At 43.3% G+C, this 144179-nt stretch overlaps 1 protein-coding gene across 6 annotated transcripts; it reads right to left on the reverse strand.

Moving 5' to 3' along the window:
• Positions 1-13073: 13073 nt before the first annotated feature.
• Positions 13074-99895, reverse strand: hmbox1b (homeobox containing 1 b). Of its 6 annotated transcripts, none has more exons than XR_009654404.1 (17): positions 99725-99895; positions 66559-67050; positions 53931-54016; positions 51497-51607; positions 50693-50846; positions 48592-48674; positions 45100-45195; positions 42036-42127; positions 38418-38501; positions 38149-38322; positions 20149-20193; positions 19940-20045; positions 19528-19598; positions 19367-19427; positions 15287-15346; positions 14978-15062; positions 13074-14818 (listed from the first exon to the last, which is right to left on the reverse strand). XR_009654404.1 is itself a non-coding variant. In XM_060917935.1 (10 exons), exons 2-10 carry the CDS (start codon positions 67047-67049, stop codon positions 38179-38181), a joined length of 1359 nt encoding a protein of 452 aa, XP_060773918.1. In that variant the 5' UTR covers position 67050; positions 99725-99895; the 3' UTR covers positions 33642-38178. The 6 variants fall into 6 exon arrangements, 1 of the variants encoding a protein (XP_060773918.1); XR_009654403.1 differs by having other exon boundaries at positions 42036-42130; XR_009654400.1 differs by having other exon boundaries at positions 42036-42145.
• Positions 99896-144179: the final 44284 nt, after the last annotated feature.

A 144179-nucleotide genomic window follows, 5' to 3' on the forward strand; every position in this document is an offset into this window, starting at 1 on the left:
AGGTGCGCAGTCCTGAGGTGTGTGTGTTGTGTGTAAGGTGCACAGTCCTGAGGTGTGTGTGCTGTGTGTAAGGTGCGCAGTCCTGAGGTGTGTGTGCTGTGTGTAAGGTGCGCAGTCCTGAGGTGCGTGTGTTGTGTGTAAGGTGCACAGTCCTGAGGTGTGTGTGTTGTGTGTAAGGTGCACAGTCCTGAGGTGCGTGTGTTGTGTGTAAGGTGCGCGGTCCTGAGGTGTGTGTGTTGTGTGTAAGGTGCGCAGTCCTGAGGTGCGTGTGCTGTGTGTAAGGTGCACAGTCCTGAGGTGCGTGTGCTGTGTGTAAGGTGCGCAGTCCTGAGGTGCGTGTGCTGTGTGTAAGGTGCACAGTCCTGAGGTGCGTGTGCTGTGTGTAAGGTGCACAGTCCTGAGGTGCGTGTGCTGTGTGTAAGGTGCACAGTCCTGAGGTGCGTGTGCTGTGTGTAAGGTGCACAGTCCTGAGGTGCGTGTGCTGTGTGTAAGGTGCACAGTCCTGAGGTGCGTGTGCTGTGTGTAAGGTGCACAGTCCTGAGGTGCGTGTGCTGTGTGTAAGGTGCACAGTCCTGAGGTGTGTGTGTTGTGTGTAAGGTGCACAGTCCTGAGGTGTGTGTGTTGTGTGTAAGGTGCACAGTCCTGAGGTGTGTGTGCTGTGTGTAAGGTGCGCAGTCCTGAGGTGTGTGTGTTGTGTGTAAGGTGCACAGTCCTGAGGTGTGTGTGCTGTGTGTAAGGTGCGCAGTCCTGAGGTGTGTGTGCTGTGTGTAAGGTGCGCAGTCCTGAGGTGTGTGTGTTGTGTGTAAGGTGCACGGTCCTGAGGTGTGTGTGCTGTGTGTAAGGTGCGCAGTCCTGAGGTGTGTGTGTTGTGTGTAAGGTGCGCAGTCCTGAGGTGCGTGTGTTGTGTGTAAGGTGCGCAGTCCTGAGGTGCGTGTGCTGTGTGTAAGGTGCGCAGTCCTGAGGTGCGTGTGCTGTGTGTAAGGTGCGCAGTCCTGAGGTGCGTGTGCTGTGTGTAAGGTGCGCAGTCCTGAGGTGCGTGTGCTGTGTGTAAGGTGCGCAGTCCTGAGGTGTGTGTGTTGTGTGTAAGGTGCACAGTCCTGAGGTGTGTGTGCTGTGTGTAAGGTGCGCAGTCCTGAGGTGTGTGTGTTGTGTGTAAGGTGCACAGTCCTGAGGTGTGTGTGCTGTGTGTAAGGTGCGCAGTCCTGAGGTGTGTGTGCTGTGTGTAAGGTGCGCAGTCCTGAGGTGTGTGTGTTGTGTGTAAGGTGCACGGTCCTGAGGTGTGTGTGCTGTGTGTAAGGTGCGCGGTCCTGAGGTGTGTGTGTTGTGTGTAAGGTGCGCGGTCCTGAGGTGTGTGTGCTGTGTGTAAGGTGCGCAGTCCTGAGGTGCGTGTGTTGTGTGTAAGGTGCGCAGTCCTGAGGTGTGTGTGCTGTGTGTAAGGTGCGCGGTCCTGAGGTGTGTGTGTTGTGTGTAAGGTGCACAGTCCTGAGGTGTGTGTGCTGTGTGTAAGGTGCGCAGTCCTGAGGTGTGTGTGCTGTGTGTAAGGTGCGCAGTCCTGAGGTGTGTGTGCTGTGTGTAAGGTGCGCAGTCCTGAGGTGTGTGTGCTGTGTGTAAGGTGCGCAGTCCTGAGGTGTGTGTGTTGTGTGTAAGGTGCACGGTCCTGAGGTGTGTGTGCTGTGTGTAAGGTGCGCAGTCCTGAGGTGTGTGTGTTGTGTGTAAGGTGCGCAGTCCTGAGGTGCGTGTGTTGTGTGTAAGGTGCACAGTCCTGAGGTGCGTGTGCTGTGTGTAAGGTGCGCAGTCCTGAGGTGCGTGTGCTGTGTGTAAGGTGCGCAGTCCTGAGGTGCGTGTGCTGTGTGTAAGGTGCGCAGTCCTGAGGTGCGTGTGCTGTGTGTAAGGTGCGCAGTCCTGAGGTGTGTGTGTTGTGTGTAAGGTGCACAGTCCTGAGGTGTGTGTGCTGTGTGTAAGGTGCGCAGTCCTGAGGTGTGTGTGTTGTGTGTAAGGTGCACGGTCCTGAGGTGTGTGTGCTGTGTGTAAGGTGCGCAGTCCTGAGGTGTGTGTGTTGTGTGTAAGGTGCGCAGTCCTGAGGTGTGTGTGTTGTGTGTAAGGTGCACAGTCCTGAGGTGTGTGTGTTGTGTGTAAGGTGCGCAGTCCTGAGGTGTGTGTGCTGTGTGTAAGGTGCGCAGTCCTGAGGTGTGTGTGTTGTGTGTAAGGTGCACAGTCCTGAGGTGTGTGTGCTGTGTGTAAGGTGCACAGTCCTGAGGTGTGTGTGTTGTGTGTAAGGTGCACAGTCCTGAGGTGTGTGTGTTGTGTGTAAGGTGCGCAGTCCTGAGGTGTGTGTGTTGTGTGTAAGGTGCACAGTCCTGAGGTGTGTGTGCTGTGTGTAAGGTGCGCAGTCCTGAGGTGTGTGTGCTGTGTGTAAGGTGCGCAGTCCTGAGGTGTGTGTGTTGTGTGTAAGGTGCACAGTCCTGAGGTGTGTGTGCTGTGTGTAAGGTGCACAGTCCTGAGGTGCGTGTGTTGTGTGTAAGGTGCGCAGTCCTGAGGTGTGTGTGCTGTGTGTAAGGTGCACAGTCCTGAGGTGTGTGTGCTGTGTGTAAGGTGCACAGTCCTGAGGTGTGTGTGCTGTGTGTAAGGTGCACAGTCCTGAGGTGTGTGTGCTGTGTGTAAGGTGCGCAGTCCTGAGGTGTGTGTGTTGTGTGTAAGGTGCGCAGTCCTGAGGTGTGTGTGTTGTGTGTAAGGTGCGCAGTCCTGAGGTGTGTGTGTTGTGTGTAAGGTGCACAGTCCTGAGGTGTGTGTGTTGTGTGTAAGGTGCGCAGTCCTGAGGTGTGTGTGTTGTGTGTAAGGTGCACAGTCCTGAGGTGTGTGTGCTGTGTGTAAGGTGCGCAGTCCTGAGGTGTGTGTGCTGTGTGTAAGGTGCGCAGTCCTGAGGTGTGTGTGTTGTGTGTAAGGTGCACAGTCCTGAGGTGTGTGTGCTGTGTGTAAGGTGCGCAGTCCTGAGGTGTGTGTGCTGTGTGTAAGGTGCGCAGTCCTGAGGTGTGTGTGTTGTGTGTAAGGTGCACGGTCCTGAGGTGTGTGTGCTGTGTGTAAGGTGCGCGGTCCTGAGGTGTGTGTGTTGTGTGTAAGGTGCGCAGTCCTGAGGTGTGTGTGTTGTGTGTAAGGTGCGCAGTCCTGAGGTGTGTGTGCTGTGTGTAAGGTGCACAGTCCTGAGGTGTGTGTGTTGTGTGTAAGGTGCACAGTCCTGAGGTGTGTGTGTTGTGTGTAAGGTGCGCAGTCCTGAGGTGTGTGTGCTGTGTGTAAGGTGCGCAGTCCTGAGGTGTGTGTGCTGTGTGTAAGGTGCACAGTCCTGAGGTGTGTGTGTTGTGTGTAAGGTGCACAGTCCTGAGGTGTGTGTGTTGTGTGTAAGGTGCGCAGTCCTGAGGTGTGTGTGTTGTGTGTAAGGTGCACAGTCCTGAGGTGTGTGTGCTGTGTGTAAGGTGCGCAGTCCTGAGGTGTGTGTGCTGTGTGTAAGGTGCGCAGTCCTGAGGTGTGTGTGTTGTGTGTAAGGTGCACAGTCCTGAGGTGTGTGTGCTGTGTGTAAGGTGCGCAGTCCTGAGGTGTGTGTGCTGTGTGTAAGGTGCGCAGTCCTGAGGTGTGTGTGTTGTGTGTAAGGTGCACGGTCCTGAGGTGTGTGTGCTGTGTGTAAGGTGCGCGGTCCTGAGGTGTGTGTGTTGTGTGTAAGGTGCGCAGTCCTGAGGTGTGTGTGTTGTGTGTAAGGTGCACAGTCCTGAGGTGTGTGTGCTGTGTGTAAGGTGCACAGTCCTGAGGTGTGTGTGCTGTGTGTAAGGTGCGCAGTCCTGAGGTGTGTGTGTTGTGTGTAAGGTGCACAGTCCTGAGGTGTGTGTGTTGTGTGTAAGGTGCACAGTCCTGAGGTGTGTGTGCTGTGTGTAAGGTGCGCAGTCCTGAGGTGTGTGTGTTGTGTGTAAGGTGCGCAGTCCTGAGGTGTGTGTGCTGTGTGTAAGGTGCGCAGTCCTGAGGTGTGTGTGTTGTGTGTAAGGTGCGCGGTCCTGAGGTGTGTGTGTTGTGTGTAAGGTGCACAGTCCTGAGGTGTGTGTGCTGTGTGTAAGGTGCGCAGTCCTGAGGTGTGTGTGCTGTGTGTAAGGTGCGCAGTCCTGAGGTGTGTGTGCTGTGTGTAAGGTGCGCAGTCCTGAGGTGTGTGTGCTGTGTGTAAGGTGCGCAGTCCTGAGGTGTGTGTGTTGTGTGTAAGGTGCGCGGTCCTGAGGTGTGTGTGTTGTGTGTAAGGTGCGCAGTCCTGAGGTGTGTGTGCTGTGTGTAAGGTGCACAGTCCTGAGGTGTGTGTGTTGTGTGTAAGGTGCACAGTCCTGAGGTGTGTGTGTTGTGTGTAAGGTGCACAGTCCTGAGGTGTGTGTGCTGTGTGTAAGGTGCGCAGTCCTGAGGTGTGTGTGCTGTGTGTAAGGTGCGCAGTCCTGAGGTGTGTGTGTTGTGTGTAAGGTGCGCAGTCCTGAGGTGTGTGTGTTGTGTGTAAGGTGCACAGTCCTGAGGTGTGTGTGTTGTGTGTAAGGTGCACAGTCCTGAGGTGTGTGTGCTGTGTGTAAGGTGCGCAGTCCTGAGGTGTGTGTGCTGTGTGTAAGGTGCGCAGTCCTGAGGTGTGTGTGCTGTGTGTAAGGTGCGCAGTCCTGAGGTGTGTGTGCTGTGTGTAAGGTGCGCAGTCCTGAGGTGTGTGTGTTGTGTGTAAGGTGCGCGGTCCTGAGGTGTGTGTGTTGTGTGTAAGGTGCGCAGTCCTGAGGTGTGTGTGTTGTGTGTAAGGTGCGCGGTCCTGAGGTGTGTGTGTTGTGTGTAAGGTGCGCAGTCCTGAGGTGTGTGTGCTGTGTGTAAGGTGCGCAGTCCTGAGGTGTGTGTGCTGTGTGTAAGGTGCGCAGTCCTGAGGTGTGTGTGCTGTGTGTAAGGTGCGCAGTCCTGAGGTGTGTGTGTTGTGTGTAAGGTGCGCAGTCCTGAGGTGTGTGTGTTGTGTGTAAGGTGCACAGTCCTGAGGTGTGTGTGTTGTGTGTAAGGTGCACAGTCCTGAGGTGTGTGTGTTGTGTGTAAGGTGCGCAGTCCTGAGGTGCGTGTGCTGTGTGTAAGGTGCACAGTCCTGAGGTGCGTGTGCTGTGTGTAAGGTGCACAGTCCTGAGGTGTGTGTGTTGTGTGTAAGGTGCGCAGTCCTGAGGTGTGTGTGTTGTGTGTAAGGTGCGCAGTCCTGAGGTGTGTGTGCTGTGTGTAAGGTGCGCAGTCCTGAGGTGTGTGTGTTGTGTGTAAGGTGCACAGTCCTGAGGTGTACGTGTTGCGTTTCACATTATGGAGTGAGGGATTACAGAGAGAGTCACCTTATAAAGTAAAGTACTGCACATTATAAATTAGTAAATAGTAAAATAAATAAACTATAATGTCAGAGCATATCCGAGTTCAGGGCGGTTATGGCTTTTGGAAAGAAGCTGTTTTTTTAATCGATTTGTCTTTGTCCTGATGCACCTGTAGCGCCTCCCTGAGGGCAACAGGTCGAACAGATCAAAGCTAGAACAATGGAATTTTGAAGATTAAGGACATTTCAATAATGTACTGGCTGCATCCTTTACAAACTCACAATCCCTCTGTATCTGTCTCTCAACCACTGGATTGCCCGTCACTAAATGTCTCTCTCTCTCTCTCTCTCTCTCTCACTCACTCCCTCACACACAAACTCTCTCTCTCTCTCCCTCCCTCTCGTACATTTATCTTGGCATCAGTCTTATCCCATTGAAATGTAGAGGTTTCGATAGAGTAATATCCATGTGTTGTAGTTCTGATAACAGTAAGATCATTTTGTATCTCTGGTAATGTGTATCTGGTAATATGGATCCATTTGTGTTCTACTTCTGATAAGAATAAGATCATTTTATATCTGGTAATATGCATCTGTGGAGTAAAAATAATAATTGGATTTCAGATATCCTTGTTTTATTAAAATATGGAGATTGACTCTTAAAATTGTCTCTCTCTCTGTCTCTTCTTCTGTTGTTTGCCTTGTCGCTCTCTCTCTCTCTCTCTCTCTCTTTCTGGTTTGATCTGAGCAATAAACACTCAGAATTTTGGCAAATGCTGGAGTAATCTCAAACCTGTTTCACTGTGGAGCTTATTTGGGGCACACTGTTAGTGGCAGTTTGCTATCTTTTTTTCCTGAATTTACAGCAAGGAGATATGGCATGTGCCAAGTAGTGATGACCATTATTCTGTATGTGTGTTTCAAGACTGACTTTTGAGGGCCCCATGTCTGTATTTCGCCTAGGGCCCCAAAATGGCTAGAACCGCCCCTGCAGTTAACCTAACCTGCATGTCTTTGGACTGTGGGGGAAACCGGAGCACCCGGAGGAAACCCATGTGGACACAGGGAGAACATGCAAACTCCACACAGAAAGGCCCTTGCCGGCCACGGGGCTCGAACCCGGACCTTCTTGCTGTGAGGCGACAGCGCTAACCACTACACCACCGTGCCGCCCTCAAATTTATTCAATGTATTTTTTCATTTACAAACCTGCGGGTATGTACTCAGGCTGTTAGTCAGTCAGTGCGTTTACATGCACATCCAAATCGAGCTACTGTCGGTAATTGAGCTAAGGGTCCCAGCAGGGGTGCCAGAGAAATCCAATCCTACATGCACACAAGGAAATCGAGCTATTGTGTGAGGTACATTGTGCACCCGAGCCACAGGTGGCGCTACACACCCCATCGTGTTGGTACACTTCCGGTTGTCGTCATGAAGAAGAGGAGTGATTTCCACTTTACATTCACACCACATGTCATTGCCACCTGTTGGCTACAAAGTGTCCTGCGCAGACCACTGTTTTGTAAGACAACTTCTCATCTCATTATCTCTAGCCGCTTTATCCTGTTCTACAGGGCCGCAGGCAAGCTGGAGCCTATCCCAGCTGACTACGGGTGAAAGGCGGGGTACACCCTGGACAAGTCGCCAGGTCATCACAGGGCTGACACATAGACACAGACAACCATTCACACTCACATTCACACCTACGCTCAATTTAGAGTCGCCAGTTAACCTAACCTGCATGTCTTTGGACTGTGGGGGAAACCGGAGCACCCGGAGGAAACCCACGCGGACACGGGGAGAACATGCAAACTCCGCACAGAAAGGCCCTCACCGGCCACGGGGCTCGAACCCAGGACCTTCTTGCTGTGAGGTGACAGCGCTAATCACTACACCACCGTGCCGCCTGTAAGACAACTTATTTTGCACAATTGTATATTTTTTTAAAGTCCATTTTTTGCTTACAATTTAACTTATGTCTTAATAAACACACAAAAAGTTCAATTGTTTTTTGTCTCCTTGTTCCTCCTGACCTCTTCTGCTGCTCGCTACTACTACTGTTGTCATGCCGACCAAGGCTGTTGTGTTTCCCGCTTGTGGTCTCGTCACTCCCGGAAGGGAAGTAAGTAGCTCGACTACGTAGCTCGATAGGGTTTACATGCACTAAGTAACTCGGCTACAATCGCATAATCTAGGTCGCGTAGCTCGATTACGAGAAATCCAGTTCGTTTCGATTTCAGCCGAGCTAAGGTGTATCCATGGCATTTAGAACTTCGATTTCAGTCGAGCTACGGCAGAAATTCGATTTTCTCTATGTGCATGTAAACGCACTGACTGTATGAACCCCCCTTTGAAAAATCCTAGCTACGCCCCTGAACACCCAAAAGGTTGAGTCACTGTTACAGAAGAAAGACCTGAGATGCTGACACATTTTCCTGCATTAATGTGTAATCTTACATGTTTAATCTGTATTTACATTAAAGGGTTTGGAATTACAGAAGAAAAAAAAAATAGACCTACAGGAGATAACACTGTTATTACACGTTAGCATAAAAGTGGAACACACGCACACTTCATTCATTTCTCTCTCTCTCTCTAGTTAAATTTTCTGACCTGATAGATTTTGACTTTCACTTATCTTGTGAAGCACTTGATAGAAGGAACATGAATTCATGTGACATATCAGGGGGTGTGGTCAACATCAAACAGGAACTTGACCCCTAAAAGATGACTTTGGCTAAAAATTGAAAGCTGTTTTCTTCCTCTCGGCCTAGTGAGTGTAGGACGACGACCGCATGCCAAAGGACGTGCTGTATGGCGAGCTGGCCACAGGCTCCAGACCCACAGGACGACCCGCACTACGCTACAAGGACGTGCGCAAGCTCAACCTGAGGGCAGGCAACTTCAACTCCGCAGACCTGGAGACAGCAGCTTCAGACCACGCCGGCTGGCAGTCCACCACCAAGGCTATCGTTGGGGAAGCCGAGGAAAGGAGAGAGACCCGGTGGGGGGAGAGGAGGCGCCGACGACAGCATCAACAGACACCTGACCAAGCACCTTCCTTCCTTCACCTGCAGCAGACCGTGCAGCTCGCGCATCAGCCTATACAGTCATACGAGGCGCTGCAACTAGACAACTGATGGATGACCCCTGGCGCAGATCACCATGATCTTTCGAGATCGAAGGAGCCAACAACAAGTGAGTGTAGTGGTTAGCACCGTTATCTCACAGCTAGAAGGTTCTGAGTTCAAGCCCAGCAGCCAACAGGGGCCTCCCTGTGTCTTGGGGTGAAGTGCTCGTGAGCAAGGCACCGAACCCTCAACTGCTCCCCACATGCTGTAGCATAGCTGCCCACTCTTGTGTGTGTGTGTTGCTTCAGGTGGGTTAAATGCAGAGGACGAACTTCACTATGCTCGAGTGTGCATGTGACGAAGGATTCTTCTTCGTGTGTACATCAACCCCATTTCCAGAAAAGTTGGGATATTTTCCAAAATGCAATAAAAACAAAAAATGTGATTTAATTCATATGAACCTTTATTTAACTGACAAAAAAGTACAAAAAAAAAAACAATTTTCAATACTTGTATTGAGCAACTCTGTTATATTTTGCAAATATAAAAACAAAGTTGCTCATGACCATAATGACCTATGGTCATGAGCTTTGGGTAATGACTGAAAGAACAAGATCGCGGATACAAGCGGCCGAAATGAGTTTCCTTCGCAGGGTGGCTGGGCGCTCCCTTAGAGATAGGGTGAGAAGCACAGTCACTCGGGAGGAGCTCGGAGTAGAGCCGCTGCTCCTCCACATCGAGAGGAACCAGCTGAGGTGGCTCGGGCATCTTTTTCGGATGCCTCCTGGACGCCTCCCTGGGGAGGTGTTCCAGGCATGTCCCCCCGGGAGGAGGCCCCGGGGAAGATCCAGGACACGCTGGAGGGACTATGTCTCTCGGCTGGCCTGGGAACGCCTCGGTGTTCTTCCCGAGGAGCTGACCGAGGTGTCTGGGGAGAGGGAAGTTTGGGCTTCCATGCTTAGACTGCTGCCTCCGCGACCTGGTCCCGGATAAAGCGGAAGAAGACGAGATGAGACGAAAAACAAAGTTAGAATTTGACACCTGGAACACACTGAAAAAGTGAGGATAGAGGCATTATTACCATTGTATTACATCACCTTTCGGCAAGGTCAAGGGGTAACGGAGTAACAAAATTGCTGTTTTTGGGCCATTACACTCAAACCAATTTGGATATGAAAATGACTTAAATACATTTTTAATAGGCCATATTAGTGCTTTTAAATGGTAAAAATTTTTCTTTGGATTTTGACACTTTTTGGGTGAAAACCACCAAAATAGGCCCGGTAACGGAGTAACCTGAAAACTACATCTGATTTTTGCATGTTTAGTCAGATAGGGATAACATGCGGTTTCCAGCACAAGAATGTAAAAGTGGCTATTTATTCTGTTAGTATATTGAGTTATCTATCCCCAAACAAAAAATTAGGGTGAAATTGTAACCCCTCTTGAATCAGGGACACTTTTTTTTAGCCTTGCGTGGTAACGGAGTAACAAGGCAACCTGGTCACGGAGTAACACATAATTATGATGAGTGAGGGTTTGTTTAAAATGAATAATAAGCATTGTTTTATCTTATTTTCTTTATTAAAGTAATCAAATAACTGTTTTAAAGAGCAAAAGGGCTTCATTTATCTTTTAAGTTCATTCAGGTTCACAGTTAATTCATATTCACAGTTCATCATTCACAGGGACCAAAAGTTAATTCAAGTTCGTATCAAATTAATATTCACAGTTCATCAAAAGTTCTCATTTTATAGGAAGTTGGCAAACATCTCCCTAACCAAGTTAAAGTCAGTGGCAGTAAGTTTTAAGAGACTGGTCCTTGTGGATGAGGATGGAGCTGGAGCATCAATTTCTGCTAGAACGTGATCAAGTTTAGCAGAGTCAATGTCATTTGTTGTCTTGAAACCATTTGTTTCTTCGTCAACTTGCTCGAGGAATGAGAACACCCATTTTGACTTGTCCTTCTTATGCTCATGCAGGGCCTGTCCAATGAACCAGTAATGAGTTTTCTCCCAGTAGACAGCATACCATTTGCCAGCGACGACAAACGAAGCAGCTTCTTTTTCTTCCTCGCTGCTGGGATCAGGAACTGACTGGGATGGCACATACTCGATGATCAGAGTCTCATCTGCGATTGGTGTCTCATCTGGGATCGGAGTCTCATCTGATGGGTTGTTCTCGGGTTTGAATGTAGTGTCTTGGGTATCGATCGCAGCTTGAGGCAGGAGACAATGTGTGGACCCAACCTGCCTGGAGTAATTTGACACGGACACGACTCCATGACTTATTGTTCGAACACAGTGCACGTTGTGTGTACCGGGAACTGTGATCGCCGCACCCCACAGTTTGTCCAACTCTGGCTTCATGTCATTGATTTCAGCACTGCTTACATGAAGAATAGTTGTCGATTTCAGGAGCTCCTTGGCACAAGATGCGTATTCTTCTGCATTGGTGATGTGATAACGGCGACTCTTCACACCACTAAAAACAGTTCTTTTGACAGTTCCGCCAATACCATCAACGGCTCCTTTTCCGTGCGATGTTGCAAAGAAGTGCCAATGGATGCGTATGCCTTTCGATTCCAGCAAACTTGAGATGAACAAGAACATGTACTTCTGCTTGAAGTGCTGACCAGCGCCATCAGAGAAAATGTCTAGATCTGTAAGTTCACCGGGCATTGCCGCCCGCAGGTTGTCAATCAAAGTGTTCAAGAAGACGGCAGCAGTGTATTTATCGTGTGACTGGGTGTCAGATGTAATGCAGTACGACTTGGTATCTTCCATGATCCATGCGACAGCAGTGAAGATTGTCACCTGGATGTGACTCCAGTGCGCACTCTGTACCTCATCCTGCTCGATTATCGCAGCATTTTCACTAAAGTCAATCTGCATTACGGCGTGGTTGGGGCGAGGGTTCGAATAGGCCAGCACGAACTCAGCAGCCTGCTTGCTTTTGATGAAGCAGTGAATCTTGAAGGCGGGGAGCTTATCGGCAAGTAACTGCAATGCATCATTTACGGTTCCTGTTTCTTCCACTTTGGCCATCTTCCCTTCATCAGTACGAATCCACTTGAACCATTTGGCATTCTCGGACAACAGTTCATCATCATCAACCAGTTCTGCTAATGAGTCGGTGCTTATCTTCCGCTGACAAGTTTCGCACTTCCCAAAAATACAGTTCTCATTGTCAGTGTCACAGCACAATGTACGAAGGAGAAGTTTGTGATTGTCAGGAATGGTATTTATTCGACCGAGTCCTTGGAGTACAAGATTCACGTTTTCATGATATTGGCACACGCAAACATTGTGCGGCATATCACTTCTGAACAGCACCACATCTGGCCGAAATGATTTGAAACTCGTCAGTTTGACAGAGTCATTTGGATTTTCTTCTTTATAGAGAGCAAATGCTTCCTGAATTGTCATTAAGAGGTAGTGGCGCTGTTCTTTGACTTTTTTGCCATCTCTAACGACCGTTATGCTGTCCTTCCTGCCTGGGGCCGTCCAACTGATGTCTGACCGAAGGTAGAATTCCTGTATGCGATTTCGTATTTCATCTGGAATCTTATTAGCCGGTGGTGGTGGTGGGAGTTGTTCTGGTTCGGCAGCTTCTGGTTCCGCAGAATACTCTGCTTCAAATTGCTGGGTCAGTTTAGTAACAACCTTCCTTCGTTTGCGTGGAGATTGTGGAAGGGTATTAAGCGTACGCTTGACGGCACGATTGAGACTTGAGGGTGTACTGTATGCTTTAGCTTTGTTGTTTTCTGCTTTTTTGGCAGCCCGCCACGTCCGCATCCTATCTCTTGCCTTTTCATTATCAGCATCTTTATCTTTTGCTCGGGCCAAACGTTTTCTTTCAGCATCTTTCTGTTTCAACACTTCTTCACCGACTCTTTCTCGTTGACGTTCTCTGTACCGCCTCTGCTTTTCTGCTTTGGTTAAAGCCATCTTTAACGTTCCCTCTTGGAGTCTTCACTTAGGCAGTTTATTTTGATACTGTTTATATACCTGATATTACATGAAGCCACCAATGCAAGTAGAGAAGACATGAATAAAAATTCTAAGTTGAACTGAAGAAGCCCACGAAGCCATGGAGGGTCAAAGATTGTGAAGTTGTCGAGTGCCCAGGGTGAATAAAGATATCATCTTACTGCATGTCTGTGATGTTTTAAGACTGGTATTGTGCTAATCTGCATTTCTATAACATAAAAATGGGAAAAACCGAAAAGAAATGCATTGAAAACATTGATTTAGTAAGTTAAAAGCTGATGTTACTCCGTTACCTGGTAACGGAGTAACTGATTTGGACCACTGAACAAACAACCAAAAAAATTTAAAATCAAACAACTGATCTTAGAATCTGATTATAGGTCCAAAGAAGCTTTCTTTTTAAAAGTTTCACTTTTTCAAAATAAAAATTAGGCAAAAAAAAATTTAAAAATGGGGTTTTTTTGGTAACAGAATAACAAATCAGGATTACTCAAGATTGTGAAATTCAGACCATTCAAAAACACCTTTTTTCAGATCAACCCCTAAAACGAAGGTTGTATGCTAATTTTATGATCATGGCAATGCAAATAATAGTTAAATGGATAAGATTTTGAATTAAACACTGAAGAAAAAACTTGAAGCAAAAATGCCAATATTTATGTGAAAAAATTAGTTCCGACATATTTACACACACCCCAATTCAAACAGCTCTCATTTTTTTCGTAGTGATCCAATTAGAAAAATTCAACTTCTTCCAGAAGGTTCAGACCAATACCTAAACATCTAGAATGAGCAAAAGTGCCTAAGACCATTTTGAATTTTTGCCATCGATGTTCACTTCCCCTTGACTTTGCCCCTTTCCTTTAATAACACTTTTTAATCATACAGAATCTGAGGAAACGAAATTGTTGCAGTTTTGCAATTGGAATGCATGTACATTCTTGCTTGATACAAGACTTCAGCTGCTCAACAGTCTGTGGTCACCATCGTCTGATTCTCCTCTTCATGATGCCCAGGGCTGGACTGGGACAAAAAAACGGGCCGGGCATTTTTGACTTAGGCAGGCCAATATTAAGACTTCGACAGGCTCATAATTACCGGAGTACAAACGACTAGTAACCTGCCCCCCCCCCCGGAGGAGGTTTGGCCAGGTATTGCAATGACCCCCATCTGTTAGTCTGTCTGTCTGTCCCCCTGCAGTGTGTGTGTGCGCCATCTTTACGGAGAGCCAAACACACCGGTTGGGGCCAGGTTGCTCTCTCTCATTGCACTTGTTTAAGTATGTTTTCTGTGAAGCAATGTACTTTTTTTTTTTTACAGTTGTTACATCCTGGCCAAGGGGAAATGGTGCAACATTTAAAGCAAGAATTCCCGGCCCCCAAAAAACACCAACTATGCAGTCAATGATTTATTTAAAGGGGTACCAAATATAATATATACAGTTGCTGATGTGACAAAGTAACGTATTCTTAAGTATTCTATCAAATTTATATACTAGAAAACAACGAAATATCTTGGTAATTGTAAATATAATACTTTATACGCTAAACCGTACAAGAGTCGCCATTTTTAAAAGACCGTGACGTCAGCGCTACCCACTGCACTAGCGGAACTCTCCGAAATAGAGGAGATAAGCGTGTAATCATGGCGTCGGGCGCATCAAGTGAAAGCGACAGCTCTGTCGAATCATACGAAGAGATCCTGCAAGACACACTGCAAGCAGGCTATGGCTTAGAAGGGTACCAGTTTGAACCTAGGAGAGGTACTCTCGACTCCGGTGATGAAATAAGAGAAGAAAGCTCGGATGACGGCGAGGATGAGACTGATGCTGACCATGGGCATGGCGAGCGTGGGGCAGAGCGTCTGCGTGCAGGTGACACGGCGTGGTGCTTGTGCGGAAAATGTAACGTGGAGTTGCTCACGAGTCCAGCAGAATTTATTTGCTGCAATGAGATAGGCACCACCCGTGGACTTGCGAAATCGTCGCAAGAGGCAGAAACAGGTATTTCACACGTGCTATTCCCAACCTCAATGAGCCAACACGACTGGGCACGTACATACGTCATGAGTGTTACGCAGAGAAAATGAACGTGCATTCTGATTGGATAAAATTAATATCATGGCGGGCTGTTCAAACTGCGGAAATAGTTTGCTCGAGCTACTTTCAAAACACTATAACTTTCCAACCTTAGAACAAAAAACTTTTCTAAGTCTTGAATAAGGTTCGTTAATGTGTGTTTTATTGTTATATTTACTCTATATATTGCCCTCTGTTCCTCTTTAAAATGCTTCTTGCACACAATGGGGCATGGTTGGAAGAGAGCCCCCAGAAGCTGGGAGGAACCGACCTTATCTGCAGTCTTCAGTCCAATCTGCTACTTGGACACACCTACACACTGACACAGTCACTCTCGTAATCATCCCACCTGCAGCCAATCACACACACACACACGTACACAGACAGAAAGGAAAAGGAAGACATTAAAACAATTTAAGGTTAGGAACATACAAGTTAATAAATGTTCAAAACAACCTCAGGGTCATCACACTTTTATATTGTAGTGAGGTGTATTGTGTTTACTCACTTGGTAGATAGCTCACTTGACTTGAACAAACGCTCTCATACCCTGACGATCCTATGAACATCTACGGTATGTACGCCAGAAGACCCTTCAGAGGAGCAGGATTTCATAAAGAGGGAGATGCAGAGACGTGAGACATGAACAAGTTTACGCTCACTTTTAAATGACAGCTTCAAATATTTTTAATAGATGTTAGAATAGATAGATGATAGAATAGATGTTTCATGTACATGAAAGCATTACAAAGACTACTAACTGGAAAAACATTGGGAAAGCCAGATAAATAGGCACATAAATGCATTGTGCACTTACTTGCTGAATCATAACTTATGACCCCTGAATATCTATGACAAAATCCTCTCAAATGGCATCCTAAATGAAATGAATGGCAGACATAGAAATGACGAAACTGTCATTAAATATTAATTTCTAAATGCCTGTCAATCTCGTGAACAATGGTGAATGAGTATCAGGGGCGGTTCTAGCCATTTTGAGTTACATGGAGTCAACAGGAAATCTTTTGGTGGAGACGGTGGGGACCTCGACTGGCTATCGTAGCCTGCAGGGAATCGGCCGTCAGACATTCTGTCGCATGTCCCAGACCCGGTGAAATGTAACTGAATTGTCTTGGCCAGCCCTAAGGGTCCCATCTGCATCTCATCATTGCTGAGGAGTGTGCTCCCATCACCCAATCAAGCATCCAGCCAGAGCAGGTCATGATATATTTTTTACCATATTAACATGCCATTGTGCGTCATGCCTGATGTAAAGACTCTCGTCTCTGCGAGCCTACCACACAGATTTAATACTTGTCATTTCTCTTCCCCCCCCCCATCTGTCCCTCTGAGTTTCTCTCCCCCCCCAATCTGTCCCTCTGAGTTACATGTTGATCCTGGGATTGAGATGCTGGCCTCTTCTGCCCCTCGGACCTGCTTGATCCATCCTGGTGCCCTGTGTCTGGTCGGAGTTTTATCGCCCCACTCCTGTGAAGGACGGCCCCATGAGGACAGTTGAGGGTTATACCTGTTAAAACTGTTAATATTATAGTCAGGCTGTCTGTTGTTGCCCAAATGAGGATGGGTTCCCTTTCGAGTCTGGTTCCTCCCGAGGTTTCTTCCTCATGTCGTCTGAGGGAGTTTTTCCTTGCCACCATCGCCACAGGCTTGCTCATTGGGGATAGATTAGGGATAAAATTAGCTCATGTTTTAAGTCGTTCAAATTCTGTAAAGCTGCTTTGCGACAATGTTTATTGTTAAAAGCGCTATACAAATAAACTTGATTTGATTTGATTTTGGGGCCCTCGGCGAAATGCAGACATGGAGCCCTCAAAAGTCAGTCTTGAAACACACATACAGAATAATGGTCATCCCTACTTGGCACTTGCTATAAATTCAGAAAAAAGATAGCAAACTGCCACTAACAATGTGCCCCAAATAAGCTCCACAGTGAAACAGGTTTGAGATTACGCCAGCATTTGCCAAAATTCTGACAGTGTTTATTGCTCAGATCAAACCAGAAAGAGAGAGAGCAACAAGGCAAACAACAGAAGAGACAGTAGAGAGAGATAGCCAATTTTAAGAGTCAATCTCCATATTTTAATAAAACAAGGATATCTGAAATCCAATTATTATTTTTACTCCACAGATTCAAAATGCAGCGGCGAGGGTTCTCACACGAACAAAGAGAACAGAGCACATTACTCCAATTCTAAGGTCCCTTCACTGGCTTCCAGTAAGCTACAGAACTGACTTTAAAGCATTGCTGCTGGTGTATAAATCTCTAAATGGTACAGGGCCCAATTACCTCTCTGATATGTTGCAGTGGCCTAACCCAATCAGATCTACCAGATCGCAGCAGCAAAATTTACTGGTAAAACCTGTTGTTAAAACAAAGTGTGGTGAAGCAGCTTTTAGCTCCTATGCAGTACAGCTATGGAAGCAACTCCCAGAGGACATCAAAAATGCTCCTGCTCAGTGGCGTGCACAGATAGACACGAGGTGGTGCTCAAGCACCTGCCCCTCTGTCCAAAAAAGTCCCCTTTTGAATTTTTTTTTTTTTTTTTTTTTTACAGTTTACTGAGGCCAATGTCGACATGATCTTTTAGAAAAGCCGCGGCATTAAAAGCGTGTGTGAAAATAATGTCCCGATGTGTGCCCCCTCCGCACACACACCGGACCTCTGTCTCTCTTGCTCTGTCACGTGAACAAGCGTGCAGTGCATTCAATGTGAGGTTGCAGCAGCATAGCGTCCTGGAAGCCACGGCCTTGTCGTAGCGCAGACAACACATCGGGCAGTCAGTCAGCTCTTCCCCTGCCCCGCCAGCCAGGTAACACGTGAATCGAGTGAAAATGTATTGTTTGCCCTCTAAGCCCAAGCTGTAATTATTTTGTCGTGAAGTAGCCCGTCGCATACAGAAACAACTGCACATAAGTATTGTATTTTTTGCTAGACCATTTTCAGATTTAGGAAAACAAAAATTTCTTTTTCTATTTTGTTCAACTAGAGATTCCTGGCAAAGTCAAAAAGCCTTGATGTAATAAATTAACATTAAGTGGTTGTTTTACACCTTTAAGAACTAAAACGGGTCAGTGGCGACCCGAACACAAGAGGAGGGTTAAATCTCAGACTTTTATAATAAGGTGTTCCACATGCGAAAAAAGGGCCCTTTTCCCCCCAGAGCACTTGCCCCCCAGAATGTCTGTGCACGCCACTGCTCCTGCTGTCGGCAGCTTCAAATCTAGACTAAAGACCAAGCTGTTCTCAGATGCTTTCTGCTAACTGATAAATACCATCATCTTTACATGTTTTAAACTTTACTTAACTTTTATTCCATTTTCTGCTGTTTTTACTGAACTTTCTCTCTTCTTCCCCCTTTATTTTATGTAATTTTATTTTCGATTGTTTACTGTTTTGCTTTTATCTCTGTAAAGCACATTGAACTGCCACTGTGGATGAAATGCGCTCTATAAATAAACTTGCCTTGCCACAGATACATATTACCAGATATAAAATGATCTTATTCTTATCAGAAGTAGAACACAAATGGATCCATATTACCAGATACACATTACCAGAGATACAAGATGATCTTACTGTTATCAGAACTCCAACACAAATGGATATTACTCTATCGAAACCTCTACATTTCAATGGGATAAGACTGATGCCAAGATAAATGTACGAGGGAGGGAGAGAGAGAGAGAGATTGTGTGAGAGTGAGGGAGTGAGTGAGTGAGAGAGAGAGAGAGAGAGAGAGAGAGAGAGAGAGTGAGTGAGAGTTTGTGTGCGAGTGAGTTTGTGTGAGTGAGTGAGTGAGTGAGTGTGTGCGTGTGTGAGTGAGTGAGTGAGTGAGAGAGTTTGTGTGTGAGAGAGTGAGTGAGTGTTTGTGTGCGAGTGAGTTTGTGAGTGAGTGTGTGCGCGCGTGTGTGAGTGAGTGAGAGAGAGAGTTTGTGTGTGAGAGTGAGTGAGTGTTTGTGTGCGAGTGAGTTTGTGTGAGTGAGTGAGTGTGTGCGCGCGTGTGTGAGTGAGTGAGAGAGAGAGTTTGTGTGTGAGAGTGAGTGAGTGAGAGTTTGTGTGCAAGTGAGTTTGTGTGAGTGAGTGAGTGAGTGAGTGAGTGAGTGAGCGCGTGTGTGAGTGAGTGAGAGAGAGAGTTTGTGTGAGAGAGTGTGAGTGAGTGAGTTTGTGTGAGAGAGTTTGTGTGAGAGTGAGTGAGTGTGAGAGAGAGAGAGCGAGAAAGGGAGGGAGGGAGAGAGAGAGAGAGTTTGTGTGAGTGAGAGTTTGTGTGTGTGTGTGTGTGTGTGTGTGTGTGTGTGTGTGTGTGTGTGTGTGAGAGAGAGTGAGTGAGTTTGTGTGTTTGTGTGTGAGAGAGAGTTTGTGTGTGAGAGAGTGTGTGCGCACGCGCGTGTGTGTGAGTGAGTGAGAGTTTGTGTGTGTGAGAGTGAGTGAGTGAGGGAGTGTTTGTGTGTGAGAGAGTGTGTGCGCGCGCGTGTGTGAGTGAGTGAGAGAGAGTGAGAGTTTGTGTGTGAGAGAATGAGTGAGGGAGTGTGTGTGTGTGTGTGTGTGTGTGTGTGTGTGTGTGTGTGTGTGAGAGAGAGAGAGACATTTAGTGACGGGCAATCCAGTGGTTGAGAGACAGATACAGAGGGATTGTGAGTTTGTAAAGGATGCAGCCAGTACATTATTGAAATGTCCTTAATCTTCAAAATTCCATTGTTCATGTATTCCATCACCATTCCATAATGGGGTGTGGGTGGGTGGGTGGGGGGGGGGGGGGGGGGGTAGAGAAAGAGAGAGGTATGAGTTTTTAAAGGTTGCAGCCAGTACATTACTGAAAAGTCCTTAATCTCCAAATGTCCATTGTTCATCATAATCATATGGGAAAGAAAGTCCTACTTGCTGCTGGCTTCTCCAAAGTCTTCATAGAAAGGTGGCGTGCAGAGGTCTGGAACCCAAACTACAGTAAACACCACAGCATTATAACAAAACAACTCAATGCACTTTCTTCTTTGATGATATGATTTATGAACACAAGTGATCCTTTGTCAAATCCATACCTTGTTCAGCAAGGGCTCACTGGCAGAAGTTGGTGTTGTCCATCTGTCTCGTCTCTTATTATCTTTCACTACTGTGACACAAGACAACAGCAAATCAAATCAATCATGGAACTGCATTCTTTTTGCTTTGTGTCCTTTTTTTCCGTTTAGCGCAACCACTCTCATAACTGCGCTTCATCTTGTTTACAGTTCCCTCTGCTTTGGTTTGAATTTCCGTCGCGCACCTGTCTACGTCATCAGATCATGGACTAGTCCAATGTAAACCAGTGTGTGTGTGTGCTGGGACAAATACTATATATACACACATGAATTCGATATTCTGATGCTATTTTGGTGTGTTTTTCCATTTATATCGTTGACTACTTAATATCAGAGACAAATTAAGATTACATATATATTGTTTGGTGTTTACCGTGACGGGGCTGACTGTTAGGGGCCCCAAATTTTGGGGGCCCTATGCAACCGCCTTGGTTTGCCTAATGGTAAGTCCGCCCCTGATGAGTATCCTGAAATGGAACCTTAAAATAGTAACAGAAAAAGGATACAATGAATGTTGATGGCAAAAAAATCATTATAAATATATTTCAAACAAAAATAAGTTTCCATACTTATATTGCTTACTTTGTGACAACGAACAGTCAACAAAACCTGAGAGACACGGGCTTCCTAAGAGGGGAAAAAAGAGGAATCAATGAAAGGGGATGTTTTTGTGTCTCAATTTCAATTTCATGTAATTTTGAATAGAACATTTCGCTGAATAATATCTCATCTCATCTCATTATCTCTAGCCGCTTTATCCTGTTCTACAGGGTCGCAGGCAAGCTGGAGCCTACCCAGCTGACTACGGGCGAAAGGCGGGGTACACCCTGGACAAGTCGCCAGGTCATCACAGGGCTGACACATAGACACAGACAACCATTCACACTCACATTCACGCCTACGGTCAATTTAGAGTCACCAGTTAACCTAACCTGCATGTCTTTGGACTGTGGGGGAAACCGGAGCACCCGGAGGAAACCCACGCGGACACGGGGAGAACATGCAAACTCCACACAGAAAGGCCCTCGCCGGCCCCGGGGCTCGAACCCAGGACCTTCTTGCTGTGAGGCGACAGCGCTAACCACTACACCACCGTGCCGCCCGCTGAATAATATAGCTAGTGTTAATATTTAAAAAACCTTACCTCAGTATAGTAGGAGTTTCCGAAGTAGTTCACTTTTTTCTGCAACTCTGTCAATGCTGGTGTCTGTATCGAGACCCATGAGGATGTCCTTTTCTGAGGACATCAACATGAAGGCCTCTAACTTGCTTGCATTTATGCTGTTCCTCAGTCTGCTCTTGATGAATTTAAGGGTCGAAAATGACCGTTCACAAGCGACTTGTGTCACTGAGAGGGTGAGTAAATATTTGTATGCAAGAGCTACATGATGATACGCATCTGTGAGCAAGTTGAATCGAAGGAGAATTTGGTAACACAGTGGGCAGTTCTTGCAAGAGGCACAGCTTTTGTTGATAATTGTCATCTCCTCCTTGTTTTCATCAGATCCTTCCTCCACAGTCCTGGGCCCTGTACTACGAAGCGGGTTTTCTGGCTTACCAGGGTAACTTCGAGAGTAACTTGATCACGTGCAGCGTAACTTCCCGATTAACCCATACTACGAAAGTTGGCTATGTTCAAACCGAGGTCTGCTGCCATGGCAACTTACGCTGCATCTCAAACCTGCTCGTCTCAGGTTATGTTCTTGGTTAACCTGAGGTTTCCGATTCACCACACCCTTTTTAAACACCACCTCTCCACCAACATTTCCTCTAGAGACAATGCCAGCGTTCCTGGATGACCCGTGCGATATCGGAGCGCAGATTAGAGATGGGATTTATGGCTCTTTGATGGGATCCGCATCTTTGTGATCCGTTCTTTGAAAAGAGCCGTTCAAAAGACTGGCTCATTTGGCTCTTTTTAAATATTTATTCAGTTTTAAGAAGACAGCGTCTAAAGAAGCCAGATCCCTCTGCTTAGACAGTGACATCAATATTTCTGGACATACCTTTTATATAAAGCAACCTAGACTTACATTATTGTAACCCCTAAACGCTCATAAATAACCATTAAAAAACAATGAGGGCTTCAATGAATGTCCATGCAGAACGGCTTTTCTGTAAAAAAAAAAAAAAAAGAACCCACTCAAGAACATAGTTACCAAGAACGCAAGAATATTTTATAAAAAACACTTGTTTTACAAAAATATTTAAGTCTGAGATACAAAATAGATACAACTACAATAAATAGTTATCACACAAGAACATTTTAATAGAAAAAAAACTAACTTTCTATATTAAAAATATTGAAATTGTAACAAAAATAGATACAACTAAACAGTCAGATAAATAGATAAAGTTATAACAAGAACACAAGATTATTTTAATAGGAAAAAACAAACTATTAATGCAAAAAATATATTCGAAAAATAGATACAACTAGACAAACAGATAAATAAATAAAATACACAAAAATAGAACAAACAAAATGATGATAGAATAAATTAAATGAACGTCCGTGCAAAGTAGTTTCCCCACAATATTATCATTAATATCACACAACAACATTATAAACTATATACAAAACAATTTGAACTATTAGGCAAACAGATAAAACTTGAATAAATAAAAGGCAAATGAATGCTTGCTTGCACGCGCACACACACCCCATTATGAATGATGTTTTGATATTTCATTTTCACCTGTTGCCAGGTGCGTTTGGCACTGCTGTTGCCTCTGAAATGTTCACAGGACATACACCAACTTAGTCAAAGGGACTGAACAGTCAGTCGTCCTAATTCATGTGACTCTGTGCACATATCAGCTTAAGTAGGCTACTCCATGAATTTACCATACCAAATTTTATTCAGGATTTTTCGGACATTAAACAAGCTATATATGACTGGGGCCACGTCAAAGGACCATTTTCTGTGACTTGTGATTGATCATGAAGCTTTCTCTCATCCTATACTTCCGTTCTGGAACATGTAGAAGGGAGAATGTACTTGCGCATTTACCCGATCGGCAATTCGTTGCCAACATGCTTGCCGCTCCTTATTGGCAGCCGCTGTGTTAGATTTTGCTCTTAATATTGTTTTGAACTCCTCGTAGCTTTGCATTATGACAGCGCATTCTTCCTCCGTGAAGTACGGCGACCGTGCCATTGTGAACAGTGGTGATTTGCGCTGATAACCTCCCCTTTAACGTGAACGCGCATTAACCCTGATTAGGTTAACACAGGTTCAACAAATCAACTTCATAACTGGCGTCGTAGTACCGTTTAACCCCAAACAAGATAACCAGGTTTTGTCAACCCCGGTTTAGCGGGGGAACCCTGGGTTACTTCTGGGTAGGTTAACCTCCGTTCGTAGTACAGGGCCCTGGATGCACATGCTTCCAGTGGTGATTGTTTCAGCATTTCCCACTGGGTTGCCAAGCTTTGCAGTTCTGCCTGCAGATTGTTAACTGTTGCAGAACTGTCAAATTTAATCAGGCACCTGCTCAGATCTTGGAGTGCAGAATCAGGAACACCACTAATTTTGATATCTGGAAAGTGTCTGGGGTCCAGAAATGATAAGTCTGCATATAAACTGCCATGTGTCAGAAATCGTCTTTGAATGGCCTCAATAACGGTGTCCATTATTTCGTTGTGGACCTTTACCTCATAGGTTCTGAAAGCATCACTGGATGTTTCATCCACTGCCATCTCTCCTGGCATGGCCTTCTTTTTCAGTCTTCTTTGAGGTAGTGAAGCCTCCATGGGCGCCGCCAGGGGGGGAAGGTTAGAACAATTCTAGGGGCCCAGCACTGCCATGGGGCCCTTTAAGGGGCTGATAATATGCTTTTAATGATTTTAATAAGACTTTTGAAATAACAACAATGCAATATTCCATCTGGTAAAACGAGCTAATTGAACAAGGTTGTCTATTTGAGTTCAACATATTGTCATTTAACCCTCCCCCTTTTGCGAAACGGTCCTGGTAGAAGCGCGATGCGTTAAATCTGTGTGCTGATCAGTGCAACGCTACTTGCTGCTGTGTCGCGGTGCAGCAGCCAGCCAGCCAGCAGTGGAGTGCGTACAGTCTATGATCGCTAAATATGAAGAGTGGCTGTCAAAAACGTAAAGAAAGGCAGCTGAAAGCTGAGAGGGACCAGAGAGGCAGGCAACTGGTCACTCAGTTTTTCCCAAAGAAAGGTAGCTATCGCTCACATGTGTGTTCAAAATATTAGCGAATGGTAAATGAACAGTATGAACGTGGTTGGATTAGCCTATCAAGAGAACACTTTTACAGTTTGTACAGTGACATTTTTTCCATTTTAATAACTGAACTGACTTGTGTGATAAACAAGATGAAATATTACGTTATGCTGGTGCTAATAACTAGTGCTAATAACCAGTTTCATAACTAATGGGGTGCCCTAAATATGCACAGATTCAGCCTCAGGGGGACCTCCGCCCTACCAAACCACTGAACCCCCCTTTGGAGAAGGAGGTAAGCAGCAATACAACCCATAAATGCTTTAGGATTGAAGTTTTTAATGAGCGAGCGCCATATACAGTTTGCTAGATTAAAGTGTTGCTAATAACGGACACCAGTCAAGTGTTTGACATGGTTACGTGTGGAATGTTCACACGTTCTAAACCACTGGTTTCAAATTGAGGAGCTGGAGAAAGCGCAGCACGCAAAAGAGGGATAGAGGTTACAACATATGAAGAAATACGTACGTAATTGATCAAACATATTCCCTTTTTGCAGAACAGTACACACAGCTTTCTACCCAACACATAACAATCCATGGGATTTCCATAGGTATTTTGATGCTGGGTAGAAAACTTTTTCTATGATTTATTAGCAGTCACATCACACATTTCACTACCAGTTGTCCTAGCACAAGAAGGCATGTTAGTGGAGCAGATAACTAAAAAAAATCCTTCAAATGGTGACACAAGCATGAAATTTTGCACAGATACCCTCCTGGATATACTCTTTCAGATTAGGATCCTGGCCACGTGAAAATTCAAGATGGAGACCTTTTTTCAAGATGGCCGCCATCAGTATCTGGCAATCTCACACCGAGACCATATATCTGTTGAAATAAACATGCTTTTTCCATTTAAATGAACTTTAAATCATGGGATTGTGATCATGAACTGTTTCCCACAATCTACCATGTCATTCAAGGTTTAAACAAAGAAGACCTCCAAGTCCAATCTAAACTATCGGAGCTAGGAGAGCCCAGCTCTGCCTGCTCCGTATCCAGCCACAGACCAGCAGTGGCACTGGGCACAGCCCAGTTATCATGGGGCCACCAAACCAGGCGAACCTGGCTCCAGCCCCAGAGAAAATAAAGAAGAGAAGAAAATGTTGTTCTATTATATGCAATCAGCGAAGATATCCAACAAAAAAAAAATTAATTGCATTGAACTGCACTGAAAAGAAAGCAACAGGATTCGATTTGTTTTACTTACAGTGACATCTATAACTTCTATGTTATCTTATCTCGTATCTGTTACTGCCCTCTAGTGTTATCTTAATATCTACATTAGTAATACTGTTACACAATCTTATACATATCTTATAACTATAAAACACTTATGACTAACTTAACTCTAACTTATTTGCAACTATATAAAAAACGCATCCTGTCAATTCAGGTGCGACTCTCTAACTAGTATCTAATAACTAAAAAACTACAGTTTAGTAGCTACATGATATGGGGCTGTTAGAAAGCATTTGGGACACTAAACTATGCATATACTACTACAACTAGTCTAATACTGCAGTGTTAGTAAAGCTAGATCAGTTGACACTGAACCCCATGCCGAGTTACACAGCAGTGATTGACACCAGTGTGCCCTGGTTGTGTGCTGACAATCACTCTTTTTTTTTTTTTTTTAATTGCAATCAGTCACAACTGTAGTTTATAAAAAACGGTTGAATGGGATCTGCACCACACCAACCAAGATCCACATCCAGAAACGATTGCATGTGTGTTAAATATGCTCAATTTACAATGGATAAATCATAATTTTCAAGGAGTAGCAGCCATTTTGGGCACCACATTGAAGGCTAACCTTCTTAAATTTATATCGGAGACAACGAAATCTGTAAAATTAGCATATAAGAGCATAAACATGGTTCACTTGGAAAATTAAATTAAGAAAAGAGGGAAAATAACAAAAAAAATTGTCACATTCGGGCAGCCATCTTGGAAAATGGCGGCCATCTTGAATTTTTGGCGTGGCCAGGACCCTTTTCTAAAAGAGAGGACATTAAAGCATATTTGTGGAGAATTTCATGCTTGTGTCACCATTTGAAGGATTCTTATGAAATATGCAATTAACCGCTGCACTATGTGGCAAAATCTTGAATTGTCATTTGTGATTGTAAATGCACCAGAATTAGTCACTGACCAGTTTTCATCTAGTCCCTGGTAGGTTAATACATAAAATGTAATAAAGTCACAAACTCAAGGTCCATGGGCTATCAAAAGTCAAATAATGACAATAGTGCAATTGTGACGAGGGTGGGCAAAGTTGGGGGGCCCAAAATTCTAATCTTTCATGGGGCCCAAAATTTCTGGCGGCGCCCCTGGAAGCCTCCACTTCCATGTCCATCTCCTCATCCTGCTGCTCCTCCAGCTTCTCATTTGCCCACTTCACAAAATTATCAGCAGCACCCCTGACTTCCCTGAAATCTCTTGCCCCCTCTTCCCAAAAACAAGTGGAAATGTAGGCTCATCTGACCATAGCAAGTGTTTCCACTATCTTTAGATCCATCTGAGAGGAGTTCAGGCCCAGAGATATCAGCATTGTTTCTGCAGGAATGGCTTCCTCCTTGCGTAATAGTTTCATGTTGCATTTCTGGATGCAGCAGCAGACGGTTTTAAAGTGACAGTTTTCCAAAGTACTCCCAAGCCCATGTGGCTAGATTTGCCACATTAGCATGACTGTTTCTCAGGTAGTGCCACCTGAGGGCTTAAAGGTCACACACATTTCAACAGTGGTTTCTGACCATGCCCTTTACGCACCGAAATGTCTCAGAATTCAGACTATATGAAAAGGATGGATGGATGGATGCAAACCCATTTCCAAAAATGTTGACACTGAAAACGTCAAAAACAGAAATGGTAGGATTTGCAATTCATAAAAAACACACTACATTTCATTGAAAATAGAAAAGAGACAACACATCAAGCTAAGAAATCTTATCGTTTTTTGAAAAACATATGCCCATTTGGAATTTGATGCCAGCAACACATTTCAAAAATGTTGTAACAGGGACCCTCTTCTTCTGCAGCCATGCCTTTGGAATTTTTTGCAGAAAGTGGTTTAGCGTGGTCTTGTTGAAACGTCCCTGGAAAAGATGCCGTCTTGAAGGCAGCATATATTGCTCAATACATCAATATACTTTTCTGCATTAATGCTCCATCACAGAAGTGTAAGTTACCTTTGCCAAGGGCACCGACAACCTCATACCATGACAGACCCTGGCTTTTGGACTTGTTACTGGTAACAGTCTGGATGGTCCTTTTTGTCTTTGGTCCAGAGCACACAGTGTCCATTTCTTCTTCCATTTCTGTGATGGTCCATCCCAGATGCCACCAAGCCCAGAGAAGTCAATGGTGATTTTGGACACAGTTAACACAAGGCTTCCTTTTTGCACAGTAAAGTGCAAATTGGAATTTGTGGATATAACTCCATGGTGTAGCACTTGACAAAGGTTTGCTAAAGTAATCCTGAGCCGACGTGGTTCTATCAGCTATAGATGAATGACGGTTCTTGATGCAGTGCCGTCTGAGGGATCAGAGATCACGGGGATTCAGATTAGGCTTGAGCCCTTTACGCATTGAAATTCTTCCAGATTCCTTGAATTTAATAATAATCATCATCATCACCACCATAGAGGGTGAAATATCCAAATCCCTTTGTATCTTTCTTTGAGAGAAACAGTTTTTAAACCTTCCAATTTTCTCATGTTGATGAACTGGAGCTCCTCAGCCCAGCTTTACTCCTCAAAGACGAGGCCTTTTGCGGATACCGATTTTGTACCACATCATGATTACAGCCACCTGTTGACTTTTTTTTTAACCTCATTACTCCCCCTAAATTTCTCCCGTCCCAACTTTTTTTTTGAAACGTGTTGCAGGCCTGAAACGCGGGAATGGATGTACAGTTAGGTCCATAAATATTTGGACAGAGACAACATTTTTCTAATTTTGGTTCTGTACAATGGGCGGCACGGTGGTGTAGTGGTTAGCGCTGTCGCCTCACAGCAAGAAGGTCCGGGTTCGAGCCCCGTGGCCGGCGAGGGCCTTTCTGTGCGGAGTTTGCATGTTCTCCCCGTGTCCGCGTGGGTTTCCTCCGGGTGCTCCGGTTTCCCCCACAGTCCAAAGATATGCAGGTTAGGTTAACTGGTGACTCTAAATTGAGCGTAGGTGTGAATGTGAGTGTGAATGGTTGTCTGTGTCTATGTGTCAGCCCTGTGATGACCTGGTGACTTGTCCAGGGTGTACCCCGCCTTTCACCCGTAGTCAGCTGGGATAGGCTCCAGCTTGCCTGCGACCCTGTAGAACAGGATAAAGCAGCTACAGATAATGAGATGAGATGGTTCTGTACATTACCACAATGAATTTTGAACAAAACAATTCAGATGCAGTTGAAGTTCAGACTTTCAGCTTTAATTCAGTGGGTTGAACAAAATGATTGCATAAAAATGTGAGGAACTAAAGCATTTTTAAAACACAATCCCTTCATTTCAGGAGCTCAAAAGTAATTGGACAAATTAAATAATTGTAAATAAAATGTTCATTTCTAATACTTGGTTGAAAACCCTTTGTTGGCAATGACTGCCTGAAGTCTTGAACTCATGGACATCACCAGACGCTGCGTTTCCTCCTTTTTAATGCTCTGCCAGGCCTTTACTGCAGCGGTTTTCAGTTGCTGTTTGTTTGTGGGCCTTTCTGTCTGAAGTTTAGTCTTTAACAAGTGAAATGCTGCTCAATTGGGTTGAGATCAGGTGACTGACTTGGCCATTCAAGAATATTCCACTTCTTTGCTTTAATAAACTCCTGGGTTGCTTTGGCTTTATGTTTTGGGTCATTGTCCATCTGTATTATGAAACGCCGACCAATCAGTTTGGCTGCATTTGAGCACACAGTATGTCTCTGAATACCTCAGAATTCATCCGGCTGCTTCTGTCCTGTGTCACATCATCAATAAACACTAGTGACCCAGTGCCACTGGCAGCCATGCATGCCCAAGCCATCACACTGCCTCCACCGTGTTTTACAGATGATGTGGTATGCTTTGGATCATGAGCTGTACCATGCCTTCACCATACTTTCTTTCCATCATTCTGGTAGAGGTTGATCTTGGTTTCATCTGTCCAAAGAATGTTCTTCCAGAACTGTGCTGGCTTTTTTAGATTTTTTTTTTTTTTTGCAAAGTCCAATCTAGCCTTTTTATTCTTGAGGCTTATGAGTGACTTGCACCGTGCAGTGAACCCTCTGTATTTACTTTCATGCAGTCTTCTCTTTATGGTAGATTTGGATATTGATACACCTACCTCCTGGAGAGAGTGTTGTTCACTTGGCTGGCTGTTGTGAAGGGGTTTCTCTTCACCATGGAAATTATTCTGCGATCATCCACCACTGTTGTCTTCTGTGAGCGTCCAGGTCTTTTTGCATTGATGAGTTCACCAGTGCTTTCTTTCTTTCTCAGGATGTACCAAACTGTAGATTTTGCCACTCCTAATATTGTAGCAATTTCTCAGATGGTTTTTTTTTTTCTGTTTTCGCAGCTTAAGGATGGCTTGTTTCACCTGCACGGAAAGCTCCTTTGACTGCATGTTTTCTTCACAGCAAAATCTTCCAAATGCAAGCACCACACCTCAAATCAACTCCAGGCCTTTTATCTGCTTAATTGAGAATGACATAACGAAGGAATTGCCCACACCTGCCCATGAAATAGCCTTTGAGTCAATTGTCCAATTACTTTTGGTCCCTTTAAAAACAGGGTGGCACATGTTAAGGAGCTGAAACTCCTAAACCCTTCATCCAATTTTAACGTGGATACCCTCAAATGAAAGCTGAAAGTTTGGACTTTATGTCCATGTCCATTATATAACTATAACCTGAAGATGTTTCAGTAAACAGGTAAAAAAAAAAAAAAGTTTGTCAGTGTCCAAATATATATGGACCTAACTGTATATTAAATGAAATGAAGCTGACCAGATAAAACATGAGCTATCTTGGGTTCATTCTGTCTGCAATGAAAGACAAGTAAATTTAGGGAAAAAAAAAAATCACTGCGGCGGCACGGTGATGTAGTGGTAGCACTGTCGCCTCACAGCAAGAAGGTCCGGGTTCGAGCCCCGTGGCCGGCGAGGGCCTTTCTGTGCGGAGTTTGCATGTTCTCCCCGTGTCCGCGTGGGTTTCCTCCGGGTGCTCCGGTTTCCCCCACAGTCCAAAGACATGCAGGTTAACTGGTGACTCTAAATTGACCGTAGGTGTGAATGTGAATGGTTGTCTGTGTCTATGTGTCAGCCCTGTGATGACCTGGCGACTTGTCCAGGGTGTACCCCGCCTTTCGCCCGTAGTCAGCTGGGATAGGCTCCAGCTTGCCTGCGACCCTGTAGAAGGATAAAGCGGCTAGAGATAATGAGATGAGATGAAAAAAAATCACTGCTTTCTTTTTTTAATTTGCATGTTCCATACAATCCCAACCCTGGGTGCAGTGTTAATTTTTTACCTTTGTGAGGCAGGCCAACCTGGTGTTTATTAGGGATGCACAATATTGGATTTTTTTATGCTTATGAGGAATTTTATGAGTTCGGAGCACGACACCTGCTGTTCATGCTGCGCTCTGAAATAAAATTTTTTAAAACATAACTGTTCCATCGTTTCCAGTTGGGGGAAAAGGGTGGGTAATGTTAGGCATGATCAAGGAAGTTAATTGAAGGGTATTAGATAAAAATAACTAACCGCTGAAACTTTAATCATTTGTTGTACTTACAATCAATTATAAGAATTATTAAATGTAACTTAATGAATTTATATAATCTTTACAATTATAGAAATGCGCAAGGTGATATCTGAATATTACAGTGACAAATAGTGTTGCAATAAAAGGGATTGAATATGTGGGAATAAAAATGATGAAATTGTGCATGAGTAAATTCATTAAATTACATTTCGTCAGTCAGTCAATGCAAACTACTTGTGTTGATTTACACGACCGTTCAAAAGTTTGGGGTCACTTTGAAATGTCGTTATTTTTGAAAGAAAAGCACTCTTCTTTTCAATGAAGATCACTTTAAACTAATCAGAAATCCACTCTATACGTTGCTAATGTGGTAAATGACTATTCTAGCTGCAAATGTCTGGTTTTTGGTGCAATATCTCCATAGGTGTATAGAGGCCCATTTCCAGCAACTCTCACTCCAGTGTTCTAATGGTACAATGTGTTTGCTCATTGCCTCAGAAGGCTAATGGATGATTAGAAAACCCTTGTACAATCATGTTAGCACAGCTGAAAACAGTTGAGCTCTTTAGAGAAGCTATAAAACTGACCTTCCTTTGAGCAGATTGAGTTTCTGGAGCATCACATTTGTGGGGTCGATTAAATGCTCAAAATGGCCAGAAAAATGTCTTGACTATATTTTCTATTCATTTTACAACTTATGGTGGGAAATAAAAGTGTGACTTTTCATGGAAAACACAAAATTGTCTGGGTGACCCCAAACTTTTGAACGGTAGTATAACACAAATCTATAAGTTGCTGCCAAAACAAACAGTTTCTGCGCACCCAGCGTCCACTACTGAACTGAGTAAATCCAACGTGGGTTCCCCCTCAGTGTTGTGTAGTATTTTTGCACACTTCCAAAAACGAGCAAGATTGGAACCACGATAGCCTTTCAAAGCCAATTTCCTGTGTTTATCACAGTCGAGGACATGAAATCAATGTATTGATTGTGTACAACTGACTGCATTTCATCAGAAAAAAAAAAAAAAGATTGTGGATGTAGATCATGTGTGGTCTGTAATGTGGCATTATTACTGTAGATGATTAACTTCGTACACATCCTGGACCAAATTCGTTTATTAATTTATATGAAAGTATGTCCCTTTACACACTCATCCAGAAGGGTAATTTTGCACAAGGCCATCTGTCTACAGCAGAAGATAATAAAATAAAACGCGTCTGGAAAAATCCCAAGGGAGTCTGGAGCCAGATTTGTGACGTCACCTGCGGAAGCGCCAGCAGGCTGCGAGAGCTTTGCACGGTTTCAGTGCACAGCCTGTGTAGACCAAGCGCTCCCATTTCTCTCTCATTGTCCGGTCTTTTGGGAAACGATGAGTACTAATCCCATCATGATTGGTGTTGCTACACCCTCCTACGATACATCTGTTAACCATTTTAATAATTACGCGATAACGTTGAAATTTGCAGAAAACCACCAGGTCATTTTCTCATAAACAAACCAGCGCTGATGTAGGATTCAGAGGGAGGCGTCCCGCACACGACGTCACAAAAAAATCAATGTTTGCTGGGAAATCCAAATACCAAGTTTTTTCAGAGGCGGACCAATTCACCTCAAATGGCTTGATTTCAACTGAATTTCTCTGGTATTGCGGAAGGTAAAAAAATTACACAAAATGCAAAATGTGACATATTTGACCAAAGTTTAATATAAAATAGGAGAATTACATTGATCTTGCTCCTGAATTTACTCATGATATGCACTTTAAAACTGAATTCCGGACACCTCCACCTCCAAGCAAAGGTTGGATTAATCAAATTGGAGAGCGAGATTAAAAACAAGAGCATGCTCCGAGAACACAATATCCCCCACTGGCAACACTGCCGTAACTCTGGTAAAATGCAATTGAATTGAACAAAATTGCAATACGTGTTTTACCACCAAAGAATCCTGTCAAGTTTGGTGAAATTCCTCCAGAAATTGAGAGAGGAGTTGATTTCAGAAGAACGTACACCCTCATGAAATTGTCAAAGTTATTTAATCAAGGGTCAAAACTCTGGGAAATTTTTCACAAATTAAGTCACAATCTGCGTATTACCGTCATATAACAAGGTCTTGTGCCAAGCTTCGAGAAATTTGTGCAAAAATTGACAGAGGAGTTGATGTCAGAAAGCGAGCACACCTTCATGAAATTGTAAAATCAATCAATCAAGTTTATTTGTACAGCGCTTTTAACAATAAACATTGTCGCAAAGCAGCTTTACAGAATTTGAACGACTTAAAACATGAGCTAATTTTATCCCTAATCTATCCCCAATGATGAAGCCTGTGGCGACGGTGGCAAGGAAAAACTCCCTCAGACGACATGAGGAAGAAACCTCGAGAGGAACCAGACTCAAAAGGGAACCCATCCTCATTTGGGCAAGGTTGTTAATCAAGGGCTGTAACTCTGGGAAAATGTGACTGAATTGAACAAAACAATATGTGTACTAACGACATATAACAAGGCCTTTTGCCAAGTTTGGTGAAATTCCTCCGCAAACTGTGAGGAGTTGATTTCAGAAAGAAAAAAAAAAAAAAAACAATCATGAAATTGTCAAGTATAAATTGTTAATCAAGGGCTGTAACTCTGGTAAAATGTGACTGAATTGAACGCAATTACAATATGCGTATTACCAATATACAACAAAGAATCCTGCCAAGTTTGGTGAAATTCCTCCAAAAATTGTGAGAAGCTGATTTCAGAAGGTGAGCACCCTTTCCTGGGACAGACGGGCAGACAGATGGACTGATCGACGGACATCGCCACGATATAATCCTCCCTTCGGGCCTTTCGGCCAGTGGAGGATTTAAAAAAATTTTTAAAAATAAATAAAAATTGAACTGCCCTTTTTTTTTTTTTAAATTTTTGCAACAGTGTACCATACATAAAGATCTCCAGCATCTCTATTAGCACGAACATCTCCAGCATCCAGGTTCCTTTTAAAACGTAGGATTCGTTCCTGGTGCTGAATGAAGTCCTCCACCTCCAACAGGAGACTGAATTACGAGACAAGAACGCCCACGTACTCAAAAGCACTGATGGAGCCGAGATTGTGTTCATCAATATACCTTTATTCTCTAGTAGATACAATACTAAAATAAAACACAAGTTTTAAAAAAAGTCATCTTAAACAAAGAAACTGTACAAAAAACGCTAATATATACTACAGTTTAATTACAGAACAGTCTACTGTCCAAAAAAGGCACTAAAGTCTTAAATGGGACAGAATGATTGAGATCCAACTTACTTAAAAATCAATACATTTATTTAACAGTTTCTTTATAGTTATTATAGTGTATTCTTTACGATACATCGTTATTGAACTGTCGATATAAACTATACGGACAGATGTTTATGGACAGATGAATGTGAACCCTGAAGACTGGAATACAAAGCACCCCCCCTTTATGATCGTTATTGAACGCTTAGCCTTAGAGACTCGTGATTTCGCCTAAATATTGACATATAATACTAGAGAGAGTGTGTGTGTTGCAGCTGAGAACTAAGTTTTCCATAACATATGGCTTATAAAGCCCAGTCAATGTGATATTACAGTTTGGCACAGTGTTTTGCTCTGTGTGTGTGTGTGTGTGTGTGTGTGTATAAAGTTGCAACATCACAAGTACTCGTGCTGTTTTCCAGCACATAAATACAGTATACGTGAGAGTCAGACTAAAATACGCCATAAGAGTGGAAAAATACGTCTAAGTGGTCGTTTAGTTACTGAACTGTTTTCTCAGACCAGAAATTAATCAACAATTCGGTCAGGTAAGCAAGCAAAACAAACATCAGCAAGTTACAATGTTGGCTGAGTAAAGATATTGGGTTATGTTGAAATGGTAGCTTTAAATAATTAATTATTAAAAAAAAAAAAGCCTATCTAGCTAGAAAAAAATAATATCAAGCTAATGTTAGTCAAGCTCTGTTTAAAAAAGTTTGTTTTTAATTCATTACGATGCAACGAGCATCATAAAACAAAAACGAGTTCAAGTTCAGTATCTCGCTAGCGACAGAACAAATAGAAAGCTAATACTAATCTCGGCACTGTTTACGAATTTGGCGACATTAAAACATCGATATCTCGCTAAACGGGGAGCATAAACTGATCCCGTTTTCTCATCTCACAAATTCAAAAGTCAATATCGTCAATCAATATTTAAATAAAAAAAAAAAAAAAAAAAAAAGTACATAAGCAAAATCATATGCTCAAACACGTAGCTTGCTACTCAGTCAGCCATTCAGTGCTAACTTTTGCGCTTCCAAGCCCCGATTCTCAGAAAACGGGTTATCTATTGACGCTATAAAAGCAAGTGAGGAGTAAATAGCATGCTAACTAGCGTTTCTAGAGAACTCATTTTTAGTGATCATCGCGGATTCTTGGAAAACAATTCAGTAACGAAAACTTCAGTGAAACATGTGACATGCTAGTAACCAGAAGGTTGCGAGTTCAAAGTTAAGGACTGCCAGAGAGCTTGTTTCCAAATCCTGAGCCCTGTTTGCTCAGTGAACATGCCAAGAGAATAAATTAATAAAAATTAAAAAAAAAAAAAAAAACCACCAGTTTTCAGTTACTGAACGCTCATGAAACTTCAAGAGCTGCTTTTGCTTTTGATAGGGGGTGCTCTGTTTTCTGTTTCAAAATATGCTTGAAAATATCTGACACAGAGAGACTGCTCTTTAAAAAAAAAAAAAAATAGATATTATATATATATATAAAAAAAAAGACAAAAGAAAAAGAACCCTTGATTAGTTAATTCTGCATTTCATAAATATCACTCAGCTTTTTTACACTGGGAAAGAGAAAGGACAAAATCATATTGAATATAACGAGGTTTATATTCTAGATTTTTTTTTCCATTACTATTATTATTATTATTACTATTATTGAGTAAAATCGCTACATATTGGAAAGTGTACCGAGCCTGCGTTAGTCAGTAGCAGACTAGGCATGTGCCGATACGGAGTTTATGCGTGACAGTGATGCACCGATCCGTTACCGAGTATCAGTATTGAGGTCAATACTGCCCTGAAAAAACACTGGATCGGAATCGGAAATGCAAAACACGGGACAAAAGTTTACGAGAAATATGTTGTTTTTACGCACGCCGCTGTCATGACTGAGATTTTGTAAAACGCAGCTTGCGGAAAGTCGCTCGGTTACTCTGAGAATGTTCGGATCAGGTAGCGGCTCCGAATACCGGTATTGTACCAAGTACTAAGTGAGATCGGATTGCAATTACGAGCCACTATAATGAGTGAATTTTAAATGAGGAATGCACTTGGAAGTTAGCACAACCGTTCATGAAGCATGATCCTTCGTCAGTCAGTCAGTCATTCGCGTACGAGTTTACTAAAATGAAGCCCAGTGAAATGGGCGATATTAACGATATAAATTGATTCAATGCATTTTATTTGCTCTAGTGTACAGCCTTGTCCGGCAAACTGGAAAATGATACTGCAGCAGATTGCAGTGATTTCCGGGCAGATGATTCTGTTCCTGAACTGAAGATCCATGTCGACTAAATCCCTCACACCATCAAAAGGCCTTCTCATAAACTCTACGTACACTTCTGGAATGACCTTTTAAATGGAGTTCAAGAGAGTAAAAAGTCGATAAGAGCATGTTAAAAGTATAGAAAGAGGATGAGCACTTGTGGCTCGTGAACAGAATTCTGGGATTTCCTTCAGACAGAAGGGAAAGGGATGCACGCGCGCACACAGACTTTAAGAAGACTGCTGTTCTTAGGAAGAACCACCCCACATGACCTCTCGCCAATGGAACCCACATGATAATAGTTTAAACCCCCGAGATTAAGAGAGTTTTATTCAACCATCTAACTGATTATCGGCACATGCCTACAGCAGAAGTCCTGAAGTGGCAGAACAGAAACACATTAGCTTTTCTGTACACTGCAAAACCATTATGAAATCAAATAGCATTAAAAAAATGATGCACTGGCCAGATTATGAGGTTTAGGGTTAAGATAAGAGCACTCAGTCTTTCTCTCTCTCTCTCTCTCATACATCTACTGCTGTCATTGCACAAGAACTTACAAGTGTTTAGGCCATGACTGAGATTTAGCTTATTACTCAGAAATCTCCAAAACATAAAAAAAAGAAAATAAATACTAAAAAAAAAAAAACAAGAAAGGATTTACTCCAATCCACTTTGGGTGAAGCTGGACATTAAAGAAACACAATTCAAAACGCCACTACCGTATTTTCTGGACTGAAGGTCACCCAGGAGCACAAGATGGCTCCCAGACCCTTTGGGTGCCAGTTTAAAAAGTTGACCTATTGACCTATCGAGCACCTAACAAACTGTCAATCAGTCGTCGGAAGTGAACCAGACAACGCCGTCTGATGCAAGGTTACCATTTTCAGTGATGCATTTCATAAAACGCAATTTAAACAGAGATCTAGTTCTAGTTTCACGAATGGAACAGAACAGTGCCGAATTCTGAATGTGAAATAAAAAAAAAAAAAAAAAGCCACACACACACATATATATATATATATATATAAATTAAAAAAGTCAATGTTAATGCGAGAGGAAGAAAAGAAAAAAAAAAAACCCCTCCCCTTGATTTTACTAGGAACTCTCTATAAATGGGAAACCCTTTGCTGGTTTCTTTAAGGTTCTTGAAGAGTTCTAATGAAAACCATGCACCTTATAGTCCAGAAAACACGGTAATTGTGTTAAGAAGCTTTCAGCTGACCACTGCTTTATAGTCCAAGGGACTTAAGTTCCCATCCTTTGGCATTTATAAAACCACATTAGTTTCACGTTTGCTCATGTATACATTTCAGTTCACCTCTTCCCATTTAATTAAAAAAATAATAATAAAAAAAATTAAAAAAAAGGAATCCGATTACTGTTTGAACTGAACTAAAATCAATTCAGAGTTAAAAAAATGATAATAATAACCACCAAGCCAACTTTAGGAGGGAATAAAAGTGTTCAAGCGCCTAAATACACAGAGCTGTCAGTCAATGCAGAAGTCTTGTACACACAGTCAGAGGGCTGTGCAGAACACACTTTTCAATTCCACCTATATAGCTTCTCTATCTCTCTCTCTCACACACACACACACACACACACACACACACACACACACACACGCACTGACGTCAAATGTCCGCAAGAAGCTCCTGCACGTCAGTGGAAAAGACGATGCCGCTTCCAGGAAGCACCGATGAGGGACGAAACGCAAAAATCACGACGCACTCCTGGAGCAGAATGAGGTAAAGGTTGGGGTCAGGCTAAAGGAAGGGCCGGAGGTGGCGGCCCCACACTGTGGAAGATTCCAGAAAAAAACTTGAGGATTTTCGTTTTTTTTTTTTTTTTAAATCCAGTCCCAGGCTGAGGAACAGAACCTGCACTACATGGCCATTTTCAGATACAGTGTAATGAGAGGATGCAGAGGAAGAGAGAGAGAGAGAGAGACCGACCCACGTCTGAGCAGCATGGAGTCATCGCAAGAGTCGACCTCCGCTCTGGAAACAAAATAGCACACATCCATACACACACACACACACACACACACACACACACACCTCTCCATACATCCATCCATCAGGCTCTCCTCAGTCGTCATCCAGCGCCTCCGTTTTGATATCACTGGCCACACCCCCTGGGCGAGACAGGGCCAAGATGCTGTGATTGACAGCTGCCATCTCCACGGCGAGGGAGATGGGATCCTGATGGTCTGCATGGTTAGTGCTGTCATCCTGAAAAAGGAGGGGGAGGGAAGATGCACGGAACTATGGCGCAGCTGAAATAGCTTCTGAAACAGATCAGCTGTAATACATCATTCGTCCTTTACCTGGGTTGGTGATGTTGGCTCGAGCCTGTAGAAACCAAACGGCCGGGCCAACTGTCTCTTCTCAAAGTAGGGCAAATCACAAGTCTGAATACAGGGGGAGAGAGAGAGAGAGAGAGAGAGAGAGAGAGAGAGAGAGAGCGAGCCATTGGCTACAGTAATAATAATAATAATAAAAAATAAATATATTATATTGCACAGTTTATTTCAAACATTTCCAATATGCCATATTTAAAAAGGGGTGTAAACGTAAACATTTTATGATGCAAAAAAAAAAAAAAGTGACGTAACTCACGAATATCAGCATTCTATTAATTATGCATCTAATGCAATTGCACTCTTTGAACACTAGAGGGCCACATCTGCACAACCCAGAGTTAATTTACACTCCCAGGTCACTTTATTAGGTACACCCATCCACCTGCTCAAAATCAAGAGCTTCAGTTAAAGTGCCATTCCACCATTGGATGTACTCTTTGGCATAAAATACAATATATTTTGACAACATATATAAATGGTATCACTAGATAGAGAAATCTTTTAGCTTCAAAATGATATCTCAAACAATTTTTTGACAACGACAAGTATATTAATTTTGTGACCAAAGTCACCTACCCTTTTAATTTCCGCGCGTGATGTCATCGGCAGGTTCCCCTTCTTGTGTACCACGTGACGTGGCACATATGATCAGCAATGGCGGATAGAATGCGATAAAAATAATACCAATAAATATAGCTAATACCAATAAATCTAGCTAACTGAAAGATTAACTCAATTTTTCGCAATTTTTTTGGCCCCCATATACGAGGAGAAATGACTCTCTCACTTTGGGGCTTTCCTGGTCTAAAAATAGACCGACACGTGGTACACAAGAAGGGGAACCTGCCGATGACATCACGTTTCACTACCGCGCGGAAATTAAAAGGGTAGGTGACTTTGGTCGCAAAATTAATATACTTGTCGTTGTCAAAAAATTATGTTTGATATATCATTTTGAAGCTAAAAGATTTCTCTGTCTAGTCATGTTGTCATAAAATATATTGTATTTTATGCCAAAGAATACATCCAATGGTGGAATGGCACTTTAATGTTCACAAACATTCAAACATCAGAACGGGAAAAATTGTGATCTCACAGCGAAGTGTGACATGGGTGTTGGTTTGAGTATTTCAGAAATGGCTGATCTCCTGGGGTTCTCTCACACACACACATCTCTAGCGTTTACACAGGATGGTGCGAAGAAACAAACCGAGTGTGACAGTTCTGTGGATGGAGGGAAAAATAAATAAATAAATGCCTTGTTGAGAGGATCAGAGGAAAAATGGGCCGATTGAAGGATATAACAACTCATTACAACCATGGTGAGCAGAAAAGCATCTCGGCATGCAACAGCAGAACACCACACTGGGTTCCAGTCCTGCCAGCTAAGAACAGGAGAATCAACAGAGTTCCTGCAAAAGTGGCCGGGGAGTGTACATATAGAGAGCGCGCTGGCTGGTCACATGATCATTTTGTGGCGGTTGTGGAGGCTGGGAGAGTCTCTATGCTCTCTGGGTGGGAGTGATGGCAAACTCTCTCTCTCTCTCTCCTGTCAAATCACAATCATGGGTGTGTGAGCTCATGGATGGTGGTGCTTGAAAGTTTGTGAACCCTTTAGAATTTTCTATATTTCTGCATAAATATGACCAAAAACAATCAGATTTTCACACAAGCCCTAAAAGTAGATAAAGAGAACCCAGTTAAACAAATGAGAAAAATATTATACTTGGTCATTTATTTATTGAGGGAAATGATCCAATATTACACATCTGTGAGGGGCAAAAGTATGTGAACCTTTGCTTTCAGTATCTGGTGTGACCCCCTTGTGCAGCAATAACTGCAACTAAACGTTTGCGGTAACTGTTGATCAGTCCTGCACACCGGCTTGGAGGAATTTTAGCCCGTTCCTCCGTACAGAACAGCTTCAACTCTGGGATGTTGGTGGGTTTCCTCACATGAACTGCTCGCTTCAGGTCCTTCCACAACATTTCCATCGGATTAAGGTCAGGACTTTGACTTGGCCATTCCAAAACATTCACTTTATTCTTCTTTAACCATTCTTTGGTAGAACGACTTGTGTGCTTACGGTCGTTGTCTTGCTGCATGACCCACCTTCTCTTGAGATTCAGTTCATGGATAGATGTCCTGACATTTTCCTTTAGAATTCGCTGGTATAATTCAGAATTCATTGTTCCATCAATGATGGCAAGCCGTCCTGGCCCAGATGCAGCAAAACAGGCCCAAACCATGATACTACCACCACCATGTTTCACAGATGGGATGAGGTTCTTATGCTGGAATGCAGTGTTTTCCTTTCTCCAAACATAACGCTTCTCATTTAAACCAAAAAGCTCCTATTTTGGTCTCATCCGTCCACAAAACATTTTTCCAATAGCCTTCTGGCTTGTCCACGTGATCTTTAGCAAACTGCAGACGAGCAGCAATGTTCTTTTTGGAGAGCAGTGGCTTTCTCCTTGCAACCCTGCCATGCACACCATTGTTGTTCAGTGTTCTCCTGATGGTGGACTCATGAACATTAACATTAGCCAATGTGAGAGAGGCCTTCAGTTGCTTAGAAGTTACCCTGGGGTCCTTTGTGACCTCGCTGACTATTACACGCCTTGCTCTTGGAGTGATCTTTGTTGGTCGACCACTCCTGGGGAGGGTAACAATGGTCTTGAATTTCCTCCATTTGTACACAATCTGTCTGACTGTGGATTGGTGGAGTCCAAACTCTTTAGAGATGGTTTCGTAACCTTTTCCAGCCTGATGAGCATCAACAACGCTTTTTCTGAGGTCCTCAGAAATCTCCTTTGTTCGTGCCATGATACACTTCCACAAACATGTGTTGTGAAGATCAGACTTTGATAGATCCCTGTTCTTTAAATAAAACAGGGTGCCCACTCACACCTGATTGTCATCCCATTGATTGAAAACACCTGACTCTAATTTCACCTTCAAATTAACTGCTAATCCTAGAGGTTCACATACTTTTGCCACTCACAGCTATGTAATATTGGATCATTTTCCTCAATAAATAAATGACCAAGTGTAATATTTTTGTCTCATTTGTTTAACTGGGTTCTCTTTATCTACTTTTAGGACTTGTGTGAAAATCTGATGATGTTTTTGGTCACATTTATGCAGAAATAATATAGAAAATTCTAAAGGGTTCACAAACTTTCAAGCACCACTGTATGAAGGGCAGCTTGTGCTTAGGGGCGTTCCAAAAAAAAAATAAAATAAAATAAAAAAATAAAAAAAATAAAAAAAAGGTTCTATTGCTCTTTTACTACGGCATGTACAAAATGGTTTACCGAATAAAGAACATGTACATTTTTAATTTGTTTATAGTTACATTCATTCATCGCTCACATTTGAAGAGACCATTAGAAAGTGTGTGTGTGTGTGTGTGTGTAGGGATACAATAAGCCCCACCCACTTTATCCTAACCAGATTTGTAGTGAATCCAGACATGAGCCTGGGAACACTGGGCATGAGACAGGAACGAACACACACACCAAAAAGCCACCATTTATTCAAACTCTGTAGTCATGTAAACATCTACAGCTGCTCCCTCACCTGCTCAGTGTAGTCATTGCCGTCGATGTCGTCGCTGTTGGAGTGGCCTCCAGGGCTCTGCACGTCAATGCCGTGACTCTCCAGGATTGTGGCTTCTTGGAAAAAAGACCCTGCCATGACACATCTGAAGCTACTTAAAAACCCACTAAGTGACTGGCACACGAGACCAAACATGCATTTATCTATGATCTGTACACCTGCCCTCCTACATTTAACACACACCCTGGCTGACTTCCCTCTCAAACCTCAGAAGAATGCAAACCCTGTGTTACACAAGTGTCCACTAGGGGGTGCAAGACAACAAGTCAATTCATACTGTTTTTTTTTTTTTTTTAATAGTCAGTCAAAGCAAAAACTGTTTCAGGCAGGACGTCACCATTTTTACTTTTTGTGCAGCAAAGAACTGCAATATCAGTCATACACAAATTATAAATAAAATTTCCAGCTTCAGTGCTTCTTTGGAGGCTATTGACGACGGTAAATAAACTGACGGCATAAAAACATGCAAAATAATAGATCTGCATCACTACTTCAGCCTGTACCAATTAAAATTTATGCATCTACAGAGATGCTGTATTTCTCAGGCCTTGAGAAGTCACGAGAGAAAGACTTTTAATATGGGGATAAAAGGACAGAGGAAGATGGTGACGACGTCAGTGAGGGTGTGTTAGAAATTGCACTGGAACACAGGTCTGAGCTGTTTTGAAGAAAGCTCAATGTTTTTGTTAGTTATGTCGTTCTCTTTGCAGGAATGCCATGTTTGATTCCCCCCCGCAATGCCATTACTAATCAAGTAACATGTTGGACATATTTGAAAAAGGTAATTCCATCAACCATACTGTCCGCTGTTTCTGTCCTTACAGTTTAAGGATATTAATAAGAAAGAAGTGGTGACCTCAAATTAATATTGCATAAACTGGACTGAAAGACCTCATCATCGACCCGGTTTGCCCCTGGTTATTACATGCATCCTCAATCAGGATTCAGATTTGAACCACATGGATTTAAATTCGTAGTTAAATGCATCCTCAGTTTGCCAGACTGAAATACGACTTCTGCATCGCAGTGAGGAGACAAATTAGCTCACAATAACGAAAACTATCTTCCTGTGGTGTTCCCCGTTTCCAGGTGTCTACAGAAGGATTCTGCCTGTTGGGATTCCCCAGGAAGTTTACACTTAACCATCAGGAACATGCTGCAATATGGAAGGAAGATTACACAGAGAGAGAGAGAGAGAGAGAGAGAGAGAGAGAGAGAGAGAGAACACGAGCGGGAGGAAGAAAGAGGAGAGAGCAAGAGAGCGAGCACAAGCAAGAGAGAAAGGAGAGGGAGGCAGAAAGAGAAAGCACACGAGTGCAAGCAAGAGAGAAAACGCATAAGTGTGAGTGAGGGAGGGAGAAAGGAGAGGGAAAGAGCGAGAGGAAAAAAAAAGAGTAGCAAGAGCGAAAGAAAGGAGGAGCAAGAGAAAAAAGGAGCGAGAGAAAGAAAGAGCGAGCAAGAGAAAAAGAGAGCACAAGAGAAAAAAGGAATGAGGAGAGAGAGAGAGGAGAGAGAGAAGCCAGAGAAAGAGGAAAGAAAGAAAAAGAGGAGTGGAGAGAGAGAGCAAGAGAAAAAAGGAGCGAGTGAGAAAAAGCAGCAAGAGAAAAAAAAGAGCCAGAGAGAGCAAGAGAAAGAAAAAGGAGAGAAAGAGGAGAGAGAACAGAGAAAGAGCACAAGAGAAAAAAAGGAATGAGGGGAGAGAGAGAGAGAGAGAGAGAGAGAGAGAGAGAAGCCAGAGAAAGAGAGAAAGAAAGAAAAAGAGGAGTGGAAAGAGAGCAAGAGAAAAAAGGAGCAAGATTGAGAGAAAGGAGAGAAAAAAAGGAGCCAGAGAAAGAGCAAGAGAAAGGAGAGAAAGAGGAGAGAGAACAGAGAAAGAGGAGCAAGAACAAGAGGAGAGGAAAAAAAAGGAGTGGAGAGAAAGAGAAAAAGGAGAGAGAACAGAGAAAGAAAGAGCACAAGAGAAAAAAAGGAATGAGGAGAGAGAGAGAAGCCAGAGAAAGAAAGAAAGAAAGAAAGAAAGAAAGAAAGAAAGAAAGAAAGAAAGAAAGAAAGAAAGAAAGAAAGAAAGAAAGAAAGAAAGAAAGAAAGAAAGAAAGAAAGAAAGAAAGAAAGAAAGAAAGAAAGAAAGAAAGAAAGAAAGAAAGAAAGAAAGAAAGAAAGAAAGAAAGAAAGAAAGAAAGAAAGAAAGAAAGAAAGAAAGAAAGAAAGAAAGAAAGAAAGAAAGAAAGAAAGAAAGAAAGAAAGAAAGAAAGAAAGAAAGAAAAAGAGGAGCGGAAGGAGAGCAAGAGAAAAAAGGAGCCAGAGAAAGAGCAAGAGAAAGGAGAGAAAGAGGAGAGAGAACAGAGAAAGAGGAGCAAGAGCGAGAAAGAGGAGAGAAAAAAGGAGTGGAGAGAGAGCGCACGAGAGGAAAAAAGAGTGAGAGAAAGAGGAACAAGAGAAAAGAGTGGAGAGAGAGCACAAGGAGAGAGTGCGAGAGAAAAAAAAAAAAGGAGCGAGAGGAGAGCATGAGAGAAAGAGAAGCAAGAAAGACAGGAGAGAGAGACAGAACAAGGCTCACCACTGCTGCATCTCTGCCGACTGGTCAAACGGCAAGACGTTCTATACTGGTGCAGACCAAACCATTCTGGTGTGAAGTTGTAAATGCTTTGTGCTGTGTGTGGGGTCAGGAAATACCGCCACTGAAGGGGAATTGTAGCAACGGTGAGAGCTAATCAGATAACATTCTGGCTATTAAACATGCTGCTTCACCATCAACAGTCAGATACATTTAGAACCTCGCAAAGGGTTATGGGGTCGTGGATCACGTGGTATTACATTATTTATTAAAAATGGCTTCATTTTCAAAATCCCCCCTGAAATGCTTTGAGCAGCTGGATCTCAATGTTTTAAACGCGTCTTAGTCGCATTTATACCTGCAGTTTTATACAAATCCTCCTCTTCCAGATGTAATCCTCAAACTGCATGAAGTGACCAGGTGCAAACCGGATCAGTGACTGTACTGAAAGAAACAGAGGGAACACTTTACCAATATTGGCCCTCCTCTTGATCTCTTTGCGACGGTTAGCAAACCAGTTGTAGACCTTCAAGGATGTCACTCGCTCAAAATCAGACAGCTTTTTCCCTGTAAAGACCGAAAGGTCAGTCAAATCTCATGCTTATGGTTTACAGTGTCTTGCAGAAGTATTCATCCCCCTTGGTGTTTGTCCTATTTTGTCGCATTACAAGCTGGAATTAAAATGGATTTTTAGAGGGTTAGCACCATTTGATTTACACAACATGCGTAAAACTTTAAAGGTGAAAATAATTGTTTTATTGTGACACAAACAATAATTAAGATGAAAAAACAGAAACCTGGAGTGTGCATAAATATTCACCCCCTTTCATTTGAAACCCCTCAATAAGAGCAGCTCCAACCAATTCACTTCATAAATCACATTAGTTAAGATCCACCTGTGTGCAATCAAAGTCTCACATGATCCGTCACATGACTGTATAAACCAACCTGTTCTGGAAGGACCCTGACTCTGCAACACTACTAAGCAAGCAACATGAAAACCAAGGAGCCTCTAAACAGGTCAGAGACAAAGTTGTGGAGAAGTATAGATCAGGGTTGGGTTATAAAAAAAATATCCCAAACTTTGAATATCCCACGGAGCTTCATTAAATCCATTATAGCAAAATGGAAAGAATATGGCACCACTACAAACCTGACAAGAGAAGGCCCCGCCCACCAAAACTCACAGACCGGGCAAGGAGGGCATTAATCAGAGATGCAACAAAGACACCAAAGAGAACACTGAAGGAGCTGCAAAGATCCACAGCGGAGGAGATGGGAGTATCTGTCCATAGGACCACTTTAAGCCGTACACTCCACAGAGCAGCCAGAAAAAAGCCATTGCTTAATAAAACACGTTTGGAGTTTGCCCAACAGCATGTGGCAGACTTCCCACACCAGTGGCGGCTGGTAGTCTTTCAAACAGGGGAGGCTGGTCGGTTACGATATTTCCAGATTTTAAAAGAAAAAACACATCAATTTTGCCCATACTCTTGCCTCTGATCTGGCTGATTGTTGGCAGGGTCACAAACTGAAATAACAGGTTCTTTTGGCCCATTAGCCTACTGTCCAATATACGATGGTGGTGTTGGGGTGGGGGTGGGTTATATTTTAACATTTTAAAATTGTAGTATGTTGTTTAAAAATTGACCTCGGCTGTGTTTTTGTTTAAAAATGTTTTCCAAATTGTAGCTGTGTTTAATTCATATCCAGAAAAACATATATTCCAATATAATATACTCAGCATAAACATTTTAAATAGATTCTATATTTTTGGTCCATCCATGAAATATTACTAAAGTAGCCTATTTACTGTTGTTGATGTGGGTCACTTGCTGTTAGCCAATTCACTTTCTCGTACCAGGAGAGCTGAAAGGAACGAGTATTATTCCCTACCTTTTTCACCAAGTCAATTTGAGGCGTTGGTCTACCCTGCTCTTTAATTTTTTCCTCGAAAGGAAGACTGGCAAATGGCTTCGCCAAAATTAAATCAGCAATGCTTGGCATCCGTGCGCAGCTTTCTTGCTAGCTGACTAGCCCCCTCAAGTTCAAGTTCAGTCACTCAAATAAACGAAATTTCTGGAATTAAGATAGCAAACCTGACAAGACTATATTTACACTTTATTTACAATGAAAATGTATACAAACTAAAAAAGCTGGTAGAAACCGTATGTAATGAATGAAATCGAAATGTAAGCCGATCTCTTACAATACACCACAGCACTTGCGAATCCGCATGGGACTGAACTGATGTTGCCAGATACTGCTGACGTTATCCAGCCCAAAATATGTTCAAAACCCGCCAAAATGCACTTAAAACCGCCCAATTGGGTGGGAAACCGCCCAATCTAGCAACACTGTAACCGCTGCCTGTCTATAGTTAAAACGAGCTGTCAATCAAAGAAAATATCCGGCCACTTTCACCAAATCACCAGTCTCCTCGCGGAAACTGCCATGTCCCTCCCATGTGAGGCTCGGAGTCCGTGGGCGGGCATTTTCGCAGTATTTGTCCAATAACCGTCTTGCATTTTGAGATTGAAAAGCGCATCGCTCCCAAATGCCATTGAAGTCCATTGAGGCTGGGAGTCCGTGAGACTCCATGGGCGGGCATTTTCGCAGTATTTGTCCAATAATCGTCTTGCATTTTGAGATTGACAAGCACATAGCTCCCAATCCACTGAGGCTGGGCTGCATCGCGCTGTCACGAGGGGGAAAAACTCACGCACACATTAGGCGAACTGGGGAAAGTTATAACGGAATGATTTCGCACTGTAGTTGGGTTGAGCACATATATTTCTATGATTCTGGATCTGAAATAGCAATGTTATAAGGTCGGCTATAACATAAGCCTAGCGCAATTCATCCTACACGATGTTCGTCATTTTTAGAGGAGGCTGAGCCTCCCTCGTTGTCTTAGAGCAATCCCCTGTGTCCCACACACACTGAAGATTCTCTGGTCAAATGAGACAAAAATTGATCTTTTTGGCCATCATGGGAAACGCCATGTGTGGTGCAAACCCCACACCCTGAGAACACCATTCCTACAGTGAAGCATGGTGGTGGCAGCATCATGCTGTGGGGATATTTTTCATCTGCAGGGACAGGAAAGCTGGTCAGGACTGAAGGAAAGATGGATGGCACTAAATACAGGGCAATTCTGGAGGAAAACCTGTTTTAGTCTGCCAAAGGTTTGAGACTGGGACGAAGGTTCACGGTCTAGCAGGACAATGACCCTAAACATACTGCTAAAGCTACACTGGAGTGGTTTAATGGAAACATTTAAATGTATTGGAATGGCCTAGTCAAAGTCCAGACTTCAATCCAATTGAGAATCTGTGGAATAACATGAAGATTGCTGTCCACCAACGCAACCCATCTAACTTGGAGTTGGAGCAGTTTTGCCTTGAGGAATGGGCAACAATCCCAGTGGCTAGATGTGCTAAGCTAATAGAGACATACCCCAAGAGACTTGCAGCTGGAATTGCAGCAAAAGGTGGCTCGACAAAGTACTGACTTTGGGGGAAGTGAATATTTATGCACACTCCAAATTTCTGTTTTTTCCATCTTGTTTGTCACAATAAATTAACAATTTTCACCTTTAAAGTGGTCGGCATGTTGTGTAAATCAGATGGTGCTAACCCTCCAAAAATCCATTTTAATTCTAGATTGTAATGCGACAAAACAGGACAAACACCAAGGGGGATGAATACTTTTGCAAGACACTGTACAACATGCTCAGACATTCCAAGACAAATCCAACTGTCTACATGTAACTATTGGGATATATTTAAAACGACCCAGGTGTCTGAAAACTGGGTGGACATTTTGTTCATGGAGGAAAAATCCGCCAGGGTGGTCAGATTAGAGTCGACTAAGCTCTGCGACAAAGGATGCAAATCCTCCGAGGTGTGGTCACAGTGCTAAATAGACTGTAACATGTGCGTTTGGACAGTATTTGCCTACCTGGCTTTTGTATGACTGCATTGCAGGCGTTGGCGATCTCCTCTCTTTTGGCTTCATCAGGATACTGGTTGTCATTGAAGTAGCTGTGAAGTGGGAGAACACAACTTAAAAAGTTTTTACTCCATATGCTTGTCGATTATCACGTGGGAGTGGTTCTATATTAGACACAGGTCTCCTTTCCACGTCGTCAGACACTCGTTCATATTGTCACAACCAGCAGGATATCCCGGCGTTACCTTGGAAATAGACTTCCTCGCTCGCAAATTCTGCATGACGACGTCTTTTGTAAAGATCAAAAAACATCCGTGATAGTCGACCACAGACACTGAATGGGGCGGTGCATCAGAGACCGGAAGGAGAGGAAAAATTAAACAATGAGTGTAGGAAGCAGTCGTTTTCTTGTTCCTTTACAGTTAAGGAGGTAAACAGACACAGGCGTGTCAATGTAGGGATACGGCTTTAATACTCATTTCTGTGGTTTCAGGCAGTGTTGTAGTCGAGTCACTAAACCTCGAATCCAGTCTCGAGTCCCCAGTGTTCAAGTCATTAAAGAAAACTGAGTCGAGTCCAAGACTCCACCCGCACCATGTGACGGTGTTTGTTTCAGCGCCATTAACATTAGTTTGTTCCTGAACATGGCGTATGAACAGGTGAATGTGCTTCTCTTTATCAGGGAGCGTGAAGTATTCTGTCAGAGATGGTTGGGAGATGGATGTGAGTGCAGAAGGTGTGTTCATTAATACAAGTGAAGGCGGTAAACAATCCAGAACGGCAGGCAAAATCGTAAAACGGTGAAACAGGCGATCGGTCGAGCGAGGAACAAACAGGCTATCGTAGACTCGGCAGAATCAAAGACGAGAAACAGGAAATCAGGGATCAGGAAACCAAACAAGGAAATAAGGCTCGGTAATGTATCAGCAACGCAACTCAATACTTCGCAAAGTAAGTGTGTTTTCACACAGGCGTACTGATTGTGCCTTAATCCTGTACAGGTGCAAGTCGTTTACAGCGTGTGCACGGTCCGGAGCGTGCCCGAGAGTCTGATGTGTGCACCAGGGCGCACAGGTGTGACGCTTGTATGAAATTAGTATTTAAAAAAAAAAAAGTTAATATACACTACCGTTCAAAAGTTTGGGGTCACCCAGACAATTGTGTTTTCCATGAAAAGTCACACTTTTATTTCCCACCATAAGTTGTAAAATGAATAGAAAATATAGTCAAGACATTTTTCTGGCCATTTTGAGCATTTAATCGACCCCACAAATGTGATGCTCCAGAAACTCAATCTGCTCAAAGGAAGGTCAGTTTTATAGCTTCTCTAAAGAGCTCAACTGTTTTCAGCTGTGCTAACATGATTGTACAAGGGTTTTCTAATCATCCATTAGCCTTCTGAGGCAATGAGCAAACACATTGTACCATTAGAACACTGGAGTGAGAGTTGCTGGAAATGGGCCTCTATACACCTATGGAGATATTGCACCAAAAACCAGACATTTGCAGCTAGAATAGTCATTTACCACATTAGCAATGTATAGAGTGGATTTCTGATTAGTTTAAAGTGATCTTCATTGAAAAGAACAGTGCTTTTCTTTCAAAAATAAGCACATTTCAAAGTGACCCCAAACTTTTGAACAGTAGTGTAGATAAATATCTTATGCCAAATTATGGCAGCATTTTACAAAAACTAAAGGAAAAAAAAAAATCTGAGTCCTCGTCTCCAATTTACGAGTCTGAACGCAGTTAATGCGCGAGTCCGAGTCATCAGTGCTCAAGTCACGTCACGAGTCGGGCACAAGTACTACAAGCCTGGTTTCAGGTTGCTCAGTGTACTGTAATGTTCATGCAACATCGGGTCATGAAGATCTGTTTCCAGAGCACGCGTGCCAAAAGATTAAATAAAGTAGCAAAAATTAAAGGGGGGGGGGCGCAGACTACAAAAATTTACCCACAACTGGCGAGGTGGAAGCAACAGAAGTGACCAACTGAGCGAGAGTGATAAGCAAGCTGAAATGGCCATTCACATACATTCACCAAAGAACTGGTGCTTAATGCGCATGTATTTTTACCAAATTATTCCGTGCGCGCGCAGTCTCACTCTCACCTCTCCATCACAGCGAGACACTCCTTCCTCCAGGTGAAGCGGCTGCCTCTGCGCAAGCGGAAGCTACCCGTGGCAGAACTTATTGGAGGTGGAGTCTGACGCCATTCAATTTCATCCAGGGTCATGGGGGCAGGACGCATGTTCAGAGTAGCACCTGGAAAAGGAAACAGGATTATTATTAAAACATGTAATAAAAATAAATAATGTCAGAAGTGATATTCAGTGAGCAGCATTTCTTGATATCTCTATACAAAAACACTGTCAGAACCCGTCTTGCGTCAATACTAAATATTATTAATGGTCTTTTTAGACAACGAGACTGCTCTTTTTACATTATTAAGATGGAGATAATGATTACCTCACTAGTTACTGCCACTGTGTTTACCCTCATTTATTTTTTTTATAAATACAGAAACACCCCCACTTCGTCTCCTAAAATAGTGGATATAAAATATAGTAAAACAATCTAACTACATGCCATTTCGCTCATCTTTGGACAGAGGCCAAGTAAACAGGAAAGAAGTTTCTGTGGTTATGGAAACGCCGAGTAAGCAGATGGCCAATTGTGATTAGTACGTGATACCTGATAGCAGCTCGACCAAATACAGTCCCACCAAAGTCAAATCAGACAAATGGGGGGGGGGGGGGGGAGATAAAAAAAAAGGGCACAAAACCAAAAATTCCACAACCTCTTAACTGGGAAAGAAAGAAAAAAAAAAAGGTAGACTCAGTCAGCACAGAAGCTAATCATAAAATTTAAACTTTGGTTGACGTTTCAGAATTCATACTGCACACACGTCAAACCTGGAGTGGTCTTTTCCAGCTGATACCAGCGATAGAAGGCTCTTTTCTTCTGCTCACTCAGATCGGATCCCTGCTGCAGGAGCCAGTGGGAGATCCGACTCTGACTGATTCCTGAGAGAGAGAGAGAGAGAGAGAGAGAGAGAGAGAGAGAGAGAGAGAGAGAGATATTACATGTAAACAAAAACAGCAATTCAGTAATCATTTGTTAAAAAGGAGGAGGAGGAAGAAGAAGAAAGAAGGAGAAGACCAGGATCATCAGTGACGCAGTAGCTCACATGATCATACCAATCACAAAACCAGGGAGTAACTATTGTGCAGACTGATCAGATCTTCCAAACAAAACAACCAAAATCCATTAAAATCCTCAGGAAAGAGCAGCGATTTTTCCTTAAAGCTAGACCGCCTTTCAGATTTTTCCAAGTGTAGGTCATAAAAAGAATTTTCCCCGACACCCAATTATTTTTGCTTAGTGACCGAAAGCTACTGAATTCCAATCACAGACTTCCAATTTTTATTATTTTTTTAAAATAGAACAAATTAATGAATTTAAGGCCACGTGGCCCTAAATTCTCCGCAATTTTTTCCTGCTTCACCATGACCCAATACAAGATACTACACCATGCATCACGTCACATGGTGGGCTTTCCCCGTTCGAGCAAGGCATTGTGGGATACAAATTTGGAACAGGAGAGAAAAACGGAGGATGCGAGTGTGCGAATGAAACGTGAAAGACCGACGACAGTAACGGAAAGAAAGTGAGAAGAAAAGCCGTTATGTTCTATACGAAGGAAAGGAAACGTAGGACCAAACTAATAAATATGGGCGCTCAGCGAGCACCTCGGTGTGATCAGCTGTTCGTTTAGCGACAGAATGATGGAACTGTCAGTGCACGCTCAAAGGGAAACCTGTAGATGGCAGTAATGCAACACTGTGGATGCCACCTGCCGTAAAACCCAAAAGAAGAAGGTAAACCTGCGCATGCGCACACACACACGGACTTCCTCTGTCTACTTGACTGCGTGAAGCGAGCGATTTCATGCACATTATTTGCTTTAATCCCTTCAAATTAAATAACTTCCCAGCCACAGAATGGCCTGATATTTTGAGATCTTACAGAAACAAACATATCACAATGACCACATTTCAGACGGAACTAAATTTCACTGATTTTATGAAATCGAAAGGCCGTCTAGCTTGAAGTTTGTTAAATCGGCCTAATTAGCAACCTGTTAATGAGAAATCACAAAACAAAGGGGTAACTATTGTGCAGACTGATCAGATCTTCCAAACTAAACAATCAGAATCAAAATCCGTTAAACTCCGGGAGGAGTAGCGATTTTTGTGAATTGTGGACAGACGACGGACGCCACGTGACGGCAACAGCTCATCAGCCTACGGCCGTGTCAGCTAAAGAAGAAAGATATTTTCCTAAGATCACTTCAAAACTGTATCCGATCCTGAAACACCGGGTTAAAGGTGAGAACCTGATTAAGACCACTAGGTTACAATTTAATTCTTGACGAAGACCAGGAGATTAAAATTAAGGATTTGATGAAGACTAGTAGGTTAAATCTGGGGGAAGGATAACGCTCGTGTCACACGTTGGCGTTTCAGCCTTGCGTACATACGGCATATCAGGATACGTGGCAGTAAGAAAGGAACGGCACAGCATCGCTAGCTTACGTCGCGAATACTCTAGGATGTGTAACACGATCTCCTTGTATGCCAGGGTGCGGGCGTATTTTTAAGTCTGCACTTAAAAATCCGTAGCAGCTTTGATGCGTCACGTGCACGCTGTAAAAACGAAAGCTATGCAGCAGTGACGCAGCGGGAACGTTGCTCGAACACCTATTAGGCCGTGCGAACGCTTTATTTGACGTGTCTGATGAAGGCGGCTCCGGGGCTGGCTGGGTGGCTGCGGCTGATGTCTTCCCACTTCCTTTGCCTTTCTTGGGTCCTGACTTCTTCGCTGCCATGATGCTTTCTTGACTGTGACGAATGACAATGAACGCAGCGTAGGGCCCCTTTTATACCCACCTGTGAACGCCACAGATACACCACATGCAAGAACGAAATGCCACGCCAACACCGCATCATACGCCACGCATACGGCTCAGTACACCATAACTTTATATCCCTTGATCCCCAGATACGCCACACATACGCCATGTCCGTTGCAGGACTTTAATTTTGGACAAAACCCACCTCACTTCTTGCCGTTTGACCCACACGCAGCAAGATACGAGACCATGTGATACAAGAATAAGGACCTGTGGGTTAAAAATCGAGGACCTGATGAAAACCCACAAGGTTAACAGTGAAGATCTGAGAAAGACGAGTAGATTTAAAAAAAAAAAAAAAAAAAAAAAAAAAAAGGGCCTGATGAGGACCACTAGGTTAAAAGTAAAAGGTGCAAATGAACACGCCCACTAACCTGTGACCTGGGCCACCACTGCCTGAGAGATGCGCCGGTTAGCCAGAAAAGCCTTGATCTCTTCTTTCACCAAACTGCTGTCCCTCCTAAAACAAAAACAAAACACGCACAATTTTACAAAGCATTTGGAAAGCAATTTTTAACACGGAGCTTAAAGGGGGACTGAAGTCATTCTTAAACTTGCTTTATTTCTTAAATTAACGTGTTATTCAATTACGTTTTTGGTTTTAGTAACCTTATATCGTGACTTATCGGCCAGAGATTTTTTTTTTAATTTTGTTTTTCAATTTTCATTTTATTTATTTATTTTTTTTCTGTGTGTTTGTGTAGTTTGATGTTTGAGTGTTTTGTCCGCTGGTAGTGGACCCAGTTTTGGGTGTTGGTTCCCTCTAGGCCTTGGATTGCTGTGGGTGATGCCTGCGCTCCCAGCTGTGGACTGCAGTGAGCTCGCTGCTCATTTAACATTCATGGTTGTCCAGCGCTCTGTGCTTTGACGCTTGGCATGATGTTCCGAGCGATGTTGCTCGGTGGCGTCGCGGCGGCTGTGCAGGCGGTTTGGGACACACCAGCACTCTGCGTGGGGGAGCTTTTGTGCTCGCTTTGTGGATCCACGGCGTGGTGTTCGAGCGATGTGGCTGACGGCGTCACGGCAGCTGTGCTGGAGATGTGGGACTCGTTTTCATGTGCCTTTTGGTGGGACTGTGGCTGCTACACCACTGGAATTACATCCTGACCCCTACTTGGTAGACTTTTTATTATTTATTCATTCATTTATTTATTTTTTATTATTTTTTTCTTTGTCTATAATTGTAAAGCGTCCTTGGGTTTCTTGAAAGGCACTATACAAGTTGAACTTATTATTATTATTATTATTATTCGGTTTTTAGCCGTGTTGAATTGAGTTCGTTTGGTCCACAGCAGGCGTCGCTTATCCGCGCGATCTTCACGAGACTTGTGCGAGACTTCAAAACGTGAAGTGTCAGCCAGGTGTCAGTGCCGCCATTTTGAAAACTGTTTTCCAAACGAAATATTGCACAAAAACGAGTTTAAAATGACGATTACTGCCGACTTTTTTTCAAACTTTCCTGACTGCTATCAAAACAAACAAAACTTCCGGCTTGATTACGTCAGCATTCGAAAGAGGGCGCGCGCGGCTTTTGACAACGTTGGCAGATGTCAGTCGCTTTGATTTCTGCTGTACGTTTTACTTCCGTCCTACGGTGTCTCACACAGGTCTTGACGAATCTCGTTTACGGCCATTGCTTTGACATACGGACTGATATATTACAGAGCAGATTTCAAACACTCAGAACTCGCTATAGCAGCGACAAAATAGTGATCAAAAATATATACATGTTATTTACCAGCTGGGAGGTCTCTATGGTGAAATACCGTGACTGAGGTCTTGAAAGTACTGACCGAGGTCCTCTAGGCCGAGGTCTTGAAAGTATTCAAGGCCAAGGTCACGGTATTTAACCATACGGACTGACCTTAAGCTGGTAAATAATACATTTATTTTTTTCCTTACCAAATTCTAACAGAAAACGAGAGCGCCCGAAAGGGAAAACCGAGCCGAGCCGCCATTTTGAATCCTCATTCACGGCTGTAATGCAAATTGCTTCCTCCTCGGTATACAAGTGCGCTTCCATGGCGGGGGGGGACGGACCTACATTTTGCCGCCTATGTAGTAGGGCTGTGCTCGTATGGGGGACGTAATTAGTGGCTTGCAGAGTCTGTAGCAGAGCGCATTGAAACTTAATCTACTGAGAACATACCGATTGAGCCACTTCCAGATGACATTATCCAAGCAAACTTCAGATCTGGGTCACCAAATGTCTAAAGATGTTATCTACTTCGTCATTTGTTGTGTTTCAATAACAAAAAAGTCAGACAATAAAAAGGCACAAATGACAGAGATATTGGATACCAATTAGACAACAAACAGCCATTACGGCATGCTGCTGCCTTAAAGGAACAGTCCACCGTACTTCCATAATGAAATATGCTCTTATCTGAATTGAGACGAGCTGCTCCGTACCTCTCCGAGCTTTGCGCGACCTCCCAGTCAGTCAGACGCGCTGTCACTCCTGTTAGCAATGTAGCTAGGCTCAGTATGGCCAATGGTATTTTTTGGGGCTGTAGTTAGATGCGACCAAACTCTTCCGCGTTTTTCCTGTTTACATAGGTTTATATGACCAGTGACATGAAACAAGTTCAGTTACACAAATTGAAACGTAGCGATTTTCTATGCTATGGAAAGTCCGCACTATAATGACAGGCGTACTAACACCTTCTGCGTGCTTCGGCAGCGCATTGATACGGAGCTCAGATATCAATGCGCTGCCGAAGCGCGCAGAAGGTGTTAGTACGCCTGTCATTATAGTGCGCACTTTCCATAGCATAGAAAATCGCTACGTTTCAATTTGTGTAACTGAACTTGTTTCATGTCACTGGTCATATAAACCTATGTAAACAGGAAAAACGCAGAAGAGTTTGGTCGCATCTAACTACAGCCCCAAAAAATACCATTGGCCATACTGAGCCTAGCTACATTGCTAACAGGAGTGACAGCGCGTCTGACCGCGTCTGACTGACTGGGAGGTCGCGCAAAGCTCGGAGAGGTACGGAGCAGCTCGTCTCAATTCAGATAAGAGCATATTTCATTATGGAAGTACGGTGGACTGTTCCTTTAAGACACTGATTGGCTGGCTTATAATACACCAGCCAATCAGAATGAGGGCTGGCCTAATTTCTAGTGCGCATGCCCTGAGTAACTGGAAGCACCATTTGTAAATAAAAACGTTTTTGGTTGGAACAGGTTGCAAGCATGAATTTCCATCGATTTCTGGCATGAAACATGCTTTAAATCAAGTGAAAATTGATGACAACCTGCTACAGAACCACGAGATATGCATGAAATGTGTCATATATGGGATTTTCGATTTTCAAGTGAGTAAACAATATCGTATCATACCCTCGAAAATCGTGCATGATCGAGTATCGCGAGCTGTGAGCACAGCCCTACTATGTAGTCCCCTATTTATACAAAAAGGAGTCATTCAGGATTCAGCCATGTTTTTGCTCGGCGTTAGAAAGTTAGAGGTTTTTAGCTTTCTCATGAGATGTTTTATTTTATTTCTTCTTCCTCAGGGTAGTAAAACTCGCTTTCGCTGTGAACACTGTCGTTATCACTATCCATCCATTATCATTATCCATAAGATTTTTGATAATCTTATAAATAAATCTTATTAAAAAAAGATAAATGTTGGCAAAAAATTCTACTAGGCATGATGTGAACGAGCGAGTCACCAGAGGTCCATAACTGGGGTCCGTATCGTAGGATACGGACTCACTCGCCAGCCAATCAGAGCGCAGGATTTGATGGAAACTGCACCATGAAAAAAATAAATAAAATTCCTATATTTAATAAAATGAGATGAATAGAAATTGAGATAACCCCCCCACACACCCTGATAAACATAATGTAACGACTGGTTTAATCACACTTCCTAGTATCGAGGGCATTTCTTCGGTGTCTGGTTGCTCCTGCCAATGTGGGCATGTTGGTCAGGACTGGACGAATCATAAATCCATTAGCTAATCTTAATTCAATTATCCAGCCCAGTGAGCATGTAAAAGCTCCAGTCCCACGTCTCGGTTGTCCAGAAACCTAACCGACTCGCCCAAAAAGGATTGCAGCCAACAACGTAACATGTCAAGCTAGTTAATTAAACAAATATATACAAACAATATATAAATTCCTGTGTTGGGCACACCTGTCCAAGCAGGCAACCTTTTCTACAAAGTCTCCGAGGCAACGTATTGCATTTGCCAAACAACTGGGTGTGGCGTTTCCCCTCACATTGCATAGAAAAAAAACAGTGTGGCTAGTGTTTGATACTGGAAAGGCCATGCATCATCCACGCTAGGGGTGGAACACAATGATCAGTTTAGTGCTCCAAACACCCCTTTTTTTTTTTCTTTTGAAGTAACTGGTCACCATGTAGAGAGAGAAATAAATTCTCTGAATTGTGCAAAATTTGCTGAGTGCCGTTAAAGGTTGCGACATTTTGCATGTGGATTTCCATACGCTTACAGAAAGCCAAGTTTCCACCAACAAATTAAGTTATTTAAAAAAAAAAAAAAAAAAAAGATTAAATTCTAATTATTTATAATACAAACACCTCATCTATCTTGCCTTGAGGCAAAACATGGGGTCTTTTCCGCACAGAATTTCATTGTGCTGAAGAAGTTGGACCATCACCACCAAGCATGTAGTACCTTCTGGTATCTTTTCATTCACAGGTTTGGCAGATAATTCCATCCCTCTCTCTCTGGCCATCCTCATGTTTGAGGGTCGGCGACCCCCCTGCCCGGCCCATGCCAGTCTTGAACATCGCCCATCCATCTCCTCCTCAGCCGAACTCTTGATCTAGTCCCCTTCACGATCGCGCATGTTAGACCTCCAGCTCTTATGTGGCCAAAATAGGCTAGCTTGCATTTGGCGATAGCAGGCAGGAGTTTCCTTTGGGCGTTCACTTCCTGCAGAACGGAATCATTAGTTCTATGTTCTACCCAGCTACCCCGAAAAATCCTGCGGTATCTGAACAATTCGAATGCCTCGATGCGCTTCATACATGCCCCTTTTACACCAAAGCAGTTCCAGGGCTGGTTCGGGGCCAGTACTTAGTTTGGAACCGGGTTTTCTGTTTCCACTGACAAAGAACTGGCTCTGGGGCCAGAAAAAACGGTTCCAGGCTAGCACCAACTCTCTGCTGGGCCAGAGGAAAGAACCGCTTACATCACCGGGGTGGTGGTGGTGGGGGTGGTTAGGACCAACAACAATAGAAAGACCGCGAAAGGTCGCCATTTTTAAGCAACAAGAAGCAGCAGCTGTACAAACGCGAAGTCATCTATTATTATTATTGTTGCTGCTGCTGCTTCTTGCATGTTGTTGTTTCGATGTTCGCGCCAAGGTTTATGCAAACGCAGCGACGTAACTGACGTATACAGCGACGTAACTGATGTGGCTCCCCTTAGCACCCCGAGCTATGGAAAAGCAAACTAGTTGTCAGCTGGCTTGCAAGTTGAAGGAGTTGTGAACCAGCACCAGCAGTGGCCCCAAACCAACCCTCCCTGGAACTGATTTGGTGGAAAAGGGGCAAGTGTCTTGCAAAAGTATTCACCCCCTTGATGTTTGTCCTGTTTTGTTGCATTACAAGCTGGAATTAAAATGGATCTTTAGAGGGTTAGCACCATTTGATTTACACAACATGCCGACCACTTTAAAGGTGCACTTTTTTTTTTTATTGTAACAATAATTAAAGATTAAAACCCAAAAATCTGAAACCCCTAAATAAAGAGCTGGTCCAACCAATTCACTTCATAAGTCACATAATTAGTTGATTAAGATCCACCTGTGTGCAATCAAAGTGTCACATGATGTCTGTATAAATCAACCTGTTCTGGAAGGACCCTGACTCTGCAACACGACTAAGCAAGAAACATGAAGATCAAGGAGCCTCTAAACAGGTCAGAGACAAAGTTGTGGAGAAGTATAGATCAGGGTTGGGTTATAAAAAATATCCCAAACTTTGAATATCCCACAGAGCTCCATTAAATCCATTATAGCAAAATGGAAAGAATATGGCACCACTACAAACCTGATAAGAGAAGGCCCCGCCCACCAAAACTCACAGACCGGGCAAGGAGGGCCTTAATCAGAGATGCAACAAAGACATCAAAGATAACACTGAAGGAGCGGCAAAGATCCACAGCGGAGATGGGAGTATCTGTCCATAGGACCACTTTAAGCCATAAACTCCACAGAGTGGGGCTTTATGGAAGAGTGGCCAGAAAAAAGCCATTGCTTAATAAAACCCGTTTGGAGTTTGCCCAACAGTGTGTGGCAGACTCCACAAACACATGGAAGAAGATTCTCTGGTCAAATGACAACAAAATTGATCTTTTTGGCCATCATGGGAAATGCCATGTGTGGCGCAAACCCAACACCCTGAGAACACCATTCCTACAGTGAAGCATGGTGGTGGCAGCATCATGCTGTGGAGATATTTTTCATCTGCAGGGACAAGAAAGCTGATCAGGACTGAAGGAAAGATGGATGGCACTAAATACAGGGCAATTCTGGAAGAAAACCTGTTTGAGTCGGCCAGAGGTTTGAGACTGGGATGAAGGTTCACGTTCCAGCAGGACAATGACCCTAAACATACTGCTAAAGCTACACTGGTGTGGTTTAAAGGGAAACATTTAAATGTCTTAGAACGGCCTAATCAAAGCCCAGACCTCAATCCAATATAGAATCTGTGGCATAACTTGAAGATTGCTGTACACCAACACAACCCATCTAACTTGGAGTTGGAGCAGTTTTGCCTTGAGGAATGGGCAAAAATCCCAGTGGCTAGATGTGCTAAGCTAATAGAGACATACCCCAAGAGACTTGCAGCTGGAATTGCAGCAAAAGGTGGCTCTATAAAAAGTACTGACTTTTGGGGGGAGTGAATACTTATGCACACTCCAGATTTCTGTTTTTTTTTCCATCTTATTTGCTTGCATCACAATAAATCAACAATTTGCACCTTTAAAGTGGTCGGCATGTTGTGTAAATCAAATGGTGCTAACCCTCCAAAAATCCATTTTAATTCCAGCTTGTAATGCAACAAAACAGGACAAACACCAAGGGGGATGAATACTTTTGCAAGACACTGTATCCACTTTCCTGAAGGTCCAACATTCAGCACCGTTGGTTGCGATGGGCCAAACGAGTGTTAAGAAGTTTGACCTTCAGGGATTGACAGGGATTCTGTTCCAGCCCACCAATAATTTTACCACGGAAATAATCAAATAAAACAAGTTGCTCGAGAACTTCATGTAAAAATATCCAACACATTCTGGATTAAACCCGTCGAAACTGGATCAAGGCTGACGTGCAGCATTAGGAAGGATTTATCCAGCTGTTTCTCTGAGACTTGATCTGAAACCACTTACGGTTTTCTCAGCGATGTTAGCACAATCACTGTGGGACCATCCACACCCACCATCAGCACACACACTGATGGTACAATCTCATGACAGTTCAGACAAATTATGGGGGGAATGTGAGCTGTAGATTTCAGCTCAAATGAACCATTTCGGGGTGTTGTTTCAGCAGCTCGTTTGTGTACGAGATAGCGTAAATACAGCTGTGCTAATCCTTTAATGCAAAAGGACGTTATTGGCGCAAGCTACATCATTTAAGCTAATTTCTGTTTCCCCTCACAGTGATGCCTCTCCATTTGTTTATTCTTTAAAAGAAACAAGATGGAGTTAATAGTTCAGTCTGTACTCTTAGGTCTGAGGTTGAGTCTCTTTTACGCTTGTATTTTCTTTCAGTGTTTGACAAAAACTGCTGTACAGACTTTAAAAAAAAAAAAAAAATGCGCAGACAATAAAACACATTCATTATGCCATATGTCTCAGTCTGGGTTATTACACAACTTGGCAAGAAACCCTACACCTGGCTTAACCAGTATTTTGGCAGGAACCTTATTAAAAATTCCCACACTGATCCAAGCCTGGACTTGTGTTACATTATGTTGATGTTTGTCTTCTCACCTTCTGGTGAAACTCGAGGGTGAAGGTCTTCACAATATAAAATCAAGTCCGGCTGTGTTGCTTCTATTCGACACTAATTCACAAACCCCAGTGATCCACAAACTAATACTGAGAAGATCCTTAAACTACTGGGCAAACAGCATGAACGTATTAGGCAGATTCTACCATAACAGAGGCCAGTTAAGTCCCATCTCCTTAAATTGCTGAATTGATTATTTTGATCATTCTATTAAGTTTTTCTAGTAGCATTTGGGGTCTTGGACATTCACAGTAAATTTTAGGACAGTAGTCCTGGTAACTAATTAATAAAAGCCTGACATGACAGACATGCTAAATGACAATAGAAACACATCGGTTTCTATCATCAAAATCTGACAGACAAACTAACGTCTACCATCATATTCTGACAGACGCTCTAGATGACAATAGCAACAAAACGGTTTCTTACATTATTAATCTAACAAATTTAGTAATATTAATACCTCATCACTAGAACCAAATAAAATAAAATATTGAAATAAAAAAAGATAAAATTTATTTTCAAAATTGAAATATCAACAATAATTGTCAGAACAGTGACAACAGACACGACTGTCACTTTCGCGGGGAAATAACACATTGAAATGGCCTGTCGGCTGAAAGGGTCGCAAGTGGCTCGGATTTCTCTCAACTTACGATAGTTTTCCTCCAGAAAATTTTAAATATGAATGCACAAATATATTCTCAATATTTCTATCGTCAAAAATTTCTATGGTCAGGATAGCTGACAGAAAATCTTACCTTGATTTATTTGATGAAATCAAGCTGTCAGAACTCCAAGTCTTGCCTGGAAGTAAATGTCTGCTGTCACAAAAATCATGCGCAGTAGAATTTCCTCTTTGCGTCAGTCAGCGCTCGAAACTAACGGTGTCCCGACGTCCCGGGGACCATAAAAAATGTCATCGGGACACAAAATTATCATATCTGGGACAATCCCGGGACAATGGAAAAAAAAATAGATCTAGAAAAAAAAAAGTTCTACATTAATATTATTTACAAAGCCGTAACACATACGTAGACATTCACCTAATTTGTCAATTTTAATTTTAAAACGTTAACAGCGAAAAATACATAGTAGCTACACTTTCGATGCACCTGCATCCGTAGGCTACAGAGCAGCGCATTCTGTTCTAGAATCTTCGGCCGGAGTCCTCATTACATGGACTTGGAATGGAATTGCTACCGCACACGCTGCGCCGACTCTTGCCAGAACAAAAATGCTTAAGTGGTTGAAGCGGCCCGACCGCGGGGAAGAAACTGAAAGCCCAGACATAACGTCTCCGGGACCTTCAGGATCCAAAGTGTCATCGCCTGGTCTGCAGGCAACGCTAGCAACTGAATGAACTTAATGAACACTGTTAGACACGTTATAAAATACAACAGGAATGATGTGGATGATATTGATGGAAGATACCGTTCAACAGAATAAGTGAGTTTTCTTGGTGTCTTTCTAGTTCAGAAAGTTTAGTCAGTCAGCAGCACAACTAGGCTCGGACCTGCCACTATGCTGATGTTGCTAACATTTGCACCCACATTTCGGCAGCGAAAGTTCATCAAATGGATAACGGAAAGTTCATAAAAAGGGATAACGGTAATGGTGAAAATTATAAGTTGGCCTTATAAGTGCCAACAGATATTCAAGGTATAAGTAGATGAAATGAACATAAAAGGGGTCTTATTTTCAACTAAAGTGTACTGCAGATGTAGGGAGTTGAAACATTTTCGGAATGAGCTAGTTGGCCCCTTTAAATAAACGGGTATCTATTCATACAGTGAGATCGCCAAAGTTTAATAAACTGAAAATGCAATAACTGTAATTTTGAAGTAGGTGATGTATAGGACATGTGTCGCTTGTGTCTTGTGACTTATTGTAAAAACGATATAAAGGGTTCAAAATCGCATAGTTACAAATATAATAGTAACTTCATATGATAATATTAACCACTGGTTATTTCAGAGAGGAAAAAAATGGGGACACTATTGCTTCCATTCGGGACAATACAACACAGAATTCGGGACCACTGGGGGACACACAGAAAAAAAGTTAATTTCGAGCCCTGGCGTCAGTCAACATGTACGTGGTGAGGGCTTGAATTTTGCTATCGTCAGGTGCATTAGACTGACGATAGCATTTTTTAAAAATAACTGTGGGCTTCTCTCGTGAACGAAATAGTTTTTTCGCTGTTGATCTATTTCAACTCTATCTGTTGACACCCAAAAATGATAAAGCCTGCTTCCACACGATAACTACCAAAGATCCATAACGGCCGAGTCGATCGTCAGGTCATCTGACAGAAATTCACTGACGATAGCAACAGGGATAATGAAAGTGATTTTTAAAATGGGAGTTAGGTACAGTATGTCTGTCAGATATGTCAAAGAAATAGAACTTTATTCTTTAAAAATCTTTTATTGATATACTCAGTCTATTTTTAAATGACGTGCTGTTTTAGAAGACCAAATACCATATTTTCAATCTTGAAAATATTACCTCACTGAAAAAAGGACAAGAGGTTAATGGATCCAGTTACGGTAGAATCTGCCATTATACAATTTTACCATCAGAGGCGCGACATGCACCTTTGAACACTTTAATGTTGACTTAAACAACTCCGTTTCAGCAAGAATACCTGTATAAGCAAGTTTTATTCAGCATTCTTTCAGACTGCTAGTTAGATAGCCACATTTTTATTCTTTACAATATCTAGTCAGTCAGAGTCGCTCATTTTAACTTCACCTCACTAATTAAATCTAGTATCCAAGTTCACCAATAAGCCAAATTAATTATTCCACAAAATCGAGTCGTACATGAACTCGTAGCACCGAGTCGGCTTTAATCCATGTACGACGAGATTGAGTGGAATAACTTTTATTCTGTCCACATTCACTGGATTTTGAGAAACGGCATTTTTAGTTTTTGCAAATAATTCGATAAATAACCAAAATCAACTGTGAGCTCCTGCTCCCTTACGTATCCCCCCCGCTCTCACTTATATCAGAATGCAAGCAATCGAAGGAATAGGACTCTTATTATGAATGTTGACTTCAACAAATAATTAACCTTGAAACCAGTAAGAAACCAGTGTCTCTCCCCAGGGATTTCAAACAGCATCCTGGTAAACTGGCATTTTGAAACAGCATCAAAATCCACCCTATAGGTTTCGTAAATGCATTCAGTCGGTGAACAGGAAGTCGATGTGCGACAGACCTGAAAACAGTAAACACGGTATTGAACCCCAAGCTGGAGCTCGGTACCAAATATCAACCAGTTGTGATTTGTAGTTGCTGAGAAAAGTGTGATGAAAATTTTGTAAAAATCAATCAATGCTATAAGTTTCATAAATACATTCAGTCGGTAAACAGGAAGTCGATGTGAGACTGACCTGAATACGGTAAACATGGTATAGAACCCCAAGCTGAAGTTTGGTACCAAGAACCAAGTGGCTATGATTTGTGGTTGCTGAGAAAAAGGGTGTTTCAGATGGATGGATGGAAGGAAGGAAATACGGACGGACAGACAGAAGTAAACCAGCATAACATGCTTCCTTTGAAGCAGGGGTATAAAAATAAGAATCAAAACTTCATATAAAATTTCTGACAAAATCATTTCCACTTAGGCGGACTTCTTAAAAATCTACCGATGGCTGCACAAATTGACTTTAGGTGGCGTTTTTTTGTAGAAAGCGCCGTCTTGCCGAGGTATAGAACAGCTTTACGGAAGAAAGAAAAAATGTTTAATGCTTAAAGATGAATGCAAACAAATCAGGCAAATGACCGGAGCAATTAGGAAGAAAGAAAGAAAGAAAAAAAGAAAGAAAGAAAGAAAGAAAGAAAGAAAGAAAGAAAGAAAGAAAGAAAGAGAGAAAGAGAGAGAGAAAGAGAGAGAGAAAGAGAGAGAGAAAGAGAGAGAGAAAGAAAGAAAAAAAGAAAAAGAGAAAGAAAGAAAGAAAGAAAAAGAGAAAGAAAAAAAAGAAAAAAAAGAAAAAGAGAAAGAAAGAGAAAGAAAGAAAGAAAGAAAGAGAGAGAGAAAGAAAGAAAGAGAGAGAGAAAGAGAGAAAGAAAGAGAGAAAGAGAGAAAGAAAAAGAGAAAGAAAAAAAAGAAAAAGAGAAAGAAAGAGAAAGAAAGAAAAAGAGAAAGAAAGAAAGAAAGAAAGAAAGAAAGAAAGAAAGAAAAAGAGAAAAAAAAAAAGAAAAAAAAGAAAAAGAGAAAGAAAGAAAAAGAGAAAGAAAGAAAGAAAGAAAGAGAAGGGAAGAAAGAGAAGGAAAGAGAAGGGAAGAAAAAGAAGGAAAGAGAAGGGAAGAAAAAGAAGGAAAGAGAAGGAAAGAAAAAGAAGGAAAGAAAGAGAAGGAAAGAGAAAGAAAGAAAGAAAGAAAGAAAGAAAGAAAGAAAGAAAGAAAGAAAGAAAGAAAGAAGGGAAGAGAAGAAAGAAAGAAAGAGAAGGGAAGAGAAGAAAGAAAGGGAAGAGAGAAAGAAAAAGAAAGATGCATTCTTACCATCAAATACTTTCATTCCATATTTTGCTGCTTTTATTTTTGTATTTTTGGGGGTTTTGGTTTCGTGTAGAGTTTTTATTCCATCCTCGGTTGGTTCAGCAACACGCGCCGCCATTTTGTTTTTCTCTACTCATGGTATATGAGCTGATAGCCTAGGAGTAGAGTAGCCAATCAGAACGTGTGATTGCTCATGTCCAGTGAGCATGGATCGAATAATATCAAGTAAACCAATTTATAGCTTAATTAAATTTATTAAAAAGCATGATAGCCAACATCAGGTACGCGACTGAACTGTATAATTAAAACCAAAGTTGCTCGTGCCAGTAGTTACACTGCGTTGTGTATTATTGGTCATTATATTTAAAATACCCCCTCCCCCCCCCGAAACTGATATTCTCCCCGCCCCACAGTTATGCTAAGAATAATAGTTAACAAGCCAATCATGGAAATAACTTGCCAGGAAACAGTTATTCTGATCACTGACCTCATCAGGTCCTCCACCTTGTCGTCAACATCCATCTCTTCCTCCGTCCCATCGAACCCGTATGGCCTCACCGCCACGGCCCCTGCCGTGTTTCCTGCTGGGTAACGAGGTGGAGACAGCTTCCCGTTCGCCGTCCCGTTTTGCGTCACGGCGACCAGCGAGACGGGTGGTGAGGTGGCGTAGCTGTTGCTTGGTGACGGGGACAGGAACTGCGTCTGCGTGGCGGTGGTGGCAGTCGAGACGGCCATGTGGGAGCTGGAGCTTTCATTGGTGCCGTGTGAAGGAGCGGGGTCGGATACAGAGGGAGCAGGGCCACAGGAGGAGGAGGCGGAGCCACGGCGCCCAAACTTGTCTCCGTGCTCTCGGTCGAGACGCTCCAGTGTGTCCAGTGCATGGACTATCTCGGGCTTCGTCATGCCGCTCCGCCGCAGCCGCTGCAGCAGATCGATCTGCTCGATGGTGAAGCGCGGCTCGTCTGTGTACTGGGACATCCTGGTGGAAGAAGGAAGGAAGGACGTTATGAGACCGGAGTCTTTACTAAAGCGCTTCTGAGTACTGGGTTTCAGGGGTAAGGATTTAGCCGTCAGGGTTGAGGATAATGAAGCATGGCTCGTGCGTCCCGTGACATTTTTCTGGCGGGTCCTTTTTGACGTTAACCAGGTTAATTTTTACCCACTTTACATGTGGAAGTAGTTGAGGATTAAAGGTTAGGCATTAAAGCTTGGGGGTTAAGTGATGAAATGAAGCTTGTCTGCACATTTAAGTCCTGAATTTGAAAAGTTTAAAATAAAAAGTTCTGAGCAGAAATGCAAGCAACCAGGCAGGGTACAGGTCAACATGCAGTACATTTTTCATTATATACTGCGTCGTGGTAGGATTATAAAAAGGAGTGATGGAAACGACAGCCAATGGCGTAAGCATGAAATAAGAAGGGGACGAAATAGACCTGCAAGTTACGATCATACAAAATGCACTGAAATGAAGCTACACCTCAAAATGGCTGACATTCCTCACAGCAGAACGCCTCTGCAGCACGTCCTGACAATAAACGGGAAAATCCTTTTAATACGTGACCCAATTCCTGCCGTCTGGAAACATTCTCCCTTCGCTAATACGGCTCATTGTGACTTATCACTTGTGCTGTTGCCATGGAAACCCTTCAGCTCAGATATGTAATTTCCTCAGATGGTCTGTAACATGATTTATTCTTCTGCCTCGATATGCCACTTTTGATCATTTGCTCTAAACCAAGAACACAAAGAGGAGGGGGGAAAAAAAAAAAAACGGGGGGCATGCGCGCACAATTTTACGGCACTTCTGAAGAGATCCGTCGCATTTCCAGCTGGACGATATGAACATGGAGAGCTGCATAAAATCCCTTACTGTATTTACTGACTGGTGTGGGTTTGATTGTATGAACATTGATCAACCACAAGGCTCACAGCATAACAACTCATCGTGTGTGCATTATATTCAAACTAGAGATACGTTTCTGCAAGAAAAAGGGAATGGGATTGCGACCGCAGCATTGATTGGCGGTTGCATACTGTAACCTGCGCAATTAACGGCAGGCAGCCGTTCTGCACCAGTAAATTAAAAACAGGCTTTTGGCAGTAATATACATAACCAAACGTTTATAGTAAAGGCAGTCGACCCGAGTGGTGATGGTCTTTGCGAGGCACGCCCCTTTCTCTAGTACAAATCATCAGATGAATGAGGACATTCTTCAAATTATCTTTATTTTATCCAGAAAGTTTAAGTAGACAGCCTTTCGATTTCATAAAAAACACAGACCATTCTGTGACTGGGAGGTTATTTAATTCAAGTGGATTAAAGCAAATAATGTGCACGAGCGTGCACTGACAGTTCCATCATTCTGTCGCTAAACGAACACCTGATCACACCGAGGTGCTCGCTGAACGCCGATATTTATTAATTTAGTCCTGTGTTTCCTTTCCTTCGTATATAACATAACATCTTTTCTTCTCGCTTTCTTTCCGTTACTGTAGTCGGTCTTTCACATTTCATTCGCACACTCACGTCTGACATTCTTCTCTCCCATTTCAAATTTGTATCCCACAATGCCTTGCGTGAACAGGGAAAGCCCAGCATGTGATGCAGGATGTACCTTGTCCGAATTCACTCGCTCGTTCACTACTCCCTACTCACTATACAGGGAATTACTATAAGCATATAGGAGGACTATATAATGAGCTCATTGGTAAAACTCAAACGTTTTCGGACACTAGTCCGTCAAGGTGGTATTTATGTCATTACTGCTGCACGATTAAAACGTGCCAGATCAGTCGGCTGGTGGGTTTCAAAATAATAAATACATGCGTGTGTTTTTGTGATAAATCCATATTATACTGAGCGCATTTCACACATTAATCAATACAGAGTACCTGCAGCTTTCAGTTCTTTTAAATCAAGGCTGAATTCTTTCTCTTTCTTTCTTCTTTGCCGCTGACTTTTATTAAATCAAATTTGAGACTTTTAATTTGATTTTTCAGTGCGACCACAGTGCAAGATGGGATATACTGCTTTGGTTAGTGACCATCGTTGTACACTACTTTTCGTGAGGCATTGTGGGATACTTTGAGTGCACTATATAGGGTGTAAATAATCCTCATTAAGGTTTCGGACAGCACTACACAATGGCGTCGTTGCTATATAGCGAGTAGGGAGCGATTTCAGACACGGGGTAGTATTTTGAACTGGGTCATGGTGAAGCAGGAAAAAAAAAGCGGAATTTAGGGCCATGTGGCCTTAAATTCATTAATTGTTCTGTTTTTAAAAAAAAAGAATAAAATTGGAAGTCTGTGATTCAAATTGAGTAGCTTTCGGTCCACTAAACAAATAATTGGGTGCTGGGAAAATTCTTTTTATGACCTACACTTAAAATCTGAAAGGCAGTACAGCTTTAAATAGTTTCAGCTGGCGATATTTCATTAAGACAGATACATCAAAAGGGGTGTTCACACGGCACATATTTGCATCGATGTATTTTGTTGCGATATATCTTACACCGGTGTAAATTTTGTAGAGCATTCACACGTCACAACCCTGCTTACTAGAGAGAAGCGTGTTCGCACCGGTGCAGCCCCACTTGCGTTCACACGGCAGTTTTTGCGACCGTGCTATACGATAGTAATAATGTGGAAATGAAATATGCGCATGCGTGAAAATGTACTTCCTTTTCCCGGGTGTCATGGCATCACCAAGCACCGGGAAAACAACATGGATGAAGACACCAGTGCTGCCAGATACTGCTGACGTTTTCCAGCCCAAAATGTGTTCAAATCCGCTAAAATGCTCTTAAAACCGCCCAATCTGGCAACACTGGAAGACACGCAGTTCTGTTGTTGTTGTTGATATTCGCCATTTTGGAAGCGCAAAATACCAGGATGCAAATTATGCAATGCCCGTATGTAATCAACTCTCCTCACGCGTAGCGAGTCTACCCCTGTAGCGTTCAGACGTCCCATTTTATATCGGTGCTGCCCTGCAAACTAGCATTTACTCCGGAGTAAATTTCTTAAACCACCTCCCGAGCAGGGTTAGATTTGCACCGGTTTAAGCAGCTTTCAGGGGCTACACCGCGATAACTTTGTACCATGTGAACGCTCTACCGGGGCAGCCCCGGTGCTACACCGGAGTAAAAGTTGCCGTGTGAACACCCCTTAATAAGGACTTCTCACTTGGACATGAACTGAAATTCGCCGACAGATTAACCGTGGTTTCAGGAAGAGCAGCTGGTTTAACAGCAGTCTGTAACGCACGGACAGTTTAAAAACTCACGAGACGCCGACTTATAAAACCCATCCTAATGTTATTGGTAGAGTGTGTGCGCACTGAAATAAAGGCTGCTGTGTGGCTAAGTAGCTAGCGTAATTGTCTTATGAAACATCTCAGAGTTTCAAATGTTAACGGAAATTGCTAACGGTTTGTGTTCGTGCACATGTCCTTAAAAAGTTCAAATAAGTAGGAATAAAACAAATTCTGTGGTGAAGTATATGTAACGAAGTGTACACGATGCTCAAGCTGGAGCCTTCTTTATTATAAAGTTAAAAAAAAAAAAAAAAACACGACAATTTCTGCATGCGCGTGCAGATATTAGCATAGTGGAAAAACTAACTGCTCAAATTAAGACACTGTAGATGGAAAGACAGTTTGGATGAGAAATGTGACATATGGGGGGGGGGGGGGGGGCGATTTTATACACTCGCTGGCCACTTTATTCGGAACACCCATCCGCCTGCTGTTTGATACAGTTCTCGAATCAGCTAATCCCCCGACACGATGCGTCAAATCACGCAGATACAAATCAAGAGCTTCAGTTAATGTTCAAACATCAGAACAGGAAACCCTGATCTCACAGTGAAGTGTGACTTTCTTTCTCTCCTTCACTGTGGCATGGGTGTTGGTTTGAGTATTTCAGAAACTACCGAACTCCTCCTGGGGTTTTTCACACACACAACAGTCTACACAGAACGGTGCGAAAAACAAAAAACATCGAGTGAGAGAGCGACAGTTCTGTGGGTGGAAACAAACGCTTTGTTGATCAGAGAAGGGCAGAGGAAAATGAACAGATTGGTTTGAGGGTTGGGTTTTTTTTTTTGCCAGGAAGGATATAGTAACTCATAGCACCTCTTTACAACCGTGATGAGCAGAAAAGCATCTCAGCATGCAACAGAAAACCAGTCCGACAGCCAAAAACAGGAATCTTAGAATCAAGAAGTTCCTATTAAAAAGTGACTGGCGAGTGTAATTGAAACTCCTGGGGATGAGCGAAGCTAAAAACTGTACTGCAACCAGCCAGCAGGGGCGCTAGACATGTAACAGCAGGGCTTGACGTTAACGGTTGTCCGCTTGTCCGGGACAAGTGATCCTTTGTGTCAATCGTCTCCGTTACTTGTCCGATCGGACAAGTGCCAAAATACGCCGATATTCGGGTTACATATCAAATTTATCAGTTTATTCACATGATTTCCGAAGCATCTCACTCGACATATTGTTTTGATGAATCGCCGGATGTTTCTCTTCGGAAAGAGCGATGTGCGCATGCGCAATATTCCGCTTGCGAAACCGGCCAATACCGCTTCATGTATTTGAGCTGAAAAGTAAACGGTCGTTTATCAGACCCTCCAAGATTTCGCGATGTTGCGATTTGGAACTTCAACGCAAATTCAACCAATCCCCGCAACTTTCCCACAAATTTGACCAATCGTTGGCGTCGTCTTGAGGTGACGTCGACAAACTACCTTCCGCCTTACTTCCATGTTTCTGTTCAAGAGAAGCAGCATGCGCGAGTCAGTGTTTCTGTAGGCTTAAATTCTGTTACTGAAAGTGTGTTGTGTTTACAGTGAAGGACTGTGTGCACTTTACATTATTTTTTTACTTAATACAAGAAATTAATGGATGCCAACGTTTTTGCCAAAATGGTATTTTATTTTCCATTGTTTAGGCAGCTTCAGCATCATACTGTGAGATTCTGTTCAAATTGTTTTTTTTCTTCTATGAAGCCTGAGCCATTTATTTTATTAGTTTATAATTGTTTAATTTAGTCTTCAGGAGAGACTGCCTGCACACAGTACTAGCATTAATAGTTTTTTTTTTTCTTACATGAAAGCTGACGGGCGGCACGGTGGTGTAGTGGTTAGCGCTGTCGCCTCACAGCAAGAAGGTCCTGGGTTCGAGCCCCGGGGCTGGCGAGGGCCTTTCTGTGTGGAGTTTGCATGTTCTCCCCGTGTCCGCGTGGGTTTCCTCCGGGTGCTCCGGTTTCCCCCACAGTCCAAAGACATGCAGGTTAGGTTAACTGGTGACTCTAAATTGACCGTAGGTGTGAATGTGAGTGTGAATGGTTGTCTGTGTCTATGTGTCAGCCCTGTGATGACCTGGCGACTTGTCCAGGGTGTACCCCGCCTTTCGCCCGTAGTCAGCTGGGATAGGCTCCAGCTTGCCTGCGACCCTGTAGAAGGATAAAGCGGCTAGAGATAATGAGATGAGATGAGATGAAAGCTGAGGCATTTATATTATATTTTAAGGTAACTTCATGTTGTGCTGTGAGGTTCTCTGCACTTTAACTTTTGAACCAACAGGTGGATAAGTAAAGCCTATTTTTCTGCATTTTTGTAGTCCTGCTAATCTTTTATATTGGTAAAGTTGTTTATAGGACCATTTCTCAGTGTCTTTGTTTTAATCAATAGTTTTTCAGTAATAACTTAATATTTAACATATCACTCAATTTTAATCACAAAAAGAGAAAATCGCAACAATTTCTCGCAACTTTCACTTCCTCCCGCAATGTAATCGCAACAAAAACCTAAAAAACACCGCAACTTTCATCTCAACCATTAAATACCATACAGGAGCCACAATGAATAATTAGACAACAAAAATTAATCAGCGGTGGATATATAACTCATTCAAAGTTAATAATTTAAAAATGAAAATACACTGTACAATTTTAATTTTCTGGTTTTCAATTTCTCATAAATTAATGATTGATGGAGTCCAATTTTTTTCTGCAGTGAATAGATTGTGTTAAAGTAATTCTGGTGAAATTAGTTTATTACAAATAGTTTGTGTGGTTTTTTTTTCTCAAAATTTTTCTTCGGACAAGTCAACTTCACATTCGGACAAGTAAATTTCCTTTCAACTTGCCCGACAGGACAAGTGGTTTCAAAAGTTAATGCAGAGCCCTGAACAGCTTCACTTTTAAGAGATGACGTGTGGTCTATTCCAGTCTCTCTCAACCGGGGTGCCGTCTGGCTTAGTTAGGGGTGCCGTCAAAAAATTATATATTCTAACATTGAAATAAATAAAATGAATTGAAATTCCAAAAAACAATAGTTACACTAATGCAGATCATCGCCGCCTCATCAAAAAAAAAAGTCAAAGTCCTTCCCGCGCCATGTGGCGCATCGGGCGGCGCTGATCTCCGTTTCCGTAGCCCTCGGCCTCTCGCCCATTACATAGCTAGGGTTACAGTGGGGGGGGGCGTGTCCTCTGGTAACCGCGAGAGTTTAACTCCCCGCTCGCATCTGTATTGCAGTGTGCCTTGCCAGATGGTAGTAGGTACCATTTTTATGATGGTCTTTGGTATGACCCGACCGTGAATAGAACTCACGATCGAGAGGCGGACATGCTAACCACTAGGCCACTAGCTGGTATCGCCGCCTCATGCATCATCAAAATTTGTCTCACGGCCCCCTTTCCCATGTCACAATGTCACTGCCAGCACCAGCGTGACTGCATATATTTTATATGGGGGTGCCTTGAGAATTTGCATACTTCTGAAGGGTGCCGTGACTGAAAAAAGGTTGAGAAACGCTGGTCTATTCGATATACAGTCGAGGAAATGAATGCTTAGAACCTGACTGACGCAAACAATCCAAACTCTCTCCTTCTTGGATAAATTGCTCAAAGAAGAAGTTTTCATATTGCTGGGTTTCACATGACACCTCAGTTATTCAAAACTTTAGCTGGTGGTCTACCAAAGCTCAGTTTGTACGGAGAAGGTGCATTGCTTGCATGAAAAATGCTTCACGCTTGCATTGTTTTAGGTTGTTCGAATTGATCAAACCGTGAAACTGATCAAAGTTCCCCGTGAACTAATAAAAAAGGGTGAACAAACACAGGATTTCACAAAAAGACGTGTAGAAAGGTGGCTTCTGAACCTCTGACTGAAATCGAAGAGAGCCGAGTCGAAGCATGCTCGAGTTTGCCGTGATCACTTGGTGAAAGGTTTGTATTTCCCTCTCAGCTCTGGCCTTAGTGCTTTCCAAGTACTTTTCTTGCTGTGCGTCGTTATTAGGGATGACGAAAACTAAAAAAAAAATCTTGACCGACCACCGAGCCTCATTAGCCGGTTAAACTAGGAGTTTAAAATTCTAGAATTGGAATTATTACAGGGATGCAAACGGCGCGCCTTCTGGCAGATGCCGCCCTCTCCACGGCTGAATCGCGCAGATCCGACCTTCCTTTCCCAAGGGGGGGGCATTGGAGCGTCCGACCACAACTTCATCAAAGCAAATTCTGCATATATGCAAATGCCGCCACAGTCCACGAAACACAGGAAGTACAAGCACGAGAAGAAAACAGCAAATCAGAAAGCTGCGCGCCCGCGCAAAATTTAATGTGCGCATTCTGATCTACTGATTGCGCAGCTTCCGTGCAAACGCGCGCAGCCCCCCGATCCACTGCCCTCCTTTCACACCCCCCACGCCTCATGGACTGCAACGGCACCCGCCTATTTAGTAATTTTAATACAGAATCCACCTTGAAATTACAATCGGACACTCCAACGCCCCCCCCCCCCCCCCCCCCCCCCGCAAAAAAAAAAAAACGGATCTGCGCGATTAAAAAAAAAAAAAAAAAAAAAGTCGGCATCTGCGCCTTTAGTTTGTGTGGAGAGATATGATCTGCAATAACATGCATTGTTGGCTACAGACCGAAACATACTTTCAGAATGCACTGGCCAAGGCAGGACTAAACTCCATGTGCCTTCTAATAATTTAAAAAAAAAAAAAAAAAAAAAGTAATTTGTAAGCTAAAAAGCCTTTAGCTGGGGCGGGACATGACTGAATGGGTGTTTCTGATTTGTCAGCTGTCTTTAACTGGGGCGGGACATGACTGAATGGGTGTTTCTGATTTGTCAGCTGTCCGCTCCAAAATCGGCAGCTTCAAAACGATTGATTTTTTTTTTTAACCGACAGCCAAAAAAAATTAACCAGTTGACGTTGATTCGGTCAACCACCGGTCAAACGGTCATCGGTTAACATCCCTAGTCATTATTTTACGGATTTCTTTTCAGTCACGAAGCGCTAAAGTCCCCAACTGTTTCTTTGTTCACTCCTCATAAAGTCCATATGCATGAAGGTCGCGTCAAAATTCTTCCCCAGCCGTACAGTTACGATGCACCGTGATCACTTCTCCATCTTGTTTAACTAAGATCCGGGTCTTTAAAGGGGTTTCTGATGATCTTTGAATGATTTAGCTGAGAGATAAGAGCCAACACAAGTGAGAATCAAGCCAACTGTTTGTTTACACTTCAACTTGCAGCGCTTCGTTGTAAAGACGCGAACGAAAAGCTTATAGAGATGAAAGTGGAGCAAAGAAAAAAAAATCCTGTGTGAAAAAAATAAATTAAAAAAAAAAAAAAAAAACGCTGCATTCTAGTGCATTTTAGTACTTATTTTCACTAAAACAAGTTATAACTTTTAAGCCTTTTTCTTTCATGTACATTAATGATTAACGTCAAAAATATCAATTTAATTCCCTCGTTAATGATGAGTAATTTTCAGGAGTGCATTGTTCTAAATTCAGAATTTTCATTACTGGATGTCAAAACTTATATAAAGTGATGCTGTCACATCTTATGTACAATACTGCATACATGCTTAGAAAAAAATAATTCAACTGATATTAAATAGTTCAGACTTTCATGAAACTGTTCTGATATTGAATCAATTCAGTCTTATTAATCAGGTATATATTTATTGTAACAGTAAACTCATTCAGAACAGAAAAGATCAAAATCAGCCACATTATCTTGTAAAATTGAGCTTATTCAACACAAACTATTATCAAAAAGACTATATGCATCATGCATATCCTGGCCTGTCCACTTTCCTCACATAGTCCGATAAAAAGTCACCGTTTGCATCTTTCTCCTCCAGCCACGGCCATTTGAACTTCTTTACCTTTCCTTCTATGCTACGGATATCCGCCGACCTGTCAACTTGTTTGCACGTTATTATTGCTGAATCGGTAAAAACATTTCAATAGAGAAGGCTCTTCAATTGTCTCGCTCAATAGAAAGTTACACAATAGGGGTGTGCAAAAATATCGATACAGCGATATATCGCGATACTTTGTCTTCCGATTCAATATCGATACTCGATTTGAATATCGATATTTTTTCAAATAATAAATCATGTTTCAGACGGGTTGTAAATCCAGTACGACTTCCGCACCTCCGCTCTGCGAGGTGTCGCTGTGCCGCTCCCTCACTGCAAGGCACTCTTCATCTTCTCTTTTTTCCCCGGCAGTTGCAGTGAGGAAAAAAAAACAAGCAAGCATGGCTGTTAACGTAAACCTAGAGACACCGCCGAACTGTAAGGCAGATGTTTGGAGGCACTTTGGATTCCAAAGGAAAGGAGGAAAAAACAGTGAGCCGGACAAAGAGTATGCACTCTGCAAAACCTGTTTCGCTCCAGTTAGATATTCAGGTAACACAACAAACTTGCGAACTTACTTAGCACGACACCACCCCGACATATTAGCTCAGCCGGAGCCGCCGAAACCCGACCCGAAGCAAACTACACTGGACAGCGCCAAAGTCCTCCCGTCTACTTCAGTGATGTGTGGAACTTAATTTTGTCATTTAAGGCCAAAGGCAAGAAGCTGCACTTTATCTTGCATTTTCAATTTTAGTGTGTGTGAGACACTGCATTTTATTTTGAGTATTTACTCAAAGTTCAGAAGAAACATGACTCACTGAGGTTTCAGTTCAGTTTCAGTGTGTGGACACTGACCCACACTGCACTGTGTTTCATAATTGTGCTCAGGGAGACTAAGATGCCCACTGCACTTTTCAATGTGTTTCAGACAGTGTGTTGTTCCTGCAAAATAAGCACAAGTTAAATGTTCTCCGGTATACGTTCTCAAGTTTACAAAGAACAAATTGATATTAGTGTTAGCACTGAAATGTAGCAGTGCAAGTTTTAAGTTTTCATAAAACAATTTGATTCTGCTTGTTAAGCAGCACTGATGTGTCCATGCTTACAAAAATGTTGAGAATACTAGCACAGAAATGGGAATTTTCTGTATGTTGTAGTGAAGCAACTCTTGGTTTTGCCAGCAGTGGAATAGAGACAAATATATGTCTGGCAAGAGTGTGTAGTGATGTATGTGAAATGTAATTTTACAGTGGTCAATAAATTCTGATTTTCTTCAGTGACACAGATATCGTGATGTGGTTGAAATTTCTTGCAATATATCGATTATCGCAGAATCGCTGTACCGTGATATTATCGTTATCGTGGGCAAAATATCGCCATAGTATCGTATCGTGAGGTATCTGGTGATACCCAGCCCTAGTACACAAAAGAAAGACCGCGTTTTCTAAAGCACGATATCGCGATAAAATCTCGTTCACATGACATGAGGTATGTATATGAGCATATAAGGTCTCGTACACACCAGCAAGCATTGCGAGACTACAAAAATGGCGGCGCCCTGTCACCGAACGTAAACAAGCCACGCGATCGCAAAACCGAATTTCTATGAAACGGAACACGAAAAACACATTTCTCCATTCGGAAAACCAGAGATTTTCAAGAGCTGGTGAGTTCTTTGGTCTTCATGATGCTGTTTGTTCTTCAGTGTTCTCTAACAAACCACGGAGGCCTTCACAGAACAAGTGTATTTATGCTGAGAGTAAATTACACACAGTAGGACTCTTAACTAATTAGATGACTTCTGAAGGCAATTGATTGCACTGGATTGTATTTAGAGGTATCAGAGTACAGGGGGGCTGAATACTAATGCACACCACATTTTTCAGATTTTTATTTGCTTAAAATTTTGGAGACCATTTATCATTTTCGTTTCACTTCACAATTATGTGCTACTCTGTGTTGGTCTGTCACATAAAATCTCAATAAAAAACCTTTAAGTTCGTGGTTGTAAGGTGGGAAAATGTGAAAAAGTTCAAGGGGTAGGAATACTTTTTCAAGGCACTGTACGAGCGTACTCTGATAAGTCAGTCAGTCAGTCATTGCTAGTTGTTTGCACTACGGCAACTGTTTAGACCGCCAGCTATTTCACTTCCGGTAAAACCGCTAAGAAAAGTCACGTGACTGAAACCCAGCAATGCTAGTTCCTTTTCTATACAACGAAGTGTTAGCAAGAAAAATAATATTGCTGAATTTACAAATCTCTTGAACTAACATACAGCTCTGCGTCCAGCTCCACACCCATCGTTCGAATTACTCATGAACTTGTATAGATATAAAACACATCAGAAGAAAGCCTGGAACCAGGGCATTGCAATGATGCTTGTCATATTCGTACAGTATTTAAAAACATCTCATCTCAACATCTGTAGCCGCTTTATCCTGTTCTACAGGGTCGCAGGCAAGCTGGAGCCTATCCCAGCTGACTACGGGCGAAAGGCGGGGTACACCCTGGACAAGTCGCCAGGTCATCACAGGGCTGACACATAGACACAGACAACCATTCACACTCACGGTCAATTTAGAGTCACCAGTTAACCTAACCTGCATGTCTTTGGACTGTGGGGGAAACCGGAGCACCCGGAGGAAACCCACGCGGACACGGGGAGAACATGCAAACTCCGCACAGAAAGGCCCTCGCCGGCCACAGGGCTCGAACCCGGACCTTCTTGCTGTGAGGCAACAGCGCTAACCACTACACCACCGTGCCGCCCTATTTAAAAACATACCGAAGGGAATTCAAACTTCCGCAAAATAATCTCTCTTTACTCATTTTTGTCTTAACCCATTTTCACACTCCTGTTTCTCGGCTGAATAAGTTACAGAGTCCCGATCACTTCACATCCGTGTGTTCTTGTCAGTTACACATTCTCTAACGTTAAGACCAATCACTGGGGTGTGCACATGGATAAATGTTGGGACAGCTTTTTTTTCTGTAAAAGTGATCACAGGGCGTCTGGATTGGACACACTGCACACTGGGTTAGTGATCACAGAGAGAGAGAGAGAGAGAGAGAGAGAGAGAGGGGGGGGGGGGGGGGGGAACCACACACACTGCCCAGGTGCAGCTGGACACACTGTAGGAAGTGTTAACTGGAAATTCCTATCAACACTGGTATACAATTTCACCGATATCATCCTTTATGAACACCTGCCCGTTCACACCATCCAGTCATCGGAGATCAGTTGCAGGATCCAGGGGTATAAAGGTGGAACATATGAGAAAAATTAACACAATTTCCCAAAAAGTCACTTATCGTCATCAGAATATTGATTATTATTGATTAGATTTGATCATGAGAACAAATATTTTAGTCATTTTGAGCGATTATCTATTACATTCTTCATTTTAACTAACACCCGCAATGCATTCTGGGTGTAGTCTTTTTTGATATTTTCACATTTATTGTCTAAAATTTGCATTCTTGTGCAGAAATCATACAAGTTCGTTTTTATTTGTAAAAAGAAGACATCATTTTCTCATGCTGGCTAAGTGTAAGCTTAAAAGCTTGTACCTTCTTTCCCTTGCTTTTTCAGCCACTGCCTCCTGATTTTTCTGATAATACTCTCTTTTCTTTGAGTTCTTCTTTTCCTTCCCCCCCAAAAAATAAAAATTCGCTACTGAATTTGTAGAATCTTCCATTGAGATATTGTTTCACAAGCGACATGTAAAAAAAAGAAGCCACGCTATCTTTGCTTGTCACACAACGTTTAGCAAGGCTGTTAGTCATATCTATTGTTATCAGGGGTACTACTATATTAGCCCCCCCTTCATCAAAAGACCTTCACACACAAGAAATGGGCGTGAAGTGAACGGAGAAGACGCACGCACGAACCTTTTTGTTTACCGCGCTCGCTTGCTTTGTAAACTGATCCTGCCAAAGCAATCCTTAGAACATCGTTGATCGAAATGTGTTTGGGGTTTCAGAAAATGTGTAATTTTGGGAGCTGTTTATGATGGAATCAAGAAGATTTGGTACCAAAAGAACATCTGGGATATGAGAATGACAGTTCAAGCCTTGCTGTTGTTGAGACGCACTGTACGCGATCCCAAGAAAGCATTTTTCAAAGCAAAACGGCCGAGTTTTCCTGCAATTTTTATCTGCATAAACGTGTTCGGGAGTTGAGAATTCAGTGTAATTTTGGAATCGTTATTAGAAGAAGCTGAAAATTCGCAAACAGTAAGTAAATCATATGAGAACTCTTGTGTATTTTTTGGAAGAGAACTTTAGCTTGTATGAAGTTAAACCTGAGTGATTTATTTTATTTATGAGTATAATTAAAAACAAACAGTGTTATATAATGCGTGTTTCGTTATTTTGCTTGAAATCTTTCATTCTCAAGTTCTGTATTCTCCAGTTTGGGTCTATATTGTTAGCATAATAGTCAAAGTGTAAAATTCATTCAAAAAAATGATGCATTTTTTTTTTAAATAGTAAGTAAAAGTTCTGTTGGTGAGCGGCTTTTGTGTTACGCGTTACATCAGAATTTAGCTCAAATTTCCAAATACTAAAAAGACACCTTGGTTGTTTTCCTATGACTTTTGGCGTGGAAGTAGTTTTCCCTTCTAGTAACTTGTGTGAGCCGTACCGATTTTATTGCCCTCTTCGTTGTTACGTACAGTATATACACACACACGGGATGCATCTTGTACCCCTGGATCCTGCAACTGATATGAATCACCTGCAATAATATTGTGCAGAATCAGGTCAGGAGCTTCAGTAATGTCCATATCAAACCAGTCTTTCAGAAACAGCTGATTTCCTGGGGTTCACACACACACCAGAGTGGTGCCAAAAACATCTAGCGAGCAGCAATTCTATGAACGGAAAACACCTTGTTGCTGAGCGATGCCTCCAGAGCCTGATGGATAGGAAGGACACAGTAACTCGAGATGGGAAAGGAAGAAAGAAGGAGGTGGGCCCCCCAAAAAACAACAAATAAATTAAAAAAATAAAATAACCACACAACCCCCAGAGCATCAACGACGCAGTAGCTCACATGGACATACCAAATCACAAAACTAGGGAGTACCCATTGTGCAGACTGATTAGATCTTCCAAACAATCAAAGTCGTCTAAAAACTCAGGAAGGAGTAGCGATTGTCCTGAAAAGTTTGTTAATCAGCCTAATTAGCAACTTCCATCCTCCATCCATTATCAGGGATGAGAATGAAAAATATTTAAAAAAAAGTCTGAAAAAAACCAGGGCGGGGCCCATGGCCCGGGGGCTAATGATTTTTGGCTATTTTTTAATTTATTTTTTTTACCCCAAAACCATTAATTTTATCAGCAAAAAGTTGCAATGTATTTGGAAATAAATTCCCCTTCTTGGTGGACTCCCAGGTGAAAATGATTAATATGGTACAAGAGACTTGTTTTTAATCAATGCACCTTTTAATATAAAAGAGCTCTACAGTATTATATTTCTGCATTTTTGCTATTCATGTCTTTGAATACTCTAATCCTTTACAATGAAGTGCAAACCAGAAAAAAGTTCTGTCATATAATTCTCTTAAGCTTTCTTCTGACGTTATCATGGTAGCAGGAGCTCTTGCATATTAAGCAGGCAACATTCAACATCACTCATCACTTCCCTTTCAACTGTTGTGTGTACAAACTAGGTTTTATCTGGACAGGATGTTGTGTAATGTAATGCAGATACCATACGGTCAATTTGAAGATCGAGATGGTGATTTTGAGTTAAAGAACAGGCATGTAAAAAAAAAAAAAAAAAAAAAAAAAAAAGATATATACTCTCAAACCATACTGTTCAAAAGTATTGGCACCCCACGGTTTTCTTCATACAAATTTGTTATAGATTTCTATTTTACGATTTCTACATTATCGAGTAATGAACCTACAGGCTGAGAGAATTCTACACAAACACACCGAACTTTACAACTTTACAACAGCTGCATGCATGTGAAATGGAAATAAATCGACTAAGGCAGGAAAAACAAAAACTATTTTGGATAAAATTGTTATTGTCCGTTACAAGTAAAACGTAACCAATAACCAAACTTAATAATCAACTTAATAAATAATCAAACTTTAACTCAATGTGTGAGCTTCATTTTACGTTATTCACAACCATTATATGATTTTCCTAAAACAAAAACCTCACAAAAGTAGTACTCGCAAAATTGGGGGGGGATAATATTGCGGGACAAGTGGAAATTAACCCCCAGGGTAAGTGGGTTTAAAAGTTAACGTTGAGCCCTGATGGGTAAATGGAAAAGCATGTACTGATTTTTCAACTGCATCATAACCCATGATAGAGATTAAGCAATTACCACAATTTCACAGCTCACGACTCCCAGCGACTCCGTTATGATCGAGTCGTCAGACTGTGTGTCGCCTGCATCAGCTGGTTACATTATAATCAGTTGGATGTTAATAGATGAACAAAGCAGTTTAATAGTGTACCAGTGAGAAAGGAGCAACAGGCCAAACGGAGCTCTCCGATGTGTGTTTTTGTGACGAGGGCCTCAGGTCCATTTTCCGTCGGCTTGCCCTGCCTGTGTACACAAGTTAAGAGTTAACCTACTCTACAAAACATACACCAGGACATGTAGTGGATTAGCCAAGACGTGGTTCGTGTCGAAGGTTTGCTTCAGTAGTTTTGCACTGGACTACAAAACTATTATTAAGGAATAAAAACACACCAGGACAAGCTGTTATAGGAAAATAATCAATCAGCGATGCTTTGGTGTGATGCAGCCTGACAAAGTAGATCGTTTTAATTAAAACACCACTGCACTTTGTTTATAGTTCCCTACAGTTGTAGAGTTTCAATGAAACAACATCCTGTCTAAGTTAATAATAACTTACAAATAAAAAGCAGCTTGTCATGCTGTAACGAGTCACCAAATTCACAATTTGATCCATTTCTTCAAAATAAAAAGGCCTGGAATACCGAATCATCTGACCACAACACACATTTCCACTGTGTCCATCCCAGATGCCTCCAAGTCCAGAAAAGAAATCGACCGTGCTTCTGGACAGAGTTTCTTTTTTTTTCCACAGTAAAAACTTTTAAGTGACATTTATGGATGTAACTCTATTGTAGAGCTTGACACTAGGTTTGCGAAAGTAATCCTGAGTCCATATGTTTGTATCAGCTATAGACGGATGAATGTTCTTGATGCAGTGTTGTCTGAGGGATCGGAGATCACAGGGGTTCAGATTAGGCTTGAGCCCTTGCCCTTTACACACTGAAATTCCTCCAGCTTCCTTGAATCATTTGATATAAAGGCACCATAGGAGGTGAAATATTCAAATCCCTTCATATCTTTCTTTCAGGAACGCTGTCTTTAAACATTTTAATTATTTTCCAACACATTTATTGATAAACTGTAGAGCCTCCACCCGTCTTTGCTCCTGAAAGACTAGGCCTTTCTTGGATACTGATTTTGTACCAAATCATGATTCTAATAATCTGTTGACATCAGCTGTTTCAAACCACATCATTTGTTTTACCTTATTACTAGCCTTAAATTGCTCCTGCTCAAACTTTTTTTGGAACGTGTTACAGGCCTGAAACGCAGGAATGAATGAATGTATACTAACAAATGAAATAGCCTGGGTTCGTACCGTCTGCAATGTCAAGTCAACGACAAGTCAAAGTAAATTTAGAAAATCACTGCTTTAAAGATGAGTGCTCCAAGAGCACAATATCCCCTGCTGGCAACTCGGCCATAACTCTGGTAAAGCGCGACTGAATTTAACGAAATTACAATATGCATACACTACCGTTCAAAAGTTTGGGGTCACTTTGAAATTTCCTTATTTTTGAAAGAAAAGCCCTGTTCTTTTCAATGAAGATCACTTTAAACTAATCAGAAATCCACTCTATACATTGCTAATGTGGTAAATGACTATTCTAGCTGCAAATGTCTGGTTTTTGGTGCAATATCTCCATAGGTGTATAGAGGCCCATTTCCAGCAACTCTCACTCCAGTGTTCTAATGGTACAATGTGTTTGCTCATTGCCTCAGAAGGCTAATGGATGATTAGAAAACCCTTGTACAATCATGTTAGCACAGCTGAAAACAGTTGAGCTCTTTAGAGAAGCTATAAAACTGACCTTCCTTTGAGCAGATTGAGTTTCTGGAGCATCACATTTGTGGGGTCGATTAAATGCTCAAAATGGCCAGAAAAATGTCTCGACTATATTTTCTATTCATTTTACAACTTATGGTGGGAAATAAAAGTGTGACTTTTCATGGAAAACACAAAATTGTCTGGGTGACCCCAAACTTTTGAACGGTAGCGTATTACCAACATCGAACAAAGAATCCTGCCAAGTTTTGTGAAATTCCTCCAAAAATCGTGAGAGGAGTTGATTTCAGAAGGCGAGAACCCTTTCCTAGACGGACAGACTTCGCCACAACATAATCCCCCTTTGGGCCTTTCAGCCAGCAGGGGATAAAAAATTATAAACTTGCATTTTCCGTCCTGTCCCAACTTGTTCTGATTTGGGGTTGATAAAAGAAATTACTTTGTTTCATTTTCTCAATAACCAACAATAATTTACACACAGAGCAAAACTTAAACAGCCTATTAACTAAAATATTATTTTTATTAAAACTGAAATCACAAATAGGCCTTGCCTTAAATGTATAAGCATTTGTTCTACCTCCATTTACTTCTCTTTACTTTAACATTCAGCAGTCTGTACAAAGAGAGCTCCGATTTCTTGATAAATCTATTTGTACGGTCAATTTTAGATGGTGTGCGCGCATTTTCACATCCTTCGAGCTGCGTTACTTCCACCCAGGGTGCAGTCATGTGTATTCCCACAATTACAGCTATTATATTTAAAAAAAAAAAAAAAAAAAAAAAAAACACTACCACGATGCAGCCTGGCAATCAGGATTTTTTATTTTATTTTTTTTAAATCGACTCAACATAAATGTGGTCAGACGATATCTTGTTACATGCCTGCATGTTACCAAGAAAATGCAAAGCCCTCTGTCCTGAAGACTGTCTGAAAACGTAAAGCTACAGCTTTACCTCTAACTGACACTGGAGACTCCTTCAGAAAACTGCCTCACAACAACGACTGTACACACTAAGATCCATTTACATGAAGCGTATTCTACAGTAACAGATGAGAACACATTAGAACAAGCAATGTTGGTACCTCAAACAGCGAAGGCTACAGCAGAGGGCAGAGCCTCCTCTTACAACCCTCCACAGTTATGGAACAGCCTTCCAAGCAGTGCTCAGGACACAGTCACAGTGTAACTCCAGGCTGAAAATATTTGTTTCGTCAAGCTTTTTATTAGGTAAGGGAGCAGATCTGGAGGGTTCTTGGGCATAGAGCGTTTTGGTAAATTTGGATGTTGTCACCGCTCCCATTTTCACTCAAGACTGTTGACTGTGTGGCTGGCCGCTGTATGTCCCAGGATTCCCGAATGTCCAGGTTACCTTCTGGCTCTCCCTTTTAGTTATGCTGTCATAATTAGTCTTGCTGGAGTCCATGCTTGCACTTGGCGCACAATGAACACTGTTCTTAACTACTAGGTGACCCAATGTGTTTTTCCTTGCTCTTTCTCGGTCAAATTATATGGGTCAATCCCAAGATATCAGTGCTGTTGGCCTCTCCTACTCTTTGGACCTGCCTGATCCACCCTAAAGCCCTACTTCTGGCTGAGGTCCTCATCATTTCATTCCTGCAAGGACAGCCCTTATGTACAGCCCCCGGTCCACCCTAATGCCCTACTTCTGGCTGAGGTTCTCATCAATTTGTGCCTTTGTAAGACAGCCCTTATGTACAGCCCCTGATCCATCCTAATGCCCTACTTCTGACTGAGGTTCTCATCAATTTGCTCCTGTGGAAGACAGCCCTTATGTACAGCCCCCAACCCACCCTAATGCCCTACTTCTGGCTGAGGTCCTCATCAATTTGCTCCTGTGGAAGACGGCCCTTATGTACAGCCCCCGATCCACGCCAATGCCTTACTTTTGGCTGAGGTTCTCATCAATTTGCTCCTGTGGAAGGCATCCCTTATGTACAGCCCCCGATCCAGCCTAATGCCCTACTTCTGACTGAGGTGCTCATCAATTTGCTCCTGTGGAAGACGGCCCTTATGTACAGCCCCCGACCCACCCTAATGCCCTACTTCTGACTGAGGTTCTCATCAATTTGCTCCTGTGGAAGACGGCCCTTATGTACAGCCCCCGACCCACCCTAATGCCCTACTTCTGACTGAGGTTCTCATCAATTTGCTCCTGTGGAAGACAGCCCTTATGTACAGCCCCCAACCCACCCTAATGCCCTACTTCTGGCTGAGGTCCTCATCAATTTGCTCCTGTGGAAGACGGCCCTTATGTACAGCCCCCGATCCACGCCAATGCCTTACTTTTGGCTGAGGTTCTCATCAATTTGCTCCTGTGGAAGGCATCCCTTATGTACAGCCCCCGATCCAGCCTAATGCCCTACTTCTGACTGAGGTGCTCATCAATTTGCTCCTGTGGAAGACGGCCCTTATGTACAGCCCCCGACCCACCCTAATGCCCTACTTCTGACTGAGGTTCTCATCAATTTGCTCCTGTGGAAGACGGCCCTTATGTACAGCCCCCGACCCACCCTAATGCCCTACTTCTGGCTGAGGTGCTCATCAATTTGTTCCTTTGTAAGACAGCCCTTATGTACAGCCCCTGATCCACTCCAATGCCTTACTTTTGGCTGAGGTTCTCATCAATTTGCTCCTGTGTAGGACAATCCTTATGTACAGCCCCCGATCCACCCTAATGCCCGATTTCTGGCTACGGTTCTCATTGTTTCACTCCTGTGGAAGATGGCACCACATGTACAGCCTAAAGACACACTCAGAAGACAGCTCTGGCCACTTCCAGTTTTACTACGATGGCTTAAGACTACAACTGCCATGATAACTTTAAGACTGTAGCTAACAAACAAAAACAGTCTTGCACTCAAATCTCCATCGATGACCAGTTGAGAACGTCCACAAAATGGACTTCACGTGAAAACTAATAAATTTCCTGTTACACAATTGCACTTTTTGACCATACAGGACACAGTTCTATAATAGAAGAGTGTGATTTATAAATAATCTGTTTTCACCAAAATGAGGATGGGTTCCCTTCAAGTCTGGTTCCTCTTACGGTTTCTTCGCCATGTCTTCTCAGGGAGTTTTTCCTTGCCACCATCACCTCAGGTTTCCCCATCCGGGAGCAATTTTCATTCGTGTTAAAATCCATTTTCTCCTGTAAAGCTGCTTTGCGACGCCATTGTTAAAAGCGCTATACGAATAAATCGACTTGATTTGAACGCGTCAAGCGGAGGCCTCGGATTTGTGTGCGTTTTACGATGACTGTCTCCGTTCCATTTTCCATTGGCCAGCCTGTGTACATGAGTTAAGTGTTAACCTACTTCACAGGAACGCACACAGCGGGGAAAAAGACGAAATAATAAAAAACAGATGGACCACGACTTCAAAACAGCACTGGGCCCGTAAGAGATAGGACTTTAGATTATTTCATTTAATAACAGCAAAAAGGCATAAAAAGACAGTAGAACGAGAGAGAGAGAATAAAATCAAGTTTTTCCATTTGGGAATGTTGTTGGAATGCATGAAAGGCACCAAGACATAACCGATTTCGTTTAATACTTAAACACTTACATTTTCTTTCATAATAGCCAGGCAGATTGTACACTTCAAAATAGGCCACGTCATGAGACAAGGGCATGAGAGAATGACTAAGTGCAAAAGAGATGCGTATAGAACACGGGAGGGCATGAAAGGCTGCTGTAAAGCAGCACTTATGACACACCGCTGTGATCTGCAGCGCAAACACAATCTGCCTGCATTTCCTCACGGTGCTGATTGGCAGGTTGGCATAGTAAAGCACAGGAAATGAGCAGCACAGTCATAACGCAGGTCGCGCCACATTCATCAGGGCCGTAAGGCACAGGAAGACGAGGCTGCAGCAGAGACACTGCAGGTGCTGGTTAGCAGCAAGATAAGGGACACACACACACCAGCTAGCGTGTGTGTAAAACAGTCTGGTCCACCGCTGCAGGGCCCTGCACCAAAACAACAACATTTCCCTTGGTCACGTTCTTCCAACATACCTCCAGGGAGTCAAACATGGACATCAATTTATGCGCATTCTAATTCAACTTGAAGTTTTTGTAAAGCATGACAGGTTTGCATACATCCACGCCATCTTCTCATTTCAGGGAAGGAGAGGGGGAGAAAAAAAAAAAAAAAAAAAAAAGAGTAGAGATTCATCATTTCTCCGCATTGCCATTATAATGATAAATGATTTGTGCAGGAACGTTGAGGGCATCATGATCATAACACTGCAGTCGAGATTTTAATTTACTTCCAAAAATGGCTGAATGCAAAAGGAAAAGGAAAAAAAAAAAAAAAAAGTGCAAAAAAATAAAATAAAATTTAACACCCCGATGTTTAATTACTCTCAGAAACCGGGTACAAAACTACTATTGCGTCACCACAGTGCGATCCTAAAACACACATTTTGTGCCTCCGATGTGCGTTTTTACAAGTGGAATGCAACTGAAATACACCTTTAACACTGAGTTAGGAGCCATAGCTGGACATTACGGACCATTTTTGCACTTGAAAGGAGTTAAACCCCCCCCCAAAAAAACCTTTAACTTTCTTCCAGTGGAAAAAACGCATCCTTGAGGGACCTGTGCCAACGACAAGCAAAGGTAGAGTTCACTTTTATTGCGTCTACGTTGTTATAAAATTACCAGACAACCTTGAACACGATCGCTGCAAATACATCGTTAATACAATATTCAACATAATCACTAAGTCCTCACTTTTTAAAAAAAAAAACCCAATCCACAGGGCGGCACGGTGGTGTAGTGGTTAGCGCTGTCGCCTCACAGCAGGAAGGTCCAGGTTCGAGCCCCGGGGCCGGCGAGGGCCTTTCTGTGCGGAGTTTGCATGTTCTTCCCGTGTTCGCGTGGGTTTCCTCCGGGTGCTCCGGTTTCCCCCACAGTCCAAAGACATGCAGGTTAGGTTAACTGGTGACTCTAAATTGAGCGTAGGTGTGAATGTGAGTGTGAATGGTTGTCTGTGTCTATGTGCCAGCCCTGTGATGACCTGGCGACTTGTCCAGGGTGTACCCCGCCTTTCACCCGTAGTCAGCTGGGATAGGCTCCAGCTTACCTGCGACCCTGTAGAACAGGATAAAGCGGCTACAGATAATGAGACGAGAGGAGACCCAATCCACAGGAAGCGTTCACTCTGCGTACATCTGCTTGTGAGATCTGAGGAGGACCACAGGGTCTCAGTTTTTTTTCCATAAACTCTTCCCCCATTTGAAGATGTTGAACGGTTACACAATTTTCCCCCAATTAAAATGCAATGCAGCATCAGTCCAGACGTCAAGACGAAAAAGTGCACAAGGATGCAATATGCAAATGAATGCACTCGAACTCAAAGGTGCTACGTTGCGTGGAAACATCGCGCCTGATATCTCTCTCAGACGCTCCAGATGAATGTTTTTGCGCATTTGGATGAATCGTGGCGTACAGAGAAATTATTTCAGGCATGATTTAACGACAAACATGCAGAATGTTAAAGCTTCTCGTTTGGAAGACACGTTTTACCGCAAAAACGTAAGTGCAACATGACATTCGGCTGAAGTGATTTCAAAGTAATAACGAGTGTGTGTGTGTGTGTGTGTGTGTGTGTGTGTGTGTGTGTGTGAGAGAGAGAGACTTCTGATCTATGAGGATCCTAAACTAATGAAATTGCGTTGCGATAATCTGCATCACAATATGCATGTTGTGCATATTAAAAGGTGCAAGAATCTTTTTTTTTAACTCCTTATTTGCACAAATATGTAGAAAATAATTTAAAAATACGAGTTAAGGTGCAGCCAAAAGTAGAGTAGATCATTTTGAAGAAGTTTTTTTTTTTTGTGTTATATTTCTTAAAAGTTCTCTTTACATCCTGACAGCAATGACAAAAATCGGTACCGTGTGTACATGTGGCTACTGCTTATAAATAAAACTGTTTTCTGATCCCGTGTCCGTACAGTAAATATCACGTATATGGGTCTGTCTCAGAAACTAGGTACTGTGGGGGTCCCCCACTAAATATACTCACAGTCAATAAACTATACGGTTTCGAATGGTGATGTTGGTTTTAATTCGAAATAAAATGATGAAAGAAATACAGATAAAACTAAATCTTTGATGTGAATATTCAGAATTTGGCAAAAATTCTGCAAATTTGTGGAAAAATGGCGGCTTGATCTGGGACATGATAAACGGTCGACTACATCGCATTCCCTTAAAAAGATTGTAGTCCACTGAAAAGTCTACAGTTATCACTAATTGTATTTTAAGTTGTAACTTTATCCACCTAAGGATCGGTGCGCTCACAGAATAATCATAACCATAATAAAACATCATGCAAAATATTTCATCACCGTTGTAACTCTATTTTCCGCAAACCCAAAACCAATACGATCGTGTGTTTTGATCTAAACGGAAAGCCTCAGGGTCAAGGTCACGACCTCACCAAAAGTAGTAACTTAAAATCACTACGCCATAGATACCCGTAAATGCAAAAAAAAAAAAAAAAAGTAAAATTAGAAAATTTATTTTTTGACCATAATGTCTTAAACGAGAGACCGGTTTCTGAGACGGACCCGTATACGTCATCAATTGTACTCACTTCATCTCTTACAAACCTCACCAAGCTGTGAGCAGCATCAGGGCTTGGAGTATTTTGTTGACTGTGTTTTGTTCAAAATCCAGTGCTGTGAACTCGATCCATTTTCAAAATAGTAAGAAAAAAATCACTTGTTCATTAAATTGTCTTAGAAGCGTTATTTAGTACTAATGAGCACATTTTGTTTCACAAGCGTACTGTAAAGACTAAAAGTTAAAAAAATTAAAGCGAATAGCAGAAGTTTGACCAATTATAGTTTTCACGAAGGAGCGGATTTATTCCCACATGGGACTTGTGTAATTGCAAACCGAGTGGATCGCCCAAAAGATTTCAACGTTGTCTTTGAGTTTTTGTTGAATGGCTGGAATTCTTGGCGTAAATATCTGCCAAAAAGCCCCCCCGCAAAACCTTTCACTTGACCTTTCAGAAGGACCAAATAAAAGCTGTGATAATCAGAAGGTCAATTTTCTTAAAATAAACACCACTTGCTTGACATCGAATCAGAAGCCTCGGCGAACCACGAGGTGAATTTCGTTTATCTTTTTATCTGCTGATGATCTTCCGATACTACAAAAGTTATAACAAGTTGTCAATTTGTTTCTGGTTCTGATTGGTTCCGAAGTTTATCAAGTAGAACGGGTAATCGAACTTGATCAGGATAAGTGCTATTTCACTATTGCTCGTTCTTGTGTACCTTTGATAACATGAGACCGACCATTCATATCGCAAGATCACGATTCGCCGGTCTGGTGATTGTAATACTTGTGCGTGTGCGCAGTGCACTAACTGTTACACTCGTTCTTACAACACAATGACAGTGGCTCCGCCTCTACAAGGCAGTAGCCACAAAAAATAAATAAATAAAATCAATAAGGGGGCCCCACACCACATGGGCCTGTTACAGGCCTGTTCATTCAGTCTGAATGAAATAACTTGATGTCCTACCTGTACACACACTGCCTAAGACCAGAGTCTTCCACAAGGCTAAGGAGTAGAGGTGTGACGATTAATCGATCCCTGATCCATCAATCCATTTCAAGCAGAGATTAAAAAAAATAATAATTTAACAAATCATGATTCACTAATAATACCCAATTTCAGCCCGATAATCCTAGATCAGGGCTCGAAATTCACGATGGTCCGGTCACCCGAGGCGACTTAATTGGTCATTTGGCAGGTAATTCCTGTCACTAGGCAGCCCGGCTGGCTCGTTGAAAATAAAAAAATATATATGAAGCGAAGATTCATACTAGGGCTGTGCGATATATCGAATATACTCAATATATCTCAGAAAATTCTGTGTGAGATACATAAAATTATTATATCATAACTATCAAGTATTTTATGGTCATCTGCCGACTTGCGTTTGTTTTGTGTTTAAAATGTTTTCCGGTGGTTTTCTCCCTGTCCCTCAGGCAGTAACGCGAGAGGCTGCCTAAAGGGGGGGAACCACAATAACGTCACGCACTCGCCAACCAATCCCGGGCGACATCCAGGTGCTGAAAGGAAATTGCGGGAAGATTTTCTAGTTATTCTTTTAAGTTCGTTTCTTAAGACACGTATTTTTAAGTATGTTACCTCGCTTATTGACAGTTTCGGCGAACACTTCCGCCTTCTTCAAAACAGTCACCAGATGTCGAGTGGTGACGTGCCTTATCAGCTGATGTTACTCTATGGAGGCGTGAACGTCCCGCCCAATTTGACAGGTAGTCCACGCCTCCTGCTGTCAGGTCGCTGGCCCAGGACTGCGCTCCAGGTGTGTGACAGCGCGTACGCTCCCTCATCCCGGTTCATCGTCCTCTGCGCCCGCTTACGTATCTCAACTGCCTCCAAAATCCAACGCTGGTATCTATTCTCTTCAGCGCGAATGACTCTGGCCTCTTCCCAATTCATTATATGATTTTGTCGTTTGCAGTGGTCTGAAATGGCTGATTTTAAGTTTTCTTGGCTTGCTTTTTCTTTTTCGGATCTTGTGAGTCTTTTTGTTGTTTCTTTTTCACATTCTACTCGACATCTGGTGACTGTTTTGAAGAAGGCGGAAGTGTTCGCCGAAACTGTCAATAAGCGAGGTAACATACTTAAAAATGCGTGTCTTAAGAAACGAACTTAAAAGAATAGTTATAATTATCAGACATAATGAATTTTCACTACAAGATTTTCTAGTTTCGGTTTACAGCGCTGACTCAGTTCATGCAATCGCTGGTGTTGCATAGGCTACCACGTAAGCTCTGTCAATTTCAGTGACAAATTAAAAATGGAAGCGGACGAAATGGTTCCTAAAAGAACTAGTAAGGGGTCAGTCATCTGGCATTTTTTTGGATATCGCGAGGAGGACGTGGAACAGCAAATGCCAATTTGTAAAGTGTGCAAAAAAAACCTGTCATCATCATGAAAGGCAGCAGCACGACAAATATGTTCCATCACCTGAAAACTCACCCGGTACAGTATGAAGTCTCTCTTAAACTCCGAACTACTTGCCCACGAGCTAAACCCCCCCATGAGCTAAACAAATGACCATAGCAGCCTCGTTCTCCAAAGCCACCCCATATGTTGCAATTTTCAAGATTGTTTTTTCCAGTTTGTGCGACATCTTTGTTGAATAAAAATAGTCTTATTTCAATTCAATTGTGATTAATCATGAACATGAAAATTTAAAATGTGTTGTTGAAAACCACCTGTAAAAAGTTAACCAAGAATGTTATTTAATCTGCAGGGATTGTAGTGAAAACGGTAAAGAGTAAAAGTTAGATTTCATGGGGTCCTTTGGAGGAGATTTCAATATATCGTATACCGTGAAATGGAGAAAATGTATCGGGATATTAATTTTTTCCCCAGATCGCACAGCCCTAATTCAGACACACCGTCAACTAAAGCCGCCACATAGCCTATTAAGCGCGTGCCGTGTCTGTGTTAATCGATGTGTTTGTCGGCAGGACGGAAAAAAAAAAAAATATATGAAGAATTCCGAATCATATGGTGTACGAGTCAGGCTGTCGTTTTTTTCACTACTGCGCATGCATATAACGCATTTCGTTGAATATCGCAGTAATCACGTTATCAAATTCAATAGATGTGGCCACATCATCGCCCATTTAAACACGCGTTTGTTGTTGTTCACATCTACTGTACATCTGCCAAAGCTACGCTGCGATGTGAAATTTTCTGAAAGGTGTACAGAAACCGCCAGAGACGGGGACAAAGCGACCTCGGTCTGAAGAGGAGAAAAAGGGCGCCGATAAAGCGTGCGAGAAGGAGAAACGACAAAGGACTTGTAAGCAAACGTGGGAGCGGGGTAGGCCTCGGCTGCGATACAATTTTTATGGAATAATTAATTTTTTCCAAGTTGATTCCTAGTCAATATGAAGCCCCGAATGCTTTCTCTCTCATAAATGGTGAAATACAGAAAGCATGTTGGACATATTTTGGGTGCTATAGTCATGATAGTAAGTATATTTGTTTTCAATACTCATACACCAAGTTGCCAAGTTTTCCAATATATTATTATTTGTTGATATCATATGGTGCTCTGTGTTGTTCTCATTTATGTATTTAACAACAGGATCAAAATACTCGGGTCTTGAAATAAATGCACATTAGTCGTGAACAATGGTAGCTACTCTCTTTTGTGTTATTTTTGACAGAAGTAAAATTCATACATGAACAAATTTTGGCGAGTTGATTTTCTGTTTGGAGAGTTACTTTGGAAGGGAACAAGTCCGGCTGGCTGGTGAAAAAAATATGAATTTCGAGCCCTGCTAGATGCAGAACAAATTGCAACAAACAGCATAATTTTGATATTAAAAATTTGATTCGGTATTCGGAGCTGTCCGTAGGCGCAGCCATGTTTGTGGCTGCTCTAGCAATCTCACAAGTTCACGCGATGCTTTGCGAACAACATGGCGGACGACTCTGAATTCCTAAAGCCACCGGTTTCTAAAATCCCAGTTTGGCAGCGTTTCTTCCAGTCAGTGCGTTTACATGCACATAGAGCAAATTGAATTTCTGCCATTGCTCGACTGAAATCGAAGCTCTAAATGGCATGTAAACACCTTAGCTAGGCTGAAATTGAACCGAACTTGATTTCTCGCAATCGAGCTACACAACCTAGATTATGCGATTTTTGCCGAGCTACTTAGTGCATGTAAACCCTATCGAGCTACGTAGTCGAGCCGCTTACTTCAGCACTGCCCCTTCCGGAAGTGACGAGTGACGAGACCACAAGCGGGAAACACAACAGCCTCGGTCGGCATGACAATGAATCATGACAACGGCATGAATCTTTTCTTTTTGTGGCATTGTTTGCACTGTTAAAATTTAGCTCACTTACTGTATCACCAAATGCATCTGGACAGCTGTTGCATAGCTGTGAATTGTGTACATAAATTAGGGGGGATAGATTAGGGATAAAATTAGCTCATGTTTTAAGTTGTTCAAATTCTGTAAAGCTGCTTTGCGACAATGTTTATTGTTAAAAGCGCTGTACAAATAAACTTGATTTGAAACTTGATTTGATAAACAAGTCATTGTATTTGTGTATGTGTCCAACATCTGAAGAATGTCAATAAAAAATTGAACTTTGTGTGTTTATTAAGACACGTTAAATTGTAAGCAAAAAAAAAAAAAAATTGTGTAAGCAAAAAATGGACTTTAGAAAAATATACAATTGTGCAAAATAAGTTGTCTTACAAAACAGTGGTCTGCGCAGGACAGTTTGCAGCCATACAGTCTGTTAGAGCAAGCCTAACAGCTTGAACACGGAACTGCCAGTGTTGCCAGATTGGGAGGTTTTAAGTGCATTTTGGCAGATTTGAACATGTTTCGGGCTGGAAAACGTCAGCAGTATCTGGCAACACTATAGCTCTTCTTCATGACGACAACCGGAAGTGTACCAACACGATGGGGCATGTAGCGCCACCTGTGGCTCGGGTGCACAATGCACCTTACACAATAGCTCGATTTCACAGTTGCATGTAGGATTGGATTTCTCTGGCACCCCTGCTGGGACCCTTTGCTCGATTACCGACAGTAGCTCGATTTGGATGTGCATGTAAACGTACTGACTGCCTTCTGTCCTCTCTGAACAACGAATATTGTGTCTCAAGAGGTGGGATTCACTTTAACTCAAGTGACTAGTGACAAATGTGTGTGTTTTAAAAGATCGAGACAAAATTCATGAAGTTTTCATTGCTTTTTTTTTTCTTTTGAAAATTAAAAACATGCCAAAAATGACTGAACAGTGATCCATTCGAAGTCAGTGGAGTGCCTGGAGTCTGAATAAAGAAGACAAATGCAACACGACTTGTTTGTTTTTTATTGTTCTACAGGCTGACCGTTAACAGAATATTGACAATGATTTGCATTGGTTATAAAATAAAAAAAGGACAATTTTTATAAATAAATAACATTTTTGCTAAAGCTAGCGAGCTCGCCGACAGCTCTAAGTACTAACATTACCCATGTTCGTAATTTACATTCATTATAATAACGTTAGGGGTTTTCTTACATGTGAATGAAGCATGAGATAGTGGGATATGTGAACAATGCACTACCCTCCTCCCCTCAACGCATGCGTTCGCTTGCTCACTCGCCTGCTGTCTCGTCCTGCAGCGGTAGTCAGGCAATGCGCGTTCATGTGTTTTGTAAGAGTAGCTTTAGAAGGGGGTGGGATTTTTACTTTCAAAACCTAGCATACTCTTACTGGTTTCTCCAAAATGACCTACCCTGCTTTAAGTTGCTGTATCGTCCTGTTAATAGCTCTGGTCCTCCTGTAAATGTTGCATCGTCAGAGCTCATTTGTTTACTATCGGTCACTTTACACCATTAGAGTTTTTGTTTTTAATTTATCTTCCATTCAATACCGCCACTCTTGCACAGTCTATCTTCATGTATCCCATTTCTTGTTTTGAGCACCATTCACGCACATCGATAGACGAGTCAACATTTTTATCTGCATTTTGAATAATTGTTTTTTTCGTTAAACTCTAATTTTATAATTGTACGGCGTGTTTCTCTTTCTGCATGTCTGATAACCTGCTGCTGTAACAATTTCCCAGTTTGGGATCAAGAAAGTAAAGCTACCTACCTACCCATCTATCTATCATGGCCAAAGAGTAATCATTCAAGGAGAACTGAAGGAAAATTTTATCATCAAAATTCTATTTCTCATTTTATTAAATATCGGAATGCATTTTTGATCGCTATTTTGTCGCTGCTATAGCAAGTTATGAGTGTTTAAAATATGCTCTGTAATATATCAGTCCATATGTCAAAGCAATGGCTGTAAACAAGATTCGTTGAGACCTGTGTGAGACATCGTAGGACGGAAGTAAAACGTACAGCAGAAATCAAAGCGACCGACATCTGCCAACGCTCTCAAAAGACGCACGTGCCCCCTTTCGAATGCTGATATCATCAAGTTGTGTTTGTTTTGATAGCAATCAGGAAAGCTTGAAAAAAGTAGGCAGTAATAGTCATTTAAACTCGTTTTTGTGCAATATTTCATTTGGAAAAAACAGTTTTCAAAATGGCGGCACTGACACCTGGCTGACACGTCACGTTTCCAAGTCTCGCACAAGTCTCGTGAAGATTGTGCGGATAAGCGACGCCTGCCGTGGACCAAACGAACTAAATTCAACACGGCTAAAAACCAAACAGGCCGATAAGTATAATATTTAATTGCAATTAGTTGCCAAAACAAGTCATGATATAAGGTTACTAAAAACGAAAATGTAATTGAATAACACGTTAATTAAGAAATAAAGCAAGTTTAAAAACGACTTCAGTTCCCCTTTAAACAAAAACAAGCCCTGAAAGTCACACAATACTGACTTAAAAGCGAGACGGCCTTTTGATTTCATAAAAATCGGTGAAATGTAGTCAGTCAGTCATTGTGATTTTTTTTTAGGATGTTACAGAAATAAACACATCAGGCCATTCTGTGTCTGGGAAGCAAATAATGTGCATGAAATCGTTTGCGTCGCGCAGTCAAGCAGACAGAGGAAGTCCGTGTGCGCATGCGCAGATTTATTTTCTTCTTCTTTTGGGTTTAACAGCAGCTGGCGTCCACAGTGTTGCATTACTGCCATCTACAGGTTTCCCTTTGAGCGTGCACCGACAGTTCCATCATTCTGTCGCCAAACGAACAGCTGATCACACCGAGGTGCTCGCTGAGCGCCGATATTTATTAGTTTGGCCCTGCGGTTCCTTTCCTTCGTATAGAACATAACGTCTTTTCTTCATTCGCACACTCACGCCCTCCATATTTCTCTCCTGTTTCAAATTTGTATCCCACAAGACAAATAAAAAGTCAGGGAAAATTCTTTTTATGACCTGCATTTGCAAATAACGTGCATGAAATTGTTTGCGTCACGCAGTCAAGCAGACAGACGAAGTCCGTGTGCGCATGCACAGGTTTATTTTCTTCTTCTTTTGGGTTTTACGGCAGCTGGCGTCCACAGTGTTGCATTACTGCCATCTACAGGTTTCCCTTTGAGCGTGCACTGACAGTTCCATCGTTCTGTCGCCAAACGAACAGCTGATCACACCGAGGTGCTCGCTGAGCACCGATATTTATTAGTTTGGTTCTGCGTTTCCTTTCCTTTGTATAGAACATAACGTCTTTTCTTCATTCGCACACTCACGCCCTCCATTTTTCTCTCCTGTTTCAAATTTGTATCCCACAAGACAAATAAAAGGTCAGGGAAAATTCTTTTTATGACCTGCATTTGAAAAATCCGAAAGGCAGTCTAGCTTTAAATAAGCTGTATTATAGCAGGAGATCCATCGGCTTGTGGATTAGGAATGAAGGAAAAAAATATACACACACACACACATCAGAACAAAACTGCATATCCTATCTTAGTCATGTAAATAGAAGACCTCAGGCATTCTGGGCTTGGCCTGCGAAAGCTCGATTGCAGCAAACCATCCATTATAAGCCAAAAATAACTGCACTTTCAGGATCCTGGTGAAATAAATAAAAGATCAAGCCATCAGGACATGCACTCGAGTGTCTATTCTCCATCTGCACTAACCCTGGGATCTTCAGGGCTTTGTTGTGGTCATTACTCACTCGTTTTGCAAACACAATTTAAATATGTCAGATCGACGTTATTGCTGGTGGGGGATTTTTAACACCTTTTGCAGAAATAAAAAAAAAAATTAAAGAAGAAGAAAGAAAAATAATCCCAAGACTGTTCACTGTGCTGAGAGAGAGAGAGAGAGAGAGAGAGAGAGCTGAGATCAGCACAATGTGGACCGGCGACACTTGCAACACCATTGGGGGGAAAACAAAACAAAAAACAGCAGGATATAAGCAACATTAACATTCATAACATTTATTAGTCTATTATTAATTATTATTATTAATGAGGACAGGGATGCATTTAAGATTCATTTCAGACAAAGTTACCGACAAATGTCTGCATGAATGAGCTTGATCTCCTGGTCAACTTTGCAAAATCAGATATTATCGTCGTTTTTTTTTTTTTTTCCCTGTTAGCTCGACTGCTAACTAACAGAAAACACCACAGAACTTACCTCAACTTAACTATCTCACTTTCACATTTACCTCTAAACAGGTCTTTTTTTCCCTGTAATGCATTCCTAGGAAACACTAAAACCGTTTCAGCAGAGATTTAAGGCCTGAAATATATAAAAATATAAAGTCGATAGATAAGGCAGCTGCTAGCAGTAAGCTAATTCCTTCCCTCATAAAGAATGCCAAGTCTTACCTTCAGGCTAGGTGTAAATATTGCTCAAGTCCCAGCCCAACAGACCATTTAATGACTTCACCGAGTGCTGACGACAAACAAATCCAGTTTATTTTTCACATCTGCCTCGCCTGTGTGTGTTTTTCTGCAGCCCTGCCCCGGCCCTGCTCGCTCGGGTTCACTCAGAGAGGCGGACTGTCTCGCCTTTTGTCTGACTGACAACAGTGATGTTGCCGTCAAAACCCGGAAGCGTTTCGACACGAGCATCATGGGAAATGTAGTTCGACAGGTGTAGCGCTGAAAACTACAGCTGCGGCGACAATCATCGACATATCCTGGACCAGTTTAGTGTTTTTTGTTTTATATAAAAGTATACGAATACTTTATTGTCCACAATGTGGAAATTTGTCTTCAGTTTCACCACAGACATTTAAACAATTAAACATTAAAATCACAATACACAAATCAAGCATTCAAGCACTGCATTTTGTAAAAACTAGAGGTGCACAGTAACGAAGTACATTTACTTGAGTATGGACCCTTTTCAGTCACGTGACCTTCGTAAACGCGACCGCCATTTTGGACATGTAGTGGACTTCGGCTCAAATCGGTTTGAATGCGAGGAAGGCGACAAACATAAAAGAAAAAGGAGCGAGATGCAGAAAACTGTATTTACTAGTTTACTGTAATTATGATCTGGCAGCTATTTACACCGGATCCAGTGTAAATAGCTGCCGGAGCCAAGGTCCGGCCGGGCCACGAGCGAGCGCGCGCCGGCTCCGCAGCCGCCGGCTCCGGCCGGGCCGCGAGCGAGCGCGCGCCGGCTCCGCAGCCGCCGGCTCCGGCCGGGCCGCGAGCGAGCGCGCTCCGGAACCTCGGACGTTGGCTCCAGCAGCTATTTACACTGGATCCGGTGTAAATAGCTGCCAGATCATAATTACAGTAAACTAGAATGGAATGTTAACAGCAATGTAATGCCTTTTCTGGCTAATTTTATTCGTTTTACCTCCAACAAAGTGGTCACTACACAAGCGTTGGTATGCCGCTATCCGTCTTCTCCGTCGGTCAGCATCTACCGGGATCCGATAAAATGATAACCCTTGCCTTGTTTGTTGATGGTTACTACATCCAGGTGCACAACAATATAGTGGCATGATGGAAGTCTTGCTGAAAATAAACACTTTCTTTGCTGCCGTTCCTCAATGCTGGCTGTGGTAAACTACTGGTAGTACATGTCCAAAATGGCGGCCGCGTTTGTCGTGACGTCACGTGAAAAGGGTCCATACTGTACTCAGGGGCGCCGCCAGAAATTTTGGGCCCCATGAAAGATTAGAATTTTGGGCCCCTCAACTTTGCCCACCCTCATCACAATTGCACTGTATATAGCAAACTGTATATGGCGCTCGCTCATTAAAAACTTCAATCCTAAAGCATTTATGGGTTGTATTGCTGCTTACCTCCTTCTCCAAAGGGGGGTTCAGTGGTTTGGTAGGGCGGAGGTCCCCCTGAGGCTGAATCTGTGCATATTTAGGGCACCCCATTAGTTATGAAACCAGTTATTAGCACTAGTTATTAGCACCAGCATAACGTAATATTTCATCTTGTTTATCACACAAGTTATTAAAATGGAAAAAATGTCACTGTACAAACTGTAAAAGTGTTCTCTTGATAGGCTAATCCAACCACGTTCATACTGTTCATTTACCATTCGCTAATGTTTTGAACACACATGTGAGTGATAGCTACCTTTCTTTGGGAAAAACTGAGTGACCAGTTGCCTGCCTCTCCGGTCCCTCTCAGCTTTCAGCTGCCTTTCTTTACGTTTTTGACAGCCACTCTTCATATTTAGCGATCATAGACTGTACGCACTCCACTGCTGGCTGGCTGGCTGCTGCACCGCGACACAGCAGCAAGTAGCGTTGCACTGATCAGCACACAGATTTAACGCATCGCGCTTCTACCAGAATCATTTCGCAAAAGGGGGAGGGTTAAATGACAATATGTTGAAGAACTCAAGAAATAGACAACCTTGTTCAATTAGCTCGTTTTACCAGATGGAATATTGCATTGTTGTTATTTCAAAAGTCTTATTAAAATCATTAAAAGCATGTTATCAGCCCCTTAAAGGGCCCCATGGCAGTGCTGGGCCCCTAGAATTGTTCTAACCTTTCCCCCCCCGGCGGCACCCATGACTGTAATTGTTAGAACCTGTGTCTGTCTCAGTTCAGATGCGTTGACGTAAGAGCGCTCTGGAGCAGGGTTGAAACAAACCACACGAGTTAAATCAATCTGGTTTATTCAGGCACTGCTCAGTGATACACACAGAGAGCAGGGTTTATATACATCAGAAGCTTGCGTGACAAGATAAGTAAGGGGCTCGGGGGCACAAGGTCAACTCGCCAGATAAGGAGTCGTTTTTATTATACATGAAAGAGCAGACCATACACCCCCTAGAACAGGAGGAACCAGGAATGTGGTTTCAGCGAAACTAGAAGGTACAGAGAAAATAAAAGAGTATGTTCTCGCGATTATGCACGTTTACCAGGGTGTGAAAGGGTCATAAGTTCAGTACAGCTATGCACGAGAACACACATACAATCTTACAATCCCCTCTTTTATACTTTGTTTACAGAGTATAACTACAGTTTAGACTCTAACGTATTGACAGACATAACAAGACTGATTAGTATGTTGTTTAGCAGTCCAGTTGGCAAATTGCCAAAAAACGTTGTCCTCGTGGCTGGCTTGAGCGGGATTCCCTGCTCCAAGCACTAAGACCAATACCAGAAGGAAAGTCATACTGGTCACTGACTTTGTTCTTTCTGTGTCCACAGGATGTAGATAGTTGAAGGTAGCCCAGGCTCACGTGTCTTCCAGATTCCTCAGTTCAGAAGTCTGCGGGACGCACCGACCATCCCCTCTTTGTAGATCAGCCGAAACCGGATCACTCCGGATGCTGGAAAAGGGATCCCTGAAAAGGCCGTCAGCTATTGTCACAGCAACTTTCTGAAACACAAAAACCTGTTAAGCATCAACAATATAGATTTCTATTACATTGGAGCCTTCTTTATTCGACTGGCATGAATCCACTGTGGAAAAAGGTCAGTTAGTACAGCCGTTCGAGTTACAGCGAGCACATCCGTGGGTTCACTGTAGGGCGGTTCCTCCAAAGGAGCGCCTAATTTCGCAAATTTCTTTACCAACACTTTATCCCCTACCTCAAAGGGGTGAGTGGGTGCCTCAGGAATGGGAGGCTTTTTGGAATTTAGTCTCGTCCAGTACTCATCCAACACCCGCATGAGACCCACGGCGTACTCACTGAGATGTACATCAAGATCACTCGTTCCTATAGCCTGCATACCTCTGCGCCAGGGTGTAGGAAAAGGCCGGCCCATCACGAGCTCATACGGAGACAGGTTGTCGAGGGCCACTTGAGCGGTCATTCGCATGTCAGCGAGAACTAAAGGCAAAACTTGTACCCAATTTTTAGTACCAGCTTCTTGCATGGCTTTACGCAGCTTACCCTTGATTGTTCTGTTTGCGCGCTCCACAATACCGGAGGATTGTGGATGGTACGGGATGTGGAATCGCCAAAGGATTTTTAAGTCTTTACACAGTTCTTGTGTCACCTTAGAGGTGAACGGCGTACCTTTGTCAGAGTCTATCCCTACCGGGAGACCATAACGCGGAATGATTTCTTGCGTCAATTTGTTTACCGCCGTGCGAGCGTCTTCTTTCCCACAGGGGAAAGCCTCCACCCATCGTGAAAATTTGTCGACCATGACCAAGAGATACTTAAAGGGGCCCTGTTTTGGCATGTGAGTAAAGTCAATCTGCCATTCCTGGAACGGCGTGTCAGGTATGGGAAGGTGCTGATGTACCGCGCCTGGTTTAGATGGATTATTCTGGGCGCACGTTAAACATCTGTCTAGAATGTGATGTACATCGGTGTGTATTTTGTCGATGCAAAATATTTTGGATAAATCCTCCACTACCCCCCTTCGTCCGCGGTGAGTGGGACCATGAAACTCGCGGACGAGAAATGGAGTGCAATGTCTAGGCAAACAAAGGCGGCCCTGAGCATCGATCCGAACGCCGTCAGACGGCTGCGCGCCGCATGAGTCCCAGAAATGGTTGTCTGAGGCCGAAGCGGAGGCCTGGAGGGAGATCAAGTCAATGTCCGGAAGAACGGCACTAATCATGCGACTGGATGAGACCAGGGAGAGAGTAAGCGAAGGCGGAAAAACACCGGAGGCAGCCGCGGCTTTGGCAATGCGATCGGCGAGAGAGTTTCCCCTGATCTCAAAAGAGTCCCCAATACAATGAGCACGAGTCTTAACAATGGCTAAAGAGCGCGGGAGAAGACACGCTGTAATAAGATCAGTAACAAGCGAAGAATGAGAAATGGGCTTACCGTCTGCAGTGGTGAACCCACGCGAAGCCCAAATCCGACCAAAGTCGTGAGCAACGCCGAAAGCGTAACGTGAATCAGTGTAGATAGTGACGTCTGTGTCCTGGGCAATAACACATGCACGGGTTAGAGCGTATAGTTCGGCAGCCTGAGCCGAGGAGAAAGGAAGAGAAAAAGCTTCAACAGTTTCATCAGGAAGGCGGCACACAGAATAACCACACACGAAAACGCCGTCAGAGGGGCGTGAGCACGAGCCGTCCACAAACAGCGAATCACCTGAAAGTAACGGGGTGGAGCGTAAGTCGGGGCGGATACTTGTCTCGAAAAGAATGCTAGAAATGCAGTCGTGTGTTTCAGAAGGAAGAAAATCATCCTGTGAATTGAGGAGGCGCTGAAGCGCGTGCGCGAGAGAATCAAAGGAGGAGGAGGGTTTGACAGTAAGATTCTCGGTGGCCAAAAGAATAGACTCGTATCCAGAGCGACGCTGCGCAGATAAATGCTGGGTACTGAGGTTCTTTAAAACGTGCACTACATCATGTGAGGTGTGGAGAACGAGCGGGTGAGACAAAACCAGCCGTTCAGCGTCCGTGACCATGACAGCACATGCAGCCACCGCCCTGAGGCAAGCAGGGAGACCCTGTGCCACAGAATCAAGAGTTTTAGAGAGGAACGCACAAGGCCGCATACCCCCCCCCCCGTGCTCCTGCGCCAAAACCCCAGACGCAGTTCCCTGCTGGTTGCACACATATAAATGAAACGGCAAACGGTAATTCGGAAGTCCGAGAGCAGGGGCCGAGCATAAAGCCTGTTTCAAGGCCCTGAAGGCCGTCAGCATCTCATCAGACCACACCAGGGGCTGAGTCAAAGGGTCCGAGTGCAGAATTGCAGAGCGCAGACACTTGTCATAGGTGGAACAGTCAGGAATCCACTGGCGGCAGTAATTGATAAGTCCCAGAAAAGCCATGAGGGCGTGTTTGGTGGCAGGCACCTGAGTGTCTAGGATGACCTGCACACGCTCGGGGCTGAGCCTGCGGGAGCCCTGGGAGAGATCGTGACCCAGATATCGAACATTGGGGAGGCAGAACTGAAGCTTAGTTCGTGAGACCTTGAAACCTTCTTGCGCCAGAAGAGAGAGGAGAGCGAGTGTGGCTTTAGCGCAAAGGTCCTCGTCCTCCGCCGTTACCAGAAGATCATCCGCGTATTGGAGCACGGAGGAGCCCGAGGGGAGGCACAAACCGGCCAAGGCGTCCCTCACTACGGCTGTAAAAACCGCGGGGGAATCGACATATCCTTGGGGTAACCTGGTCCATGTGTACTGCTTTCCCCTGTGCGTAAAAGCGAACAGGGGCTGCGTGTCGTGGCCCACAGGGACGCTGAAAAAGGCAGAACAGAGATCAATTACAGAGAAAAACGCATGTTCACACGGAATCGAGGCCATAAGAGAGGGAACGTCTGGAACTAATGGGGCGACTGGGATAATTAACTCATTAATCTTACGCAAGTCCTGGGTGAAACGCCACGTGCCGTTGGGCTTCTGCACCGGATTCACTGGAGTGTTATAAGGGCTGACACAGGGAACAACCACACCTTGCTCTAGGAGAGAACACAGAACATCATCAATGCCAGACAGTTTAGCTGGGGAAAGGGGGTACTGTTTTACATATACTGGCGAAGAGTGTTTAATGACCGCCTCGTAAGGGGTACACTTAACAAAGCCCACCTCGTCCTTATGTTTCGCCCAAAGAGAAGCTGGGAGATCAGAAAGAGAGGGTGTGAGGCAGGTAACGGCACAAGCAGCATTGAGAAGGTTATGGGGGAGAGAAAGAGAGGTGAGGGCAAGAGCAGCCGACGAAGTTTCGTCTGGTATGTCAACAACCATGTGTGAACCACTAAAAGAAATAGAGAGCCCTAGAGGTCCCGTCCAAGCAGGTTAAAAGGGCAATCAGGCATGCAAACAAAGGAGTGAGAAAACTTCAGTAAAGGATCAAGGGCACAAGTAACAGAAAGGGGGGGGCGTGCAACTGGAATGGAAAGGAACCCCTTCTATTCCCACAGAGCTTACAGACCGTGTAGATAAAGGACCCGCATATTCCCTCCCCACTGAGGACATGGTAGCCCCGGTGTCGAGTAAAAAAGGATATTCAGTCCCTGCCAGGCATAAAACAATAGTGGGAAGATCTTCGTTAAGAGGGGAGCTGAATAAAAGATTTAACATAGCAACGGTCGGGGTTTCATCGCTCTGAGGGCAGCCCTATGGGCGGGCAGGATTTCTCTGCCCTGTGGGGCTTGAACCGGCGCGCATGACGGGTTTCTCGCGTTCCTGCTCATCTCGCTGTTTCGCATGACATTCTCTTATCCAGTGCCCCTCTTTTCCACAATAGTGGCACTTTCCATTTCTCCTCCCTCCCCCGCCGCGCGGTCCCGTTCGGCGACCCCTCTCCTGTCGTCCCTCCGCTCGTCCGCCCGGCACGACGGATAAACATGCTTTATTCGTTTTACAGTCTAAAAGACCATCGCTCTCCAGCGTGCGCACCCGCTCCCCGGCCTGACGGAGGACCAGATTATTCCGGTCACTCCAGTGATGTTTTAAAACGCTCTGTATTTCGGGGCGACAATTAGACAGAAAGGTGGACAAGAACATTGGGTTCGGGTTTGCCAAATTAAGTTCAAGACCTCCCAAATGTTGCCAAACTTCCCCAAAGCGCTTCCAAAAGGCCGACGTCAGCTCAGAACGCTCCTGTTTGCAATTAGTGACCTGTGACAGGTCTCTATTTGCTTGTTTTAAGGCGAGCAGGTATCGCGTCAATTGCTCACGAAGCTGCTGCAGTGCGTTCGGCGTGTCCTTCCAAAAGAAGGTAGTCACGGTGCGCTGACGCGGGCGACCGTCATCCCCTTCATACTCTTCCTTAATATTTTCAGCTTGATCATTGACGGGGGCGAGAACCTGAACGTTTTCTAACAGGGCTGTCTCATCATATGCGCCTCCTAATTTATTTTGCAGAATAAACCGGTAATCAGCTCCCGTAAGCTGACAATTACGAGAAACATTAATTAACTGATCAACAAAAAGCAAGGGCTTATCGGGTGACGGAAGAAGCGAGATGATGTCCTTAAGAGCCGACGGGGACGGAGGAGTTATATCAATACCACTGCGCTTTGCAACCCATACACAAGCAGCGTTTTGTGGCGGATAAGGACGCGAGCCGGCGTCTGGTCCCACATCGTCGGGATTATCCCAATCGTCATCATCAGTGTCATCATCGGTATCGTCACTACTTTCTTCGTCTTTGCCGTTCTTGGCTGATGCAGGCGCACCCTTTATCCCTCCGGGACGCTGCCCTCTGTCAACCGTGGGGGGGGGGCACGCAGACACAGCAGCCAAGGACGGATATATTTTAGGAATCGTTTTTACAGCTGACGGCGATTTACCAGTAATTTTTCCAGCCTTACTATAAGGTGGAGGTTTACTATCTAACGAGGCTGGAGGAGCAGAATGAGATTTGGATTTTCCTAGCGCCGCCTCCTCCGTTTCCTTGGTGACAGGTGCAGCCCGAGGCTTCGGGATGGATTTCAGGACTGAACGGGGAGTATAAGCCTGTTTAAAATTATCCCAAATCTTCTTCATATCATACCATTTGGCATATCCTTCCCGCATATACGGGCGATCCCATCCGGGGTCCCCTAATCCCTCATAAATCATGCGATAGGCTGATGCAAGATAACCAGGATCGAAAGTACCTTGACGAGGATATGAAGGAATTTGAGGGTTGGCCTCGGTCCAACCTGCCAAATTATCGAGCCAGGGAGAAACATAATAAGCAAAACCGCACCTAGTCATCCATTCGGCCGGGGTTTCCCCTGGCGCAGGCTTAGGGAACGAGCTTCCCATCGTACAATGACAACAAACGGATCTGAAGAGGAACAGACAACAAATATAGTACAAATTTGTATAGCGCGCTCTTCCTGGACTCGAACCAGGGAAAACTGTCCTCCGTAGGACACTACGAAACTACTGCCAACCAGGTAGTCAATCAAACATGTCTTACCTGATTGAGAGTATCACGTCGGGGTCACCAAATTGTTAGAACCTGTGTCTGTCTCAGTTCAGATGCGTTGACGTAAGAGCGCTCTGGAGCAGGGTTGAAACAAACCACACGAGTTAAATCAATCTGGTTTATTCAGGCACTGCTCAGTGATACACACAGAGAGCAGGGTTTATATACATCAGAAGCTTGCGTGACAAGATAAGTAAGGGGCTCGGGGGCACAAGGTCAACTCGCCAGATAAGGAGTCGTTTTTATTATACATGAAAGAGCAGACCATACACCCCCTAGAACAGGAGGAACCAGGAATGTGGTTTCAGCGAAACTAGAAGGTACAGAGAAAATAAAAGAGTATGTTCTCGCGATTATGCACGTTTACCAGGGTGTGAAAGGGTCATAAGTTCAGTACAGCTATGCACGAGAACACACATACAATCTTACAGTACTTAAGTACACTTTTTGAGTATCTGTACTTTACTTGAGTATTTTTTTTTTTTGGAAACTTATGACTTTAAAGTGCCATTCCACCATTGGATGTATTTTTTTGGCATAAAATACAATATATTTTATGACAACATGACTAGACAGAGAAATCTTTTAGCTTCAAAATGATATATCAAACATAATTTTTTGACAACGACAAGTATATTAATTTTGCGACCAAAGTCACCTACCCTTTTAATTTCCGCGCAGTAGTGAAACGTGATGTCATCGGCAGGTTCCCCTTCTTGTGTACCACGTCACGTGTGACGTGGCACAGATTATCAGCAATGGCGGATAGAACGCGATTGTCAGCTTCGGAAAAGAAGCGAAGGAAAATAGCAAGTGATGCCCAAAGGAGACGGTCGATGGTGAATATCGGCACAGCAATCGACAAGTGGAAATCGCGTTCTATCCACCATTGCTGATAATCTGTGCCACGTCACAAGTGACGTGGTACACAAGAAGGGGAACCTGACGATGACATCACGTTTCACTACCGCGCGGAAATTAAAAGGGTAGGTGACTTTGGTCGCAAAATTAATATACTTGCCATTGTCAAAAAATTATGTTTGATATATCATTTTGAAGAGGGCGGCACGGTGGTGTAGTGGTTAGCGCTGTCGCCTCACAGCAAGAAGGTCCTGGGTTCGAGCCCCGGGGCCGGCGAGGGCCTTTCTGTGCGGAGTTTGCATGTTCTCCCCGTGTCCGCGTGGGTTTCCTCCGGGTGCTCCGGTTTCCCCCACAGTCCAAAGACATGCAGGTTAGGTTAACTGGTGACTCTAAATTGACCGTAGGTGTGAATGTGAGTGTGAATGGTTGTCTGTGTCTATGTGTCAGCCCTGTGATGACCTGGCGACTTGTCCAGGGTGTACCCCGCCTTTCGCCCGTAGTCAGCTGGGATAGGCTCCAGCTTGCCTGCGACCCTGTAGAAGGATAAAGCGGCTAGAGATAATGAGATGAGATGAGATATCATTTTGAAGCTAAAAGATTTCTCTGTCTAGTCATGTTGTCATAAAATATATTGTATTTTATGCCAAAGAATACATCCAATGGTGGAATGGCACTTTAACTTCACTACATTTGAAAGACAAATATCGTACTTTTCACCATGGGCGCCGCCGGGGGGGGAAAGGTTAGAACAATTCTAGGGGCCCAGCACTGCCATAGGGCTCTTTAAGGGGCTGATAATATGCTTTTAATGATTTTAATAAGACTTTTGAAATAACAACAATGCAATATTCCATCTGGTAAAACGAGCTAATTGAACAAGGTTGTCTATTTCTTGAGTTCTTCAACATATTGTCATTTAACCCTCCCCCTTTTGCGAAATGATTCTGGTAGAAGCGCGATGCGTTAAATCTGTGTGCTGATCAGTGCAACGCTACTTGCTGCTGTGTCGCGGTGCAGCAGCCAGCCAGCCAGCAGTGGAGTGCGTACAGTCTATGATCGCTAAATATGAAGAGTGGCTGTCAAAAACGTAAAGAAAGGCAGCTGAAAGCTGAGAGGGACCGGAGAGGCAGGCAACTGGTCACTCAGTTTTTCCCAAAGAAAGGTAGCTATCGCTCACGTGTGTGTTCAAAACATTAGCGAATGGTAAATGAACAGTATGAACGTGGTTGGATTAGCCTATCAAGAGAACACTTTTACAGTTTGTACAGTGACATTTTTTCCATTTTAATAACTGAACTGACTTGTGTGATAAACAAGATGAAATATTACGTTATGCTGGTGCTAATAACTAGTGCTAATAACCAGTTTCATAACTAATGGGGTGCCCTAAATATGCACAGATTCAGCCTCAAGGGGACCTCCGCCCTACCAAACCACTGAACCCCCCTTTGGAGAAGGAGGTAAGCAGCAATACAACCCATAATGCTTTAGGATTGAAGTTTTTAATGAGCGAGCGCCATATACAGTTTGCTAGATTAAAGTGTTGCTAATAACGGACACCAGTCAAGTGTTTGACATGGTTACGTGTGTGGAATGTTCAGATATAAAATATAAAAGTGTAAATTAGAAAACAAGGTCAAAAACTCCTGGTCCATGGAAGGGCAACCAATAGTCTAACTCTGCTTACTCTCAAATTTCTGTCTAGACACAGTTTGCTTTGAACATATTCCCTTTTTGCAGAACAGTACACACAGCTTTCTACCTAACACATAACAATCCATGGGATTTCCATAGGTATTTTGATGCTGGGTAGAAAACTTTTTCTATGATTTATTAGCAGTCACATCTAGCCTGGCAAGCCAGACTAAATGTGAATATTTAGTCTGGCCTCGATCCGTAGACATTTCCGACGGGTGTAGGAGGAACAACCCGCTGTCTTTCAAACTGTCTCTGTGCGTATAGGCCAACGCTCTGACCAATCAGCGCAACAGTGACTGTGACGTAGTCAGAGCGCGCAGTGGGGGAGACCTTGAAATAAATAATTTTTCAAAATGCGTATTAATTAATAAACAGGTTCTAGATGTTAAGAAGTTTGGAGATAATGACCACAAGTTTGGAGTCTGTACCACATACTTAACATACAATCTTATTTTTTTCAAGTGTTTTTCAAGGGTTTGGTTAAACTGTTTTTGAGAGTTTTTATTTAGTGGTGTTTGGTGAAATAATTTCCCTTAAATTTAAAATAACGGGAAAATAAGAAACAATCAAAAAGTAATGTTTCAAAGCTGTTTATTAATTCTTCGTACTGCACAAACTAGCCCCATCCTTTTGGCTACGAGCGGAGCCAGCTGGTAGATCAGACTTTTGCCATAGCCGGTCGGCAAAACAGCAAAAACGTCCTTCTTGAAAAGGAATGAGCGGAGAGCCTCTTCCTGCTCATGTTTCAATGAAAACTCCAAGTCTAATTCTTCTAAAACTGATTCCAAAGCGGAGTCAAACGCGCGCTGTTCACTAGCCGTAGCCATCTTTCCTGTTGTGCTTTCTCCAGCGTCACGCAGCTTTGTCGTCACTCATGCAAAAGCCCGCCCAAAGAATCCAAACAAAAACCTTGCGTTGTGATTGGCGGGCACGATTTGATGCCCGGGGTGTTTTTGTTTATATGGTGCGAGGCTAGACCCATTCGCTAGGCAAAAATATTTTTGGCCGCTAGGCGGGTGGGTATAGTTTACTAGGCTAAGTCACATCACACATTTCACTACCAGTTGTCCTAGCACAAGAAGGCATGTGGCAAAATCTTGACATTTCATTTGTGATTGTAAATGCACCAGAATTAGTCACTGACCAGTTTTCATCTAGTCCCTGGTAGGTTAATACATAAAATGTAATAAAGTCACAAACTCAAGGTCCATGGGCTATCAAAAGTCAAATAATGACAATAGTGCAATTGTGACGAGGGTGGGCAAAGTTGGGGGGCCCAAAATTCTAATCTTTCATGGGGCCCAAAATTTCTAGCGGTGCCCCTGCTTTTCACTCCACTACATTTCTATCAAGGGCCTCGTTACTCGTTACCATGAAGCAGCTTTGAAAGTGGATGTTTTTTCTTTTCCTTTCTCATGATTGTTTTATTGCAGATGACACCGAGACAGCCTGTCAGTAATCACTAGGGTCACGTCACGTCCATAGACTGTATAAAATCAATGATTTCTCAGCAGCATTATTTAAACATGATCAGTTAATGGCAGAATGGAAGGAGGCGGTTCTTCTGGGGAATGCATGCACACCCATGGCTATACCAAGAACCCATGTTTCAGTTTTCTGAAAGGATTAAAGATTCGTTTCGTTTTAAATGTTTGCTTTGTTTGCCAAAAACGAACCACATCACAGCTTACAAAAACTTGCCATCCAACCTGCGGAAGCATATTGAGGTATATATACGTTTTATTCCAAGAGAAAGCTTGCAATGAAGTTGTCTGTGCTTTTAGAGCTAGTGATAACGTTGCAATAGCTATGCAGTCTGGTTAGTCAAATGACTTTCTGTGGATTTACCCACCAAGTTGCCATCACCTTGTCCACGGCTAACATTAACACACAGCTAGTTAACTTGGACGCTGTTAGTTAGCATGTAAAAATGGAGTTATGCTAACATGAATAACGTTAACTTATCTGAAGTCCTTTCAGAAATATGTTTTAGCATAATCTTGCCAAATAAACAGAATATAGAAATCTTTCTTTTCTAGTAGCGTTAGCTACCCAAGATGATTTTGAGTTTGAAAAGAGTTTGCTAGCATGTCAGGTGGAGTTTCACTGACTAGCTAGCTTAACGTTAAACCACCATGATGCACAGCATGCGTTCATTTTGTAAATCCAGTCGGTTGCTTCCGAGGCATTAGGTTTTGTAAGCGTTGTGGCAATAATACAACGATGCATTGACAGAAAATGTACTTTTAATACTTAAGTATTTTTAAAAGCAAGTACTTCAGTACTTTAACTTAAGTAAAAAATTGACTGGACAACTTCCACTTGTATCGGAGTAACATTGACCAGTGGGATCTGTACTTTGACTTACAGTAAGTGATGAAGTTGGGTTCTTTGTCCACCTCTGGAAAACAGAAGAAGAGAAAACTAAGATATTATAAAAATACATTAGCACTCAAAAGAGTGTTTAAAAGAATGAAATAGCTGAAAAGTAATAAATATCATTCATAAATATAATAATAAATAAGTAATCAGACCAGTAAAAAGGACTGGGGTGAATTAAGTAAGAATCCCTGTATTATTTATCGCCCTTATTCCTTTTAAAGATGTTCTTATTAGCGTTGGGCACTCTAAAACGCCTCCCAGAGGGTAGAAACTCGAATTCACAGTGGAGCGGGTGGGAAGGGTCATTTATGGTTTTCCTAGTTTTGTTTAAAATCTGTTCATCATACATTATACTTAAGTGCTTTTGTGGCTTTCCTATTGTCTTTGTAGCCATATTCACTATTCTCTGTAGCTTATTTTTCTCTGCATGTTCAAGTTACCATACCACATGATCATATTAAATGACAGAATGCTTTCAACAAGGTTTTTATACACTGTTTGTAGGATGTCCTTGTTCACACCAAAGTTTTTGAGTCTACAGTCTATGTCCCTTTACACACTCATCCAGAAGGGTAATTTTGCACAAGGCCATCTGTCTACAGCAGAAAAAAAAAAACGCGTCTGGAAAAATCCCAAAAGAGTCTGGAGCCAAATTCGTGACGTCACGTCCAGATCCGAAGTTTAGCAGCTAGCGATTTTGCTCATCTATCTACATGTGTTTAAATCATCTCATCTCATCTCATTATCTGTAGCCGCTTTATCCTGTTCTACAGGGTCGCAGGCAAGCTGGAGCCTATCCCAGCTGACTACGGGCAGGGGCGCCGCCAGAAATTTTGGGCCCCATGAAAGATTAGAATTTTGGGCCCCCCAACTTTGCCCACCCTCGTCACAATTGCACTATTGTCATTATTTGACTTTTGATAGCCCATGGACCTTGAGTAATGTAATGAGACTTTGTTATTACATTTTATGTATTAACCTACCAGGGACTAGATGAAAACTGGTCAGTGACTAATTCTGGTGCATTTACAATCACAAATGAAAATTCAAGATTTTGCCACATGCCTTCTTGTGCTAGGACAACTGGTAGTGAAATGTGTGATGTGACTGCTAATAAATCATAGGAAAAGTTTTCTACCCAGCATCAAAATACCTATGGAAATCCCATGGATTGTTATGTGTTGGGTAGAAAGCTGTGTGTACTGTTCTGCAAAAAGGGAATATGTTTGATCAATTACGTATGTATTTCTTCATATGTTGTAACCTCTATCCCTCTTTTATGTGTGCTGCGCTTTCTCCAGCTCCTCAATTTGAAACCAGTGGTTTAGAACGTGTGAACATTCCACACACGTAACCATGTCAAACACTTGACTGGTGTCCGTTATTAGCAACACTTTAATCTAGCAAACTGTATATGGCGCTCGCTCATTAAAAACTTCAGTCCTAAAGCATTTATGGGTTGTATTTCTGCTTACCTCCTTCTCCAAAGGGGGGTTCAGTGGTTTGGTAGGGCGGAGGTCCCCCTGAGGCTGAATCTGTGCATATTTAGGGCACCCCATTAGTTATGAAACTGGTTATTAGCACTAGTTATTAGCACCAGCATAACGTAATATTTCATCTTGTTTATCACACAAGTTATTAAAATGGAAAAAAATGTCACTGTACAAACTGTAAAAGTGTTCTCTTGATAGGCTAATCCAACCACGTTCATACTGTTCATTTACCATTCGCTAATGTTTTGAACACACATGTGAGCGATAGCTACCTTTCTTTGGGAAAAACCAAGTGACCAGTTGCCTGCCTCTCCGGTCCCTCTCAGCTTTCAGCTGCCTTTCTTTACGTTTTTGACAGCCACTCTTCATATTTAGCGATCATAGACTGTACGCACTCCACTGCTGGCTGGCTGGCTGCTGCACCGCGACACAGCAGCAAGTAGCGTTGCACTGATCAGCACACAGATTTAACGCATCGCGCTTCTACCAGAACCATTTCGCAAAAGGGGGAGGGTTAAATGACAATATGTTGAAGAACTCAAGAAATAGACAACCTTGTTCAATTAGCTCGTTTTACCAGATGGAATATTGCATTGTTGTTATTTCAAAAGTCTTATTAAAATCATTAAAAGCATATTATCAGCCCCTTAAAGGGCCCCATGGCAGTGCTGGGCCCCTAGAATTGTTCTAACCTTTCCCCCCTGGCGTCGCCCATGATCATAAATATAATAATAAATAAGTAATCAGACCAGTAAAAAGGACTGGGGTGAATTAAGTAAGAATCCCTGTATTATTTATCGCCCTTATTCCTTTTAAAGATGTTCTTATTAGCGTTGGGCACTCTAAAACGCCTCCCAGAGGGTAGAAGCTCGAATTCACAGTGGAGCGGGTGGGAAGGGTCATTTATGGTTTTCCTGGTTTTGTTTAAAATCTGTTCATCATACATTATACTTAAGTGCTTTTGTGGCTTTCCTATTGTCTTTGTAGCCATATTCACTATTCTCTGTAGCTTATTTTTTCTCTGCATGTTCAAGTTACCATACCACATGATCATATTAAATGACAGAATGCTTTCAACAAGGTTTTTATACACTGTTTGTAGGATGTCCTTGTTCACACCAAAGTTTTTGAGTCTACAGTCTATGTCCCTTTACACACTCATCCAGAAGGGTAATTTTGCACAAGGCCATCTGTCTACAGCAGAAAAAAAAAAAAAAACGCGTCTGGAAAAATCCCAAAAGAGTCTGGAGCCAAATTCGTGACGTCACGTCCAGATCCGAAGTTGAGCAGCTAGTGATTTTGCTCATCTATCTACATGTGTTTAAATCATCTCATTATCTGTAGCTGCTTTATCCTGTTCTACAGGGTCACAGGCAAGCTGGAGCCTATCCCAGCTGACTACGGGCGAAAGGCGGGGTACACCCTGGACAAGTCGCCAGGTCATCACAGGGCTGACACATAGACACAGACAACCATTCACACCTACGGTCAATTTAGAGTCACCAGTTAACCTAACCTGCATGTCTTTGGACTGTGGGGGAAACCGGAGCACCTGGAGGAAACCCACGTGGACAACATGCAAACTCCGCACAGAAAGGCCCTCGCCGGCCACGGGGCTCGAACCCTGACCTTCTTGCTGCGAGGCGACAGCGCTAACCACTACACCACCGTGCCGCCCTGTTTAAATAATATTTTTTCTAATTACTATTATGTATTTATATATTTCTTCATTTAGAAGAGTACTGGCGACTGTAGGAGAAAGATTTCATAAGCTATGATAGAGGCATACAATAGAGTGCCGAGAGATGAGTTATGGTATTGTATGAGAAAGAGTGGAGTGAATGAGGAGTATATCAGAGTGGTGCAAGACATGTATGAGAACAGTGAAACAGCAGTGAGGTGTGCAGTTGGAACGATGGAATGGTTCAAGGTGAAGGTGGGACTCCATCAAGGATCTGCTTTGAGTCCTTTTTTGTTTGCCATAGTGATGGATAGCTTGACGGACGAAGTGAGGCAAGAGTCACCATGGAACATGATGTTTGCAGATGATATTGTGATATGTGGTGAAAGTAGAAAGGAGTTGGGTTTGGAGAGATGGAGGTATGCATTGGAACGAAGAGGAATGAAGGTGAGCAGGAGCAAAACAGAATACATGTGCATCAATGAGAATGGGGATGAGAGTGGAGTGAAGATGCAAGGAGTAGACATAAAGAAAGTTGGTGAATTCAAGTACCTGGGGTCAACTGTGCAGGAAAATGGGGGCTGCGATAATGAGGTGAGAAAGAGAGTGCAGGCAGGGTGGAGAAGGATTTCAGGAGTCATTTGTGATCGGAAAGTCCCACCAAAAGTGAAAGGTAAGATGTATAAGACAGTAGTGAGACCAGCTGTGATGTATGGATTGGAGACCGTACCCTTAACGAAGAGACAGGAGGCAAAGTTGGAGGTGGCAGAGTTGAGGATGTTAAGGTTTGCGATGGGAGGTTAGACAGGATAAAGAACGAGCACATGAGAGGGACAGCACATGTAGAGAGCTTGGGAATGAAGCTAAGAGAGATGAGACTGAGATGGTCTGGGCACAACCTGAGAAGAGATGCAGAGCATGTTGGAAGGAGAATGTTGGATGGAGCTGCCAGGCAAAGGAAAACAAGGAAGGCCAAAGAGGAGATACATGGATGTGGTGAGAGAGGACATGAAAGTGGCAGGTGCAGCGAAGAAGGGTGCGGAAGACGGAGCAATGGAGACGAAAGATCTGCTGTGACGACCCCTAATTGGGAGCAGCCAAAAGAAGAAGATTATTATTGTTACTATTATTATGATAAATGTTTTATTATAAATTTATTTAGGGGGGAAGCCATGGCCTAATGGTTAGAGAAACAGCTTTGGGATCAAAAGGTTGCTGGTTCAAGTCCCTAGACCAACAGGACTGGCTTAAGTGCCCTTGAGCAAGGCACCTAACCCCCAACCGCTCCGGCAAGAGTGGTAGCATGCCTTCTGTCTGATTAGTCAATGAAAAACTGACAATGTGATTATCAGTTTGGGCATTGAACCTGACTGACTGATTACTAATATAGTATATTACTGTTTACATAATATCATTATGTACTTACTATTTACCCCTATTTCTGCCATTTGATTCTCACCAGACCACAATGGAAATAAGTGTTATACACTTTCTTGTGTTAACTGTGTATCTTAAAGTACACTATATTTATGTATTTTGTGCATTATTTTACGAAATAAAATCAATCAATCAGTGGCGGCGGCGGGGGGGGGACTGTCCCCCAAAAAATTATGTTGGGGGGCTGTGCCCCCACAAGTTACGATGGCAGTCCTTTGACTATTTACAAGGAAGAAAATGAGAGAGTAGTGTGAATAAACAGCCCGCTGTTTTCCCTTATTAAATCCCACTGCGTTCCTTCATCATCCCAGCGCCCCGGCGGCATCCCTTTTTACTGTAGGTTGGTAGCACCTATTCGCACCAAAACTGATGCAAATTAGCCTGGCCCTGACGTCACCGACTGCCTCTGCTTTCCAGGATTCTCCTTATTTGGCTTATGCAGAACCGCGAAACCCATCACTTTTAGTAGACAAGCTGATTTATGAATATTCTGTGGACTAATTAACCCGTTGCTTGCTGTGGCAACTGTCTCGACATGTCTGGTCTCCTTGGGTACTCGCGCCAAAGCGGGGACCCTGTGACAGCAAGGCAATGACAGTGTCGCAACATTTGTATCTGACTGATAACTTGTGTCCTGTCCGGATGGTTAGATAGCGTTCACGAGGCATACAAGCAGTTTTGGGAGCCCAAAAACTTGATGCTGCTCTAGATCTACATGAATTCGCTCGCTGCCCTGACCACTCACTGAAAATCAGTATGAAGAGGAGTTTCAGACAAATATCCATTGCAAACTTTTTGGACTCGACAAAGGCACCCAAGTTGCTTGATGATAACGAGGTAAGTTTTCAGTATAATTTTTTTTATCCCAAGTCAAATTTCGCAAACCAAGAAATGAATGACTGTTTACTCACACTGAAGACTAAAGGAAAGACAGTTATTCGTGCTCTTGCTTTATACCACGTAGCTGAGCAGCTATATAAATCTATTAGCTCTTTAATTCAACAAGGATATTGAAGACAAATTTTCTCGCATTTTGTTTTTGTGTGTGGGGGGGGGAGCAGATCCATGAGAAACGTCTGGATCCCGGAATTTTTTAAAGGATTCTTGGCGGAGGTCTGCGCTCTCCGAGTGCTTTTCTAGTTATCATTGGTTCTGTTTCATATAGAAAACTAGAAAAGCACTCGGAGAGAGCAGACCTCCGCCAAGAATCCTTTAAAAAAATCTGGGATCCAGAAGGTGATCCGGATCACCGCCAAAATTTAAGGGATTGTTACTTGTGCCCAGTCACACCTCTGGAAAAAATTTCAGAGCAATCCGTTCATTACTTTTTCCGTAATGTTGCTAACAGACAAACCAACCAACCAACAAACAAACAAACCAACACTACTGAAAACATAACCTCCTTGGTGGAGGTAAAAATACATGGATGAAATGTACTCTTTTTTTGGGGGGCTTTTTTCACCTTTATTGGATAGGACAGTGTAGAGACAGGACAGGAAATGAGTGGGAGAGAGAGACGGGGAGGGATCGGGAAATGACCTCGGGTCGGAATCAAACCCGGGTCGCCGGATTTATGGTATGGCGCCTTAGCCACCTGAGCCACGACGATAATGGTGGACACCGGTGAAAGTGATCACTATTATCGACACTTCACGTGATTCTCAAATGCGTGTTTAGATACAAAATGGTGAAAGAGTAATAAATAAAGTACGTTTCGACGAGGAGATCATGAAATATCAGTGAATTTGATCAGTAAAAACACGTCCATGATCTTTCCATCATGCTTACCTGCAATGATGACGTCCGGGTTTTCCTCAAATTGCTGATCGTGCTGAAAAAAATTCCATCTCAGGTAATGAGCTGTGTCATCAGACGACAAGATCAAAGGGCGAGGGCGGTCTTCCGGTTAATTAATTAACCAATAATAACTGTTGGAACTGAAACTCAGCTTTGTAAAATTGTTTTTTATTGGTAAATCTGAAAAGGTGTCGATAATTATGGACTGTCAGTAATTGTAGCCGCCGCTCTACCTGCGTTTACATGGACCTGAGTAATCAATTAATAATTGGATTCAAGCTCAAAAATTAAATATCCCATTCCGACTGGGAGTTTATTCTATTGAAAGAGGTCACCTTATAAATATTATCCATGTAAACACTCAGGATTGGCTTCTGGACCTGTAGGGGAGTGCAGGGAGACTTGGGACGGGGGAGACCTGGGACAGTTTGTATTCCCATAAATTAATTTCAACCAATCAGGTTTTAGATTACATCAGAAGTTAAATGCCCATCCATCCATCCATCCATCCATTATCCATAACCGCTTATCCTGTGCATGTCATGGTCCTACCTGTGGGCTTCTCTCTTCAGGTAACATCTCCACTCAGCATTACCGGCCACGCCCGCTCTCACTTCCTCTTATTAACTTTCAGTGACTGTCATTGGCTGTTGCCGATCACCTGCTTCCCCCCTGTGTGTATTTAAGCTGCAGTTCTCCCAAGGCTCAGTGTCAGATCATCTGCAACTTCCAGCATGATAACCTGCTCTGTGGTCCTACTACTCTGACTCCTGACGATATTCTGTTCTGTCTGACTCTGTCTGCTCTCCAGCCCCGGTAACCTGATCTGCCTTCTGTCCTGTCGACTCTGCCTCTTGCCTGCCTCTCCTGTACCTTCGCCTGATCTCCAGCTTGCTGAGGGACTACTGCTGGGAGACTGCCTGAAACCCAAGTGCTGTTAGCCTATAGCCACACCTCTCTGACAACGCCTGATCCTGTCTGAGCTCAGAAGCTAAGCAGGGTCGGGCCTGGTCAGTACTTGGATGGGAGACCTCTGATGTCACCACCACGCTCCCACCAGCCATCCCTGCCTCTCAGTCCTCCTGCCACTGAACTTCACACACACACATTCTCCCAACTCCCTTTTCCCCTGTTATTATTAAACTGTGGTTTGAGTGCATTTGATCTCCTCTCCTGTCTGGTCCTTGACAGTGCAGGGTCACAGGCAAGCTGGAGCCTATCCCAGCTGGCTATGGGTGAGAGGCGGGGTACACCCTGACTGGACAAGTCACCAGGTCATCACAGGGCTGACACAAACAAACAACCATTCACATTCACACCTACGGTCAATTTAGAGTCACCAATTAGCCTAACCTGCATGTCTTTGGACTGTGGGGGAAACCGGAGCACCCGGAGGAAACCCACGCGGACATGGGGAGAACATGCAAACTCCGCACAGAAAGGCCCTCGCCGGCCACGGGGCTCGAACCCAGACCTTCTTGCTGTGAGGCGACAGCGCTAACCACTACACCACCGTGCCGCCCCACTTCATATCTAGTTGTGGAATACAGCTATTTACTGTATTATTTATCTATCTATTTATTTATTTTTACTGTTTGATCTCAAATGCATTAAGAAGGCAAGAAATTGCTCTAATTAACTTTTGACGAGGCATACCTGTTAATTGAAAAGCATTCCAGGTGACTACATCATGAAGCTGGTTATGATAATTCCAATAGTGTGTAAAGCGTCATCAAGGGAAACACTGGATACTTTGAAGAATCTAAAATATCAAACACGTTTTTTTAAACACATTTTTGTTTATTGCATAATTCCAAATATTAATGCATCTCAAACAGTTAGAATATTGTGGGAAAAGGTCAATATTTTCCATCAGTTATTTAAGAAAGTGAAAATTTAATATATTCTAGACTCATTACATGTAAACTAAAATATTTCAAGCATTTTTCTCATTTAATTTTGATAATTATGGCACCTACCACAAGAAGGGTAAGCCACAAAAGGTCATTGCTGAAAAGGCTGGCTGGAAAAGGTGCACAAGCACCAGGGACGACTACAGCCTTGAGAGGATTGTCAAGAAAAGTTGAAGAAAGGTCAAGAACTTGGGAGAGCTTCACAAGGAGTGGACTGAGGCTGGTGTCAGTGCATCAAGAGCCACCATACACAGACGTCTTCAGGAAAGGGGTTACAACTGTCATATTCCTAACGTCAAGTCACTCCTGAACCAGAGACAATGTCAGGAGTGTCTTACCTGGGCTAAGGAGAGAAAGAACTGGACTGTTGCTCAGTGGTCCAAAGTCCTCTTTTCAGATGAAAGTAAATGTTGCATTTCATTTGGAAATCAAGGTCTTCAAGTCTGGAGGAACAGTGGAGAGGCACAGAATCCAAGGTGTTTGAAGCCCAGTGTGAAGTTTCCGCAGTCTGTGATGATTTGGGGTGCCATGTCATCTTCTGGTGTTGGTCCACTGTGTTTCATCAAGTCCAAAGTGAACACAGCCATCTACCAGGAGACTTTAGGGCACTTCATGCTTCTGTCTGCTGACAAGCTTTATGGAGGTGCTGATTTCCTTTTCCAGCAAGACTTAACATCTGCCCACAGTGACAAAACTACTACCAAATGGTGATATTACTGTGCTTGATTGGCCAGCCAACTCGCCTGACCTGAACCCCGCAGAGAATCTATGGGATATTGTCAAGAGAAAGATGAGAAACACCCAACCCAGAAATAGAGATGAGCTGAATGTCGCTATCAAAGCAACCTGGGCTTCAATAACACCTCAGCAGTGCCACAAACTGATCATCTCCATGCCACACCGCATTGATACAGTAATTCATTGTAAAGGAGCCCCAACCAAGCACTGAGTGTATAAATGAACATACATTTCAGAAGTTGGACATTTATGTGTTGTAAATCGTTTTTTGATGGATCTTAGGAAATGTTCTACTCATTTGAGATACTGGATTTCTGATTTTCATGAGCTATAAGCCATAATCATCAAAATTAAAACAAAAAAGGTGAGAAATACTTTACTTTACATGTAATGAATACTAAATATGTGAAAGTTTACGGTTTTTAATTAAATTGTGAAAAAATAAACAAAAAAACTTTCACAACATTCTAACTGTTCGAGATGCACCAGTATGTTCCATGTTATTTCATAGTTTTGATGTCTTCGGTATTGTTCTACAGCATAGAAAACAGTCAAAATACAGAAAAAATGATGAATGAGTAGGTGCATCCAAACCTTTGACTGATACTGTACTATAATGGATTTATATGGATTTGAGATTTTAAAAAATGTAAAAGTGATTACATTGTCGCCATCTAGTGAACAGATGCAGATATTTCTCTTTTCATCTTGTTTTCTCCTGTCTTCTCCACACAGGGCACTGGGAGACAAGGCACACATTCTTCATCATCTTCTTCTCCCTAGTCCAGCACTATCGCCAGGTCAGGGTCCATATAGACCCTATTGATCCACATGTCATATAAATTGGAGCATAGTTTTACACGGGATCCTCTTCCTGCCACAACCCTCCCATTCCTGGGCTTGGGAAACAACCATTCACACCTATGAAGTGTTAAGACTAGCCAGTTAACCTAACTGCATGTCTTTGGACTGTGGGGGAAACCGGAGCACCCGGAGGAAACCCATGCAGAGAATATGCAAACTCCACACAGAAAGGCCCCTGTCGGCCACTGGGCTCAAACCCAGAACCTTCTTGCTGTGAGGCGACAGGGCTAACCACTACACCACCAAAGGCACACCATCCATGGATCCATCCATTATCTGTAGCCGCTTATCCTGTTCTACAGGGTCGCAGGCAAGCTGGAGCCTATCCCAGCTGACTATGGGTGAGAGTCACCCATGTCAGGTCATCACAGGGCTGACACACAAACAAACAACCATTCACACTCACATTCACACCTACGGTCAATTTAGAGTCACCAGTTAACCTAACCTGCATGTCTTTGGACTGTGGGGGAAACCGGAGCACCTGGAGGAAACCCACGCGGACACGGGGAGAACATACAAACTCTGCACAGAAAAGCCCTCGCCGGCTGCTGGGCTCGAACCCAGAGCTTTCTTGCTGTGAGGCGACAGTGCTAACCACTACACCACCGTGCCGCCCCCGAAGGCACACATTATTGTTAATGCAAAATAGAACATTGATAAAATTATACAATTAATAAGAGTGTGGTGTTTAGATATATCTCATCTCATTATCTCTAGCCGCTTTATCCTTCTACAGGGTCGCAGGCAAGCTGGAGCCTATCCCAGCTGACTACGGGCGAAAGGCGGGGTACACCCTGGACAAGTCGCCAGGTCATCACAGGGCTGACACATAGACACAAACAACCATTCACACTCACATTCACACCTACAGTCAATTTAGAGTCACCAGTTAACCTAACCTGCATGTCTTTGGACTGTGGGGGAAACTGGAGCACCTGGAGGAAACCCACGCGGACACGGGGAGAACATGCAAACTCCACACAGAAAGGCCCTCGCTGGCCACGGGGCTCGAACCTGGACCTTCTTGCTGTGAGGCGACAGCGCTAACCACTACACCACCATGCCCCCCGTGTTTAGATATACTGTATGTACATGACAATGTGCAAATTGTGCCGTCATGTTTGTTTTTTCATTTGGTTACATCTTTATTAGAATAAAATATTAGAGACAAGACCTGCCATCTGGACATTTATCTACTTGAAAATGTAATCAAGTTCTACATCGTGTGTAGATATACAGTGGATATAAAAAGTGTCCACACCCCGTTAAAATGATCGTTTTTTCTGATGTAAAAATATGAGACCACGATAAATAATTTCAAAACTTTTCCCACCTTTAATGTGACCTATAACCTGTACAATTCAATTGAAAAACAAACAAATCTGTTTGGGGGAGAAACATAAAAAACGTGCAATAAGCTGGTTGCATAAGTGTACACACCCTTAAACTAATACTTTGTTGAAGCACCTTTTGATTTAATTACAGCATTCAGTCTTTTTGGGTCGGAGTCTATCAGCCTGCCATATCTAGACTTGCCCCACTCTTCCTTGCAAAAGCGCTCCAGATCTGTCAGATGGCCAGGGAGTCTCTTGTGCACAGCCCTCTTCAGGTCACCCCACAGATTTTCAATTGGATTTAGGTCTGGGCTCTGGCTGGGCCATTCCAAAAATTTTTGGGGTTATTGTCGTGCTGAAAGATGAAATTCCTCTTCATCTTCAGCTTTCTAGCAGACACCTGAAGGTTTTGGAGCAAAATTGACTGGTATTTAGAACTGTTCATAATTCCATCCACCTTGACTAAAGCCCCTGTTCCAGCTGAAGAAAAACAACCCCAAAACATGATGCTGCCACCACCATGCTTCACCGTGGGTATGGGGTTCTTTTGGTGATGCACAGTGCTGTTTTTGCGCCAAACATACCTTTTGGAATTGTGGCCAAAAAGTTCAACCTTGGTTTCATCAGACCATAACACATTTTCCCACATGCTTTTGGGAGAGTTCATGTTTTGTTTGTTTTTTTTTGCAAAATTTAGCCGGGCCTGGATGTTTTTCTTTGACCCTACGTCATAGTCCAGACATATGGAGAATACGGGTGATTGTTGTCACATGTAGTACACAACCAGTACTTGCCAGAAATTCCTGCAGCTCCTTCAGTGTTGCTGTAGGCCTCTCGGCAGCCTCCCTGACCAGTTTTCGTCTGGTCTTTTCATCAATTTTGGAGGGACGTCCAGTTCTCGGTAATGTCACTGTTGTCCCATATTTTCTCCACTTCTTGATGACGGTCTTCACTGTGCTCCATGGTATATCTAATGCCGTGAAAATGTTTTTGTCCCCTTCTCCTGACTAATACCTTTCAACAATGAGATCCCTTTGATGCTTTGTAAGCTCTCTGTGAACCCTGACTTTTGCTGGAGGAGGCAACTGAGTAAATGTCTGAACTTTATTTGGGGTTAATCAGAGTCATTTTAATTGATGGCAGGTGTGAACCCAAAAAGACTGAATGCTGTAATTAAATCAAAAGGTGCTTCAACAAAGTATTAGTTTAAGGGTGTGCACACTTATGCAACCAGCTGATTGTACGTTTTTTATTTTTTATGTTTTTCCCCCCTAACAGATTTGTTTGTTTTTCAGTTGAATTGTACAGGTTATAGGTCACATTAAAGGTGGGAAAAGTTTTGAAATTATTCATCGTGGTCTCATTTTTTTACATCAGAAAAACCGATCATTTTAACGGGGTGTGTATACTTTTTATATCCACTGTAAATGCTGCAGAAAAATGGTCTAATGCTAATTGCACCTGGTGACATGATAAAAGAGTGTGAAGGAGCTTCCTAAAGTTCTCAGGGACAACGTTTTTGAATGAATAGAAAAAGCTCCAGAGCCACAGCAAAGACCTTTAACATCCCTATGAGTACAATTGGTATATAATATGCAGGTGGAAATTTCATGGAACTTCAACTAATCAAACCCAGAGAGGTGCAGCATACAAGATTTTACAATGTGGTCTCACACTAATGATAAGTAATGTAAGAGAGAGAAAACAGTCACTAGAAAGGAGCTGCAGGACAACCTGAAAGCAGCAGGACCAACAGTTACACAAAGTACAGAAGAAGAAGAAGAAGAAGCCTTTATTTGTCACATGCACACTCAAGCACAGTGAAATTTGTCCTCTGCATTTAAAGCTAGATGGCATTTCAGATTTTTCAGCTGTAGGTCATAAAAAGAATTTTCCCCGACACCCAATTATTTTTGTTTAGTAGACTGAAAGCAATTGAATTCAAACCACAGACTTCCAATTTTATTAGTTTTTTTTAAACAGAACAATTAATGAATTTATCTCCACATGGCCCTAAATTCTCTGCTATTTTTTCCTGCTTCACCATGACTCAGTTCAAGATACTACATCATGCATCACGTGGTGGGCTTTCCTCGTTCACGCAAGGCATTGTGGGACACAAATTTGAAACAGGAGAGAAAAATGGAGGACGTGAGTGTGCGAATGAAACGTGAAAGACCGACTACAGTAACGGAAAGAAAGCGAGAAGAAAAGACGTTATGTTATATACGAAGGAAAGGAAACGCAGGACCAAACTAATAAATATTGGCGGTCAGCGAGCACCTCGGTGTGATCAGCTGTTCGTTTAGCGACAGAATGATGGAACTGTCAGTGCACGCTTAAAGGTAAACCTGTAGATGGCAGTAATGCGACACTGTGGATGCCAGCTGCCGTAAAACCCAAAAATGGCCCTTTTCCACTACCCTTTTTCAGCTCACTTCAGCTCGCTTCAGCTCACTTCAGCCCGACACGGCTCGCGTTTCGACTACCAAAAACCAGCACGACTCAGCTCGTTTCAGCCCTGCTTAGCCCCTAAAACTCGCACCGTTTTGGAGTGGGGCTGAAGCGAGCCAAGCCGTGCCGAGTGAGGTTGGGGGCGTGAGCAGACACTCCCCTGTGCACTGATTGGTGAGGAGGAGTGTCCTCACATGCCCACACACGCCCCGCGAGCGCGCTGGGATCTGTAAACACCGCAAACCCGGAAGAAGAATAATTATGAATTACGAGAATTTCTGAAGCCTTATGCGCCTCGCCTCATCTATACGCTCTTGCCAGTATCTGTTGGCTTTGTCGGTGACAGCAAGCCACAGCACCAAGACCAGCCACACTAACGACTCCATGTCCTCCATGTTTATTGTTTACTATTCGGGTCGTGAGACTACCGCTTAAAAGATCACTGAATCAGTGACATACAGAGCATCGTGGACGAGTTCGCGGAGCGCAAGGCTCGTCGTATGCCCTTCAAATAATGCGCGCAGTAGGCTATTGATGTTTTATTATGAGCCATGTACAGTATGTCGCCGAATGTTTTTTTGTTTGAGTTACATGTTCGTTTGAAGGACTTAATGTACAAAATAACATAGTTGCACCCCGGAGTGTTGAAATTGGTAAACACAGTGCATTCAGTGAGGTTTGCACCGCCCTCCTTTTATTTCTGACTCTTCCTGTCACCGTTGCAACCTCTGAGCACTCATTCGTATGCCCTTCAAATAATGTGCGCAGTATAGGCTATTGATGTTTTATTATGAGCCATGTACAGTATCCTAATGTTTTTTGTTTCTGAGTTACATGTTCGTTTGAAGGACTTGATGTACTAAATAACATAGTTGCACCCGGTAGTGTTGAAATTGGTAAACACCGCAGTTGCGGACATTTTGTAGCCTAAAATGATGTTATGATAAGCTTTAATAAAGGGCCCGGTCATTTGCCCCGCCCCCGGCCCGGCTCTGACTTGTTCCGCCACTGTCACTGATGTCACTGTTTGCGCTGCTTAACGACATCACGTGACGTCCACCCACTTTCGCTAACTCCACCCAATGTGTCCACCCACTCCCAGCCAGCACGGTTCAGCGCGGGTGTAATCGAAATGCAACTCCAACAGCCCCGCTCAGCTCGACTCAGCTTGACTCGGCACGGCACGGCTCAGCCGCGTTTGTAGTGGAAAAGCGGCAAAAGAAGAAGAAGAAGAAGAAGGTAAACCTGCACATGCGCACACGGACTTCCTCTGTCTGCTTGACTGCGCGAAGCGAGTGATTTCATGCACATTATTAGCTTTAACCCATCTGAAGCAGTGAACACACACACACACACACACACACACACAGAGCAGTGGGCAGCTATGCTACAGCACCCGGGGAGCAGTTAGCGGTTAGGTACCTCGCTCAAGGGCACTTCAGCCCAAGGCTGCCCCCATGTTAACCTAACTGCATGTCTTTGGACTGTGGGGGAAACCGGAGCACCCAGAGGAAACCCACACAGACATGGGGAGAACATGCAAACTCCACACAGAAAGGCCCCAGTAGGCTGCTGGGCTCGAACCCAGAACCTTCTTGCTGTGAGGCGACAGCGCTAACCACTACACCACTGCCCCGCCCAGTAAGCAGTGAACTGTACTGCAATCATCTCCATTCCTACAAACCATGCAAAACTCTTCTGCTGAAAAGGAGCACAGAAATGCACATCTAAAAACATGTAGACAAAATCAAACTCTTCTGAAACTCTTCTTCTCTGCTCAGAAGAAGAAAAAAATCAGACTTTTTGGCAATAATTCACCTCGTCATGTTTAGACAAAGAATACAGCAGTTGCATGTATGATCCCAAGAACACGATACTCAAAGGGAAGTGCAGAGGTGGGAATATCATGATATGGAGCTGATTCTCTACAAATGCTACTGGGACATGACACACCATCGAAGAAAACATGAATGGAACAAATGTACCATGACGTATTAAAGGAGAATTTAATCTCATCGGCCAAGAAACTCAATCTGGGGAGAATTAACAAGACAAGGACCCCAAACATACAGCCAAAAAAAAAAAAGACTCAAGAAGGCCTTGAATGCCTGAGTCAATCTCCTGATTTCAATCCAATCGAAAATTATCGAGGATTTTGAAACTGTGATTTCATCTGCAGGAACCTCATAAACTTGAGGAATTGAACATGATTTGCCAAAGGGAAGAGGACAAAACTGAACTACAGTGATGTAAAGAGCTGATTACGTCTTGCCAAAGATATCTCAAAACTGTAATTTTGCAACAAACTAATGTTAGTAATTTGTAGTGTCAATGTTTTTTTCATATATATTTTCAAACATATTTTAATTTATGCTTTGTAATACATACAAGCCTGTTTTAAAAAAAATCCGGACACTGTGTAAACTGTAATTTAAAACAGAAAGCGATAATTTGCAAATCATAGAAACCCTGTAGTCATTGAAAACAGTACAAAGACAACATATTAAATGTTGAAATTGAGAAATTTTATTGTTTTTTGAAAAATATATGCTCATTTTGAATTTGATGTCAGCAACACGTTTTAGAAAAGTTGGGACGGAGAGTGTATTGTACCACATCACCTCTACTTTTAACAACACTCTGTAAACGTTTGGGAACTGAGGAGACCAATTGCTGTAGTTTTGAGAGAGAAATGTTGTCCCATTCTCACCTGATATACAATTTTAGTTGCTCAACAGTTCAGGGTCTCAAATCTGCAGCAGGCCAGTTTAGCACCTGGGCTCTTATACTATGGAGCCATGCAGTTTTAATATGTGCAAAAAGCAGTTTGGCGTTGTCTTGCTGAAAGAAGGAAGGCCTTCCCTGAAAAAGATTTTGTCTGGATGGCAGCATATTGCTCTGAAACGTGTTGATATCATTCAGCATTAATGATGCTTTCCCAGATGTACAAGCTCCCCATGTCATGTGCACTAATGCCCCCTCATACCATCACAGATGCTGGCTTTTGAGCTGTGCACTGATGATAAGCTGGATGGTCCCTCTCCTCTTTAGCCTGGAGGATGTGGTGTCCATGATTTCTAAAAATAATTTCTACTTTTGATTCGTCAGATCTCAGGACAGTTTTCCACTTCGCCTCAGTCCATCATAAAAGAGCTCAGGCCCAGAGAAGGGGGCGGGGTTTCTGGATATTGTTTATATCTGGTTTTAACTTGCGTTTGTGGATGCAGTAAAGAAGTGTTTTCACAGACGATGATTTTCTGAAGTGTTCCTGAGCCCATACAGTGATTTCCACTACAGACACGTGTCTGCTTTTAATGCAGTGTCTCCTGAGGGCCTGAAGATCACAGGCAACCAATGCCAGTTTTCAGTCTTGTCTCTTGCATACAGAGATTTCTCCAGATTCTCTAAATCTTTTAATGATATTATGTACCATAGATGATGTGATCCACAAATTCGTTGCAATTTTTTTTACATTGAGGAATGTTATTCTTAAATTGTTGCACTGTTTGCCCACGCAGTCTTTCACAGAGCAGTGAACCCCGCCCCAACTTTACTTCTGAGAGACTCCGTCTCTCTGGGATGCTCTTTTTATACCCGATCATCTTACTGACCTGTTGCCAATTAATCTAATTATTTTTTTTAACATTAAACAACTTTTCCAGTGTTTTGTTGCCCCGTTCCAACTTTTTGAAACATGTTACTGGTAGAAAATTATTTACAGTTAACACTGCGTCCCAATTTTTTGGAAACGGGTTGTACATTTTGTTCGTATTTAAATAACAAAAACAATAGTGTCTGAATACTTATTTTCCCTCACTTTACTGACGCCAGCCTGATGTTTATCAGACGATCAACAGACAAAAACACATTCTCCATCACGCTTACGCACAGTCACACGTTACACACTGCGGTTCCTATCCGCTGCGTGTGAATCGAGTCTCTGTATCTTTCAGCACGTCTTCTGAATATGAGCTCTGTTCTGCAGGCTCCACTCATCTACATGTACATACCTTCAGCTCAGTGTAATAAAGTGAGAATTATAATGATATGCTGGGATTCGTGGAATGTCTGCACCCAACACTCCCCCCCACACACACACACTGACACACACACACTGTTTCATGTCCATCGACAGTGAGTATTGTGAAATGTTATCATGCTTTGCGCATGTCATGAATTTGATTGTTTTGCCTGCAGGATGGTTGTGTCTGGGTGTGAGACACAATGTGAACCCACTGTTCCTCCCTTCATATGCAAAAACACACCATCTCTCTTTATTTTCTTTCATAAAAAAAATCAACGTAGCCATGCTGAAACCATTTACACTAATTGTTAATAACTCTTTGGATTCATAATAAAATGAACACAGATGAATTCATATACGGGCCTGTTCCATTTTGTAAATGTCAAGATTAAAAAAAAAATGGACCAGTCAGTGATTAACTGGATGTGAGTTTTAGATATATATCAAATATTTGAAAGAAAGCTAGTCTGCACTGCTGAGGATCAGCACGCCAGGCTCTTGCCTTTGCCTGCCACCTGGCTCACATTGCACCTGACCCCAGTGCCTGTTCTTGTGGGTGGCGGGCCCACATGGCAGCGGCTCCATGTAATTTCTTCGGGCTGTGCCCAGCCAGGCCCCATGGGCCAAGGCCCAGCCACCAGACGCTCACCAGTTAGCTCCCATCCCAGGCCTGGCTCCAGGAGGAGGCCCTGGTTTCCCCCTCCCGGGTGAGGTACTGCAGTTCCTTTTTTGCTGTTTCATCGGGGTCTTGAATCGCTCTTTGTCTGGAACCAGTTTGCCTTGGGAGACCCAACCAGGGACTAATGCCCCTGACAACACAGCTCCCAAGATCACCAGGACACCCAAACCCACGGGCGATTGCTCTAAGACAACGAGGGAGACTCAGCCTCCTCTAAAAATGATGAACATCGTGTAGGATGAATTGCGCTAGGCTTATGTTATAGCCGACCTTATAACATTGCTATTTCAGATCCAGAATCATAGAAATATATGTGTTCAACCCAACTACAGTGCGAAATCATTCTGTTATAACTTTCCCCAGTTCGCCTAATGTGTGTGTGAGTTTTTCCCCCTCGTGACAGCACAATGCAGCCCAGCCTCAGTGGATTGGGAGCTATGTGCTTGTCAATCTCAAAATGCAAGACGATTATTGGACAAATACTGCGAAAATGCCCGCCCACAGAGTCTCACGGACTCCCAGCCTCAATGGACTTCAACGGCATTTGGGAGCTATGCGCTTTTCAATCTCAAAATGCAAGACGGTTATTGGACAAATACTGCGAAAATGCCTGCCCACGGACTCCGAGCCTCACATGGGAGGAACATGGCAGTTTCCGCGAGGAGACTGGTGATTGGTGAAAGCGGCCAGATATTTTCTTTGATTGACAGCTCGTTTCAACTATAGACAGGCAGCGGACAGTGTTGCCAGATTGGGCGATTTACCTCCCATTTGGGCGGTTTTAAGTGCATTTTGGCGGGTTTTGAACATATTTTGGGCTGGATAACGTCAGCAGTATCTGGCAACATCAGTTCAGTCCCATGCGGATTCGCAAGTGCTGTGGTGTATTGTAAGAGATCGGCTTACATTTCGATTTCATTCATTACATACGGTTTCTACCAGCTTTTTTAGTTTGTATATATTTTCATTGTAAATAAAGTGTAAATATAGTGTTGTCAAGTTTGCTATCTTAGTTCCAGAAATTTCGTTTATTTGAGTGACTGAACTTGAACTTGAGGGGGCTAGTCAGCGAGCAAGAAAGCTGCGCACGGATGCCAAGCATTGTTGATTTAATTTTGGCGAAGCCATTTGCCAGTCTTCCTTTCAAGGAAAAAATTAAAGAGCAGGGCAGACCAATGCCTCAAATTGACTTGGTGAAAAAGGTAGGGAATAATACTCGTTCCTTTCAGCTCTCCTGGTACGAGAAAGTGAATTGGCTAACAGCAAGTGACCCACATCAACAACAGTAAATAGGCTACTTTAGTAATATGTCATGGATGGACCAAAAATATAGAATCTATTTAAAATGTTTATGCTGAGTATATTATATTGGAATATATGTTTTTCTGGATATGAATTAAACACAGCTACAATTTGGAAAACATTTTTAAACAAAAACACAGCCGAGGTCAATTTTTAAACAACATGCCACAATTTTAAAATATAAAATGTTAAAATATACCCCCCCCCAACACTACCATCATGTATATTGAACAGTAGGCTAATGGGCCAAAAGAACCTGTTATTTCACAGTTTGTGACGCTGCCAATAATCAGCCAGATCAGAGGCAAGAGTATGGGCAAAACTGATGTGTTTTTTCTTTTAAAATCTGGAAATATCGTAACCGACCAGCCTCCCCTGTTTGAAAGACTACCAGCCGCCACTGCCCAAACCCCTCCACCACGTTAAGGTGGCGATTCTTTGGAGGTGTTTCGGGCATCTGATTAGGATGTCTCCTGAGCGTCTTCCTTTGAGGCTTTCTGGGCATATCCAACTGGTAGGAGACCTCGGGGTAGACCCAGAACATGCTGGAGAGATTATATATCTCATCTGGCCTGGGAGCGCCTTGGGATCCCCCAAGACGAACTGGAAAGCGTTGCTGGGGAGAGGGACACCTGGAATACCCTGTTTAGCCTGCTGCCACTGTGACCCAACTTCGGATAAGCAGAGGAAAATGGATGGATGGATGGATGGATGGATGAAAGAAAGCTGACAAGTGAACCCTTGACCATTAACTTGTCAGTGTTATAAACTGAGTTAGATATTGTGTCCAAAGTTTGCTTCTTTAGATTTTGTACCAGAGCTACAAGTCTGTAAGTTAGCATTGTGCCTAAATCATCACACACTCACCATCGATAGACATTCTTGAGCTCAGTAACATCATTTTTCCATAAATGGCATATATTAAAGCATTAAATATACAAATCTCACAAAATCCAAATCCACCACAAACACTGAGTCACTCCTACTTCTTGTGTCTGAGCATGAGTTTTAGACATGATGTAGACATTACATTACATTACATTACAGGCATTTAGCAGACGCTCTTATCCAGAGTGACATACAACATACCCAGAGCAGCCTGGGAAGCAGGTGGGGGTTAGGTGCCTTGCTCAAAGCCATTCCTGCTGGTCCAGGGAATCAAACTGGCAACCTTTTGGTCCCGAAGCTGCTTCTCTAACCATTAGGCCATGGCTTCCCCTAGACACGGAGGTGCTCGATTAGTAGTAATGCAATCACTATATTTCCCTTACTTGTTAGCTCCATGATATACCGTAAGTAAATGAGAAACATGTTTTGTTTCTGTAATTTGAAAAATGTGTAAATTTCTCTGTTCTTCAAAGGTTTGAGTCTCAGTTCCAGTTTCCCAGGCTTTGTGAGTGTTACATATGTTTAATGTGGGAGAAATCATTTCACAGACACTTTACAAAGGTACACAGACAACAGACTGAAATGATCAGAGATGAATGCAAGCACAGAGCAGATGTTCTAGTAGATTTATGCTGGAGGAGTTACTGAGATCTGAAGAAAAGCTGGAGTGACGGCCCAGTGGGTCTGAGGAGAACCGATAAACACTCAAGCTGCATATCAGGGCAAATTCTAGTCAGTATATCGAAGATATTACACAGTTGTGCGAAGATATGAAGTTTATCTTCGAGTGGTGAATGTATATATCATGAGTGAGTGAAGAGAAGGAGTGAAAATATTTGCAACACGAGAAGATAAACTTCATATCTTCGCACCGCCATGTGATCTTCTTTATATAATATGGACACATCCACAAAAAAAAATTAAAAAACACTAGTTAATCAAAAGAATTTTAATTTTGAACTGGTTCACCATTTTGACAACACGTGCCGAATCAGTGGGAAAACACTGCAAGTGACATCATCAGAGTGAAATATCGGGAATGGTTATACATACGGGACACTTTTTCCATGGAATAAAAACGTGTTCTATTCCCTTCTAGCAGATTTATTGATAGCATGCAATATTGTTGTCATATCGCTTATCCTATGTGTATTACGCCGCTCTCCCCAATGAAGAATAAGCGTGCAATATCGTTATAATATTGCACGTTGTCAAGACAAGACGAGCTTACACATCGGAGCTCATGCGAAGATCCAATGACAAAACTTTTCTGCTGCGCGTGTGCACGATCCTTTCTTTGTTGGCAGGGAAAGAGAGAAGACGAGGTTAATCCAGTGCTAGGTTTAAGCATAAATAAATACACTGAAAACTGAAACTAAAGACGTGCTGAACACTCGAAAGGCTACCAAAACTTCATTAGATATTCTTCACACATATTTACAAGAGAAAAACATATCAACGGACATCGAAAAACTGGAAAAGAGACACGTTGAAGATGTAAAACTGCTGCACTAGCGAGTGACTGTGACAGTTCGTAAGCAAACATGGCCACGAGGTTTGCTTCATTAAAAGCGGAAGATTTAGAGAGAATTTTGAAAGAGAAAGACGTGTTGAACACCCAAAAGGAATGTATAATAATAATAATTATACATATTTATATTGGCTGGCTGTTTTTCGTGGTCTATCAGATATATTCCATTCAGCTACTTGTCTTCGACTCGTTCATTATCATGCTATGTAGCTGAATGGAATATATCTGATAGACCACTCAACACCAAGCAATATTATTTAGATATGTCACTCAGAGCTGCGAAGTATTTCATATGAAAAATGCAATTTTTTTCAACACAAGAAGATAAACTTCATACCTTCAAGCCAATGTGTGATTTTCTTTTTATTATATTGACGCATTCACAAACAAAATGTCCCCAAATTTATCAAAATAATGCATCGATTTCCTCATGAGTGACATATAGAGATTTATGTCATGGTTTTGGTTCTCCATGTCCCAGATGGAGCTCATATGAAAAATACACATGGTGTATTTCCCAGTAAAACACTCATATCCATATAATATACAGTACCCTGACATACTGGATCTTGGAAAAGTATAGAAATTTGGACGGTGTGCCCAATTTCATGTTTTAATCTCAATAAATAAATGCACCTTACACTATAAATGTTCTTTTAACATTTCAAAAAAATTGTATTATTATGAGACACCACAGAGGATGAAACCTTTTATCAAATTGTATTCTACACTGCTTTCTGATTTTGCTAAAGATCAAAAATTCTGTAACTTAGATTTCTTAATTGTGAGTCTGGGTTATGATTTTTTTAAAAGTATGTGTAAGTTTTTTAAGCTTAAATGCACAAATGTTTAAAAACTAGATGGCCTTTCGATTTCATAAAATCGGTGAAATTTAGTTCCGTCTGAAATGCGGTCATTGTGATATCTGTTTATTTCTGTAATATCTCACAAAATATCAGGCCATTCTGTGGCTGGGAAGTTATTTAATTTGAGGGGATTAAAGCAAATAATGTGCATTAAATCACTTGCTTCATGCAGTCAAGCAGACAGAGGAAGTCCGTGTGCGCATGCGCAGGTTTACCTTCTTCTTTTGGGTTTTACAGCAGCTGGCATCCACAGTGCTGCATTACTGCCATCTACAGGTTTACCTTTGACTGTGCACTGACAGTTCCATCATTCTGTCGCTAAACGAACAGCTGATCACACCGAGGTGCTCGCTGAGCACCGATATTTATTAGTTTGGTCCTGCATTTCCTTTCCTTCGTATATAACATAACATCTTTTCTTCTCGCTTTCTTTCCATTACTGTAGTCGGTCTTTCATGTTTCATTCGCACACTCACGTCCTCCATTTTTCTCTCCTGTTTCAAATGTATATCCCACAATGCCTTGCGTGAACAGGGAAAGCCCACCATGTGATGCATGACGTAGTATCTTGTATTGCGTCAAGGCGAAGCAGGAAAAAGTAGCAAAGAATTTAGGGCCACGTGGAAATAAATAAATAAATCATTCTTTTTAAAAAAATAATAAAATTGGAAGTCTGCGATTCGAATTCAGTAGCTTTCGGTCACTAAACAAAAATAAATGGATGTCAGGGAAAATTTTTTTGATGAAAACTTGAAAAATCTGAAAGGCAGTATAGCTTTAATGTTTGGTTTAAACATGGCAGGCTTATTATTTATAACTACAGTACATATAGACTGCAAAATGATATCAGTGTTATTAATGCTCTCCTAGGCAGCAGAGCTGGATTTGTAAGTCCTGGGCCCTTAGGCAGGACCCAAGCAGGGCCCATCCTTCCCACCTGAAAACACCCTGCCCCATCCTGAAACCCAAAACATGCAAAATAAAATGCATGCACTACTATGTTACACATCCATTATGAGTATTTGAGAAGCCTGGGTGCCATGCAGAAGACGGTCTTACCTTGGGTGGCCGGCTTCATTCCTGTATTTCTACATGTGATTTGGGATTTAGATCCTCATAGAGAAAGTTAGAGTCAACATTGTTGTAAAACTTTGAGCAGGTGGGTGGAGCACAGAAGTACGGCAGGCCAGATCTGAGTTTCCAAAACTCTTTATTGTAACATTTTTCAGCGTACACACTCTCCCAGACACTCAGACATGCACACACCCATCAGTCGTCTGGTTGGGGAGAGAGATCCCTTCCTCCACTCTCTCCCTCCTTATATAGGGCGTGGTCACTGGGGAAGACACACAAACACAGGTTAATTGACATCAGGTGCAGTGATTCTGCCACTTACCTTCCCTGACTCCGCCCTCCGGTCACAGGCCGACGCTTGACCACGCTCCCACTGCCACATACCCCCACCACCCAACTCAGGCCGGGCAGCCATCCGGCCTGCAGCTGACTCCCCCCCCCGACGGGAGAAGAAGTCCGCCACAACCATCTGCACTCCCGGCCTGTGGATCACCTTGAAGTTAAAGGGCTGGAGTGCCAGATACCAACGGGTGATCCACGCGTTGGCATCCTTCATGCGGTGGAGCCACTGGAGGAGCGTGTGGTCCAAACAGAGGGTGAAAGGGCATCTCAGCAGGTAGTAGCAGAGGGCGAGGACCACCCACTTGATGGCTAGGCACTCCTTCTCTATCATGCTGTAGCGCCCCTCACACACCGACAGCTTCCTGCTGATGTACAGCACGGGGCGATCCTCCTCCTCCACCTCCTGGGACAGAACAGCCCCCAGCCCCCTGTCTGACGTGTCTGTCTGCAACATAAAGGGGAGAGAAAAGTCAGGGGAGTGTAACATTGGCCCCCCACACAGTGCAGCCTTCACCTCAGAGAAAGCCCGCTGGCATTGCTCCGTCCACTGGACCAGATCTGGTGCCCCCTTTTTAGTGAGATCAGTCAGCGGGCTGGTGACATCTGAATAATTAGGTATAAACCTACGATAGTAGCCAGCCAGCCCCAGGAACTGTCTTACCCCCTTTTTGGTCTTAGGCCTCGGGCAGGCCGCAATCACTGCTGTCTTATTAATTTGGGGACGCACCTGCCCATTGCCCAAGTGGAAGCCCAGATACCGTACTTCCACCCACCCAATCGCACACTTCTTCGGGTTGGCTGTGAGACCTGCTCGCCTCAGCGACCCAAGGACGGCCCTCAGGTGTTGCAGATGCCGCAGCCAGTCGTTATGATAGATTATGATGTCGTCTAAGTATGCGGCCGCATGGGGGCAGAGGACCCTGTCCATAAGCCGCTGGAATGTAGCGGGCACCCCAAACAGCCCAAAAGGAAGTGTGACAAATTGGTGTAAGCCAAACGGTGTGGAAAAGGCCGTTTTTTTCTCAGGATAGTGGAGTCAAGGGGATCTGCCAATAACCCTTTGTCAAATCCAGTGTCGAATAAAAGCGAGCTGTGCCTAGTCGATCCAGCAACTCGTCAATACGAGGCATTGGGTACGCATCGAATTTAGACACCGCGTTGACTTTTCTATAGTCCAAACAGAACCGGACCGACCCGTCGGCCTTGGGAACCAAGACCACCGGGCTGCTCCAGTCACTGTGGGACTCTTCGACAATGCCCATTTTGAGCATGGCCTCGGGTTCTTCCCGAACCACCTTTTTCTTGTGTTCGGGTAGCCTGTAATGCAGCTGCGCACTACCACCCCCAGGGGCATCTTAATGTGGTGTTCTATGAAGCGGGTGCGGCTGGGCAGGGGTGAGAACACGTCTGAAAATTCGGTCTGCAACTGGGCAACCTCCGTGACTTGGGTCGGGGAGAGGTGGTCTCCACAGGGGACCAGAGAGGTAAGCGATGTCAATGTTCCTTTTTGAACCTCCGGCCCCAGCTCCACCTTCTCCAGAAACAATGACACCAATGCCACGGGGACCTCCTCATTCCAGAGTTTGAGCAGATTGAGGTGGTAAATCTGTAGCGCCCCACCCCTGTCCGTTCGCCTCACCTCATAGTCAACGTCCCTGACTCGCCGTGTGACCTCAAAGGGTCCTTGCCACTTGGCGACCAATTTGGAGCTCGACGTGGGCAACAGTACGAGTACTTTACCTCCCGGTGCGAACTCCCTAAGGCGCGTACCCCTGTCATACAGGCGGGTTTGCCGTTCTTGGGCCTGCCGCAAATTCTCCTGGTCAGGTGTGTGAGTGTGTGGAGTTTTGCGCAGAGGTCAATAACATATTGAATTTCATTTTTGCTCGGGGAAGGTCCCTCCTCCCAATTTTCCTGCAGAACATCTAGGATGCTGCGCGGCTTACGCCCATATAATAATTCGAACGGGGAGAACCCCGTGGAGGCTTGTGGGACCTCTCGCACTGCGAATAACAGGGGTTTGAGCCATTTATCCCAATTGCGTGCGTCCTTGCATACAAACTTTTTAATTATATTCTTGAGTGTGCGATTGAACCGTTTGACTAAACCGTCTGTTTGTGGGTGATAAACGCTGGTGCGGATCGGCTTAATTCCCAGTAACCCATACAGTTCGCGCAGTGTGCATGATATAAATGAAGTGCCTTGATCAGTCAGAATCTCTTTGGGGATTCCAACTCGGGAGATGACGTGGAAGAACACTTCCGCAATACTACATGCTGAGATATTGCGAAGAGGCACTGCTTCCGGGTATCGCGTTGCATAGTCCACCAGAACTAAAATAAAGCGATACCCTCATGTTGACCGATCTAATGGCCCAACGAGATCCATCCCAATTCTTTCGAACGGGGTCTGGATTAATGGTAGAGGGCGCAAAGGCGCTTTTGGAATGGCTGCTGGATTTAATAACTGGCATTCGTGGCATGCCGTACACCACCTACGGACATCGCCGCAAATCCCTGGCCAATAGAACCGGCCATTATTCAGGCTAGTGTCTTATCCTGCCCCAAGTGTCCAGCCATGGGATTAAAGTGAGCCGCCTGGAATACCAATTCCCGGTGGCTCTTTGGAATCAAAAGTTGTGAGATCGTCTCCTTAGTCTGAGTGTCCTGCATCATTCGGTATAACCTATCCCTCATAATGGAGAAATAGGGGAAGGACGGGGTGGCATTTGGCTGGAGCGTTTGACCATCGATTACTCTCACTTGGCCAAATGCATGCCGCAGAGTCTTGTCTCGCGACTGTTCTAATGGGAAATCCACGAGGGATTCCCCGAGAGAAGAAGGAGGAGCCTGCGGCTCCTCACTATGACGCGGTGATGACGTAGACGGCTCTGTGACAGCTGCTCCCGCCAATGCCACACCAGGACTTCCCCCCCGCTGAACTATGGCAGGACCCATTCTTCACTAAATGAGTCATTAATTCCCGAAATCCTGGCCAATCAGTCCCCAAAATTATCGAGTGGGTAAGGCAAGGATTAACCGCCGCCTTTACACTAAATTTTTCCCCTCGAAAAAGAATGTGGACCGACACTAAAGGGTAGTTGTGAACATCCCCGTGCACACACAACACCTTCACCAATTGTGCTCTCCCCAATGCCTCGTCTTGCACCAGGCTTTGGTGGATGGAGGTCTGATTACAGCCAGAGTCCACCAAAGCCTGATACGTATCCCCTTGGACACTCACCGGTATGCGATACGCTCCGGCCCGATCGAGGGCGGTTCCTGGCGCATCAGGGATCCGGACCACCGTGCCCACCTCCATTACCGAGCACTGATGCTGGAGGTGCCCCGGCTCCCCGCAGCGCCAGCAAACCGGCCCGGGCTCTCTCTCTCTGCACCAGCACTCTGGGGCTCACTCACCTGAGGGGGGAGAGAGACAGACACGGAAACGGGAGGGCACCGCGGGTGCGGTGGGCTGGCTGGGGTGGAGCCGGCCCCCGCCTCCGTGGTGGGGGAAAGGGGTGAGGACAAGACACAGAAGGGGAGGGGGAGAGAGAGAGAGAGAGAGAGAGAGGAGAAGAGGAGATCTGCGATCCTGCTGTGGGAACAGCCTCCAAATGATCCTCCGCCAACTCGATGGCCTGCTCCAGCGACGCCGGGCGATGGCACTGGACCCACTCCGCGGTCCCTTCGGGAAGTTGGGCGATGAACTGCTCCAGTGCCACCAGATCGACGATTCCCTCAGCGTCGCGGTTGTCAGCCCTCAGCCGGCAGGCATCCCAGAGTTGCTGGCCAAACACGAAGGGCTGGCCGACCTCCTCTAGGCGTAGAGCGCGGAAGCGCTGGCATTGTTGTTCTGGGGTGCACCCCACACGCTGGAGGACGGCCTGGCGCAGGACCGCGTAGACCAGCCGGCTGTCGGCAGGGAGCTGAAGCACGGCCAGCTGCACCTTGCCCGTTAGCAGGGGGAGGAGGCGCGCCACGTGCTGTTCCACCGGCCAGCCCCAGGCCTCTGCTGCTTGTTCGAATAGCACGAGGAAGGCCTCGGGGTCGTCGTGCAGGCCCATCTTCGTTAGGGTGAGGTGGGGAGGGCCCACAGTGGTGGAGGTGGTGGACCCCGCCGACGCAAGGAGGTGCCGGAACGCCTGACGATCTTCCTGTTGCACCAGCACCAGGGCCTTGAACCTCTGCTCTTGCTCCTTTCGGAGGGCGACCAGCGCCTGGTGCTGGCTCTGTTGGGCCGTGGAGAGGGCGTGGATCAGGTCTGCGAAGGGGGAGGACTCCATGGGGCTGTTCTCCTCTGTGCTCCACCCCGGGTTTCGGCACCACTGTAAAACTTTGAGTGGGTGGGTGGAGCACAGAAGTACGGCAGGCCAGAACTGAGTTTCCAAAACTTTTTATTGTAACACTTTTCAGTGTACACACTCTCCCAGACACTCAGACATGCACACACCCATCAGTCATCTGGTTGGGGAGAGAGATCCCTTCCTCCGCTCTCTCCCTCCTTATATAGGACGTGGTCACTGGGGAAGACACACAAACACAGGTTAATTGACATCAGGTGCAGTGATTCTGCCACTTACCTTCCCTGACTCCGCCCTCCGGTCACAGACTGATGCTTGACCACGTCCCCGCTGCCACAATTGTGTTTAAAGAATTTTCAGTATATACAGATTGTGAATAAAAGTCCTGGTGTGAGCACGCAACAGTCTTTATGACTACAGCAGCAGTTCATGGACATAAATCAATCGTTTTCAGGTGAGATTATCCAGGGAAGCAAGGGTGAGACTGTTTTTTGTTTTCAGCATCAGATAGTGAGTCAGGCGGCATGGTGGTGTAGTGGTTAGCACTGTCACCTCACAGCAAGAAGGTTCTGGGTTCGAGCCCAGCGGCTGGCAAGGGCCTTTCTGTGTGGACTTTGCATGTTCTCCCCGTGTCCGCGTGGGTTTCCTCCGGGTGCTCCGGTTTCCCCCACAGTCCAAAGACATGAAGGTTAGGTTAATTGGCGGCTCTGAATTGACCGTAGGTGTGAATGTGAGTGTGAATGGTTGTTTGTCTCTGTGTCAGCCTTGTGATGATCTGGCGACTTGTCCAGGGTGTACCCCGCCTTTCACCCATAGTCAGCTGGGATCGGCTCCAGCTTGCCTGCGACCCTGTAGAACAGGATAAGCGGCTACAGAAAATGGATGGATGGATGGATAGTGAGTCTTCCTGCCCTCTGTATCATTGCTGATCCGTTTGAAATGCATAATGACACATATTTTGCACTACATTTTACTGTATCAGTTTTTCTTCTGAGTACTCCAGGCCCATGGGCCAAGTCTTGCTTGAATGATCGCCTGAGCCAAAATACTCATGTTTTACAGTGTTAGTGTATTAAATGCTTTCAATTTATGACTTTGCACTCTGGCTGAGATGCCTTTCTGAAGAAAAAAAAACCACAAGCAGACAGGCTCATAATATAATCGCCTGAGTCATTACAGCTCAGGATATTTCCCTGAAATGAGTCTGATGATTTAGGAAGATACGGTATGTCTGAGCATGATGTCATCAGGGATTATCAGCCCAAAGAAAAAACCTCATGCTGAGAAACACTCAGGGTAGCTTATAGAAGTGAAGTGGTAAGTGGTGTCAGCTGCTACTCCATCCATGATGCCTGCCAGCTGAATGGCCACTTCACATCTACAGCGCTTAAATATGACAGAAATGTTTGCTGAAAATAATCCATTATTAGGCACTGATGCAGGAGTAAATACGTGACATTAAAGTGCTTTAAAGCTAGACTGCCTTTCAGATTTTTCAAGTGTCGGTCATAAAAATAATTTTCCCCTCCGACACCCAATTATTTTTGTTTAGTGACCGAAAGCTACTGAAGTCGAATCACAGACTTCCAATTTTATTCGTTTTTTTAACAGAACAATTAATGCATTTAAGGCCACGTGGCCCTAAATTCTCAGCTGTTTTTTCCTGCTTCACCATGACCCAGTTCAAGATACAGGTAGCCGTCGACTTACGTCCTATGCGACTTACGACCGATCGACTTTACGACCATCTGGTTATGACTGGCAAGTGTTTCCCAGCTAAACTAGCTAAGCATACGAGTTTCCGCCCAAACTCCCGGCAGTGCCTCTCGCCGCGTACAACAGTTTCTGCCCCAGCTCCAGGCACATGCGCAGTCTCTCTCGCGCGCCCTCGCGCACTCCGTCATACAGTTTCTGCCCCAGCTCCTGGTTTATGAAACGAGCAAATGCTCCCGCCAGCCCGAGCGCTGCAACAGCTGATGATGACGTAGACGACCCACAGCCAAGCACCAGTGATGCCAGTGGTCACTAAATTTTGTATTTTGCTATGTTTTACATTTGTATTTTGGTATGTTTCAAACTAAAATGTTTTCTATTTTTCACACCTGTATTTCGTATTTTTTGTTTTGCACATATTAAACGAATTGTACTGTACGCAGTGTAGTATGCAGTGTTTGACTTAAACCAAATAATGAGCCGAGGTAATTAAATAAGAAAATGTTGATAAAATAAGACTTTAAGATGATTACAATATCATTACACATCACAATATACTTACGTTCATTTAACATAGGCCGACTTACGACCAGATCGGTTTACAACCAGTCGGTCGTAACCAAACGCAGTCGT

The sequence above is a fragment of the Neoarius graeffei genome, chromosome 3, assembly GCF_027579695.1.
Source record: "Neoarius graeffei isolate fNeoGra1 chromosome 3, fNeoGra1.pri, whole genome shotgun sequence".
NCBI lineage: Eukaryota > Metazoa > Chordata > Actinopteri > Siluriformes > Ariidae > Neoarius > Neoarius graeffei.

Excerpts from the sequence above, each read along its gene's own strand:
- hmbox1b (XM_060917935.1), bottom strand. The coding sequence starts at position 67,049 with ATGTCCCAGTACACAGACGAGCCGCGCTTCACCATCGAGCAGATCGAT. Across the intron at positions 48,675-50,692 it reads TGTCTCGCTGTGATGGAGAG|CTACTTCAATGACAACCAGT; the intron begins GTGAGAGTGAGA and ends CCCACTTCACAG. Across the intron at positions 38,323-38,417 it reads AGCCAACATCACCAACCCAG|GATGACAGCACTAACCATGC; the intron begins GTAAAGGACGAA and ends CTCCTTTTTCAG.